The 129,076-nt window shown below is 43.6% G+C and overlaps 42 protein-coding genes across 42 annotated transcripts; 19 read left to right on the top strand and 23 right to left on the bottom strand.

Annotated features, from left to right (window-relative positions):
• Window positions 1–1,983: 1,983 nt before the first annotated feature.
• Window positions 1,984–2,512, top strand: BDR25DRAFT_311957 (uncharacterized protein; the record flags this gene model as incomplete). Its single annotated transcript, XM_033691273.1, has 2 exons — window positions 1,984–2,046; window positions 2,195–2,512. 2 exons carry the CDS (start codon window positions 1,984–1,986, stop codon window positions 2,510–2,512), a joined length of 381 nt encoding a protein of 126 aa, XP_033550604.1.
• A 502-nt stretch (window positions 2,513–3,014) lies between these two features.
• Window positions 3,015–3,824, top strand: BDR25DRAFT_301884 (uncharacterized protein). Its single transcript, XM_033689676.1, has one exon. It carries the CDS (start codon window positions 3,045–3,047, stop codon window positions 3,735–3,737), a length of 693 nt encoding a protein of 230 aa, XP_033550603.1. The 5' UTR covers window positions 3,015–3,044; the 3' UTR covers window positions 3,738–3,824.
• A 122-nt stretch (window positions 3,825–3,946) lies between these two features.
• On the top strand, window positions 3,947–4,920 carry BDR25DRAFT_281698 (NAD dependent epimerase/dehydratase; the record flags this gene model as incomplete). Its single annotated transcript, XM_033687909.1, has 4 exons — window positions 3,947–4,037; window positions 4,087–4,277; window positions 4,330–4,503; window positions 4,550–4,920. 4 exons carry the CDS (start codon window positions 3,947–3,949, stop codon window positions 4,910–4,912), a joined length of 819 nt encoding a protein of 272 aa, XP_033550602.1. The 3' UTR covers window positions 4,913–4,920.
• Window positions 4,921–5,118: 198 nt separating this feature from the next.
• On the top strand, window positions 5,119–7,193 carry BDR25DRAFT_301883 (uncharacterized protein). Its single transcript, XM_033689675.1, has 3 exons — window positions 5,119–5,477; window positions 5,543–6,912; window positions 6,969–7,193. Exons 1-3 carry the CDS (start codon window positions 5,314–5,316, stop codon window positions 7,079–7,081), a joined length of 1,647 nt encoding a protein of 548 aa, XP_033550601.1. The 5' UTR covers window positions 5,119–5,313; the 3' UTR covers window positions 7,082–7,193.
• Window positions 7,194–7,241: 48 nt separating this feature from the next.
• Window positions 7,242–9,304, top strand: BDR25DRAFT_341040 (uncharacterized protein). Its single transcript, XM_033693570.1, has 2 exons — window positions 7,242–8,898; window positions 8,958–9,304. Exons 1-2 carry the CDS (start codon window positions 7,501–7,503, stop codon window positions 9,222–9,224), a joined length of 1,665 nt encoding a protein of 554 aa, XP_033550600.1. The 5' UTR covers window positions 7,242–7,500; the 3' UTR covers window positions 9,225–9,304.
• Window positions 9,305–9,972: 668 nt separating this feature from the next.
• Window positions 9,973–10,697, bottom strand: BDR25DRAFT_217858 (ribonuclease-like protein P complex subunit Pop4; the record flags this gene model as incomplete). The annotated part of the gene is made up of 2 exons (XM_033684913.1): window positions 9,973–10,142; window positions 10,190–10,697. 2 exons carry the CDS (start codon window positions 10,695–10,697, stop codon window positions 9,973–9,975), a joined length of 678 nt encoding a protein of 225 aa, XP_033550599.1.
• A 526-nt stretch (window positions 10,698–11,223) lies between these two features.
• BDR25DRAFT_301881 (ABC transporter) lies at window positions 11,224–16,712 on the top strand. The gene is made up of 4 exons (XM_033689674.1): window positions 11,224–12,327; window positions 12,379–14,151; window positions 14,205–15,899; window positions 15,952–16,712. Exons 1-4 carry the CDS (start codon window positions 11,446–11,448, stop codon window positions 16,540–16,542), a joined length of 4,941 nt encoding a protein of 1,646 aa, XP_033550598.1. The 5' UTR covers window positions 11,224–11,445; the 3' UTR covers window positions 16,543–16,712.
• A 207-nt stretch (window positions 16,713–16,919) lies between these two features.
• Window positions 16,920–18,061, top strand: BDR25DRAFT_301880 (pyridoxamine 5'-phosphate oxidase). Its single transcript, XM_033689673.1, has one exon. It carries the CDS (start codon window positions 17,105–17,107, stop codon window positions 17,882–17,884), a length of 780 nt encoding a protein of 259 aa, XP_033550597.1. The 5' UTR covers window positions 16,920–17,104; the 3' UTR covers window positions 17,885–18,061.
• A 2,058-nt stretch (window positions 18,062–20,119) lies between these two features.
• On the bottom strand, window positions 20,120–21,031 carry BDR25DRAFT_332556 (uncharacterized protein; the record flags this gene model as incomplete). The annotated part of the gene is made up of 3 exons (XM_033692761.1): window positions 20,120–20,258; window positions 20,290–20,512; window positions 20,716–21,031. 3 exons carry the CDS (start codon window positions 21,029–21,031, stop codon window positions 20,120–20,122), a joined length of 678 nt encoding a protein of 225 aa, XP_033550596.1.
• A 1,940-nt stretch (window positions 21,032–22,971) lies between these two features.
• Window positions 22,972–24,985, top strand: BDR25DRAFT_281682 (amino acid transporter; the record flags this gene model as incomplete). The annotated part of the gene is made up of 9 exons (XM_033687908.1): window positions 22,972–23,223; window positions 23,281–23,306; window positions 23,356–23,449; window positions 23,498–23,615; window positions 23,669–24,159; window positions 24,207–24,229; window positions 24,278–24,388; window positions 24,439–24,506; window positions 24,557–24,985. Exons 1-9 carry the CDS (start codon window positions 23,009–23,011, stop codon window positions 24,983–24,985), a joined length of 1,575 nt encoding a protein of 524 aa, XP_033550595.1. The 5' UTR covers window positions 22,972–23,008.
• A 233-nt stretch (window positions 24,986–25,218) lies between these two features.
• BDR25DRAFT_217879 (P-loop containing nucleoside triphosphate hydrolase protein) lies at window positions 25,219–27,349 on the top strand (the record flags this gene model as incomplete). The annotated part of the gene is made up of 3 exons (XM_033684914.1): window positions 25,219–25,446; window positions 25,497–27,158; window positions 27,212–27,349. The coding sequence occupies 3 exons, from the start codon at window positions 25,219–25,221 to the stop codon at window positions 27,347–27,349; spliced, it is 2,028 nt and encodes a 675-aa protein (XP_033550594.1).
• A 276-nt stretch (window positions 27,350–27,625) lies between these two features.
• BDR25DRAFT_217977 (uncharacterized protein) lies at window positions 27,626–28,411 on the bottom strand (the record flags this gene model as incomplete). The annotated part of the gene is made up of 2 exons (XM_033684915.1): window positions 27,626–28,170; window positions 28,225–28,411. 2 exons carry the CDS (start codon window positions 28,409–28,411, stop codon window positions 27,626–27,628), a joined length of 732 nt encoding a protein of 243 aa, XP_033550593.1.
• A 257-nt stretch (window positions 28,412–28,668) lies between these two features.
• On the top strand, window positions 28,669–33,233 carry BDR25DRAFT_256583 (uncharacterized protein). Its single transcript, XM_033686419.1, has 9 exons — window positions 28,669–30,102; window positions 30,156–30,870; window positions 30,916–31,434; window positions 31,477–31,976; window positions 32,296–32,418; window positions 32,475–32,506; window positions 32,555–32,616; window positions 32,684–32,761; window positions 32,810–33,233. Exons 1-9 carry the CDS (start codon window positions 28,791–28,793, stop codon window positions 33,075–33,077), a joined length of 3,609 nt encoding a protein of 1,202 aa, XP_033550592.1. The 5' UTR covers window positions 28,669–28,790; the 3' UTR covers window positions 33,078–33,233.
• Window positions 33,234–34,258: 1,025 nt separating this feature from the next.
• BDR25DRAFT_323474 (uncharacterized protein) lies at window positions 34,259–35,284 on the bottom strand (the record flags this gene model as incomplete). The annotated part of the gene is made up of 3 exons (XM_033692106.1): window positions 34,259–34,448; window positions 34,534–34,872; window positions 34,908–35,284. 3 exons carry the CDS (start codon window positions 35,282–35,284, stop codon window positions 34,259–34,261), a joined length of 906 nt encoding a protein of 301 aa, XP_033550591.1.
• A 581-nt stretch (window positions 35,285–35,865) lies between these two features.
• BDR25DRAFT_217056 (uncharacterized protein) lies at window positions 35,866–36,776 on the bottom strand (the record flags this gene model as incomplete). Its single annotated transcript, XM_033684895.1, has 2 exons — window positions 35,866–36,405; window positions 36,456–36,776. Coding segments are annotated over 2 exons (861 nt in total), but the record flags the coding sequence as incomplete, so codon positions are not given.
• Window positions 36,777–52,865: 16,089 nt separating this feature from the next.
• BDR25DRAFT_217407 (uncharacterized protein) lies at window positions 52,866–53,691 on the bottom strand (the record flags this gene model as incomplete). Its single annotated transcript, XM_033684907.1, has 2 exons — window positions 52,866–53,270; window positions 53,317–53,691. The coding sequence occupies 2 exons, from the start codon at window positions 53,689–53,691 to the stop codon at window positions 52,866–52,868; spliced, it is 780 nt and encodes a 259-aa protein (XP_033550589.1).
• Window positions 53,692–54,284: 593 nt separating this feature from the next.
• On the bottom strand, window positions 54,285–56,545 carry BDR25DRAFT_281672 (uncharacterized protein). Its single transcript, XM_033687907.1, has 4 exons — window positions 55,472–56,545; window positions 55,287–55,424; window positions 54,942–55,236; window positions 54,285–54,891 (listed from the first exon to the last, which is right to left on the bottom strand). The coding sequence occupies exons 1-4, from the start codon at window positions 56,356–56,358 to the stop codon at window positions 54,544–54,546; spliced, it is 1,668 nt and encodes a 555-aa protein (XP_033550588.1). The 5' UTR covers window positions 56,359–56,545; the 3' UTR covers window positions 54,285–54,543.
• Window positions 56,546–56,757: 212 nt separating this feature from the next.
• BDR25DRAFT_352242 (uncharacterized protein) lies at window positions 56,758–58,809 on the bottom strand (the record flags this gene model as incomplete). Its single annotated transcript, XM_033694996.1, has 14 exons — window positions 56,758–56,879; window positions 56,909–56,951; window positions 56,977–57,070; window positions 57,100–57,223; window positions 57,355–57,395; window positions 57,441–57,545; window positions 57,611–57,676; window positions 57,752–57,990; window positions 58,028–58,099; window positions 58,161–58,334; window positions 58,377–58,400; window positions 58,523–58,645; window positions 58,686–58,720; window positions 58,752–58,809. 14 exons carry the CDS (start codon window positions 58,807–58,809, stop codon window positions 56,758–56,760), a joined length of 1,320 nt encoding a protein of 439 aa, XP_033550587.1.
• A 715-nt stretch (window positions 58,810–59,524) lies between these two features.
• On the top strand, window positions 59,525–60,219 carry BDR25DRAFT_352240 (uncharacterized protein; the record flags this gene model as incomplete). Its single annotated transcript, XM_033694995.1, has 4 exons — window positions 59,525–59,754; window positions 59,789–59,995; window positions 60,027–60,097; window positions 60,152–60,219. 4 exons carry the CDS (start codon window positions 59,525–59,527, stop codon window positions 60,217–60,219), a joined length of 576 nt encoding a protein of 191 aa, XP_033550586.1.
• Window positions 60,220–60,416: 197 nt separating this feature from the next.
• On the bottom strand, window positions 60,417–61,086 carry BDR25DRAFT_281669 (uncharacterized protein; the record flags this gene model as incomplete). The annotated part of the gene is made up of 2 exons (XM_033687906.1): window positions 60,417–60,464; window positions 60,517–61,086. The coding sequence occupies 2 exons, from the start codon at window positions 61,084–61,086 to the stop codon at window positions 60,417–60,419; spliced, it is 618 nt and encodes a 205-aa protein (XP_033550585.1).
• A 695-nt stretch (window positions 61,087–61,781) lies between these two features.
• On the top strand, window positions 61,782–66,522 carry BDR25DRAFT_392204 (uncharacterized protein; the record flags this gene model as incomplete). Its single annotated transcript, XM_033698192.1, has 6 exons — window positions 61,782–61,847; window positions 61,892–62,062; window positions 62,099–62,271; window positions 62,363–62,440; window positions 62,482–62,535; window positions 62,580–66,522. The coding sequence occupies 6 exons, from the start codon at window positions 61,782–61,784 to the stop codon at window positions 66,520–66,522; spliced, it is 4,485 nt and encodes a 1,494-aa protein (XP_033550584.1).
• A 581-nt stretch (window positions 66,523–67,103) lies between these two features.
• On the bottom strand, window positions 67,104–67,731 carry BDR25DRAFT_124749 (uncharacterized protein). Its single transcript, XM_033683753.1, has 2 exons — window positions 67,632–67,731; window positions 67,104–67,581 (listed from the first exon to the last, which is right to left on the bottom strand). Exons 1-2 carry the CDS (start codon window positions 67,689–67,691, stop codon window positions 67,153–67,155), a joined length of 489 nt encoding a protein of 162 aa, XP_033550583.1. The 5' UTR covers window positions 67,692–67,731; the 3' UTR covers window positions 67,104–67,152.
• Window positions 67,732–68,818: 1,087 nt separating this feature from the next.
• BDR25DRAFT_341027 (uncharacterized protein) lies at window positions 68,819–70,547 on the bottom strand (the record flags this gene model as incomplete). Its single annotated transcript, XM_033693569.1, has 2 exons — window positions 68,819–69,317; window positions 69,371–70,547. The coding sequence occupies 2 exons, from the start codon at window positions 70,545–70,547 to the stop codon at window positions 68,884–68,886; spliced, it is 1,611 nt and encodes a 536-aa protein (XP_033550582.1). The 3' UTR covers window positions 68,819–68,883.
• Window positions 70,548–70,775: 228 nt separating this feature from the next.
• On the top strand, window positions 70,776–73,259 carry BDR25DRAFT_341026 (uncharacterized protein; the record flags this gene model as incomplete). The annotated part of the gene is made up of 10 exons (XM_033693568.1): window positions 70,776–70,944; window positions 71,002–71,456; window positions 71,507–71,674; window positions 71,728–71,769; window positions 71,827–71,893; window positions 71,965–72,247; window positions 72,297–72,411; window positions 72,469–72,575; window positions 72,625–72,995; window positions 73,063–73,259. Exons 1-10 carry the CDS (start codon window positions 70,851–70,853, stop codon window positions 73,257–73,259), a joined length of 1,899 nt encoding a protein of 632 aa, XP_033550581.1. The 5' UTR covers window positions 70,776–70,850.
• A 373-nt stretch (window positions 73,260–73,632) lies between these two features.
• On the top strand, window positions 73,633–74,570 carry BDR25DRAFT_341025 (uncharacterized protein). Its single transcript, XM_033693567.1, has one exon. It carries the CDS (start codon window positions 73,695–73,697, stop codon window positions 74,544–74,546), a length of 852 nt encoding a protein of 283 aa, XP_033550580.1. The 5' UTR covers window positions 73,633–73,694; the 3' UTR covers window positions 74,547–74,570.
• Window positions 74,571–77,308: 2,738 nt separating this feature from the next.
• BDR25DRAFT_341024 (uncharacterized protein) lies at window positions 77,309–77,931 on the bottom strand (the record flags this gene model as incomplete). The annotated part of the gene is made up of 4 exons (XM_033693566.1): window positions 77,309–77,404; window positions 77,493–77,748; window positions 77,780–77,814; window positions 77,848–77,931. 4 exons carry the CDS (start codon window positions 77,929–77,931, stop codon window positions 77,309–77,311), a joined length of 471 nt encoding a protein of 156 aa, XP_033550579.1.
• Window positions 77,932–79,390: 1,459 nt separating this feature from the next.
• BDR25DRAFT_332550 (putative quinone oxidoreductase) lies at window positions 79,391–81,405 on the bottom strand (the record flags this gene model as incomplete). Its single annotated transcript, XM_033692760.1, has 2 exons — window positions 79,391–80,414; window positions 81,398–81,405. 2 exons carry the CDS (start codon window positions 81,403–81,405, stop codon window positions 79,391–79,393), a joined length of 1,032 nt encoding a protein of 343 aa, XP_033550578.1.
• Window positions 81,406–82,134: 729 nt separating this feature from the next.
• On the top strand, window positions 82,135–83,594 carry BDR25DRAFT_386607 (extracellular dioxygenase-like protein; the record flags this gene model as incomplete). Its single annotated transcript, XM_033698018.1, has 4 exons — window positions 82,135–82,576; window positions 82,629–82,771; window positions 82,822–82,987; window positions 83,065–83,594. The coding sequence occupies exons 1-4, from the start codon at window positions 82,198–82,200 to the stop codon at window positions 83,592–83,594; spliced, it is 1,218 nt and encodes a 405-aa protein (XP_033550577.1). The 5' UTR covers window positions 82,135–82,197.
• A 3,256-nt stretch (window positions 83,595–86,850) lies between these two features.
• BDR25DRAFT_197584 (uncharacterized protein) lies at window positions 86,851–87,434 on the top strand (the record flags this gene model as incomplete). Its single annotated transcript, XM_033684355.1, has 3 exons — window positions 86,851–87,050; window positions 87,106–87,266; window positions 87,319–87,434. Coding segments are annotated over 3 exons (477 nt in total), but the record flags the coding sequence as incomplete, so codon positions are not given.
• Window positions 87,435–88,481: 1,047 nt separating this feature from the next.
• On the top strand, window positions 88,482–89,249 carry BDR25DRAFT_256569 (3-demethylubiquinone-9 3-methyltransferase). Its single transcript, XM_033686418.1, has 2 exons — window positions 88,482–88,888; window positions 88,946–89,249. The coding sequence occupies exons 1-2, from the start codon at window positions 88,550–88,552 to the stop codon at window positions 89,099–89,101; spliced, it is 495 nt and encodes a 164-aa protein (XP_033550575.1). The 5' UTR covers window positions 88,482–88,549; the 3' UTR covers window positions 89,102–89,249.
• Window positions 89,250–92,848: 3,599 nt separating this feature from the next.
• BDR25DRAFT_301873 (PLC-like phosphodiesterase) lies at window positions 92,849–95,183 on the bottom strand. The gene has a single exon (XM_033689672.1). The coding sequence runs from the start codon at window positions 95,025–95,027 to the stop codon at window positions 92,976–92,978; it is 2,052 nt and encodes a 683-aa protein (XP_033550574.1). The 5' UTR covers window positions 95,028–95,183; the 3' UTR covers window positions 92,849–92,975.
• A 385-nt stretch (window positions 95,184–95,568) lies between these two features.
• BDR25DRAFT_323468 (uncharacterized protein) lies at window positions 95,569–96,758 on the bottom strand (the record flags this gene model as incomplete). The annotated part of the gene is made up of 6 exons (XM_033692105.1): window positions 95,569–95,609; window positions 95,658–95,841; window positions 95,988–96,114; window positions 96,178–96,318; window positions 96,415–96,482; window positions 96,516–96,758. The coding sequence occupies 6 exons, from the start codon at window positions 96,756–96,758 to the stop codon at window positions 95,569–95,571; spliced, it is 804 nt and encodes a 267-aa protein (XP_033550573.1).
• A 590-nt stretch (window positions 96,759–97,348) lies between these two features.
• On the bottom strand, window positions 97,349–98,576 carry BDR25DRAFT_311929 (cytochrome P450; the record flags this gene model as incomplete). Its single annotated transcript, XM_033691272.1, has 5 exons — window positions 97,349–97,546; window positions 97,596–97,703; window positions 97,940–98,403; window positions 98,442–98,455; window positions 98,491–98,576. The coding sequence occupies 5 exons, from the start codon at window positions 98,574–98,576 to the stop codon at window positions 97,349–97,351; spliced, it is 870 nt and encodes a 289-aa protein (XP_033550572.1).
• Window positions 98,577–99,561: 985 nt separating this feature from the next.
• Window positions 99,562–101,341, top strand: BDR25DRAFT_323467 (MFS general substrate transporter; the record flags this gene model as incomplete). The annotated part of the gene is made up of 6 exons (XM_033692104.1): window positions 99,562–99,787; window positions 99,847–100,103; window positions 100,153–100,387; window positions 100,444–100,940; window positions 100,997–101,090; window positions 101,142–101,341. 6 exons carry the CDS (start codon window positions 99,562–99,564, stop codon window positions 101,339–101,341), a joined length of 1,509 nt encoding a protein of 502 aa, XP_033550571.1.
• On the bottom strand, window positions 101,034–103,663 carry BDR25DRAFT_386592 (uncharacterized protein; the record flags this gene model as incomplete). Its single annotated transcript, XM_033698017.1, has 5 exons — window positions 101,034–101,294; window positions 101,469–102,662; window positions 102,710–102,856; window positions 102,905–103,114; window positions 103,163–103,663. Coding segments are annotated over 4 exons (2,052 nt in total), but the record flags the coding sequence as incomplete, so codon positions are not given.
• A 393-nt stretch (window positions 103,664–104,056) lies between these two features.
• BDR25DRAFT_256568 (uncharacterized protein) lies at window positions 104,057–105,269 on the bottom strand (the record flags this gene model as incomplete). The annotated part of the gene is made up of 2 exons (XM_033686417.1): window positions 105,026–105,269; window positions 104,057–104,968 (listed from the first exon to the last, which is right to left on the bottom strand). Exons 1-2 carry the CDS (start codon window positions 105,131–105,133, stop codon window positions 104,057–104,059), a joined length of 1,020 nt encoding a protein of 339 aa, XP_033550569.1. The 5' UTR covers window positions 105,134–105,269.
• Window positions 105,270–105,312: 43 nt separating this feature from the next.
• Window positions 105,313–105,971, bottom strand: BDR25DRAFT_301872 (uncharacterized protein). Its single transcript, XM_033689671.1, has one exon. The coding sequence runs from the start codon at window positions 105,855–105,857 to the stop codon at window positions 105,471–105,473; it is 387 nt and encodes a 128-aa protein (XP_033550568.1). The 5' UTR covers window positions 105,858–105,971; the 3' UTR covers window positions 105,313–105,470.
• A 273-nt stretch (window positions 105,972–106,244) lies between these two features.
• Window positions 106,245–107,983, bottom strand: BDR25DRAFT_386586 (FAD dependent oxidoreductase; the record flags this gene model as incomplete). The annotated part of the gene is made up of 2 exons (XM_033698016.1): window positions 106,484–107,983; window positions 106,245–106,438 (listed from the first exon to the last, which is right to left on the bottom strand). Exons 1-2 carry the CDS (start codon window positions 107,775–107,777, stop codon window positions 106,245–106,247), a joined length of 1,488 nt encoding a protein of 495 aa, XP_033550567.1. The 5' UTR covers window positions 107,778–107,983.
• A 2,688-nt stretch (window positions 107,984–110,671) lies between these two features.
• Window positions 110,672–111,578, bottom strand: BDR25DRAFT_256563 (uncharacterized protein). The gene is made up of 3 exons (XM_033686416.1): window positions 111,488–111,578; window positions 111,077–111,437; window positions 110,672–111,017 (listed from the first exon to the last, which is right to left on the bottom strand). Exons 1-3 carry the CDS (start codon window positions 111,568–111,570, stop codon window positions 110,706–110,708), a joined length of 756 nt encoding a protein of 251 aa, XP_033550566.1. The 5' UTR covers window positions 111,571–111,578; the 3' UTR covers window positions 110,672–110,705.
• Window positions 111,579–112,274: 696 nt separating this feature from the next.
• On the bottom strand, window positions 112,275–113,848 carry BDR25DRAFT_386584 (uncharacterized protein; the record flags this gene model as incomplete). The annotated part of the gene is made up of 1 exon (XM_033698015.1): window positions 112,275–113,848. The coding sequence occupies one exon, from the start codon at window positions 113,846–113,848 to the stop codon at window positions 112,373–112,375; it is 1,476 nt and encodes a 491-aa protein (XP_033550565.1). The 3' UTR covers window positions 112,275–112,372.
• Window positions 113,849–114,572: 724 nt separating this feature from the next.
• On the top strand, window positions 114,573–115,695 carry BDR25DRAFT_352228 (uncharacterized protein; the record flags this gene model as incomplete). Its single annotated transcript, XM_033694994.1, has 5 exons — window positions 114,573–114,630; window positions 114,705–114,789; window positions 114,825–115,327; window positions 115,368–115,556; window positions 115,580–115,695. 5 exons carry the CDS (start codon window positions 114,573–114,575, stop codon window positions 115,693–115,695), a joined length of 951 nt encoding a protein of 316 aa, XP_033550564.1.
• An 80-nt stretch (window positions 115,696–115,775) lies between these two features.
• Window positions 115,776–117,795, bottom strand: BDR25DRAFT_386578 (alcohol oxidase; the record flags this gene model as incomplete). Its single annotated transcript, XM_033698014.1, has 5 exons — window positions 115,776–116,512; window positions 116,563–117,009; window positions 117,068–117,435; window positions 117,510–117,546; window positions 117,594–117,795. The coding sequence occupies 5 exons, from the start codon at window positions 117,793–117,795 to the stop codon at window positions 115,776–115,778; spliced, it is 1,791 nt and encodes a 596-aa protein (XP_033550563.1).
• Between the last annotated feature and the right edge of the window lie 11,281 nt (window positions 117,796–129,076).

The following is a 129,076-nucleotide window of genomic DNA, read 5'->3' as shown; positions in this document are numbered from 1 at the left end:
TGTCTCTAGTCCCAGTAACAGATTCAGCATATCAAACCCTCCCTTTCCTGATCCATAGATTACCGCTATAGTGTATCATTGGTTGTCACTAATTCCAGGCAATCATCAATGCTAAAGTTTCTGACTTGAATTGTTGAAACGGTGCGGTGTGTATCTTTCTTATACATCACTTCCGGGACTTTTCATTATCGCGTTTAATCTCATTACCATAACCTGTAAGCCATTCGTTCTGGCCCTCCAAGACAGAGAATGTCTCATCGCAGAAACAACTCCTTAATCTCCTCATACACACACCCCGTCGTCAACACCAACTGCGACAATATCCCCTTCTTCTGTTGATTATAGAACCTAGTCGCAATCGTAAAATCGCTCTCACTACTCGACACAAACCCATTACTCCTACAATGAGTCGCCACAGTCAGAACCCCGGCCACATCATGCACTGTCTCTGCCACAGCATTAGCTTTCAAGCTCACATCATCAACGCCCCACATACACAATTGCTGAGGCGTCAGAATCAACAGATGGCGTTGAATATGAGGGGATTCATGTCCCGATGCGGGTAGATGATATCAGCTTGCGTGAGGTCAGAGGCCGAGCTAACATTGAAAGCCGCACACGAAGAAGCAAGAGATTTGTTTAAATAAAGATTCCGAGTTGGGTTATTTCGTAGAGGAAAATGTGTTGAGGGTGTTGGCGTTGATTTTGGTAGAATGCAGTGCCAGTGCGACTATTTGCGTTTCTCAGTACAACCATTTTTTAAGGGGGGTACGAAAGAGTCTGGTTCCTCGTTTCAAGTAATCATCGTTCCCTGATTCTGTACTTTTTTCATGGATAAAGCCACTGCTAATAGTAAGATCTGGTTTCCTTTTGCGTTTCAAATGTTCAAGATTTCTGGAACAGCTTCGGCGAAATTGGAGACTTCGAGGCTTAATTAACAGCCTACAGTTTATGTATTAATGGAACCTCTTGAGGTAATCGTATACCGGCTGAGAAGATGACTGCTGATAGCTACAATGGAATGGGAAACGCCAACACCCTAGCTCTCCCACAGCTAGACTTTATACATTTCTGCTGCTCGATTATTTGGAATTATGCTGGGGAAGGACATTACCCCTCCAAGTGCGGTACCCGTGACTGTCGAAATAGGATTCTTTTAGTTATAACTCGGAAGGGCGACAGCATCGCAATAGTTGTGCCAAAAGACTTGGATTGAGAGCCTTGGAGTGTAAGAAATTAGGATTTATGCAGCAAAAGCCCCTAGTTCGTGATGTTGGCCGCCGGTATCAGCAGAGTAACAGCGCTCCTGCCTTGCCAAGTCATCCCACTCTCAGTAAGCTCGCCAAGCGGTCCGGCAACCAGGCAATCGGGATGTTTGATCCCGAAGTGTGCTGTCGTGTTTTAGCCCGTGAACGTCATGGCTTGCGGCTTAACTGGCGGGCTCCAGCTTTGCGTGTCTAGTAGCTACAGGCAATAGAGGTGTTCAAATATACGCTCAGGTAAGTTCCTGATATGTATAGGTCTATTTCTGTGAACCGTTCCACGCAGGGGAATTTCTATCTTCGATTACCACGATTAAAGGTAACCTGAGTAGTATAACTGCGCCGTCGTTCGTAGTAAGCGAAGAGTCGACTGTTGAACTTCCCCGGTATTGGGCAGATCATCTTTCGTTGTTAGTTGCCCCTGTTCTTGAAGAAAATCCGGAGAAAAGAGCGTTACTAGTTCAAAAATGGTCCTCCAGATCTCTAAAGAATTAGCAATATGCCGGTGGGAAGTCGGAGGACGGTGTGAAGATATCGCTGAACGCATTCTCCGGAGAGCTCATCCTCGGGAGCTTACAGGATGAGGAAGTTATACAAACGAAGCTGGTGTCCAAGAAAGTCAGTCTTTATCCACTAGTCACAGCTCGCTATCTTAGAAGTGTTAGCGTTAAAAGAAGAGGGATACGCCATCTTGCACATAAACCGCTACGATCGGGACTACATGATCCCAGTGCCGAATTTTGAGGTCAAGAGGATTCTAAGTGGAACGCTTTCTTCGGAACTTGTGGGTAGCTACTAGATCACCTTGGCTAGTGGGTTGGTGTCCAAAATCTGATTTGAAGGAATGAGATTCTTGGACGGGGGAACTAAGAATGAGCCTGAAGCTCGAGATTTCGACGCCAAGTCTTCTGAGGATACCTTTGCAGTAAAAGGATCCCGGAACGACAGCTTTGTTGTTCACGGTTCAATATCTCGAGAGAAAATCGAGAAGTCGGAAGTTGAGGCAAAATGAAGACACAAAATCAGAATCGCAAGCTTCTATGAGTAGGATCCTTGGGGATCTCGCAAAGCACGGTGGTGGTGTTACTCACGGTTTAAGTCAGGGTGATATGAAAACCGTCAGTGACAAGAAGTTGGCTGTTGAAGAGAGCCAACAACGCATGTGGAGGGAGGCAGAGATTCGTGGAGAAGAATGGAAAACGCTGTTCTTTCGGAAGAAGACTGACGATGAACCCCTGAACAGTTTGTAGGAGTGACTAAGACGCGGATTCGTGCACAGAAATTTGGAAAGTGAACAAGGATATAGTCAGGAATACATGGAGACCATTCCTTGGGAAGAGAGTGCCTATGGGGTATATGGAAAATGTGAGATCAAATGCGCCGACCGGGCGCATGGGTCGTGGAACGAGCGAGCGAGATGAGATTAGCGGGACCGTACAATGGGGTGAATTGGAAGCAAGGGGTAGAGCAAGAAAGAGAATATAGAAAACGTACAGATTGAAGTGACTTCGGAATCAGCACTCGAGTCACCACCTAAGATATGATGGTCAACTAGTGGTTCTATCAAGCATCAGCTTGAGACGTGGAAGCAAATACCGGAGTTTTCCTATGGTGGCAGAGGTCTGCACGATTAGTAATCAGTGACTAGTTTGGATTAGGTTGAGAGGTACAATAGGGCGTAGCTTTCTAAGGTTGGGTGGGTATGGGATATAAAGGAGTACCCACTTGCATGTCCCTACCCATCCCTATATTCTCATCTGAAGTCACCCAGACATCTTCACCATGTGCCCGCCATTAGCGATTAACCTGCCATTGTCGGAGACACCTGATGTAAAACATGCTCATCTACTAGACTTTGTTCCCCATAGCGAAATCTCGAAGGCCGCTTTCGAACTGGCTTCTCGCCTACTGCCACCGTCCATTTTAAACCATAGCATTCGTGTCTACCTCTACGCCCACTTCCTCACACAGCCCAACTCAATTTACTCTTCGGCTAAGCAAGATCTCCTCTTCGCCGCATGCATTTTGCACGACATTGGGATTGTACCCCAGTACGACGGCCATCAGCGTTTTGAAGTCGAAGGTGCTGATAGCGCAGCGGAGCATTTGCGCAGGTTTGACGTCAAGGAGGGAGACATACATGATGTGTGGGTCGCGATCGCTCTGCATACGAGCCCAGTGATTGCAGAAAGGATTAGCGAGTTAGCGAGAATAGTAAGAGAGGCCGTTTTGATAGACTTTGGGAAGCGGAAGAGTCTGTCATCTGGGAATAGAAATGAGGAGGATTTGATGAAATTGCGAGAAGGGTTTGAAGAAAAATATCCTCGCCTAGGAGTCGAGAAAGTACTTGGAGATGCTGTTGTAGAGCAAGCAGTGAGGCATCCAGAGAAAGCACCACCTGCTTCATGGCCAGGGATTTTGTACCGGGCACATCTGGCAGATCCTGGCTGGGGCGGGGTTAACAGGGCGTTTTAAAATGTCTGGTTGAGAGTTAGTACGCCGAGCTGCATACCCAATTGGGTTAGGTTGCGACGAGCAGCTGGAAGATATATTAACTTGAGGCATACACCAAATCCTCCTTTTGCTTCAAGCGTTCTTACGATTTGTTTTTGGGTTAGATTGCTCTTGGGTAGACTTCAAACGCACCCTCCTTCTTTACGCACTGGAATCAAGAGCAATCGGCCATGGCGAACACGCGACTGATCGACACCCTACCAGTCCACTCTCGAAGGGCGAAAGAACTGCAGGTACTCTGCCTAGGGTTCAGCAGAACAGGTAGACGTGAGTTAGTTGTCTGGAAGTCAGAAACTTAATTGTTTGTCAGGAACACTGTCCTTAAAAAAAGCGCTCATCAAGCTCGGATACCGGCCATATCATATGTCGGAAGCGTTGATAGCCACAATACGACGAGAGCGGCACCTACAACTCTGGGATGAAGCATTGAAGGCAAAGTTTGAAGGCCAAGGCAAGCCTTTCACTCAAGAAGATTTCGATAAGTTCCTTGGGGACTTTGATGTACATGTCACTGCTAATGTATAGTGGGGGTCTCGCTAATCCTAAATTGCAGGTGCTGGAAGACATCCCCAGCATTTTGTTTGCCGACGAGTTCCTGGCCATGTATCCGAACGCAAAAGTGATTCTCACTAATAGGGATGTGACAAGTTGGCTAGCGTCTATGGACAAAACCTTCTCGACGATCTTGACTTGGAAGACACTGCCATTTCTTTGTGCACGAGATCCGGTAAGTTAAGATGCTTTGAACTTGCTCGTGGCTGATGTCGACACAGGTGTTATGGGGCCCTTACGTGAACCTCGTCAACAAGATCATGGCCAAATGGACGAAGGGTGATCCCCGGGATCGCGAAGCTCTTCGTGAGACATTCTTGGAGCACTACCAAAATGTCCGGTCCAGGGTTCCCAAGGAAAAGTTGCTTGAGTTCAAGTCGCAAGACGGATGGGGACCACTGTGCAAGTTCTTGGGAAAGCCAGCACCGGAGGAGCCGTATCCTAGGGCAAATGATGCGCAGTATACTGTGAAGCTCCATAATTACTTGTACTGGGCGACATTGTGGAAGCTGTATTCAAAGCTAGGGGCCGCATTCGGTGTTGGTTGCATAGCTACAGGAGTAGGTTACTGGCTATATGGATGAAGGGTTGGTGCGCGAAAGTCGAGGCGTGCTATTTATTGATGGGGAATCCCTAGATCGAGAATGCAAGAACCGGCCAGACGCGTTCTTACGTGTTTATACCCGTGGCTGAGATGGAAGGGTCTGCGAGCAAGGGTGTAAAAGCCACCTGTCGATCATGATGAAAGCCGAAGCCAAGCCAGAGGAGACACTAATCCCTCGACCACAGACAGCTTCTGGCCGTTTTCTATCTCAACTGCACTCGGAACGCCTTCAATGCGCATGACCATTGGGGGGATCATGAAGTCATGATAGCAATTCTCCCTCGCTGATGCTTGCTCGTGCCGATATTGTGCCTGCATTCCTCTCCACCTTATTAGCCGTGCGTGGGCCTTGCTGCCACGAAACATCGCCCGTCCTCCACGATGAAGCCGACATCGAAGCCGCTGACTAGCCTGTGCTGCTTCTCTGCGCTTCTCCCATGGGTCTTTGCGGGTGTCGACCCTGTTGGTGAGGTGCAGGTGCCGCTGGACCCCACCAAGTACAAGGCAGCGTGTCCAGACTATAAGCTCTATGCTATGCGACAGCAGTACGGAATGCCTTCCAAAATAAACATCAATAATGGACGCGGTCGGCTAATGATGCATTGTCCAGCCCTCCCTATAGCGACGGCCCTCTCGAGCTCCCCTTCCAGCGGCCCTCGAAGCACTGCCGTACCTTCGAATCTCCGCTGGTGGAGAAGGTCATTGATGACATGAACGCGAAGATTGTAGACAAGGACCTCGCGCGCATCTTTGAGAATGCATTCCCGAACACACTCGACACAACGGTCCGATGGCACGTCGACGGCACGCAGAAGAGAAAAAAGGGCTCGAAAAAGTACTGGGACGCCGATGCGTGGAAGGGACCCCAGAGCTTCATCGTCACCGGAGATATCAACGCCGAGTGGCTGCGAGACTCGACTAACCAGCTTGCCCAGTACCAGCTCCTAGCGAAGAAGGACAGGGAGATCCACAACCTAATCCTCGGCGCAATAAACACACAAGCCGAGTATGTTATCGGGTCCCCGTACTGCAACGCCTTTCAGCCGCCTGCGCCGAGTGGTCTCCAGCCGACATACCAGGGTGACGGTGACGAGGTGCATCCGGCGATTGAACCGTCTTTTGTGTTCGAGTGCAAGTACGAGCTGGACTCGCTGGCCCACTTCCTCTCCTTGACGAATCAGTTCTATAACCATACCAGTTCCACCGAGTTCTTGACGCCTCGCTGGCTTCTGGCCTTGGACACTTTGATGAAGGTCCTCAAAGCCCAGTCCAGGCCCACGTTCGATAACGAGACTGGCTCGTATGAGCGCAACGAGTACACTTTCCAACGCCGCACGAACACTGGGACTGAAACATTGAACCTTGGGGGGGTCGGCAACCCTCTCAATAGCGGTACTGGGCTCGTCCGTAGCGCATTCCGCCCGAGCGACGATGCCACTATCCTCGGATATTTCATCCCTGCCAACGCGATGATGAGCGTCGAGCTCAAGCGTTCTGCAGCCATGCTCGAGAAGGCGGGCAAGAAGAAACTCGCTACCACTCTCCGCGCCAAAGGAGAAGAGATAGAAGCAGGCATCTGGGAACACGGCGTCATCCACCACAAGAAATACGGCGATGTCTTCGCTTTCGAAGTCGACGGCTACGGCTCCTCGATCCTCATGGATGACGCTAACCTTCCGTCTCTGCTCGCACTTCCTCTCCTTGGTTTCGTCAACAGCGACAATAAGGTTTACAAGAACACCCGAACAATGATTCTCCAGAAGCATGGGAACCCGTACTACCTAACCGGCGTAGAATTCCACGGCATTGGAGGTCCACATGTTGGCCTTTTGCATGCATGGCCAATGAGCGTGTTGGTGCAGGCTATGACAAGTGAAAGCGATGACGAGATTACGAATTGTTTGGGCTTAGTGAAAAATGTCAGTCGCAACGGACTCATTCATGAGAGCATCGGCGTCGATTATGCGAGGGATTATACTCGTAGGTCTTTCTGATTCCTAGACACCGTGTGACGCTGCTAATGAAGTGATGTCCAGGCAGCTGGTTCGCATGGGCGAATTCTGTGTTTGCACAGACGATTCTAGATCTGGCGCTGCGGAAACCACATCTTCTCTTTGGTGAGGGCGCGGAACCTTATATACTTGGATGATGGAAAGGATGTATTTTGATAGGTTCTTTGACCACTTCATTCAGATGCAGAATTGCCACTACTGCGAGACGTTCTGTGATAGCTATGTGGGGCGCCCCGATTAGTAAAGCAGGCATCACCGAAAGTGCAGAATCACGTACGTCCTTCGTTAACCACTTCACACTCTCAGTAGTATGCAATTCCCTCGCTGTGCCATCAGAATAAAGGCACGATTAGCCCCCACAGGTGCATTCCTGTCACTGGCACAACGGGTTTCTTGCCCAACCACATCATTTGCTGGATCCGCTCACCGCGTCACACCCAAGGCAGCAGTGTGCACGAAGCCCCATCAGTATTGTCACCACACACACTACATAAATGAATGAATATCTAACCCTGGACCTCAACGAAGTATCGTGCCATTACGATTGACGCGCCAAATGGCTTCACTTCAAAAAGGCTTCATTATTTCAAACAATGCGGTAATCCCCAAAAATTTTGATGCACCTAGAGCTAGTAAGATCACTAGCACGGGAGAAGATTTTACTGAAGGCGACTTGTATATCACGATTGCGGAGCCTAAGCATGTGGAATTGCTGGCGAAGCATGTGCTGGCGAGGCCGGAATGGCATCGGAGGATTCGGAGGCTGTATCTTAGGATGGAGGAACCGGACAGCGAAGAAGAAGGAGAGGAGGAGGATGAATATGGAGGCGAGGACGCAGGAATGGAGAGTCAAGCTGCTGAGAGATTGGACGAGGATGGGAAATCCGTCGGTTCTTTAGCGTCGAAGAACAGCGATGAGCAACCAGAGCCTGGTGCTTCGAATGTCCCTGAAATTGCCGATGACCGCACGTCTCAGCTCTGTTCACACATCACCCAGATCCTAGATGCCATCGAGAATGCTGGAGGTTCACTGGAAGAATTCGCCTGGGACCAACAAACTTGGTGGGGCAGCGAGGGCACCCGCCCACCCGCCTTCTGGACCGCACTATGGAAGCATGCACGGACGTTGCAGACGTTGATACTGGGCTTTTATACGCACGAAGTCCACCAGGTGGCGCCGCCTCAGGTCCATTTCCCAGCCCTGCGTGTCCTAAGAATTGATTGTACGACGGCGCATGGAGACAAAGGAGATGCAGTTGAGGCGCTGTTGAAATCGAGTCCGGGTCTGGAGATGCTGGAATTCGAGTATCCGGGGTGTGATTTGGACACTTGCCAGATTCAGAATATCACGTGGGACTACAACTTCCCTTCACTGCGGGAACTTTCTGTCCGCGGGTACGATTTCAATGCTGAGGCTTTTGCTGGGTTTCTTACAAGGAATGAGAATATTGAGGTGCTAAAGGATGCAATTGATGGGTATGGCAACGATGACTGGGATAAGAAGGCAGAATTACCGACGCATGCGCTGCCAAAGTTGAAGAAGCTGTACGTCTCTGGGATGTCTCCTAATCGAAGCCTGGGAGGGTGGTTCAATGAGGAGGCTTCAAGGCCGATTGCACATTTAGCGCTAGATGGGTGGGGAGCCGCACGATTCGAAGAGATTAAGAGGGGAAAGGGGACGTTGAAGTGCTTGGAGTTTCATCGGGGTGGTACGGATTGGCGGCCTAGGGAGATTGATAGTAGTGACAAGGGCGAGGATGCGGCTGGAGATGACGCAAAGGTCAAGAAAGCAGCAGAGAAGGAGTTGAACTTTCTGCCTAAAGCTGTCAAAGAGCTGTTGCCTGAGCTAGCGGAGCTTAAAGAACTAGGTGTGAGCCTGGAGATGGGACATATTTCCATTTCGAATGGTCATGGAGGATGGTGTACACCCGACCCCATGAATGTGGACGACTTGGTAAGCTCCCTTCATCCCCGACACATGTGAAACTTGCTTAGCTGACAACATACACGTAGAAAACCATAATCTCTATTCTCCCACCTCACACTCAAATCCGCGCCCTCCGCCTCTGGGACGATCGAGCAGAGAACCTACCTGGAGATGTACTTAATGACTTCCTGAGCGTGCCGGAGAGCTTGGAGTATCTAGGATGGGAAGGCAAAGAGAAGCTTTTGTATCGGCTCGAGAGGGTAGGTGGAAAGATCAGGGCAGTAGAGTGTGAGCCATTGAGGGTAAGAGCTACAGAAGGAGCCTGGAGTGAGGGACGAATTCTAGATTACTGATGGGTGTGGATATGGTGAAAAATTTAAGTATCGCAGAAGTTTATGATAACTCTACTCTGGCTGTATGAAATAAAAACTCCACTTCCTGTCTATCAAGTAATCTTGCTTGAAAGAGTATGGACTCGCATTTCTTGCAGTTGGGCGATGCCTGAATAATCTGCTAATTCGCTGATTTCAGCTTAGTGCTAGCTCCACGCATTTCTATCAATTTACTTTGAAATACGGCATGGAGGGAGTTGGTGAGGAAATTCCGAATCCCAAAACGCAAATAGAGTCGAAATAGGTTTCAGCAGGGTTAAATTAGACGGCTGGGCTGAAAGGCTCTCAAGTTGAATGGGATACGGTTAGCAGGATCCGAACGTATAATGGTTTGTACTGGCTGACACAGGAGCTGAGAAGGCGCGCTAAAACGCCCCCCTTTCTGCTCAGAGCCCCATCTACTATCGAGCTCGCTATAGATGCATGCTGTGAAGATGGTTATCTGGCAGAAACACTCACGTTCGGAGATGCCTGGTACAAGGTCTTCATGTATAGTTGGGTGAGACAGGTGCGAGTGTTTTGGAGCTCCAGAGGGGGACAAGGCTGAGACCTGAGGCACTGATTATTTCCCTAAAATTATATTCGGGGCAAACTGCTTCAGCCTCAGGAATAACAAGGGCAAACCCTTTTCCAGCACAATGGGTATCAGATGTTTCAATTCTAGCAACGTTGCTGGGCGTTGCTGAGCGTTGGCTTTGTGTGTACTGCCTTATATATCTGGCTGAAAGTGCATCTTCCACTTCTTGTTCGCTCTCTCGGGCGCCCTGTTCTGGAACTGCTCCCCGAGGATTTCAAAGGCCAAGGGCTTTGGCTCTTGTTCAGTCTCAACGGCCGGGAGAGGAATCTCAAAGCGAAATGTGGTGTGTTCTTTGGGTACAGCTGAACAAGTCAGCAAGAGTGTTCAAGTCAGACAGATGTGGACTGACACTTTATGACGTTCCCTTTGGTGATGATGTCGAACACAAACTTGGTGTCGCGAACGACGATGCCTTTGATGCCCACGCGGCTCACGCATCTACTCCTCACGACCTCGAGCATGGCGCCGTGCATGTCGGCGCTGGCGAGAATCTGGCCTGCAGACGCAGCGCTCACGCATGCCTTCCTCTCCAGGCCCAGTATTTCTCTCATGTACGACAACCACAGATTGTGCAACGGCGCATAGATGTCATATTTAGTCTGCTCTTTGGGGATCTCGAGGAGGCCCAGTTGTCTCTTCTGGGCGGCAGAGAGGGGCTGAGGTTTAAGGGAGCTGCGCTTCTTGGCGCGCGTATTGCGCTGTGCCTGGGTGCGGCGGCGGAGAGCGCGAGCGGAGGGTTCAGGGGAGGAAGGGCGGAGGAGGAGGGGTTTCTGGACCACTCGTTCGTTGAAGATGTGCTCGGCGGTGTCTGGAGTGTGGGCTCGGCGTAGGAGCACGTGGGCCAGGTTGGTGGCCATGGTCTGCAGAACGAGGCAGATACGTTTCAGTGCGCCGTTGAGACGTGCAACCGTAGCCGCTGTCTGACGCGTCAAGCTGCAGGCGATGCTGGCTAAACGCAACCACAAGATCCGGTGAACAAGAAAAGAGAGTGCGGAGTTTGGGAGCTGCTCGCTTGTTAAAATAGGAATAGTTTGCGAAGCTTGGGCCTTTCGGGATCTCAATCTCAGCCCTGCCCAGCATCGAAACCCACCATCCTCTCTAGGGGCTTTTCCTCCCCATTTTTTGCATCCACCCTCTGGACGCTCCAGAATTGTCGATTGTCAACACTTTCAGCCTTCAGTCGCCATCTTCTTTGCTGCGCCGTCATGGCCAGAAAGATGAGCCCACACGCGCCTTCAAGCTTCGTGGCTCGCATCTCGTCACGCGATATTGCTGAACGCCTCTATTCACCTGTTCTCGTGTTCATTCGCTTCATTCGCCTGGCTGTCTTCCTGCATGGCCTGCCCAGAGCGCCACCCCAAGACCCCCCTTGCAAAGGATACGAGGGGCTGCAAGGCAGAACATCAGGCTTCGTCCTCATCACCTCACACCCAAACAATATCACAGCCTCCATTGTCGTAATTCGCATTCCCGTTTGCCTCTTGCATCAATCTAAATGAAGGACAGAGTAGAACTCCTTTAATTCTTTTGCACGCTCCTTGGAGTTCTCTACACCTTTTATTATGTGCTAGTGTTGCATTTTGCTTCTCTTGAAACACCTTCACTATGGCTGCCTCAATGTTGCTACGCCAGATCAAAACGCTTGCGTGGAAGGACCTGCTTCTGGTCCTGAACCGCAAGCGGAGATATTCGACATACTGGCGTGCTTTCAACATCCCTATCATCCTAGCCATCTATATGGCCTTTATCATTCGCGTCTACTGGCCCACCGAGACTTACGGTATTGGAACCCCTAGCGTGGTAAGACCATTATCAGATGCAATCGCCGAGGCCATGGGCAATCGGAGGACGCTAGCACTGTGCAATTATGGAAGCTCTGGAAGCCAAGGCGAGATCCAGAAAGTCATCGATATCGTCGCTGCATCAGCCAGGGGAAATCGCGGCCAGGTGGTGGAGATCTTGCGCAACCCTGACGATCTCCTCACCCTCTGTAAAAGCTCCTTGTCCGGCGTCACGAAGTGCTATGGAGCTGCAGAGTTCTATTCGTCTCCAACCGAAGGTGGCATCTGGAACTACACTCTCCGCGTAGATGGAGCTCTTGGTTACAAAATCAACGTCAAGAACAATAAGAATGACGCCGAAATCTTTCCAATGCCGCTTCAGCGTGCCATCGATACAGCCATCGCTAACGTCAGTTCTGCGAGCGGGGCCAAACCCCTTCCTTCCGTAAAGGAGTATCCGTTCACCTCAAAGACGCAGAAACAATGGGACGACTCCGTCGTCACCTCAATCCAGAACGCTAACACAAAATACATCGCGATCGTTTGGTACATTGGCTTCATTGGGCTTTGCTACCAGCTTGTGGGTGTAATGGCGAGGGAGAGGGAACAAGGCATGGCGGACCTTCTCGAATCGATGATGCCGAATGTGGCAAGGTGGCAACCCCAACTTGCCCGCCTCATGGGCCACTGGGTCGCTTTCACGATTGTAAGTATTGATGGTTCCTCTATTGCCATATCTCTAATTTCATCTCCCTAGGTCTATTTCCCCTCGTGGATCGTCATGGCGATAATCATGAAAGCTGGCCTCTTTCCCAAGACAAACGCAGGCATCCTGGTCATCTTCAATATACTCACCGGAATTTCGTTGAATTCGTTCTCAATCCTAGGGGCGGCCTTCTTCAAGAGGGCCCAACTGAGTGGTATCTCGGTTGTGGTTGTGGCGATCGTCCTTGGCATAGGCGCCCAAATATCAGCAAAGACTATCTCGACGGGTGCCGTCGCCATTCTGGGCCTCCTTTTCACGCCAATGACCTTCGTGTATTTCATGATCTTCTTGTCTCGACATGAGCACAAGCAGATGGTGCCGAACCTACTCAAAGCGGCACCGGATGCGACCTGGAGGCTGCCGGGACTGGTGTTCTGGCTCTTCATGCTCATCCAAGTCTTGGCCTACCCGGTCCTTGGTGCCCTACTTGAGCGGTGGTTCTATAGGACAGCGTCCCAGGGAAGGAAGATAAGCTATACCGATACCGCACATCCTGTAGTTTTGAATAACTTCACTAAGCGGTACTATCCCAACTGGTTTTTAGCAGCGCTTGGCTTCAAGAAAAGAGTTGTTCATGCTGTAACGGATTTATCTTTGGCACCAATGAAAGGCCAGATCATGGTCTTGGTTGGCGCAAATGGATGTGGAAAGTCAACGACCCTGAACGCTATCGCAGGTCTTGGGGATGTAACTACGGGCTCTATCACAGTCTCTGGATCTGGAGGCATTGGAATTTGCCCGCAGAAGAACGTCTTGTGGGAGTTCCTGACAGTAGAACAGCATGCCAGGATCTTCAATCGAATCAAGTCCAACACGCTCAGCCCAACCACTGACGCCGAACTCAGCAAACTTATCTACGACTGTGGGCTAACCCATAAGATTAAATCTTATGCACAGACTCTTTCGGGCGGCCAGCAACGGAAGCTTCAGCTCATCATGATGCTGACAGGAGGAAGCCAAGTTTGCTGTGTCGATGAAGTCTCGGGAGGACTTGATCCATTGAGCAGAAGAAAGATTTGGGATATTCTTCTCGCCGAACGGGGAACCCGAACCTTCGTCTTAACAACGCACTTCCTGGACGAAGCCGAATTCCTTGCGGATCACATGGTTATAATGTCAAAAGGGACGTTGAAAGCTGAAGGATCCGTGTCTGAAATAAAGAGCAAGCTCGGCCAGGGCTACCGGTTCCACCTATTACGTGGTTCAGGCTATGGGGACTTACCTGATTTCGATGAGTTGTTTTCGGGCTACGCTAAGGAGAGCTTCTTTGATCAAGAGGTGATTCTCGTGCCCGACGCCCGTCGCGCTATGGAAATCATCAAAGAGCTAGAAAGGCGCCAGATTACGAAATACCAAGTCACAGGTCCAACTATCGAGGAAGTCTTCATGACACTAGCTGAGGACCCCGATGCAGTACTTCCTTCAGATGCCTCACAAACGTCGGGTGACTCAGCTACCGTGCAGGCTCATCGTCAGGAGCAAGAGAAGCAGACTGCCGAGCCCCCTAGTGACCAGGCTGCAGAGGCCTTGATGACTGGGAGAGCTATTAGCTTTCTGCACCAGGCCTTCATTTTGTTTTTGAAGCGTTTAACGATCCTTCAAAGAAATTATCTGCCTTACGCTTCAGCCTTTCTTATCCCGATCATCGCGACAGCCTGTATCTCTGTTCTCCTGCACAACAAGAAATACCCGGGTTGTCAGCCTCATCAGCAGGTTCAGGAAACAGATCTCGAGACACTGTCCCAGAAAATGGACTATAAGCCTGTAAGTCAATCTATTGTTTCTCATTTTGAAATATCTCATTCTAACATTTGAAGCTTCTCGTCGTTGGACCAACGAGTGCCCTACAAAACGTGAACCTGACTCTCTTTCAATCTATGTTACCTGTTCAATTTGGCAATGCAAGCGCTTCTGAGACAGCCCTGTTCGACTATATCAAACTTGTCGATACTCTAGATGACTTTAATGCGTACATTAAGGCGAACTTTAGTACGGTTACACCTGGTGGATTCTTCCTTGGCGACGAGCCCATCTTCAGCTTTTACTCCAACCTTGGCTTCCTCGGTCTTTACTCGTCTATATTTATGCAGAACGCAGTTGACATGCTGCTTACGAATACGACCATCTCAACCAATTTCCGATCTTTCAACTACCCATGGCCGGAAGATGCGACCAATCAGATCCAATTTATATTTTATTTCGGCTTAATTATGGCGTGCTATCCTGCATTCTTCGCTCTTTATCCCACAGTTGAACGGCTTCGCAAGATTCGGGCGCTTGAGTACAACAACGGGGCGCGTCCTCTCCCGCTTTGGCTGGCCTACACCGCTTTTGACTGGTTTAACATACTGATCACGAGCGTCATCATTACAATCATTTTGGCAGCTTCGACTGCGAACAACTGGTGGAATATCTCGTACCTCTTTGTGGTCCTATTCCTCTACGGATTGGCTGCTCTCTTATGGTCATACATGATTGCAAAATTCGCTAAGTCTCAGCTAGCCGCGTTTGCAATCGCTGCTGGATCCCAGGCCTTCATGCTCCTCATGTATTTCACTGGAGTAATGAACATCCAGACTCGTGTTCAGGCCCATAAAGTCAACGATGACCTCGCGCTGTTCAATTACACCTTCAACCTAATAACACCAATTGGAAACCTGACAAGAGCATTGATTGTAGCCATGAACATGTTTTCCGCACTCTGTCGCGGCAGCCCTCCGCACATGGCAAGCTATCCTGGGGAGTTTAGTCTATACGGCGCTCCTATCTTATATCTACTAGGACAATCTCTCGTTATGTTCGGGATCCTCATGATAGCAGATCACGGTTGGGCTACACATTGGTTTAAGAGAGCAGCAAAAACACGGGACGCGGAGGATCAGATCACTAGAGAGAAGGAAGTCTCCGAGGAGATTGAGCGGGTTGCGCATGCCACTGATGGTCTTCGCGTTCAACACCTTACGAGGTCTTTCAAATCTCGCCGCTATGGGAAGATTACTCCTGTCGACGATCTTACATTCGGTGTTCAGAAAGGGGAGGTTTTCGCAGTTGTTGGTCCCAATGGTGCAGGCAAATCAACTACAATCAACATGATCCGTGGCGAAATCCAGCCTACTCAAAGCGGAGGTGAGATCCACCTCGGAGATATTGATGTCCGCAAGGATAGACGCGTTGCCCGCTCTCGGCTTGGTGTGTGTCCACAATTCGATGCCGTCGACCAGATGACGGTTCTCGAACATCTTGAATTCTACGCTGGAGTGAGAGGTGTCTCTGATGCTAAGCGCAATGCACGGCAAATTGTAAAAGCCGTCGGGCTCGAGAAATTTGCAAAGACCATGGGGTCAAAGCTGTCAGGCGGTAACAAGAGAAAGCTTAGTTTGGGTATTGCTCTCATCGGAAATCCAGAGCTTGTCTTGTTGGACGAGCCTAGCAGCGGTATGGATCCGCTTGCGAAGAGAACCATGTGGAAGACACTGGCACAATTTAAGACCGGGCGGAGTGTTTTGCTCACGGTACGTACCCTATGCCTTCTCTTCTAGTGAGCCACCACTAACCATTGGCCAGACCCACTCGATGGAGGAAGCAGACCATCTTGCAAATCGCGTCGGTGTTATGGCCAAGACTTTACTCGATGTTGGTACCACAGCGCACCTGCGAGAGAAGCATGGCTATGGCTTTCACATCCAACTCATCTGCGAGTCCGCACCACATAGCACACAGGATGAAATGAATACTGTTAAGCAGTGGGTCGAGGAGCACCTCCCAGGCGCGCAACTGGAGGGTATGCCATACCATGGACAGCTTCGCTTCAACATTCCATCCCATATCGCCGCCGATGGAACAGCCAAGCCCTCAGACAGCAAAGACGAAGTCACCAAAGATGAAGTCACTGTTGGCAACCTGTTCCTCTTGCTCGAAGAGAATAAGAACAAGTTGGGGTTAGAATTTTACTCCGTTTCTCCATCCACCTTTGATGAAGTTTTCCTGAGAGTCGTAGAGAAACATAATGTGGGCGAGGAAGATTATTCAAGGAAGAAGAAAGGTCTTAAATATTACATCGAGCGGTGGTTTGGGAAGAAGAGCAGGGAGCAGAGCGGACAAGGTGAGCAGGCACAGCAAGCACAGCAGGTACAGCAGGTACAGCAGGCACAGTAGGCACAGTAGGCACAGTAGGCACAGTAGGCACAGTAGGCACAGTAGGCACAGTAGGCACAGTAGGCACAAGTTGTCTCTTGATTATTCGCAATTTGTAACATAGATCTGGCCTCTTACGGGTAGCGGTTTTAGTGGTGTTCCACTACGTGTATGCATCTCAAATCCGGCATCTCTATTTCTAGCAATGAGCCATTTTTTTAAGGCACCTGCACACAGCCGCAAAAGAAACAACCAGAGTGGGTGGCTTCTACGCCTCTGGGGCTGCTGAAATCACGATCCGTATCACAAGGCACGCTAAGATTTCATCACCCCACTTGCGTCATGCCAATTGCCCCTCATTCACCGCATCTTTTGCATCTTTCAACCCCCCTGCATGCCCCGGATCAATCTCAATATCGAATCTTCTCGTGGCGACCACGTGCCAGATCGTGGAGCATAAATACCTGCAATAGTTCGGAGCCCTGTCATGCACATCCGCCTATCATCCAAACTATTCTTTAGAACAATCTTAAGTATCAGCAATTGTCATACCTGCCAATCCAATCCAAGACGACTGTACGGCATGTTATACTCTGCCAAAAACACCGTGCTCCGTCGCGAACCCGAATCCTCTTCCACATCCGCATCTGGCATTTCCACGCCCTCAAACTCCAAGCGCATCTTCGCACCTACAGGCGGCTCTGACACGCCCGGAAAAGCAATCCAGTATTCCAATGGTACCCTTGAACTCTCCGATCTCTCAGCTTCTCCGCTAGACCAATTCCACGCTTGGTTTGACGCCGCCAAGGCTGCCGAGGTGTACCAACCGGAAACTGTGACACTGGCTACTGCATCCCTACCCGATGGCAAAGTAAGCGCAAGAATCGTGTTTATGAAAGAGCTAGATGAGCGAGGGTTCGTGGTGTATTCCAATTGGGACACGAGTCGCAAGGCCGCCGATGTGCGGTCGAATCCCCAGGCTGCATTGACGTTCTGGTGGCACGAGGTCGAGCGCCAGGTTCGAGTCGAGGGACGTGTGGAGCGCATGAGCGATGAGGAAGGCCAAGTTTACTATGATACGAGGATTCGCGGCAGTCGGATTGGAGCATGGGCAAGTCCACAGAGCCAGGTGTTGGATGGGCGCGAGGAGCTGGAGAAGAGGGTTAGAGATGTGGAGGCGAGGTTTGAGAAGGAGGAGAAGATCCCGATTCCAGGGTTTTGGGGTGGATTGAGGGTTTTGCCGGAGGTAGTGGAGTTTTGGCAGGGGAGGGAGAGTAGGTTGCATGATCGGTTTAGGTATACGAGGGTTGACGGGGAGGAAGGAGGGGATGGGGAGTGGAGAATTGAGAGGTTGAGTCCTTAGTAAGGGAGTTTGTAAGAAAAAAGGACCTTGGGGGTGTCCCCTTGGAAGCATGCATGATTTGGAGTTCGACAAGACTAGAACTCCCCAGAGCAAAAAGTGTTTTTCCAACAAAATGTTTTCTTTTTGGGCAATTTTCAATCATATATCAATACAAAGTAGTACCTTAATCAAGCTCCGGAAGTTTGCCTATCTTCGCCATGTCTGGATCTCATTCCTTGCTACTGTCCCTGAACCTTAACTATTTTTTCCAAATCCTCAAAGATCTCTTTAACAACCTTCTGAAAGAGCTCCAAAGTCTCCTTTATCTGATCATCTATGTCCTGAAGCCCCACCTGGGTTACCCCTTCTTCTGCCCATTGATGCCGCCTTGCTATGAACTCCTCAATCACTATGAGCTTGGTGTCGACGTGTTCAACTGTGATTGATGTGGCTCTTGTGGTATAAGTCAAAAGCCATTCCAAAGATTCTTCGAGTTCTTTCCGCATGTTTCCGACAGGGTGGGCAAGCTTAGAAACCGTCGCTGTTGCGATACCTTCCCTGTCGGGTTGGAGTTTGTCGAGTTTGTCGAGGTGGAGTCGAATCTTGGTGATTAGGTCCATAACTTTGCTTTGAGTGCCGCTTGTGGCCACCGTGAAGTCTTGTTGTATTGAGGACTTGATGGAGTCTCGCGGCGCTAGGTGGACAGTTGGTGGAGGGGGAGGTTCGTGGCTGTGGAAAGAGAGTGGAGGGGAGTGGCTTCGTGTTGGAGGGACGCGTCGAGGAGGATTTTAGGGCTTAAGGGCTTAAAGATAGCCTAGAAGAGGAGCGTTATTGACGTGGAACCCACATGTGAAAGTACCTTCGTACCTAGGTATCGATACCAAGTATAAACCTCAATATTGCAATAGAAAAAAGAGATACGTTGGCTGAGAAAGGCCCAAATAAAATAGTGATGTGTAGTATATTTTTTCTTACTCGGGGTTCCGTGTATTGTGTAACCATTCGCTCCACACCAACGCTGAACTCATATCACCGATCGAATCTCCTGAGATTGAAGACTTGTGGTGACAAGGACCGGTTTTCGATATCATAGCGGCGAACCCTTGCCCAGACCAAGTTATTCTGCAATCATCTTCGAGAACTTCGAAGATGCTCTGTCCCCACACATCCCTTTTGCCCCTGCGAGAGATTGGTTTGGAGATTTCTTTCCAGTCAGGTTATCTTATTGTAGCTTTTCATTCCCACATATCCGTGTTTGGAGCTTCAAACCTTTCTCACTCGCCTCGGCATGCTTGCTGATGTAAGACCCTACGACCTCCCGACCCTCAAGCAGTTTCTTCTCAGCCTTATTTCCCCATTGGTTACTTCTGTTTCAGCTTCTATTTTCGTTTCATTGGTTTTCCTTTCTCCTGTGGCCTCCGATCGAGATTCTTGGGCTTGCTTCCAAAGTCTATATTGTCATTCTCTTCCTTTTCAAGCCCTATCATCATACCTGGATTCTCTAACATCGTGTGCTCTAGCGTTTTTCATACCTTATCCCTTTCTTCTTCTACTTGCCCGAACTCGGCTTTTTCTCGCCCTTCGTCCCGGACTATGTTCTATTCTTTTAATGTATTCTCCCTAGCAATTTCAAGGCGCCAGCATATCCCATCAAATTCCTCAGCCAGATTTTTGATCTCAATCTCTGGGTCTACTTGTTCTCACTCATATTCCTGGAGGACACTTTTCGTCTACAATTTATTAGCCTTTACCTCCAGCAAATGAGAGCCCCTGTGGAGAGGACTTTGAAAACTGAGGAATACTTCGTCGAAGAGGGCATTGGAATATTATACAAGAGATTTTAGGTGAGAGACGGGCTGACTGCCGCTCGAAGCATACATATAAGTGTAATAGTCGAGGAATGCCAGATTTGGAGTGACTTTTGTATATCAAACCCGGCAGCTACAGCTGATGAAATGGAGAACTTCTAATTTGCTGGTATGGTAAAATGTGAGGCAACATAAAAGAAAAGTGAGGCTCTCAGTCACATTTGGTAAAGCACAATTTAGCCAATTACGGAGGCACTCTTCAGAGACAACCTCGAGGCCGGCAAAATTTTGGTATGATGTGACTGATTAAATGGTAGCTCGTCGTTTCCGCGTCACGCATCCCCGTTATATCCTGAGGCCGCGCAGAGCCCCTAACTGTTTCATTCGTTTCTCTCTCGACTCCTGCCTTTAATTTGAGATAGAGAGGATGCAAGCCAGATAGGAAAGATCATGTTAAATCTCTGACTTTAGCTCTTCGGAACAGCACAATTCCTCTTCTTTGCTCACTATTTTCTTGCCCCGCCTCTTCAGTCAGACCGCTTCTAGCATAAAAGCCCCTCATCTTTTCCCCAGTCATCACGCTCGTACTCACACGCTCTTTATCCGCCATCTCGATACCCCAAATTGACTAACAATTTCCCAATGCCCCTACCTTGAAACTTCGAATCGACGCCACACACATGGAGATCCGAGCATTCAGCATGGTCACCTGTCCAGTACTGTTCTGCATTTGCGACAGCAGAGCTAAGGAAGGAGGAGGCTTTTGGGTCAGCGGCTCGATTTGGGAAGAATGCAAGGGATAAGGTATGGTAGAGACCGAGTGCTGGTTTTATAAAATTTCCTGTACGAAGAGTCAATCGATACTTTATTAGGAACTTGTAATGTGCCTTCGAGGGCAGCGAAGGAGGGTAGCGACTCAAGATGACCAAAGCTTGCGGTCACTTCTCGAAAGAATTGTGAACTCATATCTTTAAGACCGAGTTCTGCAATAATTGGAACATTTTCCAACAAAAACTAATCTGAGTAATCAAGGAAGTCACTCACTTGGATCACATGTACATAATTCTCTCGCTCTTCCTCCGTCACCAATTCTTCTCCAATCTGCCGCCCCGATAACCTTCTCTTTCCCATTCTCTGCCATTACAACAACAATAAACTGATGCCGCCAATCCCAAAACCTCTCCCTAATACCCCTAAGCAAGAACCAGTACACATCCTCGGGAAATTGCTTCCGATGCGGATGCATAATGTCACCAATGACTTCGTCGTCAAAGAAGGCATCGAACCAACAGCGAGCTATTGATGGAAGGTCCGACAGACATGCGTAGCGGCAAAGTGGAGTTCGCAGGGATGTTGGCATATTCGTTTCCATTTTACTAGGGAGGGATGGGCGACGGTTTGTTGGTAGCTGTACGATGTTAGGGTAGTTTTGAGGAGAAAGGCTGATTCGGACTTGGAAGGTCACGTGTGGGCGAGACTGGGAGGTGAACGGTAGGTTATTTGAAGGGCGACAACCACCACGATTAAGGGATTATGTTGGGGCTGAGAACCTGGACTCTGAGGGAGTAGCGGTCTTAAGTTTATAGAAGACTTGGCGTTAGGGTTATATCCGTAGACTGGTTTCGACAATCAGGGGAGATTTAAGCGATTCTAAGCTTTCATGACATGGTCCACAGATCGTTGGCGGCATTGGATTAATCGAAAATCCCGGAAGGAAACTCCCGTATTTTGGCTTGTTCCCTCTGTACTTGATATTGCATAGATCGATCACGTGAGATAACTGTCATCTCACACCCTCGGAGCATTCAGTGTTGAGTTCCATCTTTATGCGGAACTGTGAAGAAGCTTCAGTAGGCCTTGTTGGCCCCCACATTGGCCCCACACCCTTCCTTACCGAACTTGCGGGGAAGATCCTATTCCAGAATTTCTCCTTGGGCAAGTCCCAGGAAATCGAGGGATGCTATCACAGAGAAAGCTATTGCGATGGCCGCCTCAAACGAAGGACTGGCGCCTGAGAAATATGGGGAAGATAAGTGGAGAGCATTTTAGGAAGCTAGAAAAGATAAGCTACATATTGCAAGTAGTGATATTTTCTTGGTAATGATTTAGAACTCTCTTTTGCTGTTAAATTAAAGTCTAGGATATTTCCAGGGGGTTCTTCAAGGACGGAGCCGAGACCTACATACATGGCAATGAACTTAATGGGAGCAATTGCCTGCGAAGCTGGAAGTTAGTGGAACTAGCAGTTTCGAGTAGTACAGGTAGTTGCAGTACTGCCAAAGTTGAATGCATCCACTAAGCCAAAGATCCTCCTCAAAATGAAAAGCTTGATGGAAGGTCGGCCGACGAGGTAGATTAGTTCAAGTATAGAACCAATCAAGCGAGTTGCGATGTGATTCCCGGGAATGCACGGTGTAAACCGGCCTCATTCGTATGTCTTACGCGAGCCGCCTAGTGGGGCTTCTATTCGAAGATGAAGCCGACTAGGAGAACAGGGCAGATGTAAGGATTGTGCCGCTTTGAGAGATTGAGCATTGAAACTGGCAGATCAATTGGATATTTCTGTGAGACTCCCTGCTAAAGTCTTTTACTTCAGCGCCAAACTGTCCCTTTCGATACCATAACTTTCGGACACGTCTTCTATGTGGTAAGCTAGACGTAGACAGGTTTCCTTCCTAAGCTTGATGAGATATCCGTCGTGAGCGCGCATCGCATGATAGCCCCTTCGTGATAGGCTCGATAGTATGTTTTGTATCGGCACCATTCGAGCATTTTCAGGGTTGTTGCTGACCATCCTGGTTGCGAGGCTAGCCCGTAAATGGCAATAACTTACCAATTAATATATTGATCCGACTTGCTGGTCCATTCATTGACCCACGAATCTTCGTCAAATGCCTGATAATGTACGTGACCCATGTGAAATACAATCCTCCAAAGATGTTGGGTGATAGTCGAAAGACAAACTTTTTGAGTGTACGCCTACACTCCACTTCTTCAAGAGACGAAGGCGATTCCTCTCTACGTGGAAGCCATCTCCGTGTGCAATAGCGGTGAAGAAGCAACATGAGAGCGGCTTCGCGGAAGACTCCATGAGAATCAGGACCTGGGGTAGCGAGCGTGTACGCCCGAAATTAGCATGATAGTAAAACCGCCCCATATGGTGGATGGCAATTGAAAATCGGCAACGTGTCTAAAAAGGTGGCGGCTGCTCGAAATCTAGGGAGAATGGAATACAAGATTGCTTCTCTTGAACGTGAAGTGTTCTTATTATCTCTCCTTCCGCTATTTACTAATAACGATCCCTAACGTCCTTTCGCTTTCAACCTCGGTTTCCAAAATGGTGAATGCCAAGGTTTCAACCTCGCACGTCGACACCGCGCCGTACCACTTAGAGGGTAGCGAAGAGAATGTATTCATCTCTGAGAAGGAGGGCACGACTGCTGATAAGCGCGACATGGCTCGCATGGGCAAGCGACAGGAAACTCGACGAAACTTTCGCCATCCTACAGTTATCGCCTTCACGATGGTGATTCTGGCGACTTGGGAAGCCGAGTAAGTATTATTCTTACTCCTTCCGTAGCTGCAAGCTGATAAAATTCTGCCTCTTAGACTCGCAACTAGCGTATACAGTCTAGGTGCGCGATTCTTCCTTTCCTGGTAGCATCCAGTGACTAATAGTCCTAGGCAACGGAGGAACAGCAGGTTTGATCTGGGGCTATCTCATTGTTATGACCGGTTTTGGGTTTGTGGCCGCATCAATGGCTGAGATGGCTTCCATGTTAGTCACTCAACCGCAGAGAAGAGACCTTGAAGCTGATTGACTGAGGGCACCAACATCCGGGGGGCAGTATCATTGGGTATCGGAGTTCGCACCACCCAGCTGTCAAAAATTTCTGAGCTACCTTGTTGGTTGGTTGGGAATGCTTGGATGGTCGACCGCTGCGGTTCGTAAAACACCGCCGTTCAACCTTGTTCTTAATAATAACGGGCAGAGTAGGCGACTGTTTCCTACCTATCCGCAAAGCAGATTCAGGGGCTGATACTTTTGAACCACGCGTCCTACGAACCGAAGCCCTGGCATGGAACGCTTTTGATCTGGGCTATACTCTTTGTTTGTCTTGTCTTCAACACATTCTTCTCCAAGACGCTTCCTCTAGTTGAAGGAATTATTGTAATTCTCCATGTTGCGGGTTTTATTGCGGTATTGATTGTACTATGGGTGATGGCCGATCGCGCTCCCGTGGATGTTGTGTTCAAGCTCTTCGAGGACAACATGGGTTGGGGGAGTACCCCTCTATCTGTTATGGTTGGGTTAGTCGGAGCAGCCTCTTGCTTTGTTGGTATTGAAGCTGGCGCGCACATGGCTGAAGAAGTCCGCGACGCAGCATATGCCATTCCCCGAGCCATGATGTGGACCTGGATTGGCAACGGACTTTTTGGATGGCTAATGGGCATAACCTTTGCGTTTTGCGTCAAAGATACAATGAGGTAAATCAGTACTACGCTGGTCAGCCTCAATTACTGACCTTTTGCAGTGTATTAACAACACCATTAGGAGGTTAGTTGACTGAAATCGGCACAAATGCATTAAATACTGACTTAACAGTTCCATTCATGCAAGTATTCTACAACTCTACTAAATCAGTGGGTGGTGCGACCGGATTGACCTGTCTTATGCTTGTCATCTCACTGTTCGGATGTGTTGCTGTGATTGCCAGTAAGCGGAGTCGACCAAATGTAATTGTAGCAGTCTAACCTCTATTCTAGCCGCTTCGCGCCAACTTTTCGTGTTCGCTCGTGATAAGGGAATCCCGTTCTCGAGTTTCTTCGGGCAGGTGAGCGAGGCTGTTGGAAGTTGAAGTACTTGGTCCTGATTCGAATGTAGATTTCGCCCACTTATCAGATTCCGCTGAACGCCGTCTACGTTACTGTTGTCCTCGTCGTTCTTCTTTCTCTCATCAATCTCGGGTCCAGTGTGGCCTTCATGCAGGTGGTGTCCCTAGGAGTTGTGGCTATGTTGACGACTTACATTATCTCTATCTCATGTGTTGCATTGAAGAGAATACGAAGGGAGCCGCTTCTCCCATCAAAGTTCAACCTCGGAAAGTTGGGGCTTCCCACCAATCTCATCTCTATTATGTTCTTAGCCTTCATCTGGGTGTTTTCCTTATTCCCGTCCGTACCTCGTCCAAAGGTGTCAGATATGAACTGGGCTGTTCTTGGATATGGATCTGTTGTTACTTTCTCTATTTTGTACTTCGTCACGCGACGTCACAGTTATCGTGGCCCTGTAGAGTATGTTCGAAAGGGGTAGTAAACGAGCGACGGAATGAAACACAAGAGCTCTACAATTTCGGTGCTCTCAGGAGCTTCAATGAGTTGAGGGGTAACTGAATGTGAACGAAGTGCGTTGTATAAGCCGATATTGATCTTGGCAACACCAATCTAGGCTTAGCTTCTATATGAACTCCTTATCGATAAGGGCACCCTCAACTTCCCCGAGTTATCATCGCTCTGCCAAACTCTTTCGTCTACAGGTCGTCCACCATGGCGGATGAGGAAGATGCCCTCGAGACACCACTGAACGCGGCTTTGTACAAGCCGCCTACTTTGCTGCCAATTGCGCGGCTCAAAGACGTATTACTCTACACCATTGAAACTTACCCGCTAACTATCATTGTTGGTGAGACAGGGAGCGGGAAGACCACGCAAATCCCCCAATTTTTATATAAGTCAGGATGGACAGCAGATGGGACGTCAATTGCTATCACTCAGGTGAGAATTCTCTCATTTTTCTAGTAGAAAACCTTACTATTTGATAACAGCCTCGCAGAGTTGCCGTTACAACTGTCGCTGCAAGAGTCGCACACGAGATGGGATGTGAATTGGGCCAAGAGGTTGGATACTCGATAAGATTTGATGATGTCACGTCAGAAAAGACACGTATCAAGTTTCTAACAGACGGCATGCTTTTGCGCGAGATCCTTGTGGACCCGCTTCTCAAGCGCTACTCCGTGATCATGGTCGATGAAGCTCATGAGAGATCGCTGAGCTCCGATATTCTTTTAGGCCTTTTGACTAAGATTATGAAGAAACGTCATGACCTGCGGGTTGTTGTGTCTAGCGCAACTTTGGATGCGGAACATTTCTTGGAATTCTTCACAGCCGATGTTGACGAAAAGATCCATGGTAAAAAGAAAGAAGAATATGGTTATGTCATTGGCATTGAGGGCCGTATGCACCATGTCGACCTGCATTACCTGATCGAACCGACACCAGACTACCTGGAACGAACAGTAGAAACTATCCTGGAGATCCACACAAGTGAACCGGATGGTGACATTCTCGTCTTTCTTACTGGCCGCGATGAGATCGAAACCACGATTGATATGATCCAGGACCGTCTTGGCGATCTGGACTCCAAATTTCGCAATATTCAGTCTCTTCCTCTTTATGCAGGGCTGTCGTCCGACCAGCAGATGTATGTGTTTGAACCAGCACCCGAGAAGACCAGGAAGGTCATTATATCAACCAACATTGCCGAAGCATCGGTGACCATAGATGGGATCGTGTATGTGATTGATTGTGGATTTGTGAAGTTGCGCTCCTATGACCCTACAAGTGGAATCGAAAGGCTGTCTATTGCTCCTATCTCCAAAGCTTCAGCCATTCAACGCGCTGGTCGAGCTGGACGCACAAGGCCCGGAAAGTGCTACAGGTTGTATACAGAAGAGGACTATGAAGACCTCGAAGACGTAACACCGCCAGAGATCCAGAGAAGTAATCTCGCCCCAGTTTTCCTCCAGCTCTTCAACCTCGGCATTACCAACGTCGTCCGCTTTCCATACGTGTCGAACCCGCCCTCAAAACTAGCGACTCGTGCTCTGGAGCTACTCTACGCCTTAGGCGCTCTCGATGACCTCGCACGCATTACTAAGCCCCTCGGAATCCGTATGGCCGAACTACCCCTTGAGCCTATGCTCGCCAAAGCTTTGCTCAACGCGACTTCCTTCAATTGCCTTTCGGAGATGCTCTCAATTGCAGCAATGATGACGCTCCAAGGCACTACATTCGTCCTGCCAGAGGGTGAGAAGAAGCAAGCCGACAGTGCAAAACGCAAATTCGCAGTTGACGAGGGTGATCACATAACGCTCTTTAACGTTTATGATGCGTTCATCGGACCCGGCAGGAAGGACCCAAAATGGTGTAGGGACAACTATCTCAATTTCAAGGCTCTGGAGAAAGCTGTCAGTGTGCGGAAACAACTCGCGAGACATCTTGACCATCTCGGGATCCAAGAGTCGGCCTTTTCTGGGAGTGATGTGCGGAGGGTTGGTGGGGTCTCGAGTTTAGAGCTTACGGAGAGGATTCAGAGATGTTTGACTACAGGATTCTTTGCTCATGCGGCGAGGATGAAGCCGGATGGGTCATTTACGACAGTGGATGGAGGAACGACTTTGTGGGCGCACCCAAGTTCACTGTTTTTCGTAAGTCTGCTCTAGATTAGGAGAATTGGATTTGTTTGCTAACGACGTTGAAGCACCGGAAGGCGGATTGGGTCATCTACACTGAGATTCTTGAATCTAAAGACAAGATCTTCATTCGGGATATCACATCGATTGACAAGGACTGGCTGTTGGAATATGCGCCAGAGTACTACAAGGTTAAGAAGAGGTGAGGAATGGTGGCGAGGATGGGGCTGAGTGGTTAGGTATTGAAGTTTGATCCATAGCGCATCAGAACCCGATTGGGATGATTTCCGGAAGGATAAACTGATCCATGGAGACAGTTAGATTTGTACAGAGACGCCGAAGGAACAAATACGTCGACATCTGCAATACAAGTCGGGTATGTTTGCTTATATCTGCGTACTAGCACATCAAAATGAAACCAGGGAACTCCCCGACGCCATTACTCGGGTAGTGTAGTAAATTTCAGTCCCAGCAGTAGCCCGTCATTTCAAGACGTCAACAAACAGCTCCCTCATGCCCTTCAAGAAAGTTGCCAGATCCCTCGTCTCATTCAGCCGCTCCAACACCCTCTCGACTTCTTCTCGATCCAACTTGGGCCGGCACTCTAACACTTTGTACTCGCGCTCGCTCGTATCCAACTCGAACCACGCCTCCCTCTCCCATTCCCTCTCACAAACGTTGGTATACACGATTTTCAATCTGTCCTCCTTGCCTAGCCCCTCGATCCTGAGCCCAAGATAGCTCTCCCAGAAGTCGAGCTCAGGCTCATTGTACCTACTCTGACCATCAAGGTAGCGGCGGTGCTTGAGCTGTGCTTCGCGGCGTGCGGAAATGGCCTTCTGAACTTCTGCGATTTGCGACTTCAAGGCGTCGCGGTGAGCGAGCCGCTCGTCTCGCTGGACAGTGAGGGTGCTGATGGCGGAATGCATCTCTGATGTTTCGGCAGATTCTTTGGTGAGGGTTTGTGAGTGCTGAGTTTGCTTGAGAGTGAGGATCTCGATGTCGCGCTTCTTCATGCGCTGGTCCTCTGTGTATGGAGTGGTGAGCATTGGTTTCTCGGGTTGTATGAGAAGTTATTTACCTTGAATTTCGCCGACGCTCATGCGGAACTGATTACGCTCCTCAAGAACTCTCTTGCGGCCCTTCTCAATGAAGTCATCGAACCGCGCGGTGAATTGGTTCATGCGACTGCGTAGGTCGTCGAAACCGAAGTTGATCGAGGGAAGCTGGTCGGCCATGCTCGGCGCATCGTGCGAGGCTGCGCGCATAGTGCTGGCGCTGAGGGAGGGCTCAAAAGTGGTCATTTTGAAGTAGGTGGGTAGATTGTTGTACTTGAATGAGACGCGATAGTGTGGTTGGAACGGGTGGATGGATGTTGTTATGATTTCGTTGTTGGGGGAAACAACGGCGTTCGGCGAAACAAGCGGCCGAGGGATAGCACGTGATTCGGCGTTCTGGGATTAGCGCATTCGCGTGAAAGCTCAACTTGGAGTTCGTCTTCCCCTTCACTCCTGTTGTCAATCACTCTCGCCTTCACTGCGTTCGTTGAATACTGCTGTTTACTTTGGCGCTATTCAAGTATCCTCTCGTCGGCTATGCTTCTCACCTGCAACCTCAGCCAAGATTGCAAACCACCTCCCGAGCCTAATGGCTAAGCATTCTCCGAACGACCTTAACTTCGGGCATTTTGGGCAGGCAACATACGATGTAGAAAATTCAGCATGGGCATTTGGCCGCGAGCCTGGAGTAAGAAGGGAGCTCCAGCAATTAGGCGGCTGGAGAATGGCCCTTCCTCCCAGTATACACTTTGAACGTACCTCTACTTTCGAGCATCCATGGACGATTCGACACGTGCAGCAAGAAGCGAAAGCGCTCGCTCGCAGCAACCCTGAGATTGCCCCCTCACTTGGAAACCTCCCTGAGCTCGCAGTCGCTTCGTCAGCCGTGACTTCCGTAACCAGTACCTACGATGCTGCTATTGGGGAAGTCCTTTCCTTTGGGAGCTTTACTTCCGAGGGTTACTCCAAAAACCCAAGGCAGGTCGCGGCGGTTGTAACTGGGGAAGTTGGGAATATTCTCCGCCTGACAACGCTTGCGAAGGAGAGACATGGATGGGAGCAAGACAGGAGCATCTGGGTCGAAGGCTGGGCCATCACAGACGAAGAGAGTGGATACTGGGCTGGAGATGCGGCGCCAATTCAACAGGTATGCTTCGCCCAATCTGAAGAGCGATCTGCGTTTCTCGCTGCCCGCTTTCCTACCCGAATTGTACTGTTTCGCCCTATCTATCATGAACGTCCCGTGCGACCCCCCCGCTCCCCGTATTACCAGCTTCCACCTTCTATGATCGAAGCGAACCCAATTTTATCTCTAGACATGGAAACGATGGGAGGCACACCGCTTGCCGATGTAACGTTCAATCCTGACTATCAACGCCAGGTCGGCTTTGTAGATCAAGAGGGTAACTGGAGTGTTTGGGACATTGAGGGCGGCCACAAAAATAGATCGCAGCATACAATATCTTGCATAGATCGAGGTTGTGTTTTACCGAACAAGCACATGGACGACGTAGAAGAGAAGGGAAACCCGGACCGTGAAGACGGATGGGCTCGTATACTCTGGATCGGTGACGTAAATACCATCTTGGTATGTAATCGCAGGCGCCTGGGTGTATTTGATTTCAGAGGTGGGATACGTCAGGTTCAAGGGCTTCCATGTCCAGAAATAGCCTCTTCAAGTTCCGCCGACTGGATATTGGATATGAAAAGAAACCCGAAGAATAAACACCAGGTCTTCATCTTGACGTCATCGCGTCTCTATCTGATGCAGATTAAGTGTTTGAATGATACAATTGAAGACAGTGGTAGTGCAGGAGCTATCATTGTACTGTCATGGGCCCATTTTCGTGGCCTGGAGGACATCACGCTCCGAATTTGTGTTGCTCCTAAATCCGGCGAAGGTAGGCAGCTGTTCACCTATGGCTCCTACTCATCTTTATTGACCTCATCCTAGAATCTCTGGTAATCATGTATTCCCGCCTGAACGCGCTCGTGACGGTTTTCCGGTTCCAAGACCTTGACCAAGAGCCTTTGATTGCGTACTCCAGCTCGGATCCTGTGGAATTGAGGCTTGACGAACGACTGTTCGATGCAATTGGAACACCACGGTATATGCTCAACCTCAACATATCTTCGCTTCAGTTCGGAGAGGGCGATAATCTTGGACCCCGGGGACCTGGCCTCGCGTACCTGTCGAATGACACTCATTTCTCTCGTTTGTCAGTAATGCTATCCGATCTAAGCGTTCATGAAACATTACTGTGTGCCCTTCAGCCGGAGGAAAGAAACGGATCACATGACGCGCTTATTGTAGACCGGCCTACCTGGACTACAACCACCCGCGCGCGTTTTGGCCATCCATCTTCGAATCTAATAAACCATGACGAAGAGTTTGTTGTGTCAGATGGGATGAGCACTATGCAGGCGCCCAAGATGAGGAAGTCTTACCTGTCTCCGAAACCGATACAGAGTCGAAAATTCAGCACATCACAGTCCACAGCAACAAGGCCGGGTTCTTGGACAGTGGATTACAGCTTTCTGTATGATGCATTAAACCGAAAGGATCTGAATACGATGGCCCAGTCGGAGGACATCTCAGCTTTGTTAGACAGAATTAGACGCTTGTTGGTTGAAGAACCAAATATAATGGAAGTAACCCAAAGGACAATGTAGGTGGTCTAGTCTCTCCCATATATCTGCCCTAATATACTTAGACTGGCCCAAGCTGAATCAAGAGTTAATGTTCTCGACATTGATGAAGCGTCATTGCATCTGAATGCACTTTTCTCCGCTTTTGAGAATTCTCCATCTCTTAAGATTAGACATATAGCATCCAACCAAGTTCTTCAAATATCTGAGGTCGACGGCCAGCAAGCCACTATCTCATCTTTATACGATACCATTCTGCAGAACTGGATCGCTCCTTTACCTGCGGCCGTTCCTGCTCGTACTCGACAGCGTATAGAGCGCCTCGCGCGACACATTGCCGCAGAAATTATGCTAGCTAGCTTGCGCATCCGCCGGATAGAACCGGCCCCTCCCTCTCTCGACGAACTTGCATTACAAGCAGGACCAACCCAGGACAGCGCTGTCGCCATGCACATCCTACTGTCCCGGCCAAACAAGGAAACACAGCTCTCACCATCTTCAAGCCAACAATTCCTCATCCGCCAATCATCGTCATCTTCACAGTCTCAATCTCAAACTGTGTTGCCCACACCAGAGCCAACTCCGTATATGGCTTCTAGAACAACCTTCGCATCCGCCTTCTCTAGCATGAACAATCCCCTAAGTCGGCTTAATCAACATCTCCAGATCGCCAAACCGATTAACACCGCTGTCCCTCCCAGTGTAAATCAAGTTCTGATGCACTGGCGGCTCGGCGAAGATCCGAGTACATATAACTGGGACGCAACAACTCGTGTCGTGCAAGAAGAGCTCCAAGGTAGTGATGAAATTAGCGCGGAACGTCGGGCAAAACTGCAACGGAAAGCGGAGCGACATTTGAAGAAGCAGAGAAGAGAGACGCAAATCTTCAGGGAGAGACAGATGGCTGAGAGCCAATCGACATTCTTGCAGAGCCAGTCGGCGTTGGTGCGCGGTGGTAGATTGAGAAGCTCGCCTGCGCCAATGGTGGGTATGGGAGGAAGTAGTCAGGTTCAGGGCCTAAGTCAGAGCCAAGGATTGGGCGGAATTATGGTGCAGAGTCAGGTGGAGCCTGGGAGATTTGGAGGCCGACCGGAGAAGAAAAGGAAGAAGGGGAAGAGTAGGCTGAGTGGGTTTTAGGGGTCGAGCATAGCATGTGACACTTGTATGGAGCCGCGGTAACTTCTTAGCTTGGAAGCCACATGTACCTAGGTAGAGTAGTTTGGTGCAATGCCGTGTTTCTACTTAGGCGGAGTCATGCTCATTCAGTCCCGGGATCATGGAACTGGACCGGTTCGGCGAGATGGATGATGGATCGGATCCGTACGACACGAGTGCAGCTACTGACGGCAAGTGGGGCTAGCTAGCGGGGTAGCTTCACCACAGAAAACTTCACCTCTCTTCAACCCTCGTTCAAGTGATCGAGTCCCTTTTCCCAATTGAAAAAGCAATTATCGTCCTGAGTTTGAAACGGTGTATCCGGCACAAGTGGCAGCCCAATATGTCAGGATTCCCAAGTTTGCAGCCTGCTTTCACCGTTCGAGTGGATATTGACCCGCCGTTGCCCGTTGGTATGTTTGTGTCTAGTTGGCAAGTGGAAAAAGCTGCTTGTGCTGATGATTCCTAGGCGGACAGTGTGGCACATCATTGGTTATTGTCGTATGTAAAATTGGAGGGTTTGTGATGAGAATATTAATTGGGGAATAGCCAATGGTGTCAGGAACTGTGAAGAGTGAGCCTGGATTTGAGCCTACGCTAGATGCTGAGCTGTGAGTTTCAATCCTGTGAAGAGGAAGGGGGAAGATAGGTGCTTTGACACTGACGGAATCGGCTTAGGCATGGTGTTGGATACGACTACATCCACAACGACGCAGACGGTGGCAACATGCGCCTAGATGTGCGAAGTCAAGTTAAGTACGTTCCTCACTCCAACTCCCCTTGTTCAGTCCCTAATATTTCTAGAAATAACGACGGTACTATTTTCGCAATGTACTACAAAGGCACCGTCGGTCTCACCGAAGGCGTCAAGGCTTTGCTTGGCGGCTCAGCAGATGCGAAGACGACTCCCTACGGTGACTCTTTCGTCTCGTTCTCCTTTGAGACTGGAAGTCCGAAGTACAAGGATTTGGAGAATGCGACGTATGTAGCGGCGGGACATTTTGTGAAAGAGCCGGGTATGAAGGGACTTGTGGTTGAGTACAAGGTTTCCAAGGTAGTGTCCAAGGGGTAAGCGAACCCATAAGCTATGAAGTTCCAGGTTGGGGTGGAGGCTGATGGTAAGTAGGGATATTGGGATGGGGTTGAAGGCCGTGAAGCTTTAGGAGTAGGGTGAAGGCCTATTATGAACTGTAGCCGTCGCCTGTATGGAGAATTGTTTTACTCGAGTATTTTGCCTTTCCTTCGTGAGACTTCTGACTTAGGCTTTGTGTTCCGGAGGGCTGACAGATTAGCTGTTGAAATACTACTCTTGTCAACTATGATCTATAGGTAAATGAACAGCGCCTCGCCGTCCCCGTGCTAAGGATGTGCGAGGCTCACTCGTTGTGTAGAGAGCGGTTGGCAGGAGGTGTAAGCAGTAACTTGAACATTCTCTTGGAGTCTAAGCATTCTTGTAACACCATCATTTTCCTTAACACTTCGATATCTTCTTCTATAATGCTTAGGAAATGGCACATATATCCTACTCGCTGTGGACTGAATCAAATTCTGTTATGAAAATAAATTGCAAAAAAAAAGAACCCAGTAGTATGCTAGACTGAGAAAACCCCTGCGCTTTCCTGTGAAGGAACTTCAAGACTCCTTGCTCCCAATTCAGCTCCGTGTAAAGGTACAGGTACTCCACCGCTATCTTCTTTTATCGAGTCTCTACTTCGTCGAACTCACGTCGGTGCGCTACGGATAGAGGGGAAGAGCAGTCCCGCCAACCCCACAAATTTTTATTGATTGGCCGTTTCGGTTCGGTGGTAGTTTTTATTGTTCAATATCTTGAAATATTCAATCCATATAGACAGTTTGATTAAAAATAAATTCAAATCTGATATCCAGAGGTAGGTGGGCGGTTAGAGATGGGGGTGGCTGTTTTGCGCAAATGTCACCACTTTCACCTACGTCACCTTTTCTGATAGGTGTGCGCTGTGCAACCTCGTCGTGGCTAAATGTTTCTCCAATTTCTAAGCCATTGCTTGGGGGCCGGGTATCTTAACCTCTACACAGACAACAACTTCTCGCAGCGCGACGAGTGAGCTACTCTGTGAACTACGGCGCAACCATCTCTAGAGAATGGTGCAGTGAAGGTACCCAGTTGTGTGGGAGCCTGGATTCATTATGAAAAACACGCTACATACATGCGCTTCTTCGAAGTTCCCATATCACCGAAAGTCCCTTCTCAAGCATTCCGAATGAAGCAGCCCTCTACTCTAAAGTGTCATCCTCATGGAATACTAGCGCTCTTACCTCGATACTCTGTCTGCTTTCCCTATCCTCTGTTCCGGGAACATGGAATGCAGTGTGAGGAACTCGTCTCGCCCTTCCATCGAGCTTGGAGTCGAAGCACTTGATAAGCAATACTTCTTCGGGTGTGAGTCCATTCTTGTAGAACCACCTATAGGCTTGTCAGACTCTAAACTCTCCTAATTAGGACATGAGGGGCAAGGGAAAACGCAGCATACGTCTGATCCTTATTATACCTGACCTGATAGGTTTCTCCTCTTCGATTCGGATATATCAACTCAGTCACCACCAAATCCTTGTCGTCTACAGTATCAGCCTGGGCTACCGCCAATGGATCTCTCTGCACCGGTTTAATCGGTCTCCAGACGTTGATTATTTGCACCCTTCCCTTCAGCAGCTTCTCAGCTTCCTCGGGCAGGTGATGCGGAACCCGTGAAAGAGCAGCCGAATAGGACTGATCAATATGCACGCGTTGAACCGGGCCGCGAAGTTGGCGTACCCGAGACTCTTCGTCACCAGGCGCTTGGCGACGGATGGTATGGTCGAAGATGAAGATTCTGGATGCACCAGTTCTACTGCTGTCAGCTTACTCTATAGTATCTTGACAAACTAGGCAACTTGCACGTTCTTGAGTAACTCCTCCGTCTCAGGATAGTATTGAGCTTTGATTTGCTCATCGTCTACGAAATCTTTCTCCACGCTCACGTGCGGATGAAATTGAAAGCCATTTCCATCAAGGGTATAATCTTTCTCACGACCGGTGACGTCGTGGACAGTAACCGGATACTCTAGGAATGGACGATCATAGGTCTCAGGGCGGTTGATGTAGGATGGGTGTGGGGGTGATCCGTCTTCATTGTCCTTGTAGAACCTTAAGGTAGTGGCAACATCTTGCGCTTTAGTCACTGAAGGTGTGACGCTGGTTTGGAGGGTTTGCGGAGAGTAAGTGGGGGCTGATTGGGGAAGCTGGACAGCAGCAGTTGCCATTTTGTACGGGAATTGATATTTAACAACCTGGGTACATGAAAGTATTTGCTAGCTTGCTTAATTGCCTGAGATGAATTGTGTACCTGAACAATGCATACCTTTGAGCTTCTTATATGCTATAGTTGTAAGTTGAGGTGAGGTTGTGGATATGTAAGCCAACCAGCTTCCCCGCAAGCACGCAATACTTCAAGATGTAAGTGTAATTCCCTTAGACTCCAACTGGCATTAATCGCACTGTCCGGTACTCGTCCGTCCTGGGTTTCAGGGTAGTTATTGGTCGCGGTTGGATGCTTATCAGACCATTAATCGAAGACCCTGGCAGAAATGCGTGCATATTAATAAATCCTAGGTAGGGGTCTACTGCTGATGAATAGGTTAGTTTTCGAGGATTACATATATGCATCAAATGAGACATTGGATTTCCAAGCAAGGAAGCTCGCCATAGCTATCTTTTACGGAGCTGATTTGGAGTATCAATGCGAACGACAACATGACCGTTCGCCTATGTGCGTATTGTCTAGCACGCAAACCAACACTCAGGCTCGGATGTGAAGAAGGGCAGTTGAGATATCTCCAGCAATCTATAGTTGGACATGAATAAGCTTTGTGACCGTAGTTCCGTCGTCCAGCACATCATCTTTCTCTTCAAGCCTATACCCTCTCAGCCGAGGAATGAGCCTCGTCCAAACATACCAGTAGAAAAGCCCAAACACTATGATAGAGATTCCGACAACTGCATAAGTTGCATACCACATTCCTCTTTCATCAGTTCTTTTGCGCTTCGACGGGAAGAACGGGGCAGCCAAAAGCGCCAGAGCGAGAGCTATTCTGAGAACTACAGCTCCGATCCAGGCCTTGAACGGACGTTTGAGATCAGGCCTCTTGTACCGGAGCCACAGGAGTCCGATTGATATGGCTAAAGCGAAAAATTGACCGGGATATCCTTCCACCTCGAGAATGAAGGAGTATACTTCTCCAGATGGTGGAAGGACTATGACAAGGAGGGACGGGATGTAGTGTACGATGAGTCCGCCCATGGGTGCATTGAATGGTTTTGACGATGCTAGGTATTTGGAGAAGGGGAGGAATCCTTGACGCGCAATCTCTTGATTGAGCCGTGCCTGCCAGAGATCAGTTAAACCTTAAAAAATGGGCACGTCTTGGAACTTACTAGGGCGAAGGTGACCACCATGACATTACCAGCCCCAGACAAAGCAACTGCCAGTGGCAATATCTTCTTTCCTAAGTGAGGTCCAAAGGTTCTCTGGAAAAATAAAGCCGCAATCAGCTCTCCACTGCCCCGAATCTCGCCTAATGGAACCACCATGAAGTAGGCGACATTGACCAGGAGGTAGAGAATGCATGATGTAATTAATGCCATGATTGAAACCGATTTGAGTGTTCGGACTGGGTCTTTCACCTCATTCATGACGTTGTTGACATTGCTCAGGCCTGCATAAGAGTAGAAGACTTTGAACAATGCCGTTGATATCTCTATTATTCACTGTACATCTTGCCAAGCCTTTTCTCTTATTAGTTTAAAAAAGGGCTAGATTAATGTTTAATTAGCCTATAAAACTTTCTACTACTTTTATAAATATTCTAGATTTTTAAGGCAAATAAATATATTTTACTAGGTCTATTACTATATTCTAGGTGTTTTAATGTAATATTATAATGCTATGTTTTATTGTTAGTAGGCTAAAGTTTACTTTTTTATTACTATTTATAGTTTTAAGGTGTTACTAAGCTAGAATTAGTGTGTTAGTGTCTGTATTCTAGTACTGTCCCCTTTTCTTAGTTATATCTGTCTAATTCTGGCTAGATATTTATAGATATCTGCTAACACTGTTACTTAAGCTTAGTATGTCTTTCTAGCCTTACTATAAGAAATGTTAAACCTATTGCCTATTATTTAACTTTGCAACTAACTAACATAGTGCTCTATATAAATATTATTAGTAGTATAAAAGATTTATTTATTTATATCTTTATTCTTTTTTTATTATTACTAAATTATTTTAGAGGAAATAACATGCTTTTTAGGAAATTAATTCTAACCTACTAATATAAAAAGTATAGTATAATGCTTATAAAGAATAATCTTTTTATTACTAATAAATATAAACTATATCTTCTACTTTTTTACATCTAAATATGTTTAATTTTATTTTAATTAGTTATATTTTTCTAACATTTATATCTACTTTTTTTTTTATTTACTTAAATATTAATTAGTTTACTTTAACTTTTACACTTTTATTTTTATTTATTTATCTAAACTTTTAACTTTAGTTAACTTTTTTACTATTTACTATGTCTTAATATACTCTAATTATATTTACTTTTTAGCTTTTTATATTTCTTAAGCTTAATCTAATTAATACTAAAAAACTATGCCTAGCTGCATATATTATAGGTGTACTTTACTATTTGCTTATTAATTTTAGCCTAATGCGCAATCCTACTGCTATGTGTACAGAATGTAGTGCTTATTATTAGATTAATAAACATTTAGCTAGGTCTACTACTAGCTAGCTAAAATATAGGTTCTGCTGCCTTTAGAGAAATATTTATTTAAAGTTTTATTAAAACTTACTAGTTATTATCTAGAGTTTATTAAATAGTTTTTATATAAAAAGTGCATATTTTTATAATAATATTTATATATATAACACTTCTTTAGCCTTTACTTCTGCTAATTACACTGCTACAGATTGTAATGTGTGTAAGAATAGCGTTAAGATATTTTAGATTATAGAGGAACTTTACTACTTATAAAGTCTATTAGAGCCTGCTTAGAGGGTTACTGCTAGCTACGCGCAGTTATACTTTTATAACTTAGAGTTTACTTTAAGTACTTAGCTATAGTGTAACTAGAATTTAAACCTAGACCTAACTTTATTATAAAAGCTTATGCATATGTTAGAAGTAGATGCCTATAATCTATAGATTTTTATTTATAAAACTGCTTATAAAAGACTAAAGAGAGCTAGGTGTAATAGTTAAAATATTTAGATTATTATAAACTTTTAATTAAAGCTTATTATTAAGGCTAGTGCTAACTAACAATAAAAAAATCTACTAGTTTTAAATAAAGTTGCTAGCTTAATTATAAAAAATTTTAATAAGAGTATAAGTTATAGTCTAATTTTATATTATTATAATAGTAATAACTCTACTTAATTCTACTCTTAAGTCTGTTCTTCTTATCCTGCCTATTAGCTTTTTTATTATGTCTTTATGTTTATTACTAGTTAGCCTAGATTCTTTTTTAGGCTTATGCTATGTAATTCTAATAAAGTCTAAAAAAATCTTTATATTACTAATACTATGTTTTATTAATTTTATCTATTTCTTTAGAAGAGTTATAATGTAGTACTTTTTGCCTATAGCTAATTATTCTAACAGTAGATAATAAATTACTAAGCATAAGTTAAATAAAAAAAGCTTTATTAAGTCTATAATAATTAGTTAAAACTCTAAGTAGATTTTTATTAAAGTATTAGTAATACTTTACACTAGAATAATTTTAATGTGTAATTTATTAGTATTTATACTATACTCTCTTTAAGTTATATTAGCAGTAGTTAGTTTATATTTTAGTGTTACTAAAATTTTATAGCTATTATTTAAAAGCTTAGATGCCTTTTTCTATTTATTACATTTACTATAAATTTTAAGTAGCCTAAGATAATAGTAGAACTTAAACAGCTATAGTATACTTTAAATTAGCTTAATATAATTACTTAAATATTTAAGTTATAGCTAGATTTCTTAATAAAGAATATTAAGTTATAGTAAGTGTTTAGTTGCTTTACTAGCATTATTTACATAATTAAGTATTAGAAGTAGAGACTTCTCTATGCCTATATTCTACTCTTTATACACTTAGATAATAAAGATTAGCTTCTATTACCTAATTTTATTAATTATGTTATATAGGCTAAGCATTTAACATAGTCCTAGAATCCTAATAGTATTCTAACTAATATTATTATAAGGTCTATAGTACATAGTTCTTATAGTAACTTAAATTTATCTACTAGCTACATGCAGGTGCTTTTTAGGTTAAAGTAGCTTTTTTACTAAAAAAATTTTTTAAAAAATTTTACTATAAAAACTATAGTAAAAAAAAATAGTTATTTAATTTATTATTAGTAAGATAATAGCTAAGTCTAAATAGTTAAGTGTAGATAATATAAAGTTATAGTTAATAATTAGTAAATTATTTTTTATAGTTTATTTTTATCTAGGTAATATAATGCGCATGTTAATATAAAAGTCTGCGCATTTATTAAGGCTATTAAATATATTTATAAGTATATATATAAGGGCACTAACTAGGTTACTGTTTATATCTAAGATTAAAACAAAGTTACATCCTACCTATAGCGTTAGTATATTAGCCCTACTAAGGCAGCATAGCAACTGTTTAGTTTTCCTGTACATAGAGAGTAGCCTTTAGTAGTTTGTCTAGCAATTTATCTGCTAGAAGGACATGTAGTATCCTTTTAAGATAATAACAACATAGATGCAGTACATAGTTATATAAAAAGCGCTTAGTTAACTTTAATAGCATAGTTTTAGTATAATTTCTAGCACACTAATAGGCTGCATCTACTATACTAGGACTTTTTTATAGATTACTAGTAAAATTTAGCTACGCGTGCTTAGACTTAGTATTGCAAAACTATAATGTTTATTAGGTGTATGTATTTTTATAGTCTATCTATAGAGAAGCGCTTTTATTTATAAATATTATTAACCTATATTCTTAAAGTAACTAGCTTTAGTAACCTATATACTATGTAAAGTAAGCTTTATCTAATATTTAAAAACACTTATTTAGCTTATAGTTTATTATAAAAGGACTAATTTTAGAATTATATTTTCTAAAAACTTTAACTTACAGCTACTAGCTTCTTATTATAATAAATATTTATATAGGCGCTAGTATTTAGTAATATATTTAATTTAGTAGCTATTTAGACAACATTTTATGCTAACTTCTTAGATAATCTACCTTTATAAATAGCTTTTATTAATCCTTTTTTTACTAAATCTAAGCTGTTATAAAATTATAGCTTATAAATTCTAAACTAGATACTTTTAAAGTTACATAATAAAATACTATTTTAATTTAAAATGCTAATGCCCTTGTATAATTAGATCTCTATTACTGTTCCTTTCTTAGTATATAAGCAGATGTTATATAATAATATTACTAAGTATACTACTTTTACTAAGTCTTATAACTAATTAAATTATAGTTAAAAATTAGTGTTTAATACTATTAAGTCTACTATGTGTTTAGATTTAAATAATGCTTAGTTTTTTATTTAAGGCTTTAGTAGTACTAGCAAAACCTTTTTTTATTAAATGTTATGTTTTTAATTTTAGTCTTAGTGTAAGATTATTCTCTGCGTAGCTTTATCTAGTATTGCAGCGCTACTTTTTCTAGGTGGTAGAACTGCGCACTTAAAGTTTAAGATACTTATTAAGATTATAGAGAATTTTTTTTACATGTTTACTATAAACTCTTCTACTTTTAAGCTGCTTTATAAAACTAGCCTTATTATTTAAAATAAGGTTTTTATGCAGCACTAGTTATATTTTAAGGCTATTAATTAAAGTTTTTATAATGTACTATAAAGTAAACTGCTTTTTAGTAGCATTTTATTAGTATTTAGTAGTAATTTTTTATAGATTTTACTAGTTATACCTAAGAGTAGCTAGGGTTAAATAGTGCAGGTATGCCTTTAATAGTCCCCTTTTTAGTGTTGTTTTATAGTTCTAACTTTAACTAAGAACATAAAAATGCACACTAGAGCTATAAATTAAGCTTATATAGACTAAATACTTTCTATATCTAGAGATAAGTAAACACATGTTAATCTACTTTTTAGTGTTTAAAAGTTTATCTTTACAAGTTACTTTTATTCTTATATGTATTTATTAAATATGCTGTGTGTATTTTTAGACTTTACTATTACTACACGCTTTTTTTAACAGCGCTGTATCCTTATAGTCTATAATAAAGTAGTTATAAAAATTAATAATATTCTTTTTAGGTATTTTAAAGGTAATGTCTAGAAATTTATGTCTATAAATAAAGTATATTAGATAGAATTAGATAGTGTTAATTATCTTTTAAAGAATTTATTATAGATGTTTAATTTGCCTAGTTTACTTTTTACTAAACTTTATTTAAAAGTTAGAGTTTTAGTTATTTTACTTTAAAATCTAGATCTTAGGGAAGGTTTATGCAATAAGACCTAATTATTAGTTACTGCTCTAAGTTAATAAAGCGCATTTGTAACTAAAAGAATCTTAAGAGGTAAATTTAATAAATAGATGTAAACTATTACTTAGATTAAATTAGTATTAGAGAATTATAATATTTTACCTTTTTTTATTATACACTATTAGATACTTATCTAGTTGTGTTTTATAATATTTATTAATAAATTATAGGGCTAATCTATAAAGATTGTAGGTGTAGACCTAAGGCATCTAGTTTTTACACATAGACAGCTTTATGTTGCGCTTTCTAGGGTTACAACTATATCTAGCATATGTATTTTAAACTAGGCTAATTTAATAAGGCGTGTTATTAATGTTATATATAAGAAAGTGTTATTATAATCTACTTAGTTATATGCTGTGTTTTGTGCATGTATTAGCAATGCCTAGGTTACAATCTGCTGCACTTAAGGCGTAATCTAGCTAATTTAGCTAGGTGTAATTTAAAAAGTGTAAAGATGGGATGGTAAGTAGCACGGATAGCACTGAGAGCAAGCTTTCGGAGAAAGATAGGAGTGTATTGTAAGAGAGACGAATCGCTGCCAAGCTTCGCTTGTCAGGATTCATGCTTATATACGAAGCACAGGTCATACGACCTCCAAACAGGTCAGGTGAGGCCATACTGGCCCGTTCTGGGACATCCGGCCTTACAAAAAGGGCTTTTTTTTACTTTTTTTTTTTTCTTTTTTATTCTACTTTTTTAACTTTTTTTTTTTATAGCTTTTATTTTTTGTCTTTAATATTTGTTTTACTATAGGTATTACTTATAAGCTGTCTAATATGTCTACTCTTTACTATGTTTTTACTTATAAGTGTTGTGCTACTAGCAAGCTATAGTCTAACCTTAGAAAGGATTTATAGGGTTAGTATTAGTAGGCTACTTATTAATTAGTTGCGCTTTACTTTAGTCTTACTAGTAAAAGAGTGCAGTTAGTAGACTATTTTTATATAAACATATGTACTATTACTTCTTTAGTTACTAAGCTAATAGTGTTAGGCATATAACATCCCTCTGTTATCTACCTGTCCCCTGCTGTATATACTAGAATATTAAGGTTGTCTACTTAATTAGCTATTTAATGTTTCTAGTAGTTTTATAGATTAGACATAGTAGAGTTATTATTAAAATATTAACCCTTAATATTTACTTACTTTGTAGACATCTTTCTAGGGTTAGAATAATGTAGTCTAGGAGTGGCCTTTCTAAGATAGTCTGCTTTATGTTCTAACTTTATCTAGTACTAGATTTAACATTCCTTTATTTAAATTTATTTATAATTAGTGTTTACTAAGGCTAATGTTTAAAGCTAATAGTATTAATTTTCCTTAGCATATTTATATAGATAAGGTTATGCTCTGTTATTATTAAGTGTAGTTAGAGAAATTTTATAGTTCTAAACCTTTAAACATTTAGACTTAGCCTTATATACATTAAGTTAGTAATTATATCTGCTAAAGTTTAGCTATTTACTTACTAGAAATTTTAGGCTTATATGCTCTTTAGTTATAATTTGTGTTGTTTTTCTATAGCTAACTAGTATTTTAGTTAATTAGCTTACTTACTTTTTTTTTTACTTATAAATAATAATCTAGACTATAGAAGTATTTTACTTAAAATACACTCTAAATCTAATAATATATGCCTTATGTCTTTAAGTAAATATTTTAATCTAGAGACTAATAATAATTATTAGATAGTATAAGAAAAATATTAGGTTATTACTTAAGTTAATAATAATACTATTTAGTAAAAAAGAAAGAAAAAATAGAAGATATAACATTTATAGCAGCAAAAATGTTAATTTATAGATTAGATAACTTGCTTAACTTAGACTAATATCTAGCATTTTATAGTTATGTGTAGGGATAGTTTATATAATTATTATTTTACTTAATTTTATTTTTTATTAGTGTTAATTTACTAAAGTTTATAAGTTACTTTATACTTATTTATTTAAAGTTCTTTTATTTACTAATAGACTTAAGCTGCTATTAGCTCTATATTTATTGCATTTATTAAGGCTAACTATTATTATTAGTAAGTATTATACTGTTATCTGTTTACTTTGCTAGGTAGCATTTTGTTAAAAGCTGCCTGCTATCTAGCATGTAGTCTTTAATTTTCTTATATAAAATTTTTTTTTTTTAGGTATTTATAGGCCTAAGCGCCTTTTTATAGTGTTGTGTAGTAATTACTGTTGTATTAAAATTTATTAGATTAAGCTAGAGATTGCTATTATCTAAAAAAGTTATCTTTATACTACTTATGTTTTCTACTTTTAGTGTTGCTGCTAACTTTTCTGCTATATTTTTATATGTTGCTACTAAAGTTTTTAATATTATAGCTAGATTTGTCTGTACGCAGCAGCAGCGTCGCGGCCTGGATACGAACGATCGCGCACGAGCAGGATCACGTATCTATGTCACATGATGCTCGTGCGCGAACCTCTGTGCGCGAACATCTAGATATCCCCCTTTTCCTCTATACAGAGAAAAGACAAGAGTAATAGAACTAGAAACATGTTGCTCTTACTTTACCTACCTTGTACACTGTGCACACTATACACTACTCTTACTTTTACTACTTAAGTGCTTATACTATAAGCAGCTAGCTATTAGAGCCTATTTAACACTAATTAGTAGTTAATTTAATTAACTATAAATTAGCAAAAGTAATAATAAAGTACTTACGCTTTATAAAGTACTTTGTTTTATTACTTATCTCTTAGGAAGAGTAATAGTAGAGTACTTATACTTTATAAAGTACTTTATTTAGTTACTTATTTTTTAAAATAGCAGATTAATTCTTTACATTATACAGTAAGCTCTGCTACTATATAAAGTAAAGAGGAGATAGTGTAAGACGCACACTAAAGCTACTAAAGCTGCATAACTTAGTAGCTAGATAATAGCACATTAATCTTTTACATTGCACAGCAAGCTCTGCTACTATATAAAGTAAAAATAAGATAGTGTAAGGCGCACACTAAAGCTATTAAAGCTGCACAACTTAGCAGCTAGATAATAGCAGTACCTACATAATTTACTAGAAAAGTAATTAACTATACTATTATAATAAAATTTTATTAGCAACTAACAACTTTATGTAATAATAAAAAGAATAAGAAATAATTCTTATTATATAAATAACTTATAAAGGACATAGAGATATTAAAAGCAACACTATAGAACAAGACTAGCTTAGAGTACTAAAATAATAAGATTAACATGTTAAAGGCTTTAATAAGCTTATAAACTTAATTATACATAAGTTATATAATTACTAATCTATGTATAATAACTTAAAAAGGCGCTACTTTTCTAAGTGTGTACATAAAAAATTTTAAAGAATAGACACTATAAGACTTTTTAGCACTTAGCTATGTGTTTAAAAAAGAGCTTATATAAGTGCTAAAGAATAAAGAAATTACACTATAGCTAGGCACTAAAAGTACCTAAGCCTAGAAGCTGTATAATATAGTATAAAAAAAAGTAATTGCACTAAAAAGGCTTTATACATAACCCTTATTACTATATAAGGCTCTGCACAAAAGCAGACTAAACACAATGCTGCTATTAATACTAAATATACTAGCATTACCTGCTCCTACACCTTAGCTAGCACTACACTAATTACTGTATAAACAATACATGCCACCCTACCTAACGCCTGCTCCACACCCTTAATTGTACACACCACTGCCTGCAGTAGTGTATGCACTACTAATACCACCTGCACAATCTATACTACATTACAGCCTGTATAAACTTCTACCCTAAAGGGAAACTGCTAAAGAAAAACTTTTAGCAGATAAAATTATATAATTTTAAAAAGCATAAAAAAAATAATAACTATATAAGTTAACTATATAACATTTTTATAAATAAAATAAAGATTTTTATTAATTTATATTAATAGCTAGATATCTAGAAAACTTAGTATGTAGACATTTTTCTAAATATCTTAAAAAGTTAGGTAAATATGTACTATATGTATAACATAGGCCCTAGACATAACTAGAAGCATTTATATAACACCTTAAGTAGTTACTTTAACACTAATGTAAACTATAGCTAGTACTAGACAAACTAGATAATAATAACTTTTACATAATGCTAATAAAAAAACTTTAATAAGAGTTTATATAAAGTCTTTAAAACAATAATTAATAAGCTTACACTTACATAAAAGGCACTAAGAATAGAATTTTAAAAAGATGTTCTACTACACACTGCTATTATATAAGCCTGTTAAGAATAACTAGAACTAGAACATGCTATGTTTACTATTAAGCTCTTATATAAAGCTTTATTTAGTAACTTATAAGCATTACTCTAAGTTACTATAAACTAAAGAGTAAACTAATACCTTTAGAAACTGCCTAATGTATACTACATAGACTACTAATATAACTCTGCATAATAAAAGTCTATATAACAAAAAGAAAGCTTCTCTTTGTGTAAAAAAAGACAACATAGAAGATCTTTATCTAGGTTTAGGCTATAATCTAGAGACAACTACACACAGACAAAAAAGTGCTTTATCTGCTATAAAAAAAAATGTTAGTTATTAAACTACCCTTATAATAACTATACATAAGCAAAAAACTAGTATGTTGCCTTATATAAAGATTTTTATAATAAGACCTTATTACATAAAGCTATTACTTTATACATCTAAGACTTTAAAAGTTACTCTAAGAAAAAGAATAATTTGCACAATATAAAGAAAATAAAATAGAAAAGTAAGGATGCTAAAAAAGCTGTTAACTACTTTACCTCTGCTGCCTATTTACACTATGTAATAGAAGAGGACATCTACAGCATTAAACCTAAGGAATATGCTAAGTAGTTTATCCTTAATAACTAATACTGTATAGTATACTAAGGCAAACTATAAAACATAGGCGTAGCAAAAATCTCTACTATTAGCAAGTCCTAACTTAAGGCGTATGTATAAAAGAACCTACATATAGAAATTAATTAAACACTTAGCTAAACAGATATTAGCTTTAAAGGCTAGACACTAAAGGGATTAATTAGTACTATACAAATCTAGAACTTAATTAGTCTAGTTACATACTATATTCTAAAGACTCTAACACTATTTCTACTATTACTAGTAGATGCTAACTAACTTAGAGTATACTTTAACAACATTTTAAATGTTATTATATGTAAAGACAAAACTACTATACTTATTATATAAAAATAAAGACACTTTTTTTTTAATGTTAGTAAGAAAGAATCTATGTCTTTCTTTACTAAATTAGAACTCTACTGCCTTTACTGCTAATTTAAACACCCCTGCACAGAGAGACTCTAGAAGATGCTAACTAGCGCTAGCTACAACATTAATGCTGTAGTGCTAGAAGAGATTAAAAAGTTTTGCTACTTCTGCTAATTATATAACTAGGCTCTATAAAGATTTAAGTTTATAATTAAAGATAACACCTACTTTAACTATAAAGTTATTATTAATGTTATATAAATTAATAATAGGGATGTCTTACATGTTATTAATGTAGACATATTATTTTAGGCTGCTACATTCCTAAAATCTATGTCTGCACAAGATACCTAGGATGCACTGTGCAAATACTAGATTAATACCTATTAAGGACCCCTAGACTATATTATGCATAACCTTAGTATAAACTTTACTTTAAAGGATTTTTAAGCTTATGCAAAAATTATAGAAGCTATATGTAGGCAGATGCTTATAGAAGCACATTAGGCAGTTAGAAAAGTTAAGCGCGCGCACATACCTCTTTAATAAGCGTTTAACATCTTAAAGACTAAGCTAGGTGACTGTACAAATAATAAGGCTATTTTATAGATAGCAGTTAAGGCTCTAAACAACACAGCTAGCCTACACAGTCTAGTACCCACACTGCTAGTCTTTAGAGCATACTTAAGAATTAACTTAGACTTCCTACTATTGCTAGACATTATTGCACAAGTAAGCGCTGTATAAAAGGTAATAAAAATACTTTAAAAAAACTGTATAAAAGTAAACATTAATTATATAATTAACACTTATAATAGCTTTATAACGCATAAAGTTTTTAACCTCCCTCTTAGCTTAGAGATTATAGCATAAAAAGAGAAAAAAGGCTAGACTAGCCTATATAAAATTAAGAGCATTAAAGGGAGAAATATTATTATTAAAAGAAAAAATAGCCTACTAAAGCTCTAATATACACAGGTTAAACTATACTATAGAAAAAAAAAAAAAGACAACCTACTTATAATAAATAACTTAGATAAACTAATCCCTATATAAAGAGATCTTTTAAAGAAGAGGAAAAGAAGACAGCTTTATAAAAATGTTATAGAGGCAGAACTAGAGCCTACTATAAACTAAGCCCTTTAGGATAGCAATGCCGCACTAGTGCAAAGGGAAGATATAGATACTAGGAAAAGTAAAAGGTAAAGGAAACCTGCATAAAGTCTAGACTAGGTATTTCTAACCTAGAAGAAGAAGGATAATTAGGCCTTATTTATTAAGCTCTGTATAAATAGTGTAATTACTACACCTAGAAAACTATTTAAGAAATTAGACTACATAAAGATAGACACTTTAATTACTAACAGCACTTTTAAAGTTATAGTGTATAACTTAATAAAGCATAAAGGTTAGATTTTTAACCTCTACCTTATATAAAAAGTAAAAGGCAAAATAACTTAACTATATAAAAAATTCTGCCTAGTGTTTACTAGCTACTTAGATAAAAAGAAAGAAGAAATTCTTACTTAGTTACTAACTATTTAAAGGATAAGCTAGAGACTACTTTTAGCTATAAAAGCAAGCCTAAAAGCTACATACAGAATGCATTTTAAACTGTGTAATATTACATAAGTATACATCTAATTAACAGATAAGCTTATGCGCACACTGTACATAAAGCTACTAAAAAAGATGCGCTAGAGCTTTCTACTAAATATAATACTCTAGGTTGTACAACCCTTGTATAGAGCTGCTAAATTAGGACTGTATTAGTTTAAGACATATTATAACTACTATAAAAAAAAGCTGTGTATGCACATCTTTTTATATAACTCTTGCCTCTTAATTACTAATAAAGAAGAGCACACTTTTAGTATTACTAGCCTATAGATAGATAACACTTTAAGCATTATAACAAAGAATTTTGCGTAAAGAAAAGAGAAGAAACTATAAAAGGTAAAGTTCTATGTAAAGGGCAAGACTATTTTAGCAGAGAAGCAGCTTATTAAGTTTAATAGCAGAAGGATTAAGCTTACACATAACATAGTAGTTTTTACTTAGAAGAGATAAGTAAGCTACCTTTATATAATTAACTTAAAGGATAAGGATGCTACACAATAATATATTAAGCAATGTGCAAAAGAGGCATACATTGTATCTATATGTTAACTAGAGGTAGCATTTAACCTGTCTATTGCTGCACAAACTATAGACCCTTTGCATAACAACATTAACGCACTTAACGCATAAATCTAATAGTAGATAGATAACACTTATAGCTAGAATTCTTAATTATATTAAGTAATAAGGACTGTATAGAGCAAAGCAACTGCTTTAAAATACTAGGCAACATTATACACTAGAATTCTACTAAGTGTAAAAGAGTAACTAGGAGTGTCCTTGCTAGCAAACTGTATAGAATAGTTAGAGGGTTTAATAATGTAATTACACTTAGTACAACTCTACAGCAAATTATATAAATGCTTAAACTGCTACTAATTCTAGTAGTAATCTATATAGATTTAAGGTCTTTATATAATTACTTTATTAAGCTAGGCACTACTAGTAAAAAGTAACTTATAATTAACATTATGTTACTTTATAAATTATATAAGAAAAGGGAAATTACTAAGATAAAGTAAATTAATAGTAAAGACAACCTAGCAGATGCATGTATAAAGAAAACACTAAACTAGGCTTTTTAATTATTAGTCCTAACTAACTGCCTCTCTGTCTAGATAGAAGCATCTGTGGACTAGCTAGATCCTGTGCGCAAAGATGCTTTAGACTAACTAAACTAATAACACCTTTATATAAGGCCTATTTTTTTTGTTTTTTTTTATACGCACTTATTTTTCTTATTACAAGATTAGAAAAAAAGGATATGTAAAAAAGATAGTCTATTTATCTAGTATATAGAAGAAGAAAAAGCTACTACCCCTTATGTATAGTAGTTATAATGCAGACCACAGCTCTGCTATACGCATAAAGCGCAGGCATTAGCCTAGAAGTTAGCTAACACATAACACTTAATAAAAGAAAAGGCACTAGTAGTGCTACTATAATAATAAGCATATAGAGTTACTAAGACTTAACTACAACTCTAGACTAAAACTACATAGAAGTACCTCTTATAACACACAACCTTTGCTGCCTATAGCTGCAGATTAGTGCTAGCAGGCAAGACAACATTAATATTATAGAATAGTAAAGCTGCTACATGCTACTTTTTAGCCTATCTATAATTAGCATTTTATATAAGAAGAAAGTAGAAAAGCTAAAAAATCTATATGTTTATACTAAGACACTAAATAAACTACTAATTAGTAGTAAAACTAGTTAAAAAGGTAATGTAGATGCGCCTTAGGCTACTAGACTGCATAAGGACGTTAAAGACGCCTGCACTAACAGCGCTAGAGGTAGAGGAGGAAGGCTAGAGAGACATCTCTCTCTCTGTGTGTGTGTGTGTGTGTGTGTGTGTGTGTGCAGGCAGGAGTATCTGTCACTGTTAGCACTGTACAAAAAGAGAAAAGAGCTAGGGAATAGTATAGTAGGGCTTAAAAAGTAAAGAATAAAGAAAAGAAGGTAAAGAAAAAAAAAAAACCTTATTATATATACCTTCTTACGCACCTGCCTATGCAAAGATCCCACACTATTCTAGCATAAAACTCTACATAAAATAGTTTATACACTGCTAAATTACTTATAAGGCAAGCGCATAAAGGCTAGATAATAATAGCCTAAAACACTTTATACTATTTATAAAGCTATCTATATAGCGCAACTAGCCTATCTTAATATATAGCATTACTAAGGCAAGTCTTAATAAATAGAGTAAAGTAAAGGTAAAACATAATTAGATAAACCTACATAGATAAAAGAGAGGTAACGCGTACAAAAAGTAACTCTTTAGATAAAAAGAAAAGTTACTAGTGTCTATATACAGCAGCAGCGTTGTGGCCTAGATACAAATAATTACGCACAAGCAGGATTACGTATCTATGTTACATAATGCTTGTGCGTAAACCTCTGTGCGCGAACATCTAGATATCCCCCTTTTCCTCTGTACAGAGAAAAGATAAGAGTAATAAAACTAGAAACATATTGCTTTTACCTTACCTACCTTGTACACTGTGCACACTGTACACCACTCTTACTCTTGCTACTTAAGTGCTTATACTATAAGCAGCTAGCTGTTAGAGCCTATTTAACAAGATTTCTTATATTTACTACTAGACTTTATGTTGCTTAACTAGATTTTAACTTTACTATCTAATTCCTCTAATTCTAATTAGTCTAAATCTAGCTCTGCTTCTAGCTAATTAGCCTAGGTAATTAATAGTAGAAGATTATGCTGTTTTTTAATTTTATAACTATATTTGCATAGCTAGCTAATAAAGTTCTTTATCTTGCTAATAGTATTAGTTATACCTGCTACTAGACTTTGCATAAGTTAGGAACGTCTAGCTATTAACATCTAATAGACATTAACAGTATAGTTAAGATTTATGCTAATATTACTACTAGAATTATAGTAGCTTATAGCTAGAGTTAGAAAAGCTTACTTTTACTTTTAATAGTATTTTAAAGGCTTAAGTCTTTTATCTAGGAAATTATTTCTAGAAATCTTACACTTTTTAGGTGTAGTATTAATTAATTACTAATTACTACTAGATGTATATTCTATATACTATTAGAGTTTAGTAGAGTTAGCTGTGTATCTAACGCTTATAGTTATAGAATAAACACTTAGCCTTTTTACCTCTATAATAGCAGCATACGCACAAACTCTTAAGAAAGCCTTAAATAGTAATATATATTAGGAATTTCTTACTAGATGCTGCACATTATTTATAAAAAATTTGCTTAGCCCCTACTATAAACACCTAAATAGCCTTAGCGCTTTGTAATTTATTTATGTTTAAAGACATAGTAATACTATTACTATACTTATCTACCTATAGTTAAAGGTATACTAGCTAATTTTATAAAAACTAGTGTAATTTATAGAATGTATTAAAGAATGTTTTCTTATTTTAAACAATCTAACTATTTACTACTAAGTTAGTTTAGTAGTTGTCCTAAATAACCTTTTTACTATTAACTATAATAATTCTCTGTTTTTTAGATAAATTATATTTAAATAAGGCTGTATTTTTAGATTTATAAAAAAAATTAGTTTAAGCAGGTAAAGTGTAGCTAGATTTAGTAAAAGTTTAGTGTTATATAAAATCTTCTAGTAACTGCTATTTAAATTTAGGCAGGAAAAAACTTATTAAATTCTATCTTTATATTAGGTTTTCTCTAGCTAATTAATGCAGCTTTTAGAATATAAAAGCATACTTTAATTTTTAGTTTATGCTAGTATCTAGCTAATTTTAGTAGTTCTTCTGCGCTTTACTGTTGTTGTTATTGCTATTTTTTTTAATATTTCTACTTTTACTATTACTAGCTTTATTATTACTATTACTTTTAGTAGTATTTTTTTTATTTATATTATTATTATTATTTTATAGTTTTTTATTACTTAAACTAAACTATAACAAGTAACTATTACTTAAATAGTTATTATTATTTACTACTTAGTTATTATAGACATTATCTGTGTTTATTTTATTAAGATTAGCTATTAAAGTTGCTAGTTTTAGAGGTTTCTTACTAGTAAACTTAGTGTGTGTAGATTAAAGCGCTTAAAAACATTAGCATCTAGGACAATTTTATAGTATATAGCTAGATTATTATTAGAAGTTAGTAGTTACTTTACTAGACTTAGCTTTTTTAGTTTCCTTACTATTAAGATTACTAAGGCTTAGGCAGAGAGTGTTAGGCCTGTTTACTGTCTAATGTTAGTTATATTTTATTATCTGCTAGCATTAGACTAGCTATATATACTTACTCTTACTTATTATTAACATAGAGCCCTTTGTTAAAGTTTTATAGTTAAGTAAAGAAGTAAGAGAGGCAATTAGTAGACATATATTAGATGCTGGCCTGTGCGCTAAGCGAGACGCCTGATTATGTCATCCAAGCTTCCGAAAAGGAAGGCTAATACCTGCTCGTCACACCCCAGCTCCAATCTGAATCCTTCCACAGCTCTGTGGCCTTTGGGAAGTGACTTCTTCCTTCGTGGGAGTCATGAGGCTGAAAAATAACTACGAAGAGACCCGCAAAAATCATAAATATTACTAGGCCGACTTTAATCCATCCTAGGATATTTTGGATGCGTATTCCGAGCTTGAGGAAACATCCATGGATGATGGTTATGGCCGTGAGGAGACTAACGGCAAGCGATTTTCGAACAAGATCGCTAGCTTCGATGTCGAAAGCGAAAAGAGTGTATTGGCTAAAGACAATACAATTGCTGGCGGTAAACCCTAAGAGTACTGCTTGGACTGCCACAAGCGTTGATGCTAGAAACCGAGGTTTCCTATACGTATATTCGAGATAGACCTTGCCTGTGTTAGCAAACGCGCTCTGGTGATGCTTTCAAGCCTACCTTTTCTCCTCCAGATCGCGGCAAAGCACACCCGTATTCCAAAGAAACTGCAAGCCCGCAAGCAGCGATTATAGCACCCACAATCCAAAGAGAAAGACTCAATCCCACGCTCCGAACTGATTTAACTATTGCTCCAGGCGTCGCAAAGATGCCGCTTCCAATGACGCGTGAAATCACCAGAATGTAGGCGGATCGCCAACCGAGTGTTCGGCCTATTATTGACGTCTCGGGTAAGACGTCATCTTCGATCGAGCGATTTATCTCGGTGGCTGTGGTGCTTGATTCTTCATCGTCTCCGAATAAAGTTTTGGCGCTCCCTGACGAGGATTCTGATCGAGACAGGAGAGGTCGCTCCTCGTCCGATGACGAAGCCATATTGCGCAAACGCTCTTCCCCACAAGGAACGTCGCGCTCCAGATACTCTTGAATAGAATCAAAGAAGCTCATAAAGGAAAGGGAAGTCGTGTCTTCTCTACACTCCCTAGCTTCTGGTTGTGGGCAACACTCATATCGAACGGACTGGCAAGAAATGTCGCTGGACAATTGTCAGCAGGTCACCTCATTCCAGCAATGGATGTCGTGGAGTTAGGGCCCCAATAGAAGGAAGACAGAGGCGTCTATATATGAATATTTGATTGGTGCCCTGACAACTGTGTGACAGTTCCAAATAGCACGCCATCCATAGCACGATTGACGAAAGGATCTACAAGACTAAATGAGGGACATGCAAGACATAAAATTTGAACCTGAAGCGAGTCGCACTAACTCCAGATGGGAATATAAGCCAAGGGATTTTAAAAAGGAGCCATTGAGCTGGCAATGAGAAGTGCCGGAGAATGCATGTAATTATCACGTGATTTGTATGAGACCCTGAATGTCGATACTTTGAAGCCTGAGAAGCTTCGTCAATTAATAAGCTAAGAATATTACTAATACAGGAGAAATACATAGCAGTAGATTTGGATGCGAGACGATGAGATACTGAAAATGATGCTGCCAAAATTGCGGGAGAGATGCATACGCGATTGGGGTATTGCAACCGTTACCAGGCCGTTGCCAAGTGTAATGTACACAATCCAGCCCAATTGAGCCGGAGAATATCATCAGAAACACACAAGAACTAAAGATTTACACGCGTAGCAAAATAAAATAATAATAGCAAGATATAGCTGGAGATGCTGAGGTATGGCAATGGATGACGGCAATAGAATCACAAGCAAGCGCCATTCATAAAGTAGTGTTCATTCTCGATGGGAACTCCTGCATGGGTGGTATTAAAACATTCTCACTCCATACCAAAGATCGTTGATTTCCGCCCCAGTCTTCGTGTTCGTCTTCAGATGAAGATATGTCGATTAATTTTTGAGGGGAGGATACCCAAAGTCCTAAAGTTGTCAATTTCTCTTGGAGGATTCTGATGACTGCTGGATTGCCGCCTCTGAAAGAGGCAAGGAGAGAAGACAGTGAGTGAATTAGGTCTCTTGGACCGATCCAAAAATGCGATTCGTGATTAATGGCAGGCACACAGATCATAACATCGGCGAGCGAATTAGCGATGTCAAAAAGTTTGGTTTCCTACAAATGTTTTAGCATATATAGCGTTATGTGAGAGCGGGATCACTCACCATCCCCGGCCCATGAGCTTCTAGGCTTTCTCTTGACAGACTGCTCATATATCTAAGAACATTCTGCGCGACCTTTGCCGGAAACGAGAAGGAGAATTCATCATTCTCATTCGTGGACCTTAGATTAGTCACACTTAAGGCATGTTGCCACAGGAAAACTCGCATCCATTGCTGTGTGATCGAAATATCTGCACGCTGGATTTCATTGTTCAAACTCTGTGATGCAACATCATCGTTAAGTTGTTGTTGTGCCAATGCAAGAGCTTGTCTTGCGCCGGAAGGACCTGCGGTAATACTTCACTATGAGTCAGCTTTCGAAGGTGTGGAACACGTTTTGAAACGCACGTCATGTCGAGGATGTTGAAGAGACGGCAGAGCTGAACGAACGCGGGAGTCACGGTACCATCCTTCAAATCTTCTAATGGAGGTAGGTCAGGCGCTCGTCTTAACATGATGGGCATGTCATGTTGGATGGAGTGTGCCCTGATCTGTTGTTAGCAGGTGCCGGTCTTCTAGGGTCAATTTGGTACCTTTCTGTTATGAACAAGAGCCAATATATCCTCAAGTTATGTTGCTGTTGTTCAACGTCTATTGGCTGATAGTACGAAAGCTGATGCAGCCCAATCATGTGCGCCTTTGTGATAGCTTCGCCAAGAAAGACTGTCGATGCAGACATTCGCCCAATGTTCGCGGAGTACACGTGGAGGAAAAAGCTGCTTAACAACGACCATATTGTCACATGTTCCATATGGTCAAAGGCCTTCCGCGCACGCTTCGCTTCCATTTCAAAGAGTCCGCTGGAAATTCGGTAATGCCCTTCGACTGCACTCCCAGATTCAGCATCGATCTGGAACTGGCTGATGGTGGCAGCGCATACAGCCATAGAGAGACCATATGCTTCCATATCTTCTTGGTGAGTCAGAATTCGAGCCAAGAGTGCTTCTGTGTCTACAACTGGCCATATAGCATAACCTCTGGTTTGGTAGATGTCGAGGTAATGCCCTACTGAAGAAATGGATATCCTCTCGGGTTCCCTCTGGGCACCGGGAAATGTTGGACTTGCTATGGTATCTGGCCAGTCGATACCATTCAACCTCGCATCATAATCCGGATCACTTGTCGGCGGTAACGAATCCAAAAGAGGAAAATCAATTATGCTTGGGCTTCCATCGTCAATACTTGCTTCGCTCTCGCTCCTTGACCGGCCTATATCTGACCTATTGCGTTCCTGAAGCCTTCGAATTGCAGCTTCAGTCGTTCGCCGCGGTCCCTTTGGTCCAGATTTTCCGTGCGTCTTGAGATACGTGCACTCCCAAGATGCTGCTATACACCGTGAACATGGGTGATCGCCGTTGCACCTGACCTTGCGAACAGAGCAAGGATCACAAGCCCTCCGGGTACCTTTCCGCGGTGCCATCTTCTAGGCTGAATACCGCTCTGTGCGAGTCTCGAAGCAAGTGCTTGGAAAGCACTTAGCGTAGTGGAAACCGTTAATCCGTCATGGCACATCAACAACAGCGCAGGGAACAGCCAGCCAGGTTGCGACGGGTAGAGAGTAAACCGGAGCAGAGAATCAGGAATTTAGGAGTGTGCTGCAAACTGATGTTGTCAAGACAAGGTTCAGTGGAAAATGTGACGTTGAGGGGTGAAAAGTGGGGATCGGCTCCACTTCGGGACGCCCCTTCCCACTTTGAGTGGGTCTACCTGCGTCCACTAGGGTGGGCATGAGATGTAAGTGGTGGGTCTGCATTCGGGATACCTAAGGCTTGCTTGTTCGCCATGATATCTACTAGTTACCTTGTTTGGTCGTCTGTCTTCACATAAAGCCTTCAATGGAATTGATTTCTCTTGATAATTCATTGGCCTGGGTCTCTGCACAATTTTCACTCGTATGTGGGCCGTTTTCGGGAGGTTGCATCCAGGAAAGGGAGCTAGGATCTAATGCCAATTATACAGTCACCACACACCATTATCAAGCGCGATATAACGCCTTATCTCCGTTATTAAACTCTTCGCCCCGTATTCCCTCCTCTACACATCCTGGAGTTCTCATGCCCTTGGATCGTAGTAGATTGGCATCTGAATTCGAGCCATTTCTAGTGGCGCTCGGTGAATGACTGATAGCGATTCTAAGACGAATGAACATAGTACCACCTACATGCTCCTATATCCAGGATAGACGTGAGGATCTTTTGTAAATAATCTAGATGCCATTATCTTGGTTATGCCGAGCTGCGATGTTCTGATGATCATGGGACTTTGCATGTTTTCGGAAGCAGTCGCTATGTTCAAACAGTCACAGCTTTAGTTTTCAACAACCACCTAAGCTACTCCTGGTGAGGAATACCCTCTTATTTTAATTTTGGCTTGATTTTGCTTCCTACTATCTTGTATTCTAGGAGTCTTCGGGGACGTTCTACCCTGCTATATGCTACTCCTACAACTTGAATAAAGCTTGATTATGAGAGAAGAATGGGTGCCGTAATTAGAGAACCACACCGGCGTTTACGACATACAAACCATCTTTCCAAGGTAGTGAGGGTAGGAAGTTTCCAGCCATTGCTCAGAGAGCATCGGGTGAAATTCTCGCCGTTACATCGTGAGCTTGGCATTGATAGCCCAAAATCATCGCATGTATATCATAGGAAAGTGAACTATAATAATTACACTGCTGTAGAGCTCCGTTTGGAACTTCTAGCTTTTGGAAGCTTTCCTCATAAGTCGCTTTCTCCACCCTCGCCACACATTCCCTCCGTTAGCTTCGCTCCGGAAATCTTGATCTAAAGTAGGTTGCTAAATAGCCCAGAGACACTTTGAAGGAAAAGATCAGCTGATAGCCTTCCTCAAATTTACACAAGATCCCGTCGCCATGTCTAAGGCGACACCAACTCTGGTGGAAGATATCTGGGCTACACTCGAGGAAAGCGAGGCATGCCTTTTTACTGAATTTTCTGAGACAAATAAGACCATTGCTGAGAACATGAAGGTCAACGTCTAGAACGAGAGGGTTATCGCTAAAAGAGATGATTTCGTCACTGAGAAGGGTAGACTCATTGCAAAACAACAAGATTATCTAAGATATAAACAAGGTGGAAGAGCTTGTAAGGACGTCGAAGGCGCTGTAGCCTAAGAGTTTGGATAAGAGTGAACAGGTCGGTCTACAGGAGGAGCAAGAGATTAAGAAGTATATCCTGGAGCATTTCTAAGAATTCATGAGACGTGAAATGGGGTTTGATTGCTGAATCTGCGGGCTTTGTCACTTCGTGCACTGGTATGCTTCGACTCAGTGAATGAGTATCTCCAAATCACGTGAGTGATCGGCAGTGTGTCAAAAAGGCCTATCAATTTGAAGGCAAATTTCATCAAGGCCCTATATCTCGTCAAACTCAGTTCCTATGACATTACCTAGCGCCTTGTTAGCAATATTTATCGTACCCCAAAACCCATGGTGACCAATAACTGACACGTGGGCCAACCTCAGATTACTCATGCAGCTTTCGTAACGCCCCACTCTCAATTAATAGCGTTAGTCACCGCTAATTGCTTTGCAGTTACTCCCTAAACAGAGATCTTGTAGATACGGAAGACGAGAAAATTTCTCTACTAGTAATAGCGTCGAAGTAAGGGGACTCGCCGATAAACCAGCGAGGGTAGCTTGGCAGACCTCTAATTTGGGAGAGTTTTCGGAGGCTTGAGAGCTTTATCTAGGATTTTGCTAGATTCGAGAAGCTACAGCGCTGAGACATGGCAATGGACTTCCTGCCCCGACTTGGTACTATCTATGATTCTTTTTTCCAAAAAATGCAGTACTTGGTGAATGAATACCACTACTTAAACCTTTCACAGAGATAATTTTTGCAGTAGTCATGTATGCCTCACAAAATAGTCACCTATTGCTAAGACTTACCCCTTTTCTTGAATATATATAGACCTCTAGGTACCCTCCTTTAGCAATCAATCCAATCCCTCATGATTCCTGTGATCCTCCTACCCCAAAAGCTTCACAGATAACTATGGAAAGTTTGACGCTGGTGGCTTGGTATAGGTATCTATTTCACGCAATGAATAGTCTCTATCAGATCTGCACTTTTCGAATGTAAGCATTTTGCTGAAGCGGACTGTACCACCAACATGATCCGGAAGGAGTAAGTGAAGCGCGGTGGGTTTACCTGTAGCCTTAAGCCGTCTAATCTAGGAGTACAATAATAATCTAATAAAGATCTTTTGGACCGTACTAGGACCATTCCTCTCTTTCCGATATCAAAATGCCGGCGTCATGTTCGCGCGAGTTTCCTGACCATTCCGAATCCCCTTTCGCCACTCCATTCATAACATTGTACCTAGCATTGCATGTACTAAAATATAACTTGGAATACTGAAAATGCCCCTTAAAGCTTCGGTAATTTTTGGCCTAAAGTTATAGAGCTTTCAATGTTCAGAGCCCATGTTAGTCGATTTCAGCAAGTGATGATTGATACAGAGTACTTACTCTTGAGAAACCCTTCTATCTGAAAGGGGATTTGCTGCCAAGTATCGCGGATGAGCCTAGGTAGATGTGAATTATGCGGGCGTGACTGCCTTCGATGATTGATTTCGTTGTCTTTCGTGTGCAAATCTTCTCCGGTGTTCCGCTGACCGTAGTGGAAATAATTGCGTCGGCCATCACTCCCTATAAAAACGGCACGGATCAAAATGCACCAAACGTCGAGAAGATATTAATTGAAGCAATTGTTCAGAATATCACAAATCGTAGGAATTCTATGAGTGAGCTCATTAGTCTTCATTCCAAAGCACATGTTCTCCTAGAAACAAAGTTTGATGTCCTTAGGCATTCCTCGAAACCCGAGTCTACCTCCAGAATGTGGAAAGGTGATTGACAAGTACAAAGAAATGTGGCTATCATTCAGCGGTGTAAGTTGGTGCGCAATTGCAATGGTGAATACGCCTAAGATGAGGGTTGCTGGATCTCTCGTTACTGAGCTGTTGCTCCTGACCATTAACTTAAGGAGGACGACTCTTTCTGGTCTAGTGAGGAACAATTCACGGAGCTGGAGGTCATGCAGCAGCTGAAAGTACTAACTTCAGCTCCTGTATTTATATATTCACTGCCAAAGGCTTGGAGATATGCATAGACCAAGGGAATAATTGGCGCAGTTGTCACTAACGAAAAGGCTACGTCGGTGGGAACATGTTGCGGGGGTCATGGATAGATGACACCATAAGAGCTGCAGTTGCGACATCACTTCTGTCCTCCAGCGGAGTTTCACAGACGACCTGAACCTAACCTAAATATCTACCAGGGAAATTTAGTCCTTAAGAATGGAGTTGTCTGATTGCTGCTTCTATATAGATTGGGAGGAAGGACTGCTGCTTAATGTCTGGGGTGTCAGCCCGGGTGTCAGTAAGCCAACGTTGCTATGAGATTCCTAGCCTTGTAGGAAGCAGCATCTCGTCCCTGCCTCTCTCTTATTCTTATCATTGTTTTCGAAGGTATGGGCCGGCTTGTGAAAGAAAGTCTCCGACCTAAGGATTGTCAAAAGGTGAGTTCCAAGCGAATATTTTGCATTAGGCTTACCTTATGAAAACATGTAGTATTCGCTTTCGCATCCCTGACAGACTCGCCAACTGTATAATCGTACGCCTGTCCCGTATGTCGATCGCTGGCAGGGACCTTTAAGGTATCGATGGCCCGTCTCTCTGTTTTAGGTAAAGTGGCTACATACGCTAGGAACTCGTCTATTGCATCACGACTTGGTCCGGCGTCATCGCTCTGGTCTAGGACCATAATACGCCCAAGCTTCACAATCCAGTCAATAGTTGCTGGGCGAAACCCTTTGCGCATATGGTGTTGTGCTTCTTGCATCGGCCGCAATGGCTGTCCGAGGCGATGAGCGAGGATGGATTGAATATCAGACTCAGAGAATAGGTGCTTGCTGAGTGGATTCCGCATTACGCCCGAATTGGAAGAAAGCGCTTGAACTAGCTCTTCTATGTCCCATGCATAGTTATCCTCGGTCACGAAAAAGTTCTCTCTCGGAATGCTGGAGATGGGCTCTTGAGTGATCATGGTCGTCGAGTTGACATATTTCTTTTGCAAGAGCTCTCTTTCCGCTGTTACAAACGCGGCTGATATGGCCTCGGACATTGACACAGGGAGGGCGGCCTCTATCAACGTCTTTCTCTTTACTAGTCTGCTGCGTATCGTGTCTGTGTCCGGGGGCGGGGTTTGAATCTTCATCCAATATGCCAACATCTCGAAATCTTCGATCAGCATTTCCCGAGCCCTGGATTGATTCGCGCTGATATTTCTTGCTGCTTCACGAGCGGACATGGGCTCAGCAAGGGGCACCGCACTGCTCACGCGACCGCTTGCAATGAGCTTAAGGTTCTTCAGCATCTCAACTTGTTCGGGCGTGCTCGTTGCAATCGGATTTAGTTCTTCGAAAAGTATAGATGCTTCTTGCTTCAACGACGTGTATCCATCTTCGAGTTCCTTCTCCATGAGTGCCCATTGCTCAGTGGTGTAGCAAGAAGGTGCCGGTAGACGTTTTGCTTGAGCACGAGGTTCATCGGTTGTAGTTTTGTATCTGGATTTTAGATATCTCTTCGCATGTTCGTTGTAGGCGTCGAGTTGCAGAAGATTTGTCGCAATGCCAAGCGCCATATCATTAGCTTCGAGGTCGATCCATGCTTCGAGGAGCCTTTCGTGGACATTGATATTGGATGGATCGATTTCGAGGGTGTTGTATAGATCGACTAGGACGTGGGTTTCGGAACTCATGATTGACGATAAAGGCTCAAAGACCGAAACCCTGCTTCATCTCCCCAACATTCACGGTCATGCAGACCCAAGACATCAAGCAGTGCAGGCTGACCAAGCTAGACGCTGTAAAATACGTCGAGCTTGTGTTCAAATACGATACTGCGCTAAGAGGGCGCTATGGATGCAGGGAACATCAGGTGGACATCATGTGGCTTGCTCGCCGAATGCTGCCTATTCCATCCATCGATGCTCCCTAACTATTACCGAATCCGGTGAAGAAGGCAACTGGAATTTTGCAGTCTCTGTTTGGTTGTCGTATCGACTTGCAGATTCCGGCGATCGTCTCGCCAGACACAGTGTATGACGTTTCGTCGTGAGCCCTGCCGGGGCTGAGGCTCGCCTATCAAATGCCGCTATAAAGCACGCTTCTACATTCGCACCCAACGAGCGTTTCCACTTTTGTCATTCCGCATTGAATTTGTTTCCTATTTACGCCTCCGCTTCTGACACTGCCACCCGGCATGCATCTCCATCACAACCTGGGAGGGAGAAGCTCCGGTCGTTTCCGTGATATCTCTCCCCACGCAAACGTTTCCTACAGCCTTCACCTTCTCAAATCTGCCTTGCCACGTATCTGCATTTTTTAACTTCTCCAAAGAATTACGTATAAGCCCTCCTTGCTGGAGCACGCACGTGACTTTCCTTGCTTTCAAGTGCCTGGGTGGGTTGGTATCATGTGAGAGTCTTGGGAATCTTAGGAATGTCGCAGGAAAATAGCTCGTCAGTGCTTATGAAACTCCACTTCTGTAAATTCACAAGCTTCATGGAGCAGTAAACACTATGAAGTGGCCACCTTCGCGGCTCTTCAACTCAAGATCCAAGCACACTCCTGTCCCTCCGGTTACAGTTTCGGCTCAAGTTCTGGACTTAAATTCTTCACCACCTCAGAGAGCGCCAGATTCAGTTCATCGCGCGAACTGGCATCGAGAAGTCAAAGCATGTCGCCCATTGCACGAATATCTGGCCACAGGCCAGAACCTCGACATCTTGTCCTCTTTAGAAATGGTTAAAACCATCACACGCGACTACCTTTATCAACAGGAAAGCGTCGCCCTTCAATCCCCGGAGTGTGATGCGCTATTGAATCTTTTGATCCGGGAGCACGCCTTTGCCGATCATTCACAGAGAGATATTGCCGTGGCATCATGCCTCCATGTGCTCTCTATTTCAGCAGCCCATAGACACTTTACCTATTGCCTCCAAAACAATGTGCAGAGATACATCAGGCTCCTAGTCCTAGCTCAACGGATCAATACCGACTTCCTGCCACCCGATACGATATCTTTTGTTCAATCTTTAAGCTGGTTGACATCTGGAAATGGGTCCCCTTTAGAAGATCTCCAGAATTTCCGCCAAGTTATCGAGAAAATAGGAACGACGGATGTTTGGGAGTTGACACCAGTTACAATGGTTCAAAAACTTCTGACGAACACAGACTGCAGCTCTCGAATACAAGGCCATGTCCAAGATCTCCTCCAAAGTCATCGTTACCTCAGCGCAATCAAAGCTCTAGCTTGGCTGAAGTCCGTTCAAAGCTTTCCTAATAACCAGGACGCCGGTGCTATGCTGGACGAAGTTCTCCCTGGCTGGCATTACCTCCGCTTGTGGGAGCCAAAGATATCCCGCATTACTCAGTTCGAACAAGGCAATTTCAGCGAACAGCAGAGCCAAAAACTTGTTCATATCCTTACCCTAGAAGGACCAGATACAATTACATGGCAAAAGCCGTCTCTTGCCAAGGTCGATCTGGGACACCGCCAGAATCCAGCTTGTCGATTAAGCTCAACAGAAGCTGAATGTATTCTGGATCTCCTTTACAGTTGCCAGCGCTTGGGCACAAATGCGATTGATCTATTCATCTGCCTCTGTGTGGATGACACCCTCGAAGAATATGAATTTGGCCCGGACTTTGTGAAGGATGCAATCGCAATTGGAGACGATATTTGCTGCCTCAATGCCCGAATTCTTATAGAGGGGGCACAAGATGGGGTCACTGTGAGCCAGCGGTTGAGCAGTTTCACAAAAGCGTTGCCTGCCGTGAAGAGCCTCGGCCCTCACTGGTTTGATCGGCCGCCTTTGATCCAAGCATTCGGCAGGGTTGAAACTACGATGTCGAAAGCGCAGGAAGCCTTCCACAAATCTTTGGAAACTGGATCGGGAAGACATATGGGAATGCTAATCCACGGCTATGGAGACGCTATTCTGAAGGCACCTTTCGTCCACGTGACCTTATCTGGTCAGTTTCTCTCAAAGCTACGGCAATTTCCTACCCGCGACACTCTCATGGCTGTTTTCGAACGCATTAGAAAGAGCTCTAGTCAGATTCCAATCGAAAATTGCCGGTTCAAGTCATACTTAGCATCAGCATTGGGGGGAAGACTATTGGTTTTAGACCATTCTATTACTATGGCGGCTATACAAAACGAGATAAAGTTCTGGAAACATCCACCCGACACAGCGAGAAAGGATCTAGCACGTGCTCTAGAGAAGGTTAAAACCGTGCGTTACTCCCTTTACACGTCCTGGCTTCTAGTCATTCTGCGCGAGGACGATCAATTTATAGGCGAAGTGAAGCATATCATGATGGGTGAAATGGAGCAACGCGTTTTGCGGCTGGCAAACTACTTAGCCATTCGGCGAAAATTCAATCAAATGCGGGACGAAACATGGCTTCTTCTCTTTGCTTCTCTCATCGAGGATCGAGGGCCGACTTACCTACAGAAAATGGCCGATTCAATGCCGGTGACGGGCTTCGAAGAGCTGATCTCTAACCTGTCCAAACTTGTGGAGTCAGTTCGCGGAAGCCTTCCTCAATTTGGAGCAGGGCTGACCCAGGAGCAGCTTGACTGGTGGGAGACGTTATCTCAAAGAAGAGATGCCCTTCAAACGCTTTTCGGAAACCGAGGCCAAACGATGAATCCAAAGTGGTTATACTTTCCGCCTTCTCCACGCAAGATAATTGGACTACTAGACGCTCTAGGAGCTGCCAATACATCCCATTCTATCTATACTCAAGTGTTACCGTTCCTCTCGCAAAACGGAGATAATATCCTGGACTTGTGCGATTGCATAGAATCACTCAAGACGACATCCGCTTTCGGTCAGGACATATTTAAACGCCAAATCACGCGGTACCAAAATAAGGGAGACAAGAAATTGCCCGGAGGCATTCTTAAGGCCATCATTCAAATATGGACTCGAGAAGGTAGTCAACTTACTTCTCCCGACCGACTCGCTTTGGCCTTCCTTGAGAAGCTGCTACAGTTGCCAACCTCGTTCCCACCTTCAGCCCTACACACGCTGAGACAACTCTTTGAGGCAGACCACAATGAATTGATGGAACGAGCAAGGAGCCTGGAAAAATTGCGCTTGCAGTTACATCAGTCCAATTCAAATCGGGTTGCCGCCATCCTCAGGCGCCTTCAGATAGAAAACACCAGCCCTGGTCGTGCAACGCAGGGAAATATCCCAGAAGAGATTGCAGATGCTGTGGAGGCTATTGGTGAGGAAGAGTACGAGATTTCGTTCCCACTTACAGGGCTCAATGATGTTCAACGCGCTGCTAAAGGGATATCACCAAATTCTCGTCTTTTGCTTGTTCGACTCTCGATTAGAAGCGGTACTAGAGCCAATGGACCAACCTTTTGCATTCACTTTTCACCTAATGAAGAAGGTGGACACACACATGGCCCTTGGGCCATCAAAGACGCGACGTTGCCCAACGGCGCGATATGCACGACTCGCCCAACGCTTTTTACATATCATCTGGGCCGAATCATCCATAAAATGCTGTCAACATCACCAATTCGCCTTCCAGCTATCTACTCTTGCGTAGCAAGTCTAGTCTCTTCTGCGCCAGACACATGTCTGGTATGCACGCAAGGCATGGGTATTCGGCTCTGGAAGCCATCCGCTTGTTCTCGAAATTGCTCTCTCGTGCTCCGAGCTGCACCATTGGAGGTCCGACTTCATAACATGTTAATCAACCCAAAAGCGATCGACCTCCTCCTCACCTCCATCTATGCAGCTTCATCAGAGTCCCAGTCGATGCAATTGCTTCCCTACTGCCCCGTGGCGCTCCCGAGTATCAAGGCCGTTATTGACTCCATGCCAATGTTAGACGGCCTACAGACGGCAAGCGATCTACGTACAGCTATACGGGGAAGTGATACTTATGGTAAAAATAGGGAGGACCTTCTATCTTGGCTTTGTATGAGATTCAGGGGATTCATGCTGTCCGTTCCAGATGGGTTCAAGGTTCCCAGCCTCGGGGTAAACACTGAGCAATTCCTAATCGTGAATTCCAATCACGAAAGGGAAAAGGGATTTAATGCACATTACACATCTGGCGGAGGAAGTACAGTCGTATTCCATGGTACACGCGCTTCGAGATTATTCCCTATCCTAATCGACGGCCTTCGGATCGCTAGAAATGGAAATCTGAGGCTTAATGGTGCTGCTTACGGCGAAGGAATTTACTGTGGAAACGACATGCAAACATCATGGGGTTTCTCTGGTACCACAGGACAAAGCTGGCGCAATAGCACGCTCAAGAATATGAACGTCATGCTGGGGTGTGAGTTAGCGCCCGCAACTCCAGGCACGCATGGCAGCATTCACGTCGTCACAGATGAGAATCGCCTGTTGGGGCGATATGTGTTTCTATTGCCACAGACATTTCGGCCTCCGATTCGCAGTCATGTCGAGCCTGCGATGATGACGGGTTTTGCAAAGTTGAGGTCGGGACTACAGGCATAGGGTGCCATTTATTTAGGAACCGGGGATCTTTTTATATCTATTTGTACCTTCTGTAAACATAAATATATTTCCTGCATATTTACAAGAGCCCAGTTGTCAATTCTAGCGGAAGTTCCACCAGACTATATGCTAGCTTGACTTCGATGTAGTGATGTGCAATAGGTCCGAGTTGCGGCAACTGGTTATCGATAGGCTCTATTCAAACATGAAATCTGAAAATATACCCCGAAGTTGCTTGTTTTCCCTTTCAAAGAATTCACCGAAATACGAGCAATTCCCTGCTTCGCCTGTAATTATTATAAACTAATGCAAAGGGAAGCTTACATGGCCTTCATGGGATGACCAGTGCTCCTTTGTTGCAACAACCGGAAATTCTTCTAATGGGGTGATGTTGGAAACGTCTTTGAAGAGTTTTCTTACTGCCCTTTTTCTACAGCAGTAAGGTTACGCTTTAGGACCGGAGGATCTCCTACGTTTGTTGTTCTAGGCTCAATATAAATCAGGTCTTGCGAAAGTTTCTCTAGTAGTACAGGAGAAATGAGCTCTGAATAGAAGGATGTCTTGATATGGCGCTATCATTTACGCGTGCGGTATCCTGGGCCACGAATGGGGTATTGAAGAGTTGGCAGCTTACGAATCCGGTCCATTCCACTTGTAAATTGGCTCCCAGCCTTTATAGATGGCCCGAAGCCTTTTCACTTCATTCTTGACTTGAAACCCTTGCTGCGCTTGTTCTACCTCATCAAGTATTGTTGTGATCTGAGGAGCGGTTTTCTTTTCATGATCCGTCAACTCATTGATTCTTCTCAAAACGAAGTCTCTCACAAAATTAATGGCCTCTGTTTCTTCTTGAACCAACGGGTCCACATCCTCCCCACATGGAATAGCTTTTAGTATTGTAGCCGCAAAGGACACACTAAAGAGATGATAAGTAACATTCCTTGCTCGAAGGATATCTTGGAGATGCCTGGGATGCCTATCCAGCTGGCCGACGATTACGACTTCGCAAAACGAGCGAATCAACAGTGCTACATACGCTAGCACTAACCATTCTTGTTCCTGGATATTTTAGTTAGTATACGGTTTAGTTAATTGCAATGGCAGCTCACTTGTTTGTAAGGTCGTTCATGCCTAGGTTTGCGTTCATTCGCATCAATCGCAGACCCCATTGCCCCAAACGATACTACGAACTGAAATGCAGTAAAAGCGATTTCAAAGCCGTTCTTTGCCTTCGCGATGCTGTTGATAACGTGCAGGTCGGCGAAATACAACCATGAAATCGCCAAGGCAAATCTTAAGCACACGTGATATATGCCGATGAACCATAGCGGGCAAACCAGCATCCAAAGAGCTCGATGTTCACTCTTTCCCCGCAATATGTGGTATCGAATAACGATCTTTAATGCACCCCAGAGAACGAAGATATCCGATATTACTCGAATAATGCTGAAAAAGCAGTCGGACAGAATATACGCGTAGGTTACGACTGCATTAGCCTGGCGTACAACCATGTCAATCCAATTGAGGATACACCAACTGCAATGTGTCAACAAAATCAATGAAAGGGGATTTGGAAGAATCTACCATGAGAGCAGAATCATTCCACAGTGCAACGTCTTAGCATGTGCCCAAGCCTTGGATCTTCTTAGAATCGCAAAAAAAGTGCATACAATGATGAATGCTGTAGCTAGAGCATCGAACACCAGTACTCCAACCCCGAAACCAAAGGTTTTCGAGGGGAGTGAATGAAGTCCTCTCATGACTTGATGTGCTTTCAGGAAATTTCTAGACCGAAAGGCGAGGCTAGTCACAATACTTCGAATCTCACACTCGACAGGGCGTCCGCATGGGTTGGTCCTCAGTTCAGAGAGGTGCGGGGACATCAAAGACCCCGAAACCCCACACGCGCTCAAGGCTGAAGCCTTGCAAACTGCGAGCCTCATTGCAAGGCAAACATCCGGTGAGTCGAAACGCGTTATCAACGCCTCATGCATGTTCGTGTCACCCTGCATTTCAGCTCGCTTGTGGCGCACAACCGAAGACTGCTTGCAGGGTTACCACGTCACAAAATGCGTTGACAGTCGTTTCCTGATCCGAGCGATGAATTTATGCATTAAAAAGTTATCAGGTAACAGTAATTAGGTTTGTGGGTTGCTCCCCCAAGATCATTTGTTCAATATAGGCCCGAGTTGTTTTGGGCAGATATTTATGGAACCATGTGAAGCATCCATAAAAAAAAATCAAGTTCCTTTAAGAGTTTGAGGCATGTAGAAAGACCTATATTCTAAGATTAAGTCTCGATCTCTGAGTCTCCGAATATTTCCCAATCCTGCCGTGCGACTTGTGAGAGTGAGGAATAGTCTACCTGTCGGGACTTCCTTTGCAGTGCACGATAGTCTGCCTAGAAACACCATTTTCCTTGCCGGGGGTGAATTTGAGAAGCCCTGGGGCAGGATCTCCACTCCAGGCATGATCAGGGCTCAGCAAAAGCAATTTCGATGAATGAATACCAAACTGCAGAGCAATTTCCTCCGCTTGCCTTGTGGTTTGTCGTATCTCTTCCTCCACATCGGGTTTCACGATATTCTGGGACAATGCGGCGACCGCCGATAAGTAGTTCACAATCTGGGCTTTCGATGTTTCCCTATTCTTAGCCATCAGCTTGTACGTAGTGCTGTGCGAGTCCCCAGTATCCTCGTTTCCAATGTGACTGACACCTTGGAAAGTTGTCGTACGCCAACGGTTTGCAAGGCGGTCGACCTCGAAAATGTTGAGATCAGAGCTACCAATCGGATCTAGCAAGTGATTTAGAACGGCCGCCGTGAAGAAGGGAATCTCTGGATCTTACCTGAATTTTCGCCACCTTGACATAATCTCCTCCAGTTATTGAAGGCAGCTAGGAGTTCTTCGTGCACATTGCCAGGACCAAATGCCCCGAATCCAAAAGGCATACCAAAAAAATGGTCTTGTAGGATACCCCAGATGACGCTCTTCACAAGATAGTGGCCCTTCCCTCTCTTATTTCTCTGAAAGAATCCGTTCGGGTCCAAGTCTGAGTCAATGTTGGCATCTGCTGGGAACCTAAACTCTTGCCGTTGTGGTGAAGCTATGGAATCCACGAGGCGATGCATCTCAAGAAACCTAGCCTTTAATTTATCGTCAGGCCACTCCTGGCTATCATCTTGGTTCACGAGCAGCTGCCCGATGAGCCTGTCTCGCTCGGCTTCGTGACGTTCTCTCATTGTTGTCGTTTCCGCCTTATGATCGGACAGTAAAGTCTGAGTCTCCACCGTGTAGTTATTCTGCATATTGTCAACTTCTCTTTTGTGCTCCCTCATCAAGCGCTTGATGGCTTGTTCATTCTGCTGTTTTTGACTTTCAAATGCGGTCTCCCATGCAATCCTCTGGTCTCGCATCTTAGTTTCTAGATCGCCCATGCTTGTCGAATGTTGCAAAGTCAGGGTCTCGATCTCGTCCTGATGGTTTCGTTTTATGCTATGCAACTCAGAAAGCGCTTTGGAATGTTTTCCTTCCAGCTCAGCTTTCGCCTTTAAAAGTCCCTGGCGGTTCTTCTCCATTCTTTTGTATGCATCAACTTGCTCGTTGTACGCCTGAGTTTGCTCGGTAAGTTTCTGTTCCGTTTTTCGCTGCTTTGCGCGGACTCGTAACGCCCAATCGAATAGAGCCTGTAGGGGCTCCTCTTTGCTCCAGAATCCCCTTGAGCTGGATTCGCCAACCCCATCGAGAAACTGCTCGATGCGCGTGTCGTATTCCTTTCGCACATCGGATACAGAGACAGGCGGCAGATTGGCCTTTGTGCTTCGACCGAAAACCATGACAAATGAGTTGAGGGACAGTATTTTCTTGATACCTTCGTTGATGAATTCGAGATTCAGGGTGGGTCTAAAAATTAGCTCAAGGTCGGAGATTCGGGATCTGTCCTCAGACGAGACACCGAAATCTGCCTTGTGACAGAATTCTGCTTTTCTATATGCCCAGTCACACAACTGATAAGATTGGCGCATTTTACGTGGAGAGGTCGCTCACGCGCTATTATTGAGTGGAGGTGGCTGAGGCGCTTGTGCAGCGCCATGCAGGATACATCCTGCAGATGCTCCCTGTGCTCCCACGTCGAATCAGCGGCCTTTTTTTACTGGCGCAAGGTGATTTGGAGCCACACATCTGCGTCGCTCATCTTGGCTCAACGCCTGCAAGTCGCCCAAGCGTGAGCCTACCTCGTGCAAATGCGTGTATAATCTTTCATTGACTGAACCAAGGAATCTAGAAACGAACTTCCCATCAGACCTCACCAGTTTACAAGACACGGAATGGCAACTCCAGCAAGCCTCACCACTTCGAATGGTCCCCCATCAGATGGCCCCCGGATCATCCTCGGAATCGACTATGGCACGACCTATACGGGTACGTAAAGGAACGCATTTCCGCAGGCGTCCACCGACTAACACCCATATCTGGTAGGCCTCGCCTGGGCGCAGAAACGAGGGGCTCATGATGTGATCTCTGTCGATAATTTAAATGTCTTCAAAAAGTGGCCAGCCCGCAGCGAGTCAAAAGTCCCATCCGCAATATCCTACTCATGGAGCCCCAATGGATGTGCTCAATGGGGATTTGACATAGATAATGATGCAAAAATCTTCAAATGGACCAAGTTGGAGCTAACAACACGCGATTCGGTGAAGGAACTCAAAGTTCTCCTAGATCTCATGAATGGACTAGAATTGATCCAGAGAATGGGCAAGGAGAGCGAGGAGGTCGGATCAGAGGAGGTCCCGGATCATCTGACAAAAAGTCCTGAGAATGTCTTGACCGACTATCTAATGAAACTATCGAGAGAGTGGTATGAACACATGCACAGTGGCGGAATTAACACTCTTGCGAATGTACCGTTGGACCTGGTTATCACACATCCCGTAGTAAGATAACCCCGCCCAAGTTCTAGTTCTTGAAGTAACGGCAGTGCTAGAACTGGTCCTACGAGGCCTTGAACAAAACGTACAGAGCAGTTATGGCAGCTTTCCCGAAGAGAATGTATGGAGGTTTACGACATGTTTACATGACAACCGAGCCAGAAGCCTGTTCGACATATACAGTGCAAGAGCTCCTGAATAATAGAACGAACAAATTGATTCCAGTCAGTTAAGTCTCTCGAGGGAGTGTGAATTAGGCTGACGTAAGTGTACCTAGGGCGACTGTTTCGTCTTGTGCGATGCGGGTGGTGGAACAGTAGTAAGTTCAGGTCTCACTATCTACCTTTGTCAGCCGGGAGTAACCAATTACTTTTAGGATGTCGCATCTTATGTTGTGGAGAGCCTCCAGCCTTTAAAGCTGACTCGAGTCGGAAATTTGAAAGGCAAGCACACCTCCACTTACCTCTAAAATCACTTTAACCTATTTAAGAAGATATGCTTATCCGTCATCCAGGCAGGGAGTGCGGAGCCACTTGCGTGGATCGAGAGTTTTTGGAGTGGTGTTCCAAAAATCTTAAAAGAATTCCGAGGAAGGACATAATCGAAAGTGACTCGACCTCTGGTGGTCACTTTATCGTAAAGCCAACAGGGAGATGGCTCCTGGATGAGTTTGAGAGGAACAAACATGCGTTTAGTGGAGTTGAGAGTGCCGATATTGAACTTCCAGAGGATATTAATGATGCTTCAGGAGCACCAGAGGACGATGACAGTGATTCGGGCATGATATCAATTTCCACGGAAGTCAACCCTCTATGGCCTGCTGTTCATCAAACTAACACAACACAGACAAGAGCTACTATCTATGTTCCACAGTTCTGTTATGGGTACCGTCGAACTAATTAAAAAGCAAGTCATTGAAGTGCGCAAGCTCACATACGGAGGCGGACCCTGCCATGTGTCTGTAAGATCTAACCCTTGCCGTACTGGTATGCTAAGTGTATCTAAACTGCATTATTAGACCATTTTTCTCGCTGGTGGGCTTTCCTTAAACCCATATTTGGTGAATAAAGTTAAGGCTTTTGCGCGGGGAAACGGAAATATTCTGGTTTCTAAACCAAAAGATGGGTGAATAGTCAAACTCGAAACTTGGCAGGCTTTTGCTCATATGATCTAGGTGGAGTGCTGTCGTACAGGGCGCTGTACTGACGGGTGCTGGGGTTGGAACTCAAATTCCCCCCAAAGTGAGCCAGGTTCCGCGCTACTACGGGATATGTGTGAACCAGGTGTATGAGGATTTCAAGCATGGGGACCGTGCGGACGTTGTCATCGACAAATATCACGGCAAGCGGATGGCTCGGGATCCCATGTCCTGGTTGGTTAATCAAGGCGATTTGATACTCCCTGGGAAAAGCATCACGAGGAACTTTGCAGTCTTGTGCAAGTTCACCCCCAGAGACTACGAGGCCCAGGGTGTCGTTCGAATCACTTTCGTCGCCGCTCGCGCTGATCAAGGAGCCCCAACAAGGTTATCAGACATATCCAAAAGTAAGTCCTCATCCAGCTTATGATCTCTTAATTCCATGATCGAAGCTGATATCGCGTCTCTTTATAGGTACCAATACTGTCAAGTACATGGATGTTCCGGTAACAACGTTCGACATGAAGTCGCTTTCCCCTGAGAAGTTTGCACAGGGAAGAGGGAAATACTTCTCTGTGCGAGTGAACGTCAAGATTCGTGTGTCTACTAGTGTCAAGGTGGATATTGAGTACAAGGGGCGAAGTGTATATTTGTACGAGTCGTCACTGTAGTTAGAATCTAAAGGCTGCTGCACTAGCGCCCTTCGCAGTAAATTGTCAACAAAACACTAATACGCGTAACATGTACTGTAAATTTGAAAGTATAACGCGTAAGAAATTCGAGACTAGGGCTTGTGATATGCTAAACACCAACCCCACAAGAAACGTGACCTGCATTGGAGTATACTCATTGGATGCCTCGTGGAGCAGGCAACCACCATCTTGGGGCTAAGAGGGCACTGTCCCGAGGGACGTGCGTAAGCTTTGTGCATCATGCAAGCCACTACTTTTGCTTCGTTGGGCTGACAGGTCTCCAGTCGCCGAAACGCACGTCCCGTATTTGAGCACCGCCCCTCCCCGTGCCGCTTATCAGTCCTGAAGAGCGGAGAACGGTCATGGTCAAAGAAACATAAGTGCAGTATCGGCTGAAAGGCTGAGGAACTTCCAATGGAAGGCTGGAAGTTTGTGAACTACTCCAGTTTATCACCTCTTGTTGCGTTAAGTCTGACTACTGAGCGATGGGGACTTGAGCCACTGCCGGGGAACCTGAGAGCCAGCTACGGATACTTAGATGATCTAAGGGGCCGAAACGACACAAGTCTCTCCGCTTGGAAATTCTCCTACGGTTGCGCTACAACAAAAAACGATTTGATATACGAAATTGGCGGGTATTCCGTTGCCAGCAATTACTCCACAGTCTCTGTCTCCGATCAATTCTGCTCCAAACCTCAACGTTGCGGTCAATCCACATGCATAAATCTCATCGAGGGCATTGGTAAAACAACGGCCGGTCCAGCAAAGTCCAACATCCTCAAACTTTCATACGGAATTTCAGCACTCATTACCATATTATCCGGTATCATCATGGGATGCTTCTCCTCCAAGGTAGTAGAACCAGATGAACAACCTCGTCCAGTTAGACCTATCGACAAGGTGGAGAGGACTTATAACCCACCCGCAAAAACCCAAAAATCTAAAGACCCGTATTTTGTCTCAGCACCCCCAGAGGCAGACAAGGCAAAAGAGATCGCTCATTGTGCCGACCTCCTACGACAAATGTACAGTCTAGACATTTTGATATGGACAGCGGAGGATAACGTTGGCAGTGAAAGGGCTGAGCAAGCCCGGCAAATGGAAAAAGCGGATGCTTTGTATAATGAGATTCAACGGATAGTCAACGGGTGGAGAGATGTGTCACTGGGGTACTTTTCAGGAGATGAGAGGAAGTATGTCCATGAGATATGCACAGCTATGGACAAATACGGTAGACGAGGCTACCGCGGAGGCGTTCGTAGATAAAGCTTCACAGGGGAAGGGACCGAGAATATTTTATACACGCAATGTAAACAATAGCAAAATACAACGTTCAATTTCCCGTTTCTAGTGGAGCTCCCGCACCAAATGTGGAGCTGAGATTCACAAGTGGATCTCACAAGTGATCCGGCATATAAGCCTCATCTTCTCGAGATTCGCTAGGGGTGGCAGTAGGCTTAAGAGCGATTGTCACTCGAGCGGTGGCATGCTACGTATTCGTTAGACTTCGTCGACTATCACTGTAGGTACAGTTTATCAGTAACCACCAGTTCCCTCAAGTTCTAAAGTCTCCAACCAATCACCCTTTATGCATGGTAGAAACAGCTCCAAATCAATAATTCGTTCCCTTGCCACCTCCTACCCCCAGTTCCTAATAGCCCGCAGGACTACAGATCCTAGGATTATTGTAGGAATCGGCTACTGGCTCACAGATACCGGTAGGATAATATGCATGCTGAGCTACTTATGCTAATTCTGTCTGCGCAACGTCTAGCTCTAACCTGGACGCAAACGTGGGGTTCAGGGTCAAAGTCTCTTCACGTATCCGGATTCTACGGTTTTAGAAATTATCTAGGTCGATGCGAGACTCGAGTCCCTCTACAATTTCCTATTCTGATAGCAAAAATAGGCGCTCTGAATAGGGTTTGACATCGACGAAGACTTGCTAGTACATCGATGGAAATGCTTGAGCTGACTCTACGTAGTCGTAAGGAAGAGTTTCTCACGCTAAATGAGTTGATGGCTAAGTTCCATCCTCTCTGCATGCTGGGTCGAAGTGGCTCCGAAGAGTCCTCGAAACTCCTTAGGCATCTTTCAGACTGCACTGAAGGCCTATTGGCGGATTATTTGGGATGAGTAGAGTAGACGTGCTATGACCATATGAGTTCTACAGGGTTACATACTCTCAACATCGTTCCCATTGAACTTGCGTCTACTTGCCCAAATGTGCTCTTTTATGATTAAATCTAGAATTGAAAAAAGTCTAGTTACTAAAACATAGGAGTGGCCTCACTATGACAAGAGAGCTCCGCAAAGCAGCACGAACTCCTTTCTCCCTTTCAACTTCCCCACTCTACATAAAGTCTTCCTCATTCTTCCTGGACCGGACGCGACGATGCTGTGTGCTATTCAAGAACTCACCCAAAAGGAATGTGCTTCGCCAGTGCCGGTAAGTTGCATTCGATTCTGCTTGTAAATACACTATTCTCGACTAACAAAACTGGGACAGAACAACATTATTCTATTTTGTAATGCCTATAATGTTACCGTAGAAGGTCAACTATATAGTATAGAAGATCTCCAAATATATCGTAAATAGAGCTAAGGTCATCAAGCCAATTGATCTCGAGCGACTTAGCCATCCTAATAGGATTGAGCTCTCCAAAAGTATGCGCGAAAATTTACCCACAGCTCCTTGTAGAATCATCTCACAATGGAATAGCGAAGCCGTGTAGAACAAACCTCATCGATTCGACGTTGCCTAAATGATGTGTTGCGTTTGCCAAAAGGTCAACCTCTCAGCTAGCACAGCAGAAGGATATATATAGACGGATAGCTGTATGCGACATGATGCGAAACAAAAATGAAATTGACAGGTCTTGTATTCGGAGGCCAATATGCCGACGGCGGGCTTCGATTTAGCACCAAAGGGGAGACTGCTCTTAGACGAATTTAAGAAGCACAAACGAACCCTTAGAGGAGTAGGATGTGCGGACCTTACAAGATTTAGAAAATAGGCCGACAGCCGCTGGTAAAGAAACTGGAATGTTCTCTATCACTGCGTATGACCGGCCTGTACAGGCATATGCACTATTTTAAATCTAATCAGAGAAGAACTAAAGTCAACGCTCCACCCAACAATTCAAAGAACTAAGAATTTGATCCGAGCTCAAATCTTGGATATTGAGAGAGCATACCGCAAACGTACTCAAAATCGTGTTTCGGCAAGTTATTCTATTCGCGCAGTTCCATCGGTGTTTAACTAATCTTATCATCAGGATTATATTTCTTGCTGGAAGTCTTTCCGCTAATGCTTGTTTTCTTGGCAAAATCAAGGCTTTTGTGATTGGAAATTAGAACATTGAAGTACTTACAGAACAAGCCTGGTAGGTCACCTTCCACATATTATAAAATTCGAGTTGAATGGAAAGCGCACAGCCGTACTGCAGCGATGACAGGTGCTACTGACCACCACTCATGTTAAAGTACAATTACCTCCTAAGCCATTAAAGAATTATACCTCAGATGAATTGAGCCTCTTGGATTCATCATGGAAGGCCCTGAGTGAGTCCATATGGATTCTTTGGCACCTACCTCCCTAAATGCATTTGGTGAAGGGATTGTTAGAAAGTCACTTAATGTAGAATATATAATTAAAATCTCAATTAAACTAACATCTTGCTAGATTCAGACCTAAGGATTCTTAAGTTAGCGTGAGATCATTTCTTGTGAAGCTATTAGGAGCACCAAAGCCATGAGTAACTGAGTTGATGGCTAAAGGAGCGTAACTAAGGGTTTATATACAAAAGAGTGAGCTAGGTAGTATGTGGTTAGTGAATACCACGAGCAGGTGGTGGATTTTGGAGGGCTCCAGCGAGCTCCGTAACTGCAAACATTTCTCTTAATATTGGAACACCTGATAAGCTGATAACTTTGTGGAAGGGTTCTATTCCGTGAGCACAATGTCGACCTGGCTTGGCCCGATTGAGCAAGTGTGATTGCCCTTGACTAGAGAATAGATGTCCCCACTAGTCGGACTGAGCAAGCAGAGGTGTTCCTTCCCTTTCCCCATCCTCGATGTCTCTTTCTATGAATCGGGGTTCCTCTTCACCCCATACTTTCCACTGAATATAAGAATATCCAAGAATTGGATAAAACAAGGAGCTAGGAATATTAGCTGGGACAATTTCCCTGACGATATTTGCGACGCACACCAGTAGTACCGAGGCCATTGCAAGTTGCGCATGCCGCCATGGGATTTTCTGAAATCCTCTCCCTTCCGGCCACATAAGCGTATCTATCAACAGCCAAACCCAAAGGACAGACGCGAGGACGGTCTTGCTGGCCTCGAATAGTAACGTCGAAATTTTGGTGGGAGATGCTTCTGGTTGTATGCGGACGAGGAAAATAATTACTGTAGTCAAGAAAGCAGCCAGAGCCGGAGCGCTTGAGACTGCTGTCAGCGAAACTAGGAAATTCGGGTAGGCAGAATGACTGACAATACACTATAGAAAGTTTTGGGGCCAATCCACATCTGTAGAAACAGGTTATACCCGAGAAAACACACAATTAATATTGCAACGATAGCCTGGTAGAGCGCGACTGTTCGTAGCACCCGCCGCTCGAAAGAGCGGCCTTCGGAATCGTCCATCGTTAAGTACGATGTTTAGGGAGATTAGCTTATATTGAGAAGGCAGAAAGAAAGTGAAGTTTATCAGACGAGATATTAAGAGATCTAATGGCTTTAAGAACTTGAATGGCTGCCTGATATCTGAAACAAGAAGGATTGCGGCATTGTGAGTGTGCACTGCCCAGTTCTCTTAATTGGGTGGTGCTTATTAAAGACACTACTGTGAGTGCCGCGAGAGTTTTCGAGCTTTTACATTTTAAATTTTATGACTAGGGCTCCCGTGATGAGTTTATACAGGTTGGAGACGTTACTCCCCTCTCGCATCTGATACACTCTACATGCGCCCGCAGACATTTCTCCTTCTACCACGTGCTTCTAAACCCTCACAGATCTGGACAACCACTGATCAAACAACCCAAGCTCGGATAGGGGGCCGGACTTCGTGAAGCGGATAGGCAACCACACTGCCCTCCTGTGCCGCAATGTTGCCGTGTAGTGACAGGATTGGGACGTTACTGTGTGTTTTATGTAAAGTTGTTTTCTCCCCTCCTCATATATAGAAAAAAATTTCCTGCCTAAGTGTTTCTTAATGTGCGCATTACTAGGGATGGCTTAAAACCTTCTGCTGTGCTTCTTCCTGGTGTTTCGCCCCAAGGAACATGGTAACGACAGCGAAGGATTTGACCTAACAAAGTTATGATCATCAAGCAATCAATGCACAGAATTATTCCCTCAACTCATCGTTACGCCTCAGATCTTCCTCCTCGTTCCTCTCCGCATCTCTTGCAGCCACATCACAGCACCAACAAGATCGGCATAAATGAACGGCCTATTAACACCGTATACAGCACCATGCGCTTCCCGCCATTTTCCGCGCCAGCCTTCATGATCCATCTCTTGGAATGCTCTATTGCACATTAATTCTTTGCATTTCAATGCCTCGCGCTTTAGTGTTTGGCCGTCCATCCTCATTCGCAGAAACCATGGATGGTGTAAACGAATATCTGGACGCTACATCCGTAGTCCCTAAGTGCATCAGCATCGTCCGCCGGGTAGCGAAAACCAGAGGCATCCAGAGCGCGATGCGTCCATCAATTATGAATCCCAGTGAAATACCATTCAAGCACATTTGGTGCTGTATACCGGCCAAGCGTATTTCGGAGGCCAAAGAAGCTCTACATACTGGAGATGAAGGAGTTGGTGTGGCCAACAATGTGGTTCAGTTATAGTGAAGATATATATGCGTTGTTGGAGGCTATTAAGGTGGCTTTCGTAGGTTAGGGACTATTAGTTATTGGTTAACCTGGGTCTTGCTCAACCTGAGTCTGATGTTTCGCATCAAGAAGAGGACGGATATAAAGGCAAACCCAGAGAGAAGAGCCTCGAATATGGCTAAAAGGTTTCCGCTGCATGTTGCGCCAAAATCTCATTGTATACCTTACATTGTCACGAAATCCTCATGTGAAAGTCGAAAAACCGACTAATACAAAGTAACAACCAACTTCTTCGCCGAAACCCCCTTCCTAAGCAGATCCATAGCTTCCTGCACGGAATCGAGACCTAGCCCAACAATTTGTGGTTCAGGTGCAGGTATAAATTTCTGCTGCTCCAGTGCACTGGGCAAGAAGTCTTCGTAAACGGCTTTCCCCACCTCATTTGCCACCAAGTCGCTTCCATTGATGATCTTGGTGCGGACACTCTTCATTGTTGCCTTGATATTTCCTGAAATGACTGTGCCAAGCATTGAGACTATAAAAGGGAGAAAGTCCAAGACACGCTTCGGAAATGGAGGCATATCGAAGGTAGCCTGAGCGATGAACTTGTTCCCCTTACATGCTCCCATGATATCTATGCATGGTTTGAAGGCGCCAGAGCCTATGCTAATTGCGCCTGCAGCGGATCGTTTTTCGAATGCTGAGATGATGTCGGGGACAACGCTTGCGCTTCGATAATCAAAGACTTCGACGGCACCTAGCTTTTTGAGATATTCATGGTTTTTTGGCGAAGCTGTTGCAATAACCTCATATCCTGCAGCCGTCGCTAGATGAATAGCATTGCATCCCACGCTGGTAGAGCCGCCCCAAATCAGCAGCGTCTTCCCGGATGGAGTCGGGGAGATAGTGGGGAAAGGAAGAGCGAGATAGTCTTTCTGAAAGAGAGCGCAGGCCGCTGTCGATAAACCTAGTGGCATTACACACGCCCTCTCGTACGACATGGATTGTGGGATAGGAGAGGTCATGTTTGGACGGACAACTGTAAATTCTTGGAAGCCACCCTCGCATGCTCGATTCACCCGTTTGTCCAAGGCGACCGCGTGGGCGACAACACGGTCTCCTACCTTGAAGCGCGAGACGTCCTCTCCGACCTCGACAATCTCGCCGGCGACGTCGGTACCCAGGATGAAAGGTAACTTGACCCACGAAACCACCAAGCTGGCCGCTTCCTGGATAATGTAGTCGTAGGAGTTGATGGCTACAGCCGCGTTCTTTACAACTATCTCATCTCTTCCAGGCGAAGTGTATGTGGATGTTTGAAGTCTTAGAGGTGTAGCCTTGGCAGTCAGAAAGGCGGCATTGTTGGAAGGAGTCATTTTTTGGAGGCCACAGAGGAGGAGGGTTGGAGGATGCTTGTAGGAAAAGCGATGACCATTACGTCCCTTGTCTATTATTTATATTCATTTTCTCTTTAGGGCGTAAGACCAAACTATTGTCAAAGTGTGAGAGTATCATCTATCTCTCTGAGGCCCATGTGCTAACCTGTTGTCGTATGTCAGACAATAAAACGAGGTGCAACTTTCTGCAGCCTTGACTGGGGCACGAATATCGGTCGGGCAAATAAGTTTTCAATCCGTTCCTGCCTCAAATGGGGATTAAAGAATAACCCCGAAAAAGATGGACGCTGAGTGGATACAAGTTGGAACTTTAGACATTGACGGGCACTTTTCCGGAACGGAAGTCTTCAGATTCGCTTTGGCGGGGGATCTTCATGCCCGACCTTTCCCAGGGACGGGCCGATGGCACGTGACTGTCGGGTCGGTAGTTGAGCCGAGGAGCCGCGATTTGAAGGACTTGATTTCAACCAAGGATCGAAATCACCATTTTCATCATCACTACGATCAGTCACAACTACAGCCACAGAAACACATCCGGGAAGGAGTCTCTTTCCTTACAATGCTTCTTTGGGCTATCCCGCACGTTGACGGGAGACTCGCGCTCCCAGAACCGGAGGTCAACGACATTCGTGGACCCCAATTAGTTTGCAGCAGCGAAGGAATACCGAAAGAAACTCTCTAACGCTCTAGAAGTCTTGAACAGAACCACACCTTTCCCATTCGTGACAGCGGATACATGTGCTAGATCGCTCAGCCACGTCTGGGTCCTCCAAACACTGGTATCTCAGAATACCCCAGGCTATTGCCACCAAAGAAAATCTTTTAGGATGAAGTAATTATGTCGGAAAGTCCACGAATAGTAAAGACAGGTCCCACAATGCCATTTCTGGGAATTTGCCAAGGCTTGTGTTTTTAGACCCCAACAACCCTTGGTAAATATTCTCAGACTCTTGAGAGCGTTCCTGCGCATGTAGGTCGCCATTGAATTCATGTGCCGTAATTTGGACCGACCCCGTATCTCATGATCCCTTCCTACGAAAGGGGAGGGACATCTGGCAGCCGAGTTCCAACCCCAGTCAACTTATCCATTTCCCAGAGTTTCTCCCTTCCTGAAACTATCCGTACTTCTTCCGCATGGGAGTTCCAGGAATTGCCTATATAGCTGACGACGCCTCTGCTGTTGAACCAATTATGCGGCTTCTAAATCAACGCTCGTATTATTTACCCGGATTTACCAGAGCAGAAGGGCTCGGCCACAAGGCTTCTTTTGTAGAATTCTCCGACTGGACGACGATCGCCATCTTTTTGTTTGATTGCCAACCTTCCATGTCCAATTCAGGTAACTACTTTAACCCCACAAAACACTTTATTTTGTACAGTTTCGTAGCATCTACAGACGGGTTCTTCCGAGAGGAGGCAGATTGCAATATCTTTTCCACCGTTCCTGCGTGTTCACCATGCTTTTGCCAAGTCTCTTAAGAATAGAAAATTGCCACTTTGAAAGCTACAATATACTTTATACAGTCTCTTACGTGGCGGGTACGACTACTCTCATGAAGGAAATACCCAAGAAAAAGTCCTGTTTGCACGGCGGCTTCTATAAAGAGTATTGTCAAGTACAAAGACTGCAAAGCTTCCAAGTCTGATTCGACGTCCATCCTGAGCTTCTCGGTATTATGCTTCTCTTGGCCAAGTCTCTTGCTGTTCTTGCAGCATTGCTGCTCAACTCCAGCGTCTTTGCACACCCTGGACATGATGTCTCCGGGGAGGTGGCTCAACGTGCGACGTATATTTCGACCGCAGAAAAGCGCTCGTTGTCCCATTGCTCCGCCAAGTTAAAGGAAAGAGGATTCCAAGATCGTTCAATTGCTCGACGGCATGAATTGGTTCAAGCTCTCCGAAAGAAGCGTTCCCTCGAGGTCCGTGATTTCAGGACTGCACTCAATACTTCCCATCATTCGACCGAAAAATATACGGCTCAGACGGACCCTGGAGTTATTTTTGCTGGAAACAGGTCTTGTATTCTCTCACCTGAGGTCACTGAAGGCCCATATTGTACGAGATCCATCCTTGAATGTGTTGCATTGGCTGACTTCAAGCTGCTTAGACGTCAGTGGAGAGCTCGTGCGCCAGAATGTAGTAGAGAAGGAGAAGGGGGTACCGTTGACCTTCGAGGTACAAGTCATCAACATTAAGACCTGTGAGCCCATGAAGGGAGTGTTGCTTGAGATGTGGCATTGCAACAGCACAGTATGTCCAAGGTCCTAAAACCCGCTAAGCCATCTGCCTAACATCTGTAGGGTGTGTATGGTGGTATTTCGGGAGGAAACGCAGCTGGTGTCTCCGATGATCGCGAACTTAACAACACCATGTTGCGCGGTATCCAGCCAAGCAAGAAAGATGGCGTTCTACTCTTCGACACCATCTTCCCAGGGCACTACGTTGGCCGCACTCCTCATATCCACGGTAAGCCCACTGTGATTATCCTTCATGCTCTTTCTTCTTTGCTGTCCTTTCGGTTAGGCTGACGTTCTTACTTTAAGTCATGGCTCACCTCAACGCCACTATTCTCCCGAACAACACCGTATCTGGAGGTACCGTCTCACACGTCGGCCAACTCTTCTTCGACCAATCCCTTATATCCGCTGTTGAAGCCACAGCCCCGTACAAGACCAATACCCAACCTCTTACGACGAACGAGCAAGACTTTATCATGGCTCAAGAAGCCGAAACTGGAGACCCGATTCTCGAATACACTCTCCTCGGTTCCAAAATCGAAGAGGGGCTCTTTGGTTGGATCGCTTTCGGTGTCGATCCGACTGCTAACCGGACCGTGAACGCCGCGGCTAGCTTTGGAAAGGATGGAGGAAAGGCGAATCCAAATCCGTTTGGACCTGGTGGACCGATGCCTAGCGGAGGCTTCCCGGGAGGATTTCCAAGTGGAATGCCGTTCCCTCCTGGGTTTACTGGATTCCCATCGGGGTTTCAGCCCCCGTCCGGGTTCCCAGTGCCCACGAGCTTTCCCCAACCCAGCGTGAGTAGCGTTGCCAAGTCGAAGACGACGGGCATGTAGGGAGAATGTTGCGAGGGATTGTAGGTAGTGTTGTAGGAGAGAATAGACTTAGGGAAGACTATGGATATGCAAGGTGACCCACTGCGAAAATGTAGGTAGGGAGTGATTATGAGTACCGCTTGAGAACTGAAATGCACGTGGAAAACCGCGGTCCTCGGTGAATCCTCATCAAGCCGGGCGATTTACTGAAGTGTGTAGGCGAAATGAAGTAATTACAAGAAACGCAAGTTTTAATACGCAACGATTTTATCTGGCGAAAGTAGCGAACGTATCATCTAAATGTATAGGTGAAATAATGAGAGTAAAGACCTCAACGCATCTGGTTACCCAGTTAGTAAGAAAGTCTTTAAGGCCGTTGCCAGGAGATACCAGGGGATTGAGATTCACGTCGTGCCTCCCCCTCCCCTGTTCCCTTCGTCCTGCCTAGAGAAATACCATGTCACTCCATCAACCGTATCCTGCTAGGACCAGCAACTAGATGCACCATACTTGAGATCCATAGTGTTTCGGTACCATAGTGACACGCCAACCAGAGCTTAACGGACTTACAGAGAACCTTAGTACACTCGCGCAACACACCATACCGGCCATCACTGACGAGCTACAGCAGCTTGGGAGCCTCCCGGCCTTCAGTCAAGGCGCTCAGATTCTCGCAATGCTTTAGAACATTGACAGTCGATTGAGGAATATCGAGAGCCGACTTAATACGCTGGGGAAATGGGTGGGACATGTTGCAACCCTCACTGTTGCTGTCCAAGTGGATGTTGTGAACATGGATCAAAGAGTGTAAGAACGCAGGGTTTGATTGGAAGCATCGTGAGTATGTCAAACCTTTTTATGAGTAGATGCTAACAAGGATTAGGAACTTCGGCAATACCGTTATTATAAAGAACATGAGCATTTGCGATCCAATTTTCACATTGGCACTTTTCCTCACCACGCGATCACCAGTCCGCCAATCGCTAACTTCCCTTCAACACCCGCAGCTCCGAGGAATTCGACTGGTATATGCTCCACACTCAGGAGAATCATGAACCATGAATCATGAACCATATCAGCTGACTGGGAAAATAGTCCGTGAACTGGATCGGATTCTGGCCGTTCTTGGTCAAGTCCTCGCGATGCGAAAGTTACTTAACTTCTAGATATCATTGGAATCCAATTCGCAGAAGTGCCCTGCGAGTACGGTACATTGCTAGCTTAGAATTGCGCTTAGAGTCGGCGTCTATAAGTCTAAACAAGGTGTTATCGGATCTGCGACATTGATCCAGGTTTGGGGGTACATCCTTATTAGATCGATGAAGGCGTCTCTGGAGTGATTGGGGTTTGCGATACCACTAGTAACCCAGTTCCTTGGATTAATTCTACTAAAGGAAGATAAGCTTGTTCAGAGCAAGGAATAGGAATTAAACCTTAATGCAAATGGTGGTTGAAAGGTGACCCGGTACTTAAGGCCAATGAAGAAATGTCCTCAGCAATGCCCGATTCTTGATCCAGTCGCATCATTTCCTGTTGCTGGCTTTGGGGGCATCAAACCGGAAGCGATACAAAACGTGCGGATGCCCAGGCGGTGTTGGAGGTGGAAGTTGCACTCGAAGTGGTATGGGTATGCTGACTCATATTGTGCCTTGCAAAAAGCTGGTTACAGTCAAAATTTTCTGCAGAATGGTCAGGAAAAGGTACAGTAGTGCTAAAACAAGAGATATTCTTACTCAACTTAGCATTCCTCTGCAGAAAACTACATTGCTTCTTCCTCTTCCCCTTGTTTTTAGCAATATCTTCTTAAGATTATATTATTGTTTACTTTCTAGTTTCGCAGTTTGTTGTTCATCCTTTTTTACCTGTACCCGTGCCTGTGGGCTTGGTAGTACAAGACGTGCGCAGAAATTCTAGCTGTAGCTAGCTTTTTGCAAGGCACAATATCATCGATCCCGCACTTTTTCGGCAGGGCTCCCCACCAACTCTCAAAGCGAAACACGCCAGTGTCCTCACCAACATGCGTGTCGCACAAGCCTTAATTACGGAGCCTTTATGATCCCGATCGGATACCGACAGACATTAGCAGTGCATCCATGGGGGCAAATTGTTATTGTAGCTACAACTAAGGCGCCAACCACCGCCCGATTTGTCCGCTTCTAAGCCATGGAAATGCTGCTTCTACTCCTTGGATTCATCAAGATATTACTCAGTTGTATGCAGGGCCAGTCCTACAAGGCCCCTTTGGACTTTTCTTCAAGTTATTACCTTCGTCTCAGGTTGCAGATGAAGGGAGCCCCCAAATCCTTCGATATCTTGCGTCACCAATCCCATCGAGGCGCAGCTATGACTCGTCCCCCATTTATTCTCTTCCGCCTCTGCGGTTCGAGCATCAACTCTTCCGCTAAGCGGTTGCAACTTACTCTTGTGCGAATTCTACCTTCAGTGATTCGCGCACCTTATCCATCCTTCGAACCTCCTGGGTAGTGTACCCGAATATTCCGCCAAGCTCACGTCCTTTAATCAAGTCCGGATCTACTCGCGCGCTATTCTTCTGTGTTTCAGCGTCTAATTGAATTCACTGACTACAGTTTTATGCATCTCTCGCAGGTACAACTTCGCCTCAACGTGTCCAGGTGGTGTGTTTTCGGCAGATTCCCATATTAGATGTGGTCCGTTCATGCCGTCATTACGGACTTCGCAGTTGTCGGACCTCGCTAATAATACCATTTACGAGAGTTCGCATCGATCGCTGTTCGCATTGTGTACCCAGCCTTGCCCGTTTCTAGTACGGCTATGTTTTCGTGTTACAGACGTCCCACAAAGGCAAGACAAACAATGCTATTGCCTCCACCCATAGAGCCCATTTTAGTATCAAAGCGCCCTGCAGCATGCTTACTACTGCCGACTTCCGTTGATAATCTCCTCCCTCCAGACCTCCCATTAGACCTAATTCTAGCTACTGAGCAGTTTCGCTTCGAGATTTCCTTTACCAAATCTTCATGAGGCATTCTGAACAGTAAGTGCACCTATGTCGGTCAAGGCAAGAGCGCAGATGAAGGCAATACACCACATCCATGCTCGGCAGTCTGTTTCATTACCACCTTCTCCAGCGTCGCCAACATTAGCGCAAACCGCCTCATCGTCCAGCACACCATCAGCGACTTCTGCGCCGCCGATATCCCAACCAACGGCAGTTATACCCCTTACTACCACATTTACTCCTCCAGCATCATGCACCGAGCAACGCCTCTCCCAACTGCCTCCCCCGGGTTACCTGATCTGGGCCAACGAACCTATACCCGCAGTGAACCACACTTCTAGTGCATGCTATCCTAGCGAGTTCCTTAAAGCATATCAATCAGTTCCATCCGGTATTGTTGGTTCATCCGTGGTGCCTGCTATGAGCCCTTTGGTTTGCCCATCAAATTTCTGCACAATGTTCGCGGGCGATGATAATTATGTTGCATGCTGTCCGTCGTAAGTTTTCTAATTCCGTGCTCGGCAAACGTCTTGACAACTAAGTCATTCTAAGGGGCTTTCAATTCCACCGCCCAGATGTGACGGTTGACCCAAAACGACCTGGATATGGCGGTACGTGCTACAGTGACTTCACTGTGAGCTCAACCTACGCTGTTACGGCTTATAATGTGAGCGGGGCAACGAATCTTGCTATATGGACGGCAAGTACTTCAGGTCGGGAACTTTAGCAAGCATAGTCTCTATTCACTATCTGACAGCCTTGCAGGGGCTCAAGCTTATGCTCATCCCATCGACGGATTCGCAGCTACCACTCCAAGTCTAGGTTGCCCTACACCACAGGCAGTTTCACAAAGACCATCCCGTGCGACTGTTGCGGGTGCAACCGTTGGTGCCCTAGCCGCGATCGGTTTCCTCCTAACGGCCGTCCTAATTCTCCTCCGCTTTATTCGCAACCGCCGGAAACCACCCCCACTAAAGATCCAACATATATCCCACGACATTGCGGTACGCAACGGCCATGCACTAGAAAAAGAGGGGACTGTCTTCTTTGCTGAGATAGGCATTTCACACAAGACAGAGAAGTGGGGACATAGATCGAGTCAAGTGAATGGTGGGCAAGGTCCGTATGAGATGAGTGGTGACACAGTACCTGAGTTGGATGCAGGTTACGATGGAGTAAAGGATTTTGAAAAGGAACAAGCGGCAGACTTAGAGAAAGAGCGGCGGAAAATATTAGCCAGGGAGGCGAACGGAAAGTAAACGGCCAGCTTCAATACATAGCAGCAAACAATCGCCCTCGAATACGTCTCGTCTCTAGCCTAAAACAAATACTCAGGCCCCTCCAATTCTGGTTGCACATCCTTGTGTCATTCCTGCGACCTGCTTCCCCACCACACAATCGCAACTAGACGAAACGGAGAGAACGGATCGAATCTACTTGCACTTTCAGAAATGCGACAATTAGCCCCATTCCCGGTTGATAATAGAGATATGAGGAGTTTGAGTTCGGTCTAAGGAGTCTGCATCATACTCTCCATTCGCCATGTATATATTTGCTTCTTTGCAAGCTTGATGCTTGAAATGCACATTTTCACTATCCTGATGATTCAGCATTCGTGCGCTGTTCTTCGATCGCAATTGGTTCTAAATTCAGCTTCTCCAGGGACGCGAAGCCCATAACCGCCTTTCGTATATAAACTTCGGTGGAAGCCGACTTATCCCTTCTCAACCATTCAAGTCTTTTCAAGCTGTTATCGTGGTTACTGGATCAGGAAAAGCCCGAGATGCGCATTCCCCGGATTCCAGGCATCAACGCCTCTCACGTGACTTCGCGTCACTCATGTTGAGTAATCATACACGAGCCCCCGCTGGCGGTCTTGGCATACGCCTTTTGAGGAAGAGCAAAGAAGATACTTAAACACAGCGTCCCTCAGGTTCTTCCCCCAACTACATTGCCTCAATTCCTCTCAAGCATCTCCCCACATCCACTTGCAAGAATGCCACTGAATAATATCACAACCTGCCTCTGGTTCGACGGTTGCGCTGAGGAAGCCGCAAACCACTACATCTCCATCTTTTCCAACTCGCGCATCACAAGCATCCAACGTTACACTGCCGCCGGTAAAGAGCATCATGGTCACGAGCCCGGCTCTGTCATGATTGTCGAGTTCGAACTCAATGGTCACAAGTTCGTTGGCTTGAATGGGGGACCGCAATTCAAGTTTACCGAAGCAGTAAGCTTTATGATCCACTGTAAGGATCAAGAGGAGGTGGATTGGTATTGGGAGAAGCTGGGTGAGGGGAGGGAGGGGGATTGTGGGTGGATTAAGGATAAGGTATGATGTATTGTGAGTGAGGGGGATGATGATATAAGGTTGACTAATGAGAGATAGTTTGGTCTGAGCTGGCAGATTGTTCCAAACCAGCTGAAGAAGATGCTGTCATGCGAAGATGCGGAGAAGTCGAAGAGGGCTATGGAGAAGATGCTGACTATGGGGAAGATGGATATTGAGGGCTTGGAGAAAGCTTTTGATGGGCAAGAGCAGTGAGAGAATGGGGCCTACTGGCGAGGAGGTAAGAGTAAATTAGGAGAAGATGATGGGTCTTAAGTTGTCCGACGAAGTACTAGAAAAGGTTCAAGTCCTAACCCTAACCCGCCAACGGACCCACTGCAACTAGGGTAAATCTTGACTGGCGAGAGGTTCAGGTTTTTCAACACCAGCCTTGATAGTGATATTTTTAAAATCAAAGCTGTTAATCTTCAAACTATTGTACTCAGGGCCCATGTCCTTAAGCCCTGTAACTCCCGTCATCTGATCAGGTGCCACCACAAAACTGCCCCCTGTCTTGTATCTGATCTAATATTAGCCTCTAATTATCTGCTTGTAGTCCAAGAATAGTGACTTGACAAAATAGCTGATCGCACTGGTAATGGTACCGGTCCACGAATCTCATAAACACTATAATAAAAAGCTAATCTGATGGGTTTTCTCAGCACCGGGAACTTGATCAATGGTGCTTGGTGGGAGGGACATAGGGATGCGAACGCCGAAAACTGCTGACGGATATCCTTTCCGAGGGGGTATTCTGTTCACTACCAAAAATAATTCAGTGGTTTAGGTTATTGAAGGGTAATGATGGATATGCCTTACATGAGGCCCCCATAGCGATAATCTGTCGGCTAATGGGTCAAATATGGTCTTGTCGCCGCTGGCGGGCGGGGAGTTTATCGTGTGGTGAGATTGAGGTGGTGGTTGTTGCCTACGTAAAAGGAAGTGAATGACCCCTGGAGGAGGGGCGGAAACCGGCCTTGTGGCTTGGCATGTAGCAAAAGATGGCGTTTCGTAATACTTGCAAGATACGCAAGGCCTCGTCAAGAAACATCTCTGCGAGCTTGCGATGGCTTTCTATTTTCTGTTTCGGGGTTTCCATTCCAGCCTTTAGAAGCACCTTTGCGCTCTCATAAGAATATGTTGCGAAAAGTCCAGTGAATCAAAATCGCGTCAATATTAAAAAGGCTAGGCATCCATATATGACTGAGGCTACTCAACTCGGCTAAAACGGAATAAGTGGAATTTCCTGAACGAATAAAAGGGGCCTTGGACCCGTAACTGTGTGAGAATCCAATCCCCCAATAGCATGATAGCTGCTCGCTTGAAGAGACGAGTGGGTGTAGACGTAGGAGACCTCGTACCATTCCTTTATGTCCCGTCTATCAGTGTGCACTGAAAGCCTATTTTCCAGCCTTCGGGCAATTCTGCAATCTGATTATTCGTATAATCAGACTTGTCAACACAGCAAGTGAAGATTACTGTCAGAGATTTGCGCCATGCCGATTTAAGACGCGTTAAACCGGAATGATACTAACCCAAGTAGGTAATCAATCAAATCAAGTTTGACCCTAAAACGCCACAAACTTGACTGTTGACAAGTCCGCATGTCATTAAGAGTGGGGACTTCATTGTGCTACTAGTTCAGACTTGATTTACTCGTGACCTTCTCCGAGTAGATGTTCAGTCGCAACTTCCAAGAGCAGAAAACCTGGCCTTAAACTAGACTGCGTGGAGAGTCTTGATGTCTGTCCTTCACGACACTTGATGCAGCCTACATGTCAATATGATACATAGCCTTTCGAGCCAGATCCGCCTCCGTTTCCATCCAAATTAGTGTGCACCAGGCCTGCTGAAGAACAAAATTTCATCCAAGCGCAAAGTGGTCGGGCGGGGACCAATACAATGGCGCTTCTGTGGGCAAGAAAGATCTTTAAAGCTTGCAGTCCAACCTCAATCCCCTCTACTCCCTCACCAAGCTAAACAACGACATTCTCGGCCATGCCGTAGATTTCATCCGTCCAAACTAACTTAACTACATTTCCTAGGTAGTCCTGTTGATTGACATAGGTTGCATCAACCCATAGCCATCGTACTGACTTCTCTTAGCAAAGTACTCGGAGCACAGTAATTAAGGTCGTGTAACGGAGAACTCAAGGTCAATGTAGAGGTATCCTTGGGAGGATCCATATGATAGAGAAGTGACGGAGGATTAGAGTAGAAGAGATCAATTCTCTAACCATATTCCCTTACATTCTTTGCTGCCTACTGAATCTCTCGACATGGCGGAGTGTATGCATAGGCGCTTCCATGAGTGTGGCGGTGTCAAAATTTGAAGAGTAGAGAAGGCAAGAGGCTGAGGCAATAACCTAAACAGCTTTCACTAGAAAACTTGAAACCCTATTATATGCTATCTAAATCTGTGCAGTGTGAATACCGCACAAGAAGTGAATCGATAGGCCGGATCTCACGTGGTACCGCGATACCACCGGTCCCCCAGTGACCGATAGATCTGATTACCCTACCTTAGCGTTTCTGCTTCCACACAGGAACACCAACCTACGCGAAATTTTGCCAAGGATGCCGTATGCGTTTGTCGCTGCTTCGTTCGTTCTGATATTTCGGTGTATGATAGATCTTGTTGTAAATCCCGATCAGGACATAGCACGGATACACTGGCCGTAAATGATGGCCGGAAGGGCTTAGAGGCCTGAGTCTGCGCAAAATATCGAGCGATTGCCCAATGGCACATACCGCTTGCAGACTGAAACTAAAGAGTTCTCAGGATTCAACCCTAGCCTCATGGTCGCCCTTCTCTATATTCGGAGCGCATACTAGTGGCGCTCGCCACCTAGTGTGCGATGCACAAACTCGAGACATTTCGAAGCTGCTGGAAACCTAGAAATGGAAAGAGGTAGAATCTACAAATTTGGGTTCCTACTTGCCGGAGAAATCAATTAAATTTTGGGTGGAGCAGAGCTCTGCGACTAGTATTCCTTTAGCACTAGCTTGTGGCATCCTTGCTATCATTTTCTCGGTGTAGTTGCACTAGAGCTGCGCTTAGCGATGAGTTGACGACTTAGCATTTTCTGATTCTGACAGTTCCTTGTTCAAGGACCTGTCGCCTTCATATGTGCTTCCGAACCTCTGAACCCTATTCATCGTCACACTCAACCTACTCTGGTACCTCCTGTTCACCCTGAATCATCGTAATCCATCGAGTAGTATTCTAGTTTGTCATTATTCCAGACCCTGTTACATCCTGGAGCCACTTCTGCCCGGTCATGCAATTCCTTTGTCGCCACTCTCTCCTCTCCTCTTCGAGGCCCTAGCCATCAGTATGAGATTCAGGTTGTGCTAATGCCTTTCTTGAAACTGGTATGATTACTGGAGAAATCTTTCTTTCAAGCTTCAGTCGACGTGTTTGTCGAAATTCAGTCCAAAGGCTCCTCGCTCAGAATTCGAATCAGCAGTTGAGGGGCTAGACTCCGAAAGGGTGGGAAAGACCACGTCTGCTGGTATACTCTCGACTTCGCCGCAATTTCCCTCAACACTGGTATCTATGGCATCATATGCTCAACATCTCCATTTCACCACAAGGGAACAGGAATCTACCTCGGAAATGGTATATAATCCTCCTTCCTAACTCCATCTCCTACCTTGTCTTTCAATCTTCATTTATGAACAGCTTGAACACAACCAACATGAACCTCTCCCTCTTCCCCTGTCTGTCCCCTCTCGCGGTGATCATCTATTCGGCCCCAGTAGACATCACCCCGCAATATAATCAAGGCCTTAGTAATGTGAATTGCTTACCCCTCCTCTCCGCTGCTTCGGAAGCACTGAAGTGAATGTCGCAATCACGTGATGTGGATGGCGATGTGACTGCCGAGCTTAAAGCTCTCGGACTAGCCCTGATCACGGTATTAAGAAGTATCTTTATTACAGCCTTATTATAAAATTTTATATAAAATATTTTTAAACCAATCCAGGCCGGGGGAAAACTAGAAAATCATTTTCTAAACTATATAACCAAAATACAGGTCATTCAAGCCGTAAACCAACATGTAACCAGCTAGAAAACTAATGAAAATCACTCATTAAGCTTTACTACCGCATCCACAAACGGAGGCAGCCCACAGTATGATCCCTCGGGCGCAAACACGTTGAACCAGTCAGTTACGACAACGTTGATTTTTCCTTTATAATTTGTGGGATTCCCTTTCCAATATGCTAGACGTTGGAGCGACTCTTCGGCCATGTCGTCCGCCAAACCCAATAACGAGTCCTGATTGCATTCAATAGATGAGCGTGTCGAGAGGAATGAATTCGTATACATGCTCAAGGATGGAGAGCGGACGAACTGCATGACCTTAAACTTGTTGATTGTATCATTGGCTACTGCTTCAGCAACGTCGATGACCGTTTCTATATCATCTGTTTGTGCCCATCTGACTGAGATTGCGCTGGTTTCTTTCTTTTCACGTGGCCAGAGGAATCGATCGTTTTTCACAGCGATGTCGTTAGCATAAAAGGCAAATATACGGTATGGCGTATTCCAAATCTGGAATATAGTCAAGTCCCTGCTCTCTTCGTTGGCGTACGGGAATAATTTGTCATTGAATCGGAAATGGAGATTTGAAATAATCTCAGCGTGTGGACCCTGCTCAGGATGATCAGGGTCAAGGACCATATTGTAGAAATGATTGAAATCTAACAGCACAATCTCATACGCGTTCTCAGGGTCCTTGTACCAATCTTCCAGTTGATCGAAAAGATCCAGGTATGATGGACCAACGAGTCCGTGAACAAAGCTAGGACCGGGATTTTCGAGCGCGACCCGTAGATCGAAGTATCGTATGCCCATCTTGAGCTGCTCCAAGAAGTTTGCAGATGTAGTCCTTGCCCATCCGACAGCAATATCTTTTTTTCTTCGAGGAAGCGTCTCCAGGCACCACTTTTGCCATATCTCCTTGTCTTGCCCGAAAGCCGAGTCACCAGTCACTCCGTAAGAGCCTGAGTCATGAGTTCCGGGCAGAGCTATTTCTCTTAGCTTTCTTGGGCCAATCCGTTTCCACAGCTGGCTCATCCAGGGCCCGTAAGAGGTAACGCTTGGTTGCAACTTGATAGCATATGCCTTCCCGTTCTGGCCACAAATGAGCATCTGTTCCGATATTGCGTGCAAACTCATCTCACTAGAGAGGCTGGGGTCAACAGTTCGGCCAGTCATACGAAGGTCCAGGTCAAACTGATATACACATCCGTTGCATCCTACAAAGACGTCCTGATTAGCGACGAAAATGCTCGTCAACCCATAGCCCTCAGCTCCAGGGAGACTGACCCTGGACAGAGTTTTCAGGGTCTGGGTATCGAGTTTTAATATAAAACCGTTGGTTCCAGCAAATAGGTGGGATTTTGTACTGTCCGTAGCAAGTCGAATATCCCAGCCGCTTGCCTCCTCAATGATCATAATACAAAGCAAACCGCTCAGATTGAATCCCATTTTTTGAACATAAGATGGTCCAGGACTCGCACTCCCTTTTGTGGTTGCAAGGAAAATTCCATCGCGCCCAACAGCGAGGCTTGGAACACATATACCGGAGCCGAAGATTTCAGATTTGCCGATCTCTCTGAACGCTTTTGGTTGCGTTTGTATGGCCTGGATATTGGTGTCCCCAGTGAGGTAAACAGTAATATTGGACAAATCTTCTGCAACGATCCTCATGACAACATCAAGCTTGTGTGGTGTCGCCCATGAGTAAGATGAGATCTGCGTTCCGTTCAAGGTGAACCGCTTCAATGTATTTCCTCCAGCCGCGAAAATGAAGTCGTTGTTTAGGTAGAAGACGGTTGTGGATTTTGCCACCCCGGATATGTCTTTGGTCCAGATGGTTTGTAGCGTTGTTGGGTTTAGGCGAATTGCCTTGTTATTTAGGCCAACGATGAGAACATCCCCTTGAGATGAAGACGTGAACTTCATCGTCCCCTTCATACCCAGATCGGCATGTGCCCTCTCTTTTCCATAGATACTATCGAGCAAGAATATACGTCCTGCTGTGGAAGCAACGTAAGCGCCTACGGGTGTAATGTGTACGGCGAGAAGGCTATCAGCGACACTAAAGCGCCATTGCTTGATAAATGACATTCTTCCAAGATATCAAGATATTTGCCACTGAAATATCTGTATAGTTTTGTTGTGCTGTATGGATTCGCCTGTGCCGCTAGCCTCTTGGAGATCGATGAAAAGCGAGGTGGAGCTTGGAGTTAGGATTCGAAATAGAGATTAAAGCGAAAGACGACTAGCTCTTTCGTTTTGGACAAGACTAAGTAGTTTAATAGTTAGGGTTCTGGAAGGAACAGTATACTGCAGGGATGGCGTGACTGAGATTGTGGTGTCATCTGATGCTGATGGAACATTTTGGTGGAGTGAGGTAGGCCTAGAACACGAAAAAAAGGAAGTCATTCTATCATGCAAAAACCCGCTCTTCGCTTCAGACCCAATATTGAGTGTCTAGATAAATGAATGGTGTAGTCTGGCGTAACGGCGGTGAAGTATTCGGCTGCAGTACGAAATTTATCGCTTAAAGCCAATGCAAGAGGAGCGAATTGGTTTCCTAGCGGCCAAGCCAATCACGAGTCTTAAAAAGCTCATATATATATATATATGCCTTACCCTTACATGCACCTCAATGCGTAACTGCATCCCCTCCAGGAAGCTCTAGGAGCCCTATTCGTCACTATTGGCCTTAATTATCTTATCTTAGACGATACTTACAATCACTAATTGGCTCTTTTACCGTTTGGGGCTTAAAACACTTCTCTGAGTCCACGGCAGACTGACTCTTCAGTGCCGGGCAATTGACATTGCATTGAGCATCCATAGCCCCTTGCAAAGCATCGCCCTTCCAGCCGAACATATAGTCACCATGTTGTCCGTATCCATACCCACACCATGTGAGCTTTTAATCACTATCTAGTCCTCTGAGGGCTGAGTGCTAGGCTGGCTTACGGATCGCCCATACTATACAAGAAAGGCTGCTTGGTGGCATCAGTGGGCCAGATCTTTTTGTCGTTGAAGCTTCGTGTATCCCACATCACCTCGTACATGACTTGTGGGATCTTGACGGGGTGGGTTTGATAGACACGGGCCGTTAGATTCGAAAGTGCCAGAAGGCGTGTATGACACATGAGATTTATAATCGGGGCTGTCGAGGTTCTTTCCATCCCAACATCTACAGGGCAATTAGCTCCATTGTCAAGAGAGCGGCGAGGCTCGTGAAAGCTAAGGTTCTTACGTTGGGAATACGATAGTAGTGCGAATGCCTCCCGCACAGAACTTTGTCGGAAACTGGGCTGTGTTATCACCGATGCAGGGTGCGCCACCAAAAGGACTGGAGTTGGCGCCAAAGCAGCGGTGGCAGAGACCGCGTTGGATACTGTCATTCTTTCGAAGCACGGCGTCACCCACAAGTATACGGTAGCCTTATCCCCATTTTAGCATCACATCACTCCTCGAAGTGAAAAGTGCTTACCGGTTTAAAGCAGTGACCGTGCTCTTTCCATCATAAGGGGAGATATAGTAAATCGCTAACCCACCTTTCTAGTCCAAGTATTCATTCGGCATCTGCGGGACTCTCTTGAAAGTCCCATTCTTCGCCTTGAAGAACAATGTCGCAGTCCAGTAATTGGAGAAGTCCTCACTGAAGGTGCAGGTAGTGCAGCTGGACTTGGATGGTGGATCATATCTAGGTTCTATTGAGGTGTTGAATGAGTTGCTGCCTGCGACTTGATGCAGATGAGGGGACCCTATCTGACCGGGATTCCTAACGGGGTCGAGACGTTCGAGAACCAACTGAGAGCAAGCGAAACGCACCATTTGTTAGGCGGAGGCGTGGTGCGCAAAGAGCGCAAGGACGAGTGTAGCCCACTGCATGATGGGATGATATTCTATTCGTCGAGGGAGTCTTTGTGAAACTGCTTGTGGACCTCGGGTCTAGTATGGCGGGCGAGAAAAGACCATGTGCCATACCAGTATATAAAGCCTTACTGAAAACAAGCTTTGGTATGGGTATTGTGGGTCTGGGGTTCTCCCTAGATTTTTGTGACTATACGGATGCGTGGGCGTACGAGAGATTAAAATTAATGGTATATCTCTAGCCTTCGCGAGGGGTGTGATTGTCCTAAAGATAAAAAATAGTGTCGTTTTGCTATCGTGAACCCCGCGTACTCGAATGTTATGAGGCGCAACAAGAAGGTCGACGAGAGTGAAGTGTTGTAATTGGTTCAACGATCGGCACTTGTTTATTATCGGCTTCGTCGGCCACTACCGGGTATTTAGTTGTTACACGAGTAATCTATACCTCTTCCCGGTAGCGAATGATGCCCTTCAATAACGGAGGATTTGATATATTCTGAGTGGGGTCACCCGGGCTTGCGATCTATGGGGTGGTTATTAAATGCGCACCTTCAAGCTTCACCTATGAGCATGACGTCTCGACGGCGAGGTGTTGTCTCGTCCAAGCAGCGGAAACAATGAGAGTGGAGAACCGTTGTTTCCTGTTGATCGGTCTGATCATATGTTTCGGCTTCAAATAGTGGGCTTGTAAGCAACTTTGCATTGTAGATCGAATGCTTCGTGTTGGAGTGTAGCCCAGTCCGCACGAACTGCTTAGACATTTAAGCTTTCACCTAAGCTTCGACAAGCTTTGCTCACATACGCGAAAGATCCCGACCACAGGGCCAAGCCAAATTCTGACATCCTTATAAATATCGAAATAATACCGATGTTGTTGATGACCAACAGGCTTGAATTCGGATGAGACTTGCAAGAATGAAGCGTTGGGGTAAACTTTTGGCTTCTAATTGTATGATGATGGAAGGCCAGCGTTCTGACGAAGAGTGATGGAAGACATATTCTATAATCGTGAAAGAAAACAGTGCAGATACACGGCGAGAAAACGAGGGCAAGGAAATACTGGCATCTCATCTGCTACACTCCAATACCTCAGCACTGCTTCTCATACCTCAAGCCGGCGCGATCTTGAGAGGACAACTGACAATCCCCATCTCCGGCATTTTGGCATGTTCCAACTCTCCGCTAATATCGAAGTCCTTTGTCGTGTCCAAAATAACCCTCAATCCGATCTGTAACGCCATCCTAGCCAACGGCATCCCAGCACACCGATGACGTCCTCTACCGAACCCTAAATGGAGAGTTACGTTTTCTCTTCCGAGGATAAATTCATGCGGATCCTTAAATACATTAGGGTCTCGATTGGCGGCCGCGTAAGTCATGGTGATGGGCTCATTCGGATTGATGGTGCGGCCGTGGAGAGTAACCGGACATGAAGCAGTGCGACAGAAACCACGGTATGGTACATAGAGGCGAACAAATTCTTCGATGGCAGCAGGAATAAGCGAAGCATTGGAGTGGAGTTGATATTGGAGAGCTTTATCGCGAGCAAGGTGGGCACAGATGTTACCGAAGAGAATGGGTGGGCGACCATGCCTACCACGAGGCACTGCCGAAGTGTGTCGCTGAAGATTACGTCAGTCATACATCTGCTGCCCCATCTATGAAAGGAAATATATCGTGGTCAGGGACTTACATCAGCTTTTCTTTAGAAATCGGCTCGCCATTTATTTTTTCTCCTAGCAGGGAACTTGGGCCCGGATCCGTCTCAGGGTTCCCCATGCTCTGCCTTCTTTCCCTAAACAAAGCTCTCGAAATCTCATATAAATTTTCCGAATGAAACTTAACTTCCTCTTTATTCTGTTCCCGCCAAGCATTAACCCATGAAGCTGCCGTTCTCGCCAAGTAGGGGGCAGTTCCATCCTTCAAGTTCAACCATGTGACTTCAACCCATGCCGAGAAATTCGCTCAGAATTCCGCCGACACATTACCGTACCCGCGTTGCACAAGGAGTTTGAACTCCCGACGGGCATGGTTCTCGAGTACGCCTTCTAGTCGTCTCAGTCTAGAAGGCTTCAAGGTCCTGTCAATGGCCGTTTGATATGGGGTATGGACAGGAGGATCCATGTTCAAAGGCGGACGTCTTGTACCTCGTGGATCACTTAGGATAACTGCTTTGACTGACGATATGAATGTATCCGTATCAGAAGCGCAGCGTTTCACATCTTCATATCGCGTGAGCATCTAGAATCCGCCATTGTTAGAACAATATGCTACTGGGCATTTGGTACGTAAAAGGTCGAATTGCTCATGAATGTCCGAAGGCACACTCGGGTCTGATAACGTAAACTCCGGTATTGAAGGTGAATTCGCGAAAACCGTGGTCATGGTCGCACGAGGAATTCAAAAGTGGAATCTGAGAGCACAAGTGCATACGGCATATGGAGGGTTCTGAAGTACATTACGATAAGGCGGCTAGATTCTATTTTGCCAGCGCACATGGTCCCCCCAATCCGTGCTAGACCTGCAACGAGGCCCACATCGATATCCACAAAAGCACGCACTATTCCCAGCAACCCGTACCTGGAAGGTTGCAGTGGGGATCAATGGAATTGTGGAGAACCATAATGTGGAGACGTGGTCCGTGGCAGTTGCCGCGTGGGGAAATCCAGGGAAGTTGAGGGGAGAGACCTCGAAAACAGACAACAGTTTCAAAACACCAACAAGGCATTTTTCCACATCTGCTTTGTCAACACTGGTGTCTAAGATGGTGTCCTCAATCGAAGAGGCCAAAAAGGGCGTCACTTATAACATTGAACGCGCTCCCCTAGGCCTCGAGCAATTGACCGCGTACGAGGCGACGACAGACGAGGCGACGGCGCTAGATAAGGCTGTAAACCTTAAATTAGATTGCATTGTAGTCCTTATCCTGGCTATTGACTTTATCCTTTGTGGTATCGACAAGACGAACATCGGATATGTCGCAACAACGAGTGAGTTCGTCTGCTTTAGAGGCCTTAGAGAATTTAGAGGGGCTGTTAATATTACGCAGATATGGTGAAGGATGCAAATCTCAAACCTGATGACATTCCTGACTCTGTTTCGTTATTTTCTGTAACGTTTATCACCTTGCAGCCTGTTTCCACTGCTATTGGACGACGCGTAGGTCCGAAGTACTGGATTGCTTTTATGATGATCTGCTGGGGAAGCGTTTGTATGGCTCATGCAGGTGTGCAAAATCGCTGTACTCTCATCACTCTTCGTCTGCTTCTAGGAGCCTTCGAGGCCGGATTCGTTCCGACGTCCTTCGTAAGAAGTTCTTTTCCCATCACCACGAGCTTGGCATTTACCTATGCAGTACTACATGTCGACCATCTACCCGAAGTACTCCCTAGGATTCCGTCTCGGACTTTTCGCAGGAATGTACTCGATCGCTGGTGCTTTTGCAGGCCTGATTGCGTACGGCATCTTCCAGATTCGTTCATCGACCCTGCAAAACTGGCAGCTTTTATTCTTGATCGAAGGGGGGTTAAGTTTGTCAATGGCTGTCGTTACTGTGCTTGTCCTGCCGGCGAAACTTGAATCTGCGTGGTGTAAACAGATATCCTGTTCTCCCTTCCTTGCAGGCCTTGTACTGATAAGCCTCTAGTTTTCAAACCGGCCGAGGCTGCTCACGCTGTAGCACGCATGGAGCTAGATGTTCGCGGCGCTTCGAGCGAAGATGCACGCGGGAAGACGGCGCAAATTACCAAGCGCGACATCTTCGACTCAATAAAGGACTGGAAGAAGCTTATTACAGTGGTATTCAACGTGCTCGCAACTCTCCCTGTCAGCGCATTCAGCTACTTCATGCCGCTCATTGTCCACGGGCTCGGCTATCACGGAATAAAGGCTTCTCTCATGAGTGTCTCCCCGTTCGTTGTTGGAGCCTGTGGTCTTTTCGCATTTGTGTGGTCGAGCGATCATTTTAAGGAAAGGTCAATACATACTGCATCTAGTATGATACTAGCGATCGTTGGGTTGATCGTGGTGTATGTGTCCGAAACTCCGAAGATAAGGTATGCCTTTGTGCACATTTGCTTGGCAGGAGCTTTCACGGCAGGCCCATTGATCGTGGCCTGGCTAGCTGGGAATACGCCCGAGAAGGTAGTTCGCCTGTTCGAAGTTCGCACTATGTTGGGCCGATGCTGATACACAATCAGGGTATGAGAGCGATCATTATTGGGATTAATGGATGGAGTAATCTCGCAGGCGTAATTGCAGGGCAGCTATTCAAGCCCAAACACGGTCCAACATGTGAGAACCATGAGATCTGAACCATGCAAGTATACACGCTGATACCCTCAGACCGATACCCGCTCCTGGTCACTATGATCCTCATCGCCATCGGGGCGTGCGGATTTCTCAGTATTCGTATCCTGCTAATGTGCATCAACCGCAAGCGAGCCCAGATGATTTCAACATGGACCGTGCAGGAGTTCGAAGAGGAGTCTGAATCATCTGTCCGAAGAGGCGATCAGAAACCGACGTTTAAGTATGGGTATTGAGACCTGGCAAGCAAAGAGAGCCAGCCGCAAGAACACTAATAGTCGAACTGAACGGGATACTGAAATAGACGTTTTCCCTGTTTTACAGTCTTTCGTGGTGTGACGAAACTGCGTTGGGGAGCCATACTTATGAACATTTCGATGTCCATGCCTCCACCACCTCCTCCATTTCCGAGCTCACACCCCACTGGAGTGAAATTCCTCTCAGGAGCAGTCTCACCGAGCTCAGCTCGTAGCTCAAATCTTTGATTACAGCCCCTTTTTCGTCACCCTCATCCATGTTCCCGGTTATGAACGTAACCGTATTCCTCGCCGCCTCCTCTCCAACTTGAATCGTTCCGTGCCACTCTTTCTCACCCTGGGGTAGAAGAAGAACAATTTGCCAATCGACATCTGTAGGGAAGATAACCCTCGTTCGGCCTGCCAGAGCATGTGCTGCATAGGTGGTTGCAGCCGCGAATATGGCGCCTGGTACATGTGGATCATGTGCAAGACCTAAGGGAAGCTGGCTCGTTATGCGCTGAATTTCTACAGCGTGTAATAGCGTCCTACGCGCCGGGTCGCTTGTTATCCAGCGTGTTGGATTGATATCACATTCATGGCGTTCGCCTCCGCCGAAAATGTGTTGTTTGATGCCAAAGGGATAGCAAAGTCTCCTTGCCCCTCGCGCAGTATTGCCAAGTGCATCCAGACATATTGCATGCCACCGAAGCATTGCCGTCGACTTTTCCACTTGAGTGAAGATGCGGCTGTTCAGGATATATAGTCTCAATCGATCAAGCACAAAGTTTATCTCTGATTGGGGAGGCACTCCAACTGGGGAAGGCTCTATACGCTTCGACTCTGCCACAAGAGATTTCAATCCCTCAAGGACAACTTTCAAGGAGAAAAGAGAAAGGTCGGCTGGCACTTTAGCTGTTAACTGATCATGAGGATAAAAGAGCTTGCGAAAGATGTCGCAGAAACGCGTTCGTGTTTCGAGGGGACTTCGTTGAATTAGGCGTCCCATCCACTCGTCGGGGGACGTCGCATTAAAAGTATATTCGTCGCTAGGAGTGAGAAGGAGATTCGACATGTGCTGCGCAAATGTCGGGTTACCACTGAATTGGGAGATCACTCCATCCATAATATATAGTCCAAGGAGGGTACGCAATTGCACCTCCCGGGCGAGCCAGACTCTCCATGCACGGTACTTGGTTTCCTGGGGGTCGTCAAACGAAGGAAGTGGAGGCAAGGCGGGCAGATCGAATAACCCGCTGTATCGTGCCCAGTAGATACCGAGACCGTGGAATACCTGACTTGTCATACGGAGTGTGCGACTCTGTATGGGAATTTTAGTCATTGCTGGCACGGAATTGGAATATGTACCTTTGCTAGAGCAGCATATACTTGGCTAAGAAGCGCTGTCAATACTAGCTGGACCCCATTGCACGAGTCATATTCACTTTTCTGGCTTATCATAGAATGCCATGATGTTGACACAGCAGTATGAGCGAGGCGCCATAATACATCTCCCTGAGAGAAGCCATCAGTGTCCACTCACAGTAGTTAGCCTTATCTCACCTTTGCGGAAGCTTCCGGCGTTCCGAGAAATAGCGACCCGATAGCAATGGCATTTAGTAGTAGTGGCGGAGAGCATTCCCGAAATACGAAAGTGGGCCGATGAACAACCGGGAGCATTGGAATGAAGGTTGAGAAGAACATGTGTAAGCAGCTGTCAAGGAACCTCGATGTAAGATTTGCTAAAGCAGCAGGCTTCGTAACGCCATTGACCTTTTCAAGGGCTTACAAGATGTCTGCCATAGGAACTGGAGAACTTACAGTGTTGCTAATTAAAGCGCTGAGGGTCTGTATAGCCCGGCGTCCTTCTGACGAACCATCCTCCAGATCGTTAGTAGCTCTGGAATACGACATTGTGTGATTCTCAAGTATTGGCGGCATCAACGCCATAGGTTGCTCCCACAACGCAGGATCTATTGACATAATATTTTGCAGCAAGTGCTCTGAGTCTGGCCAAAATAATGATGAGGGCTGGAGTTGCGGTTGGTCAAACATATGGCTAGTGTTTAGGGAAGGAACAAGGGCTGGGACTTGCTCGGTCGAATATGAACCCGTCGCGGGGTGATGATGTACACTTCCAGGCACGTCTTCGGTGTTCGGAGGCATTAATCCAATAGTACCTGGGGAGAATACTGTGCTCCCCGAAGTCTGTGAAGAGTTGCTAGAGTTGTGAGTGTGGACTCTTGCATGGCGATTAAGAGCATCCTGACGAGCGAAGCTACGTCCGCACACCTGGCATGCGAAAGGTTTGTCACCCGTATCTGTAGCTGTTTAAATCTAGACCATAATCCTCTGAGGAAGGGTGCCTTACGCGTCCGCTCATGCCGCTGTTGTGGTGAGCAACGGTGCACCAGGCGAGAGGGGTATTCAGACTTACCTGAAGATGTTCCTTCTTCGAATACTGTCTGTGGCAGACCGCACATTCCAGGTTCAGCACGCTTTGGCGACGCTGTGTTGCCGGGGTCATTTTTGTGGGGAATCTGGGGACTGCAAGACGAGGTGTTGTGGAGATGGGTGCACCCCACCTTCTAATATCGCGAACCTCGGCAATCTCACTTTGTGCACTCGATGTGATTTAGATTGAAACAAACCGAGCCTAAATATAGCTCCAATTTTTTTTGTTCCACTTCGATAATACAAGGCCCAGCCCGGATTTCAGAGCTCAACCTCGTTAACCATGGCATCTTCCTTCAGACCAGCCAGAAGATTCTTGACTGATTCCGTCGCCATTTGCTCTCTCGTCTCGATTGTTGCGGACCCGACATGTGGCAGTAAAACACACCGCGGTTGTTTGAGGAGTGGGTGGTCTGCCTGAATGTTTGGTTCATTCTCGACGACGTCTAACCCGGCACCGAAGATTTGCCCTTCGTCAAGGGCAGAAACTAAGGCATCCGTATCGATGACTGGACCACGAGCAATATTGACAATCACTGCAAGCTTTTTCATCTGGTGGAAGAATTCAGCGTTCACCAAATGCTTTGTGCTTGGGGTCAAGGCACATCCAACGATCACAACGTCGCTCTCTTTAGCCAACTCCTTCCAGTCCAGTACCGGCGATATTGGGATTGAGCCATCTCGTACTACTCTGTAGTGATCGTCCTGGACAGGCTGCCCGGGCTTAGATGTGAGATAGATGGCTTTGCCGATACCGAAAGGGAGAAGACGTTTGAGAGTAGCTTGTGCAATCCGACCAAATCCAAGAAACCCGACAGTTGAACCACGGATTTGAGGACCCGTCATTAGCAGAGGAGACCAGGGCATTTGCGGCCATTGACCTGTGAGTACCTTCGCCATTGCCTCGCCTCCTCTTCGTTGTGCCATGAGAATGAGCATCACCGTCAGATCCGCGACAGCATCGGTCAAACAGGTAGGTGTGTAACCCAACCGGATATTCCGTTTCTTCAGCGCATCTCGGTCGACATGGTCAGTGCCGACTGAAAAAGATGCTATCACCCTTAAGCCGTCGCCAGCAGCATCTAGAAGCTCCTCGTCGCACTTATCCGATAGCATAAGTAGAATTCCTGAAGCCCCTTTTGAGTGCTCGAGAAGCCAAGATCGGTCGCAAGGCTAGAGCCAGACCGGTTAGCGTCTTGAAGCGGACATGAATGAATCTCGTCTACGCACTTGTTCCGATGGCCATTGTACGATTTCTAAATCTGGGTCTGCTACTAAGAGCTTCTGTGCTGGTTCGATAAGCTGTCGTGTCACCACCACTTTGTGCTGTTGAGGCATGGTAAGCGCGGGAGGAGGATGGTGGGGCCGAGATCGGAGAGAGGCAGGTGGCAATAATAAAGCGACAGCAAGATTAAATAACTGGGGGCAAGTGAAGAAAATTTCATGTGGGTGGCTCTTGCAAGGTAGAAGTACTCTTAGTCTGGTTAAGTGGAAATAGTAGTAATGTTAATTCTTCTGGGAAAAAGAAGTCGTCGCGATATCATTAACCCGAAATATCCGCCGATAAGCGATTGTGATGGTGCGCATCGTATCACGAACAACAATTGAAACCCACTAGTTAGCTACTCAATTTGCGCATAATCAATCTTTCCATAGACAGTATTCCCATTCTCTCTCAAGCCCACGCAACTCCTGCCGACTCCCGCCCATCCAGAGTCTCTCTCTTCGCAATTTCCCCAATCCAGATGACAGGAAACACATTTGAAAACTTCGCAACATCTAGTCTCGTCTCCGCCGACCCCTTTTCTAACGCTGTCTTGAGGTTCTCAACACTATCGAAACAACACGTTGTCTGAACCAGATACGGCGGCGTTTCTCCCGTCAACGGGCACGGATTCTGGAACTGGTTGATTGACCATGACTTTAGCCCATAAGGACCCCAAGCACGATCGATTAGGGGCATATGGCCCGAGAGGTAGTAGTTCATATCGAACTGGAGAGGTTCCCCGGTTTCGGGGTGCTTGGATGGATAAGCAACTACGGCGGCGATTTCACCCGACATGTCGAAATTGGTTCGGATAAGGTGGATGGAAAATGGAAAAGACTCTGATAGAATTGTAGAAGATTGCTACTTGTTCTTTTAGAGGTAGATCACACAGTTTTCTGGGTATGGGCGTTGTTAAAGTAAGCATGATTAGACTGTGGCACAAAATGCGGAGTCTTGAGGAACCTCGGCTAGACCCAATTGGACTCGACGATCGCATGTAGCTTAGAATTGATGATTTCCGACAAAAGACGGGGGGAGAAAAAAGTTCGTGCTTCACAGTCAGACACTGGTACGGCGTCCAAGAAAACAGGATTTAGGATGTCAGACTGAGCCCTAAGAAACTAATGCTCTCTGCGGCAAGGCTTTAGAGTATGGCTTCAAACAACAGAGATTTCTTCATCCTTAGAGTTTGCTCTGAGCAATAGATTCCCCTCGTGTTTCTGGGACCTTCATATCAGTCCTCCCATGGAATACACTCTCGCTCAACCTCGCCTGGTTGATCAAGAAGCTTGTAGGGAACCAATCAAGTTGCTTTACACTTCCACCTCGTATGATGTGAACAAGGGCTTCCGCGGACTTTAGACACAACACCATCCCTAGGTGCATTAGTAAATGTCATAAAATAAGGGCGGAATCCTTACCATGACCATTAAAACCTGCAGCAATCCACAGTCCCGTTGTTTTGGGCATAGGACCGACAAAGGGTATGCCATCAGCAGTTGTACCCATGATTCCGGTCCATTCTTGAGTTATCCTCTCTCCCGTCTCATTGCCCCAATTTTGCTTACCAAAATAGCCCACCAGACTACCTCTCAAATATCTTGAGATACTCCCATTTAGCTCACTATCGTTAACTGTGCCAAATTCGCCCGCACCCCCTTCTGGCTGCCGACCTAGGCCACCACCGATAATGATGTGCTGACCGCCTTCAGAGAGCGGTCTTGGGATCATGTATTCGTATCCATACTTGTAAATGAACGAATACGTGGTCGGTAAAGGAGTTGGAAACTTTGGTGCGCTTCCAGGCTTTTGTGCAGCTATTTGACCACGGAGAGGAACGATGACACCTTGGAAGGCTGGTAGCAAGTTTGCGGTATATCCGTTTGTTGCGAGGATCACAGAACGAGATAATATGATTCCCTTTGGTGTTGACACAGTATGGCACGAACTCCCCGTTGATCGATCGAGTTGGGCTGGAGTAATCGTTTCTACAGGAGTATTCGTGAACAGCTTCAAGCCCCCCTTAACGCAAGTTTCCAATATCCCAGTGGCAAACTTATATGCGTTAATCCGACCAGCAGCATACTCGAAAGCACCAGCTAGCGGTTCGTCTTCTTCCAATTCCGGGTTCCGATTCTTGTCGTCAACCCAAAATCGCGCCATTGCTTCGTTCCGCGAGTGAACCTTGTACCAAGCCATCCCCCCTTCCATGCTCTCTGACTCATCTGCATCTGCCCTCAGTATTTCGACCGCATTTTTTCCCCGTTCGAAGGTTTCCTGGTCGTAAATAAGATCCACCGTATTGCACTCCTGACTTTCACAATCTAATTTCATTTCTCTTGCCAATCGATGCGTAGCCAAAATATTCTCATACTCCAGCCTCGCAATCTTCAGCGCTTCTTCTTTCCCTAGTTCTTCCCTATGTTGTAGGTACGTTCTATAGCTCGCGGCCTTGGTATGGCCGCCATTCCGACCTGTGGCGCCTCCGCAGGCCTCCCGTGCTTCAAGGATCACGACCCGAGAGCCAGGTTCGGAACAGAAGAGACCGTACGCGATTAGCGTACCGGATATACCAGAACCAATGATAACATAATCGCATTCCGATGGTAATTCAGACTCTATGTGATTTGCGAGTGGCGATTTCGGGATATGCCAATACGAGGGGAGTGGATTGGGAGCCGGTAGACCAACTGGAATGCAACCCCTCTCTTCCATTCTTAATGGTACCGATTACAGGAGGGTTTCTTTGCTTGTCCACGTGTTTGGTTTCGAGATTTGAACTGTCTGTGAGTGTTAGGGGATGTAAGAGTGGGGTCCGTCTGTATATAGGTCATTCGCAGTTCGAACAGCGAGGAAATTTTGTTCTCTTCAATATGATAGCGCCGAGTCGTAGGCATAAACACCCGAGGGACTTCGAAAAGTAGCAATGGAATGAAGCTCGGACAACCATGAGGATGGAGAGTAGTGGGCACTCTGAGCCTGTTCGGAAGGACCTTCCTGTTCAGACCAAGCGTACTTGGCGCCTTCTCCAACCCCATCAGTTCTTCGTTGATACTTCTGCCTTAACACATCGAAGTCTGCAAGACTGAGAGCTACAATCACCACCTAGCTAGTTTCCCGTGATTTTAGATCTCTAATACCTCCCAAATCTCCGTAGAGGGCTAGCTGAGAGGCCACAAATGTGATGCCTAGCATTCGGTCCCTTTCCAGATATCGCATGCTTCCAGCTATTTGAGAGCACTCCTCATTCACTGCCTCATTTCTTGGTTAGGTCCTTCCATTTTTCCCGCGTTCGGTCGAAGATCCAACAGCCACTACATTAAGTACAGTTCAGAGCGCGCCCCTGGAGAGGCGGACCACTGTTGGTTATGAAATGATGAACCATTAACAATGTCATTTATGACCGTCGGAGTTATGACTAGCCCGGGCGCGCCTTGATAAGCCTACCGTGAGTTTGATAAAAAGTGATAGGAGCAGTGTTCTTACTGACCCATGTTGATGGCTGACATCACATGGAGATCTGTCACATTTCTGGTACAGAAACCTTCCTCCCCTGTACCTCAACAGCCCCTACTACCTTCACTATATCCCCTTAGCCATTCCCATGGCCCTCACTGCCCCTGCCATTATAGATGTAAATAAATACTCTGCAACAGAGCACTTAGACTTAGAACAATACACTTCACTTCATCAGCTTTCTACATAGCTGCATGCTTACACCACCTCTCTATTTGCAACAAGACCGAGTTTCATGAAGATACAGCCAGTCCTGGACAGGTGTTACAGTGCCAGCTCCTTTAGCCCTTTGCATTCTAGTCCAGTCCTCCCCATCATACTCCTGCCCATCCATTATCCTTGTTAAGTGGTTCAACTCTCACGGTTATTGTGGAGCATTCCGCCCATCCTTTCTCCAATATCTGCCCGTTAATCGCAGGTATGTCATCTTTCATCACAATGGATACGGCGCTGTTTTCCGTCTATGTCTCGTGCCCCTCGACCTTTAAGATCAGATTTACACAATAGACCCAAAAAGAGGGCTTTCTAGATTGGCTTCTCCCTGATCCTACTGCGTATCTTGTTGAGAGTGAACTAGTGCATCGATGATTTTCGATTGCTTGGAACGACTTCCTCACATCCATTACACCCAAAGCTTCGACCACGGAATTGGTCATGATCCAGCGTGGCCAACAGTACGTAGTACGTTACGTTTGAGCTTTTTTCTGCTAGTAACTTCTTAATTTAGTAGTACTTTTGTACATAAGCAGTGAATTAATTAGTAAGTACATAATATAACAGTAACTTCTTAAAATCCTTATACTTTTGTACTTTTTGCAAGAAGTTTTATTAGTCTAGGTTAAAATTGTTCTAAAAGAAGCTTTTTAGCTTAGATAAAGTCCCCTAGAGTAGTTAATTTACTCTCTACCTTATAACATAACTAGTTCTTTTAGAGCTGCTGTAGAGCCTTAATTATACAACCTGCTAAGCAGTTTCTATTAATTATAACTATCCTCCTGCCTCTAGAGAAGGCTCTCTTACAGTTGTAGCTTATTAAGAGTATACAGAGAAAATTAAGGGCAATTTTAAAAAGTGTAAGGTAAGTAATAACTAACTTTAAGCTACTAAGTAAAAGGTAATTAAAATAGCAGAGATTCCTTCTTAGCTATAGAAAGGTCTTTAATGTAGCTGTTATAGTATTATTAAAGCTCTGCTATTTTCTGCTGTTTTTTATATAACTTTAAGCCTGTAAGAAGGCTTATGTTAACAGAATACTTACTACTAGAAAGCTTATGCTAGTAAGGTTATAGATCTTTCTCCTTATTACCCTTTATCTCTAGCTTGTTAGGACAACTCTAATAAGCAGCTACTGTGCTACAAAATGTAGAGTCTAATTGTTACTTTAAAACGTGACTTTAAACAAAGCTTCTAACGCGATAGCTAATAGGGTCTAAAAACAGGAGGGAAATCTCCTAAAATATAACCTCTCTAACCTGTACTACAGGACGTACTTAGCAATTTAGTGTATAAAAGTTACGTCTTACATTTTGACTACTTTTGTACGCCTTACGTGATTACTACGTTCACGTAGTTACGTTACGTACTACGGACTGTTGGCCACGCTGTCATGATCTTAGATCTGAATCTAAATTGCGAGACGTACGATTCAAGGAGCTTGCTAGCAATTCATGAATTGAGATTGTGGAGATGATTATATAATATTTATTGTACGTATCCAAAGCATGCATACGTTTGCTGAATTCCGCACAGGGTTTCTATCCAATCCAAAACGATCAGAGAAACATGAAGCGACCAGTGAATTGGAGAGGTCTAACACATCTTCTAGGTAGGAAGGAAGTCATAGCAGCTTGCCTAGATCTCCGAGCCGACAGCATTCCTCCAGGAATTTGGAAGTGTAGCATGTGGAAGATCATTGGGGTTTGCGGTATGCCGCCAATATGGGGAGACGCATATGGATGATCTTCATTGTTGAGCGGGAAAAAAAAGGCCATCTCCAGAACTCTCGTGTGGAGGAAAACGGACATCGTCTCCATATGAGCATTTAAATTCAATCAGCAAATGCCAGAGTTGTTCACTTCACCATGCTGAGGCTGGCTTTCCTCCTCTGCATTATTAAATTCCAACATCTCAATCCATTTTAATAGCCTCGACGAAATGCTTCCAACTGGAACCAAAGCTTTGGTAGTAATTTTCGCTAAGATCTGTAACGAAAAGATAGGCCGCGCGTTCTCGCAACCCATACGCCAATCTCTTCACATCCTCAGCCTGGACCGAATGTATGATGTAACAGGTTCTCGATCGATCGTATGAAGAGGTAGATAGCCATTGTTGGTACTCTGGCGTCTGGTATGTCGAATGCGCGACTTCAACCACAGCGGTGACATCAGGGCCAGGATTTGCTAGGCGGGCATCGACGGCTGTCCCGGGGTTGTGAATCACCTTCGGAAGTCATCACTGAGATTTAATATGCTGCTGCTTTGTTCGGAAATCATACTCACCGTTCGATCCCCGAGGATCCCTTCGCTTTGCTTCACATACTGAGAAATTGCGTCCAGATATTCTCTCACCTCTTCAGAAAACACATTTGTCGTTTCGTCAAAGAAGATCCCCTTCACACTAAGTCTTGAAGCCACATGATCTCGAGACCACTCCGCGTACTTCGTGATATCCCTATACACCTCTTGAATCGGTCGTTGGCAGTAGGCCGTCCGAACATATCCGACTATTCGCACATTGGAGTGTTCATTTAGCCGTGGGATTTCGCGAACGTAGTCATCATTTGGCCACCATGGGGCCGAGCCCGGGCCACTGTTTGGGTTGATGATTATTGTGAAGTTTACATCTTGGTTGGCCACAATGCTGAGATGACTCAGTGGGCAGTGTATGCCGTTTGGTGTTGAAGGACTCACGCTTCATAAAGAGGATCCCATTTGCCATGGTCAGGATAGATGTACAGCGGAACCAGAATGCTCGATTTTGGATTCTGAGCCATGGTGTAAGTGTGCAAGTCTGAAGAGGTGAGAGAAGAAACATTAAAGTCAATTTTAACGTCCAAGAAATTGCTGACTAATCGATCAGGGCCCGATGCGGATGAGATTGCTCATCAGCCCAAAAGAGGAAGAATTCACATTACTGTGCTTGCAATCTTCCACAAAACTGTTCAGTACATAAAATAAGAAAGCAACCATATCGTTACAGCCCAGTCTCGTTCCCTCATCCCACATGTTGATATCTGAATACTGATACATTTGTCCTCCTCCCGTGGCCCGCGTTCACGTATCCCACCGCTCATACATTAGGGACAGTATCTAGCCTTTCGATGACTGAGACATACTTGCCTCCTGTTACCTACCTCTCATCCTCCCTGCTGTACGAACGTACACAAAATCTCACCTGTACGGGAGTTCGCTTAAGTCACGTGACACCCCTTTCCATCTCATTCTCCCTGAGATGAAAGCGATGCGACAAGTAATGCGATATTTGATACATGGGACGGAAGCGAGGCGACCGTCACACCTAGTGATGAGAGGGGGAGCATTTTATAGACGTCAAAAGTAGTAGGCTGATTGAGCAAGGAGCGATACCTGATATAGATAAGCGCGGAGCTGTGCTAAACCCGAAGAGGGAATCCCCGGACAGAGATTACCTCGCTCACTCTTGCTCACGCTTTCAGTTCCACATATTGGTTCAATGGATTTTGATAAGTGCAGTTGGAGGGGTATGGGGAGATATGGAGTAATTCTTGCGGGCCATGTCACAACTGCAAAGAAATCATCCACGCACCCTTCCCTTCGTCAAGTCATTATTTCTTCCAAATTTTCTACCACTACCCTCTCCTTGCTCTCGTTATAGTAGGCCCGGCACTCCTTCCATGTATATTGTTTTCGTACCGTATCCTCAATCTTATCACTCTCCGGATACCTCCGCTGAATCCGCGCCACGACATCAACAAGATCGCTTTTCTGAATCATAGCAGCGATTCGTAACCATCCCCTTGGCTCATCCCCCAAACAAGATGGATACCTCTCAATGTACCAAATGAGATACACGTTGCAAAGTGCCACAAGAATCTGGGCTGCAGTAACTGTATAGGCAACTGGTCTGACAACGAATAGCTTCGTTACGTTAATGCTTTGCACAGCTCTGAGTTCCCGCTTTTCCGTAGATTCGAAGAGTGCTGTTCCGGTTAGAAAAGCGAACATTGCGGCAAATGTGCGCTCCATGGATTCAATAAGTGTGGTGCTGTTGAGTACTGAGGGCTCAGTATTGCTATTAAGTTTCTGCGCATATCCAAACACAGCACGGCCGAAGACATCGGTGTAGAAGCGGCCCGTTGGATCGAAGGCTTGGTAGGCAGGTAAGCCTCGAACAAGAGCTTGGTATTCGGTAGCGTCTATTTCCGTGCTATTGGCTGGTACTGGGTGAAATTCAAACCGAGAGGGAATGCTGGATTGAAGAGTTACTGTCAGATTTCCATGGGTTTTCCAAAAGGAGGGGATGCAGGAGATGGCAGTGACATTCCAGGCGTTTGTGTTATTGTTTGGGAAGCCACCAGCTAATAGACCGATTCGCGAGTTGTGGGCTTTATTGGAGCATGTATCTGTACTGAAAGTCCGGGCGAATATTGTGTCAAGTAAAGATAGCTCCAGGTGTGAAGAACCATTAGAAAGAGGAAGGCGCTGTGTTGGTATTCTGCAACCGCGGTCGTTCATGTCAATGAATAGGAGGTTGCCATCGCGGTATACGTTTGCATCGGAGGTTTTCAGTTCACAGGAGATATAGCCTGAGAATCCGTCGATTGCTGCCGTCACGTTCCCGGACTGGATAGAGATGTTTGAGAGTGGTTCAAAAGCATACTCCGATGTTATGTACGGTGGAGGAGTGGCTCTGTGAACGAGAACTGCGCCTGCTTCGTTAATCGCTGGCTGTGCATCGGTTTCGGTGGTGAGCAGGGATACATTAAAAGCGCTGACAATATTGACTGATATGTTGCTGTGTACCGGCAAAGTTGCGGGAGAGAATAGATATGCGGCAATCGGAATTATGAAGATCGACAGGATCTGGTTTAGCACCATGCAAATCCCCAGAAACCAGTGCCTGTTTTTGAAAGCAAAAGCCCAGCTTATCAGCGATGCATAAGACCGATAATCTAGCAGGATTGAGCGATCCATCCTCACTGCCTTTTCTTTTGATTTTCGTAGTTCGACGTATGGTTGTCGTTCTGCTGCTGCAGATACGATCGAATCCCAAGCTAGGCGATTAAGGACCATAGCGAAGGATGGAAGTGTTGTCCAGAGAAGTCCTTTATTTGATATGATGCCATTTACGGAAAAGGGGGGAAATGTTGTGTTAGAAGAATCAGAAACTTCGACGAGCCCACTTCGTGTCGTAGATATCCGCTCGATGGTTAGAATTGCGACGATGAGTGTGACATTAAGAAGAAGGACAGTGCATGTCCAACGTTTTCGTAGACTCCATGCTTTCCACTCAACGAATGTTGCTTTAGATCTTGATTGTTCCATGCCTGTGTTGGTCGCTGTGCTGTTGAATAAAGTAGGGCCAACGATGATATAACTGCGGGTCGCCTTGAGTTTGGAACTAGTTACTAAAATTAAGTGCCTCGTAGACTCGGGATTGCAGACGTGTAGTACCCTACCATGTCTGAAATAGCGTACGGAAGGTGCCGCGGAGATTCCCGGTGGTGAAAGTTGTCTTAGGTGGTTTCGCCCGAAAAACGAAGGCTGAAGTGCGGTGTAGCGACGACAACCCAATCACTTCCCAGGATATTAGCCACAAGCAGCACTACTTTAATGCCGAGACACGGCGCCAGCAAGATTTCCTCAGCTTGTTTGAAAATTAGAAGTATTGCCAAGTTAATTGACAAATATGTCCTTTGTGATGCGTATCATGGTTCAAGACCACAGGATTGAACGCGCTAGGGCGTTACTCCTAGCGAGGACTATTTCTACGGTAGCAATCTATGATGTTAATTTAATGGAAGAACAATTCTCAAAAGCACTTCCGAAACAATATTATTCATCAACAACGAGATGTCACGCTGCTCTTATTCCATTCTCCCACTTCTCTCCTTCTTTATCCTCTCTAGGGCTCAAGACTACACCCCAGTCCCACAAACATCCTGCCTGAACCCGGTCGCTCAAACAGCATCCGACTACGGAAAATGTAGCTCTTTAGTCTCCGAATTCGCACGGTGTAATAACTCAGTCTCGACCAACAAGCCCGCAGCCGCATCGTGTATCTGCCGACAGGAAATGCTGAACGGAATTTACGAGTACACTCCTCCGAATCTAGTCTCCAGAAGAGAGAAGATATGAGATTAACAATTCACAGATGCGAAAACGAGTCAAATTTCTGCAACGGCATGAACAACGGTGACACCTGGAACGATCTCGCGGATAGCTGGCACAGCGCGTGTGATTCACGCATCACATTTAGTCCAACAACACCAGCACTGTCGACATACTCTTCCATCGATATCCTCGCATGTAGTACAGCCTGGGACGGCTGTATTAGCCAGTCAGCCGAGGTAGTCAAATGTCGGACGTTTTCGACGCAGGAAAGCCAATTGACCTCATGCATGTGTCGACCGGCTGTGCTTTCGGCAGCTTTTACTTGCAGCTACTATGCCAATGTTTCCTGCCAGCTGGTGCCTGCAACTTTGTCTAATGTCGCGGGGTACGAATATTGTAGCGGGTTTATGGATGTAGTCGGTGTATTAGCGAATGTAAGTCAGAGGTGTAAATGGAATGCACCGCTAATGCAAATCAGGCAACACCGACAGCGTCTCAAGCGCCGATCACGAGCCTGACAACAAGTCTTGTAGTAACGAAGCCTGCGCTGCCGGGGTCATCGCACTCTGCTCCAGGAATAGTAGCAACGACGAAGCCTTCATCGTCGACCAGGTCTGCACCACAATTTTCACTGCTCGCAGGGTCAATGTTATTGTCGTTTCTCCATGTTGGATTTGGTCCTGCTTTGAGATACTGATGAAGAGTTTGTTGGTCTACTGATATTGTTGGGATACGCACAATCTTCTCTCTTTGTGCAAGCTCCTCATTGTCGACTGGAATCGCATTCAATTGGATTTCAAGAATAAATACATAATCTTGACAGAGTCTCCTATTGACTTGCTTTGATCATATCAGCAGCCTATGCACATATTAGCGGTTTCAGTATCTAACAAGTCAGTAAACTAACCTTCTCGGCAATCATATAAACACTCTGCTGTGTGTTAGCCCCTGGTAATGTTGGCATTATACTTCCATCCACAATTCTGAGCCCCTTCGTTCCATGCACCCTCAATTCCTCGTCCACCACACCTCCCATCTCTTTTGGCTTCTTCGCCGCTGTCGCAATCGGATGGAAGTTCGTCGGGATCAAGACACTCTTAATCCACTCCTTCAACTCATTTCCCTCGACATTGATTCCAGGCCCAGTCTCTGTGGGTCGGGAGGCAGCAAAGGCGGAGGAGTTCATGAATTTGCGCATGTACCGAATATTTTCGACCATGATGTCGAGGTCGATGGGGTTAGAAAGGGCGCGATAATCGACGATGGGTTCGGCATCGGGGTTGGCCGGATCGATGTTGATTGTGCCGTGGCTGACAACGTGCATGCTCATTACGATACCGCCGGGTTGACCGAAGATGGGGAGCCAGAGCCAGTTGGAGTTAGTACTTCGAAGTAGCTTAGCGTGAAGCTTTTGGAAGGCTTTGTAACCGGCGATAACGGTTGGGTGGGTGTTTTTGGGTAGGTATTGCGCAGGATCTTGGGCTTCGTAGCGAGAAGCAATTTTCTCAAAGTCATCGGTCATCGTTGGAAGGCCGATCCAAGCTCCTAGGTTAGGACCAGCGATAGAAGATGGGTTGCCGGTTTGAGTGATGTTCGGCCCAATCGGGCCGCTACCATTGCCCCCTAGAATATTCATGAGCATGAACGACACATTGAAAGGAGGTTGACTCTACATTGATAGTTTACAGCCAAGTAGGCATGATCTTGGAAGTTCTGGCCTACTCCCGGGAGCTCAATGAGTATGGGTATCTTAGCTTGGGTGAGTAAGTCCTTGGGGCCGATTCCACTGTTCTGCAAAATTTGAGGGGTGTGGACTGTTCCGGCGGAGATGATGACTTCTTTCCTAGCCCTCGCTGTTAAAGTCTGATTCGTGTCTCTGGGACTGAACTGGACGCCTGTAGCTGTTGTCCCATCAAAAAGGATCTTCTTGACCTTGTGCATAGTGATGACATCATAGTTGTCTCTCTTAATATTGTCGTAATGACCAGTCCGAGAGTATGATCGCCAGTACTTTTGATTGTCCATGGATGTTGGGAACCAGAAAAGTCCGCTTTTTCCGCCTGCTCCATCTTTGGGAATTGGCATCTTCGGCATCTTCGCCGCAGCGTTGTAAAATGGGACTGGAGTTTGTCGTCAGTTTTTGTGGCCAGTTTCGAGCAGCATTGTAGGAATCCTTACTCATGACAGGCTCCTCATAGTTCGGATAAGATGCATAAATGTGAGTGTCCGGATCCTGTCCCCAGACTTCTGGGTCCCACGTGATGTTGAAGTTCTTTGCTAGCACCTCGTCCGGCGGGTTGAAATGGCTCGCTTTCTTAAAATATGGTAACACACCATTCCAATCCCACGTTGACTTAGTACCACCAAGCTCAGCCCATCCATCGTATTCAGGTTTCGTCCCTCGGACAAACACCATTCCGTTAATCGCAGAGCTTCCTCCAACACAGCAGCCTATTCTCACTTGCTGTTCTCTGTTGTTCATGTCTACCTGTGGGATAGAGCTGATGTTGTAGCTGATACCAGGGTCAAGGAAATTTCGGCCATTGCTGTTTTTGATGGTTGCATCGGAGACTGCGCTTCATGAGAAAAATGCACGACTATAGTGAGGAAACCGGACGACCTACTCGGGTAGCAGTACTCGATAACCAAAACAGAATCTGACTTACTGTCAGTGCTTTCAGGATTGTCTTGGTTAGGGTCTCACATTTCCCATCGGCTGTTAATCGATCTGCCAGAGTCAGACCCGCAGTTCCTGCACCAGCAATGATGTAGTCATATGCATCTCTGACTTGAGTTCCCCTCTGGAGAATATTTGCGTAGCCAAACCTCTCAGCTGTCTCCGCCGGAGCAGCCCATGCAGTGGTAAGTATTGTTGCAAGTGAAATAGAGAATACTCTGGAGCCCATGATGAATCGTGGTTTCAAAGTGCAAATTCGGGTTAATGGTGATGCTAATGCTTCAACGCCGCCTAGAAACCATAGAATTGCCAACTATCAGGCGCCGGCAACAAGCACACAGCTTCGGGGAAAGCATACCTCTTATGGAAGACTTCATGCATCGCGAGACATTTTCTCGGGAGGATTAAGCCTGGTACTGGTGTATTAAGATATATCAATTCGCCTCACCGGGATAAATATCTGCGAGAGAATATGTTGATTTGCCGGTTCATATACGGCTTTTGAAAGTATTTAGACGCGAGGAAAGTGGCATTTGTCATTATGCTTTAGAATGAGTATCATGATTGGCGAAAGAGGTCGAGGTCACCGTTTTTGCGTGGCTGCGTCCCCTGCAAGCATCCACGTGTGATGCCGGGTAATGAGGCCAACGGTTCCAGATTTAGCCTTTTGAGCAGGGCCAATAGCACAAACGCTTCCCAAGAAGCGGCAGGGATTCCCCACAAACATGCTGGCCATGGTACTGGGCAGTGAAGAAGACGCAATTCTAGAATCTAATCTCGCCTACAGTCGATCAGGACACCCATTCCGAGGGTGTGGACATTGGCTGAAGGGACATTTGTCAAAATTCTTCTACATGTTGGGGAAATAGAGTGATCATGTGTAGCGTGTACATTTCTCAGACCCATAATAATATAGAACGGCCGGAAAGAGAGAATGGCCGCGAAGTGACTCGGTGGGAGCTCGGCCGGTGTCTGCCTTAAGCAAATCAGCATGCGTTGAACCTCCAGAACCACGCCCAGCTTCAGCGATAGTGACACTCCCTACGCTGATATAGTTCCTATTCCGTCTCACTCCATGTATCAAGGTCTGACGTTATACTCGGCAGAGGGTCGAGCTGCGTGGAAATAATTCGGGAGAAGCTAGTGGGAGGCATGGCGACTAGAGGGGAACTCGTTGCTCACTATCGGTATACAGCGATCAGCAGGAATTCATTCGAGGCGCAGGAGCGACATGTGAGAGTTCCGCCATATTGTTAAGCACTGGATACAGCTGAGCTTGAGGCTGACAAGGGAGCTGAATAAACGCTGACTAAGCCTGCCAAGACCCATCAATCTTATCTCAGCTAGCTCAGACGGCATGCCAAGAAGACACTAGTACACAAATAGTATAGATACTTTCAGACCCCTGCTAGGGCTTCTTCCTTCTTAGCTGCTGTCTGAGGGACTTTAGTGCAGCGCAATGTGTGCAAAGCTTTGTCTATTAACTTACTAAAAACTTCTATACAAGATACTATTACACACAGCTTATTATAGCGCCTATAATTAAAATTAATTACTTAAAAAGTATATATAATTTACTTTAAACTATTTTTAAATAAATTTCTAACATTTTAACTATAAAAATTATAGGCTTAGCATTACACATATTCTAACACGCAACTGTTTTTCTTAACTCTATTCTCTACTAGTCTATCTACTTATGTTTAACTATTAATAATAGCTAAGATTAACTAACCTACCTTAATTTAGCCTCTAGAACACACTCTTTGTTTTAAATAAAGCATACTAAGTTTAAAGGCTGCTGCATAGATTTAAAATAGTAACATATAGTATAAGTAGAATAGTCCTAATCTATAATTAAGTTATTTAGTAGATGCATAAGTGTTACCTAGTCTAGTAAATTATAGTAAAAAGTGTGCTTATTATAATTAAGTATTACTTATTAAGCGTTACTAGGCACCTTATTAATAAGACCCTAGGTTCTTTGCTAGAACACTAGAGAGCGCTATACTAACAGGAATCTAAGCTATATAAAAAGAGATTATGCATATTTTTTTATTTAATAAAAATAATAATATTCTTATAACTATTTATATAGTTATAGTTTAATGTTAGAAACTGTGTAGTGTTAGCTTATAAAAGCTTTTTATTTAAAATACTCTTTTCTTTTTACTTAGTAGAAGAGAACTACATACTAAGCAGGTCTATGTTGTCTAACACTTTATTTTTAGTTTAGGTAATATAATTCTAGTTATAAAGACTAGGTTTAGTAAGAGTATTACGCTGCATATGTATTTAGTAATAATAGGGTATATAACACTTTAGATTATCCTGTTATTAAAGCTTAAAAAAAATAAAAATAAAAAATTATAAAATATTTTAAAGCTTATTTATACTTTATTACTATAAAAATAAAGAATTTTAATCTTAAACTTTTTAGTAAAATTTTTAAAAAACATTATACATATATTTTTTTTAGCTTTAAGTAAGTAATTTTTTTAGTGTTTTATTATTTTTTTTTTATAAGTAGCTTTATAGACTAAGTCTAACTAGTTATAATTAATAAGTGCTATGTTATTTAGTAGTAGTGTAAATTTTAAACAGCATATATCTAGTTTTATAAGCTTTATTAGATAATATGTTCTATAACTCTCTTCTTTATATGTACAGTAACCTTAGATGCTGCAACTAAGGCCTAGCTTTTTAAAAGTAGATGTTTTTAAGCGCTAGTAACTAGTAATAATAACACTCCTATGCAGCTAAGAATTATACGCACCTCTGTTAACAGGCTAGAGATTACTATTAGAATTGTTCTAATCCTAACTAGCTACTAGACATTATATAACTAGCTTCTAAACTATATAGATGTAGGAATTAATGTAAAAACATTATAAATTATCTTCTTATATATTTTAAAAATAATTATATTTTTAAATAAAAAAAATAAAATTATTACTTTAGCCTAGCTTTTTTAAAGTTAACTTTTAAAAAAAAGCTATCTACTTATAAATATTTAATTAGTGTTAGTAGTATATATAAGGCATATGTTAAAGTTTAACTAAGCTTAAATATATGCTAATTTTTTAAAGGACAAGTCTCTAATCTAAGTTACTATTACTATAACTATGCTTAGAATAGGTATAGATCTGTCTAATGTCTAGCATGTTTATTAGTAGTTAATTTTAATTATAGATAATATTAAAGACTTAATCTAGCAGTTTAGTTATAAAGTAAGAAGACCTAGATAATATATAACTACTATACTATTTATTTTATATTATGCCTTTAACTGCCTTAGAAGAGGGCTAGTAGACTACTTTAGATTAAAGTAGTTATAAAGTTAGTAAGCTAGTAAAAAAAAAAAAAGTTAATATAAAATAAGTTAGTATTTATTATTTACACTTTATACTATATCTACTATGTTAGACTTGTCTAAGGGCAATTACTCTAACTATACTAGCACACTAGTAGGGACAGTAAAAAACTAGGCAAGGTAGGGAATATTAGCTAGTTAAGATGTGTAGGAGTAGGTCTAGTTAGCTTATTATAAACTACTAAGCATATTAATAGTGCTAGAATAGTTAAAAGCAGAGCTTTAGTTATATAAAAGTATCTACTCTAAGTAGTTAAATCTAATTATATTAAAGTGCTACTAAAAGTTTATTTTTTAGTATTTTTAAAATAAGCTTATAATTTTATTAACTTAGAGTCTACTTTTACTACTAAAAAGGTGCTGTACTAGCTGTAATCTATTTCTAGTTAAAAATACTTAAAAGCTAAGTCTAGTTACGCAGCTAACTGCGCCTTTTTTAAAAGCTAAGGCTAAAGTTACCCTTAAGTAAATCTAGGTTAAATATAGTAAAGTAGCACTTTTTATTTATATTAGTAATAAAAACATATTATAAGGGCCTAGTTTTTTTATATTTATAGTTAATAAAGTCTTTATTTTACTACTTAAATCTATTTTTATACTAGTTAAGTTTTAATAAAAATTAGCCTATAAAGTTAGAAAAGCTTAAAATGCTATAAAGTTTAGTATAGCATTTACTTAAAAACACTTTCTTAATACTAGTATTCTACTATAGTAGTAATATTTTAACATATATAGGCTAAGCTTCTACGCCTTTTTTTATAGTATTATAGATAGTGTTTACACGCTTTATTAGTAACAGTTCTTTAAGTAATATATAAAAAAAAAAAGTAATAAAGACTTATTATTAAATTTAACTACTTTTTAGTAGGGTAGTACTTTTTCTACTCTCTTAAAACTTGCTTTAAAGGATAAAGACAACTAAGTTATGTTACAGGCTATGCACACTTTCTAATTATGTGCAGCCTATTATAAGTGCATTTATAGGCAAGTAGCAGTTACTGCTGTCTCTGTAGGCGTCTTGTCTGCAGAGGAGGCGCCTGTCTTTATTAGCCCTGCAGGTCTATGTCTGCTGTCTACATTAGAGTTGTCTACTATATTATGTTTTATAACTGCAGATATGTTGTTTTTATTAGCATATATACTATTAAATTCTCTGTCTTTACTTAATGTTACTATGTAGTATAATAATAGCAGCTAACTTAGTTTAGCATTTATAACTAAAAGCGCTTTTTTTTATCTTTATTTATTAAAACTTTATTATGTAGATAAGTGTTATCTAATATTACTTCCTTAGCTATAAATATATAGTTACATAGAGTCTAATCTAATAGTATATTATAAAAGTAGTGTAGGTCTTAGCTTACTAAGAGTAAAGTTAGAGAAGGACTAGTGCAGCTATATTAAATAAGGGATTATAGTAATAGTAGAGTATAAAAAAGTGTATTACTAACTCTAAAAGCATAGTGTTTAGGGCTATTTTAGTAGTTATTTTAGAGAGAAGGGCAATAAAGGTTATTGTGCAGGTTATAGGGCTTATCTAGGCGCACTAAAAGCAGGTTAGCTAGCGCTAAAAGTAATAAATAGTATAAGTTAGTCTTAATTTAAAACATAACATAGTTTATTATTTAAAGTAAAAAAAAGTAGTAAAAGTAATTAAGTGTAGTAATTTAATTAATAAGTTTTACTAAGTAACTTACACTATAGTAGAGGTTAGCAGCAGAGAGCGTAAAAGAACAGAGGACAGTTAAGCGCGCTAGTCCTAGTGTTTTATAGTAAGGGCTGCGACCTTTCTAGATTAGGCAGTCTATAATATTAAGCACGTATGTTATAGCTAACGTCTATTCTTGCATTTATAATTACACTTATTATTATAACTTTATGTGTAGTTTTTATTATAATTATAGCTTTCTTTACTTTATTTATTTTTTTTAAGCTAATTTTATTTTTTTTATAGTTACATTTATATTTGCTTTTATAACTACTGCTTTTTTTATAAGTGTTGCTGCGCTTATAACTTTATTTATAACTATAAACATAGCTATAGTTATAATATTTACTTTATTTACTTTTTTTAAGCTAATTTTTTTTTTTTTTACTTATTTAAAGTGCTCTGCAACTTATATTGTCTTAATGTAGATTACGCTTACTAATTAAGCTAGCACCTGCTATACATATAACAGTAACTGCTTCTAACAGCTAGTGTTTTGCAGCATATAAAGGCAGGCTGTTTCTTTACCTTTTACTTTTCTTTACTTTTAGTATTACTTTTAGCACTAACTTTTTACACTTTACTTTTAGCATTAACTTACTTAATAGCTTTTTACTTTCTACTTTTTACTTTCTACTACTTACTTTTTACTTTTTTATTTAATAGTAAGCTACTATATATAATTTATACATATTTAAAACTAATAAAGTAAAGTAAATAAAGTATTAACTTACTTTTTAACTTTACTTTTTACTTTTTTAAGCTGTCTATCTTAACTACTATCTACCTTACGCGCGCTAGCTATAACTATAGTTTACTATAAAAACATCTATAAAGTCTATAAAAAGTACTAGCTACTTATTAGTAAAGTAGACTTTACTAGCATACTGTAAGCTTATAATACCTCTGCTGCGCTAGTAATAGCCTGCCTAAGGGCTAATAAGAATGTGCTTAACTTTAGCACTAGCGCTAGAAGAGCTATTATTACTGTAAAGCTTATAGTAGGCAACAGCGTCTATGTAGGTGTAGACGCAGTATAGGGCTTTCTTAACATTAATGTCTTTGCCTGCCTTGCACGTAAAAAGCTTACACACACTCTAGCTAGCTAAAATAACTAAAAGGTGTTCCTTCTTAAAGCTAGTGTTACACAGGGAGACTTTCTAAACCTTGTTATAGTGTGCGTTAGCTGCTTTATTAAGTTTAATGTTATATTTACTATTTACCTTTTTAACACTATTATGTCTACTTATTATTAACAAGCCCTTTAGACCTAGAAGAAGATGCTAGCGCCTAGTAGCTACTTTATTTTTACTATGTCTCTCTACTTTTTTTATAATCTTACTACATAGTTTAAACCTAACGCTACTAAGGCCTTTAGATATGTCTTTATTATTAAGTATAATTTAAAGAATTTACTTTAGCTACTTACTAAAAAAAGGCTAGTAGCTTAACTTAAAGTTATTATTACTACTTAAATCTTACTAAACTTTATCTAGGCTAAAAGGTATAAGTAAGTAAAAAACATAGCTATAATAGTCTAAATACATATTAAGTAATATAGTAACATTAGTAAAAGCAACATGTTTAGTCTAAAGCACACACTTTTATCTCTACTGCCTAAAAAGTTACACTAGATAAGCGCTTAACAGCTCTAGGCCTAAGGGGCTGTACATAAAATAAGTAAGCTCTAATGCTGCAGTTGCCTCTACTAGGCTATAGTAGAGGCTAAGGATCCCAACATCGCCCTCCTCTAGGGCTCCGGGCGGCTCTGTGCGCTTGTAGAGGGCCTGTAGACTGCAGCAGCTAGTCTTATAAGTTAGTTCCTTTAGAAGATGTTACCTTCTATCTTATTTTATATAAATTATGCTTAGGCTAGTGTCCTTATTAAGCTGCAGCGCAGGTAAATAGACTAGTTTAAAAGTAAAAGTAGTTAGCTTAGGTTAGGTTTTTTATAGTAGTTCCTATATACATAGACTTTTATAAAGCTATATAATAGCATTATATAGCTAGAATAAATAGATAAATTAGACTAACTTATAAGTACACTATACACTTTTAATATTATGTAACTAAGATAGCTATAACATGTTTATGTTAGACTAGTTAGTATCTCTAGAGTTTAAAAGCACATAAAAGATATTATTAACTGCCTTAGTATGTGCAGTAGCATAGATAAACTTAGCTTTATTAGAGTTAATTAACTCTAGGTTAATAATAATAAAACTTAGTAAAATACTTTAAGCTAGTTAAATAATATTTTAGTTAAATTTTATAACTTTTTTATTAAGCTTATTAAGACTTATTTAAATAATATTAAGACTTATTACTACTACATTATACTAAGTATTAAATAAGTAAAAATATATTTTTTTTTTCTTTTAAAGCTAACTTACTAGTGTAAAAACCTTTTAAGTAATAGACTAATAAGTATAATTATTTTTTAACTTTTTACTAAAACTATGCTCTAGGCTAGCTTAAAGATAGGTAGTATATCTACTAGTTAGTGCTAGGCAGTTAAATGTTAAGTTTACATTATATGTTTTATTCTTTAGGTCCTGCATATTTAGCTTATATATATAGTTTATATGCTTAAGTGTAAAGTTAATAGCTTTAAATATATTTTTTTACCTAGTAATATTTACTAGACTAGAGGCTAGAATAGCATGCTAAAGTTCTAGGTTAGACACCTTATCTGTAAAAAGCTACTGTAGGTGTAGCATCTTAAGACTATAGCGCTATTAGTTGCTGCTATAAAACAAGATAATTAATAAATTAACTATTTAGTAAATTAGGCTAATATTACTAAACTTAATAGTGTGCTTAAGTGTAAGGAATACCTTAATTTTTTAAAGGTATTAATAGAGTGTTGTAAGATTACTAGTAATAAAAGCACTACTTTTTTAAGCCTAGTATGTAAAAATGCTTAGCTAGATACTATTAAAGACCTTTTTATACTACACTAGTGTAAGATAATAGATAGCATTATTAACTAGGCCTAGTAATTTCTTATAAGTAGATGTATTAAAGTTACTAATTATTTTAGTAAAATAACTTTAACAAGCTATTTTAGTATAGAAAAAAGAAAAAATTTAAGTATTTTAACTTAACTAAATAAGTAAAGTAACTAAATAATACTTAACATTATTATAGTTAATACTAGTTTACTTTTAGTAAGTAATATTATAAAGTATATTTAAAAAAGACTTAACACTATTAGGACTACTTTAATAAGTTCTAATAATTATATAAGTTAGAGCCTAAAGAATATAGAAATATGCAGGAGAGCTAACTATCTAGTTGTAGTAATTGTACAGACAGTAAGCAAGCTGCTGCTTATAATAAACACTTTAAATATGCTCTACTGTCTTTTAATTACTTTATATTAGCTAAAGATAATTAGAAAATATAGTAAAAGTATTAAATAAAAAGTTTTTACTTAGCTTAAACTACTTAATCTAGATATTATTATAAACTTTATATATCCCCTTAATAGTACCTTTATTATAGAAGATAGCACTAAGGTTTTAGACCTAACTAACTAGCTATAGTAAAAGAACATTAACTAACAGCATACTTAGAAAGGCTATAGCATGTAAATTAAACATTAACTATATAGCAGCTCTATACACAAAACTTACTGTACTTAAAAGATAATAATATATAATCTTCTTTAATATTAAATCTTATTTTATACTAGGGGCCTAGTATATAGATTCTACTTAAAGGGGAATAGTATAGTTAAGCATGCTTTATTAAAGACTGCCCTCTAGTAGCTATAGGCACTTAACAGCAAAAGTAGTTATAAGATTACACATAATCTATATTAGTACACCTAAAGCATAATTACAAGTTTAGTCTAAATAGTTAAAATTATTATAGATAATAATAAGCTAAGAGTTTTAAGCTATAGTTATTACTATTTTAGTAAACTTTTTAGTGCTAGAATTAAAGAGAGATGTTAAAGGATATATCTACTAAACTTTTAACTATTTTATAATATGTCTAATTTCTTTATTAATAATCTTATAAAAGTTATATAAGCTAAGACTAGATATAACCTTAATAACACACTTTTTTATATTACTACTATAAAAATAATGTTTAAGCATTTTTAGAAGACAATTTAATTACTTTTTAGCACACTTTTACATAATAATAAAAGTAATTAAGTAAAAAGTAGAATTAGTTAACACTTTTTTTACTTTATAACTAGACTAAGCACTTTAATAGTTTTGTATTAGATTCTAAAGTAATAAAGACTACTTTAGTGTAGTAACTATAATCTAGCTATTAGAATTACTAATATTAAAGCTACTTATTTTTACTTTAGTCTTAATATTATACTTTGTAAAAAGAAGTGCACTACTAATAAGTTAAGTTTATATAATAGCTTTTTAATATTAACTATATTCTTAAATGCATATTAATCTCTTAAAAGTATTTTTAAACTATATAGTTATTTTAAAGCTACATAAATATGCAATATGTAGGCAGTAGATAGATAAGTATATAGGACTAAATTAATATAAAAAGTGTGTAGAAAGTTACTAATACTAAAATTAAGCTATCTTAAAAGCTAAAGTACTTTTGCAAGTTTATCTGCCTAAGATGTAGGGGGCTAGCAAGTGGTTAGTAGGTGCGCGTTAGACAAAGGATTAGAAAAGTTAGGCAGTAGAGGAGATAATAAGAGCATAAAAAGCAGCAAAGATAACTCTATAGTATACTATAAATTAAAATGCTAGAAGGTAGAAAAGCCTTAAGATAATGTTATTAAAATAAAAAATATAATAAAGCTAGTAAAGTAAGTAAGTAGTAAGCATTAAGTAAAAAAATAATAATAAATAACATGTTTTTACATGTAAAAGCTAGAATTTTCTTATTAAAGTAGAATTAATTATAGGTATAGTACTAATAATAGTATAAAAAAAGTAAAAAAGTTGTAGCTACTTAAAGAGGGCTAAAAATTATTAAAAAGTTAATTTTCTAGCTATAGTTAAAAAAAATTAGAAGTATTGCGCTTACATAGGCGCTGTCACGGTATCCTCCCTGGATCCTAGACATAACTGTATTAGACGCGTACTAGAGTATTATTAGTGCACGTCTAACACAAACACAACACAACATAGACATAAACTTAATGTCACGGTATCCTCCCCAGATCCCAGACATAACTGTATTAGACGCGTACTAGAGTATTATTAGTGCACGTCTGACACAAACACAACACAACACAGACATAAACTTAAGCATAAACTGCCTTAACACTAACTAAACCTAGAACAGGCTTAATTTATACCTAAAGCGCTTAGACTTCTAAGCTAAGTATTTAATTACTAATTTTCTCTTAAACTTTTTTATTTCTTACATAACATTTTATACCTACTATAATACTTTACATAGTAATTAAACTAGACCTTTGTAAAGCTCTATAACCTTACTTATGCATAATTATAACATTATGTTGTGTTAAAACTTTAGCTAAGAATAGCCTTTAAATCTAATTTAATAAGCTTAGTACTTACATAACTTTAAGCTATTAAAGTAAGCTAAGAAGCCTTTTAAAAAGCGCTTACTTTATAAAAAAGCTGCTATATTATAAGCTTTAAAGCTTTTTAAAAAGACTTTAAAGAACAGCTTTATGTTATTAAGTAGTTTATTTCTGCCTTAACTTTTATTATAGTAGTAGAAACTAAGAACTTACTAGCCTTAAAGCTTACTTAGAAGTCTAGAGATAGCTTAACTTTTTTCTACCTAATGCTACTTATAACCTATAACTTTTTTAACTTAGTAATAAAATCTAACTAACTCTCTAATCCCCTACTGTTTAATAAAAAATAAAAAGACTTACCTTTTTTTCTACATAAGCTCTAATATAAACTTAAAGGAAACATAGACTAATTCCTTTTTAAACACTTCTAGTTACTATATGCCTACTTTTAACTTAACTATAATATAACAGCCTTAATTAACTTACTAATAAATAAAAATATTATTAACTTAGATTAATTTATAGTATTTTTATAAGTAACTTATAGAGACCTAAATAAAAAGTTAACAGCCCTAAGTTACCTAAACACTTTATAATAAAAAAAAAAAGCTTTACTTTATACTTTACTAAGTTCTACTAACTTGCATCTAATATAGGCCTAAATAAGATAGGTCTAATTATAGCCTTATATAACTCCTTCTTAACTAAACTATAACACACTATAGTAAAAGAACCTCTTCTAAACAACCTTAACATGTATGCAAACTTAATTGCTACTTATAATAATAACATAAAGTTCCTCCCTATACAAGCCCTAATACGCCCCTAAACTAGCGCAGTTATAAATAAAAACTTTAATATAATAAAAATTAATTTAAATTATGCTCTAGTTAGTTCTAAAAAGCATAAAAATTATAAAAAGAAAAGTTAATGCTTTAAGT

This window comes from Lindgomyces ingoldianus, assembly GCF_010093535.1.
Source record: "Lindgomyces ingoldianus strain ATCC 200398 unplaced genomic scaffold BDR25scaffold_8, whole genome shotgun sequence".
Taxonomy (NCBI): domain Eukaryota; kingdom Fungi; phylum Ascomycota; class Dothideomycetes; order Pleosporales; family Lindgomycetaceae; genus Lindgomyces; species Lindgomyces ingoldianus.
This window is presented reverse-complemented; position numbering and strand designations above follow the sequence as displayed.

Excerpts from the sequence above, each read along its gene's own strand:
- BDR25DRAFT_341040 (XM_033693570.1), top strand. The coding sequence starts at position 7,501 with ATGGCTTCACTTCAAAAAGGCTTCATTATTTCAAACAATGCGGTAATC. Across the intron at positions 8,899-8,957 it reads CCATGAATGTGGACGACTTG|AAAACCATAATCTCTATTCT; the intron begins GTAAGCTCCCTT and ends ACATACACGTAG.
- BDR25DRAFT_301872 (XM_033689671.1), bottom strand. The coding sequence starts at position 105,857 with ATGTCGGGTGAAATCGCCGCCGTAGTTGCTTATCCATCCAAGCACCCC.
- BDR25DRAFT_124749 (XM_033683753.1), bottom strand. The coding sequence starts at position 67,691 with ATGGGGTCTGCGATTGATGCGAATGAACGCAAACCTAGGCATGAACGA. Across the intron at positions 67,582-67,631 it reads ATGAACGACCTTACAAACAA|GAACAAGAATGGTTAGTGCT; the intron begins GTGAGCTGCCAT and ends TAAAATATCCAG.
- BDR25DRAFT_301884 (XM_033689676.1), top strand. The coding sequence starts at position 3,045 with ATGTGCCCGCCATTAGCGATTAACCTGCCATTGTCGGAGACACCTGAT.
- BDR25DRAFT_341025 (XM_033693567.1), top strand. The coding sequence starts at position 73,695 with ATGGAAGGCTGGAAGTTTGTGAACTACTCCAGTTTATCACCTCTTGTT.
- BDR25DRAFT_301880 (XM_033689673.1), top strand. The coding sequence starts at position 17,105 with ATGTTATACTCTGCCAAAAACACCGTGCTCCGTCGCGAACCCGAATCC.
- BDR25DRAFT_281672 (XM_033687907.1), bottom strand. The coding sequence starts at position 56,358 with ATGGCACCGCGGAAAGGTACCCGGAGGGCTTGTGATCCTTGCTCTGTT. Across the intron at positions 55,237-55,286 it reads TTCAACATCCTCGACATGAC|TATTACCGCAGGTCCTTCCG; the intron begins GTGCGTTTCAAA and ends CTCATAGTGAAG. Across the intron at positions 54,892-54,941 it reads AAGCTCATGGGCCGGGGATG|GAAACCAAACTTTTTGACAT; the intron begins GTGAGTGATCCC and ends AAACATTTGTAG.
- BDR25DRAFT_301883 (XM_033689675.1), top strand. The coding sequence starts at position 5,314 with ATGAAGCCGACATCGAAGCCGCTGACTAGCCTGTGCTGCTTCTCTGCG. Across the intron at positions 5,478-5,542 it reads CTCTATGCTATGCGACAGCA|CCCTCCCTATAGCGACGGCC; the intron begins GTACGGAATGCC and ends TGCATTGTCCAG. Across the intron at positions 6,913-6,968 it reads TTATGCGAGGGATTATACTC|GCAGCTGGTTCGCATGGGCG; the intron begins GTAGGTCTTTCT and ends AGTGATGTCCAG.
- BDR25DRAFT_256563 (XM_033686416.1), bottom strand. The coding sequence starts at position 111,570 with ATGGCTCAGAATCCAAAATCGAGCATTCTGGTTCCGCTGTACATCTAT. Across the intron at positions 111,438-111,487 it reads TGGGATCCTCTTTATGAAGC|CATTGTGGCCAACCAAGATG; the intron begins GTGAGTCCTTCA and ends GAGTCATCTCAG. Across the intron at positions 111,018-111,076 it reads GGATCCTCGGGGATCGAACG|GTGATTCACAACCCCGGGAC; the intron begins GTGAGTATGATT and ends TGACTTCCGAAG.
- BDR25DRAFT_301881 (XM_033689674.1), top strand. The coding sequence starts at position 11,446 with ATGGCTGCCTCAATGTTGCTACGCCAGATCAAAACGCTTGCGTGGAAG. Across the intron at positions 12,328-12,378 it reads ACTGGGTCGCTTTCACGATT|GTCTATTTCCCCTCGTGGAT; the intron begins GTAAGTATTGAT and ends TCATCTCCCTAG. Across the intron at positions 15,900-15,951 it reads GGCGGAGTGTTTTGCTCACG|ACCCACTCGATGGAGGAAGC; the intron begins GTACGTACCCTA and ends ACCATTGGCCAG.
- BDR25DRAFT_256583 (XM_033686419.1), top strand. The coding sequence starts at position 28,791 with ATGGCTAAGCATTCTCCGAACGACCTTAACTTCGGGCATTTTGGGCAG. Across the intron at positions 32,507-32,554 it reads GCACATCATTGGTTATTGTC|CCAATGGTGTCAGGAACTGT; the intron begins GTATGTAAAATT and ends ATTGGGGAATAG. Across the intron at positions 32,762-32,809 it reads GATGTGCGAAGTCAAGTTAA|AAATAACGACGGTACTATTT; the intron begins GTACGTTCCTCA and ends TAATATTTCTAG.
- BDR25DRAFT_256569 (XM_033686418.1), top strand. The coding sequence starts at position 88,550 with ATGCCACTGAATAATATCACAACCTGCCTCTGGTTCGACGGTTGCGCT. Across the intron at positions 88,889-88,945 it reads GTGGGTGGATTAAGGATAAG|TTTGGTCTGAGCTGGCAGAT; the intron begins GTATGATGTATT and ends AATGAGAGATAG.
- BDR25DRAFT_301873 (XM_033689672.1), bottom strand. The coding sequence starts at position 95,027 with ATGTCATTTATCAAGCAATGGCGCTTTAGTGTCGCTGATAGCCTTCTC.